Here is a 144179-nt window from a genome sequence, read left to right as displayed (position 1 = left end):
AGCTAATTTGAGGAATTTCTTTCCTTCTTAATGCGTTTGAGCCAAGCAGTTGTGTTGTGACAAGGTAGGGGTGGTATACAGAAGAAACCCCTATCTGGTAAAAGACCAAGTCCATATTATGTCAAGAAAAGCTCAAATATGCAGAGAGAAACCTCAGTCCATCATTACTTTAAGACATGAAGCTCAATCAATCCGGAATATTTCAAGAACTTTGAAAGTTTCTTCAAGTGCAGTCGTAAAAACCATCAAGCACTTTGATGAAACTCATGACGACCGCCACAGGAAAGGAAGACCCAGAGTTACCTCTGCTGCAGTGGATAAGTTCAGTAGAGTTACCAGCCTCAGAAATTGCAGCCCAAATAAATGCTTCACAGAGTTCAAGTAACAGACACATCTCAACATCAACTGTTCAGAGGAGACTGCGTGAATCAGGCCTTCATGGTCGAATTGCTGCAAAGAAACCACTACTAAAGGACACCAATAATAAGAAGAGACTTGCCTGGGCCAAGAAACATAAGCAATGGACATTAGACCGGTGGAAATCTGTCCTTTGGTCTGATGAGTCCAAATTTGAGATTTTTGTTTCCAACCGCCGTGTCTTTCTGACGCAGAGTAGGTGAACGGACAATCTCTGCATGTGTGGTTCCCACTGTGAAGCATGGAGGGGGTGGTGTAATGGTGTGGGGGTGCTTTGCTGGTGACACTGTCTGTGATTTATTTAGAATTCAAGACACACTTAACCAGCATGGCTACCACAGCATTCTGCAACGATATGCCCGCCATCCCATCTGGTGTGCGCTTAGTGAGACTATCATTTGTTTTTTCAACAGAACAATGACCCAACACACCTTCAGGCTGTTCAAGGGCTATTTGACCAAGATGGAGTGAATGGAGTGCTGCATCAGAGAACCTGGCCTCCACAATCTCCGACCTCATCCCAATTGATATGATTTGGGATGTGTTAGACCACAAAGTGAAGGAAAAGCAGCAAGTGCTTAGCATATGTGGGAACTCCTTCAAGACTGCTGGAAAAGCATTCCAGGTGAAGCTGGTTGAGAGAATGCCAAGAGTGTGCAAAGCTGTCATCAAGGCAAAGGGTGGCTACATTTTGATTTGTTTAACACTTATTTACTCTTAATGATCGGCTATGACAAGCCAAATGACATTTACTCCTGAGGTGCTGACTTGCTGCACCCTCAATAACTCCTGTAATTATTATTATTTGACCATGCTGGTCATTTATGAACATTTGAACATCTTGGCCATGTTCTGTTATAATCTCCACCCGGCACAGCCAGAAGAGGACTGGCCACCCCTCATAGCCTGGTTCCTCTCTAGGTTTCTTCCTAGGTTTTGGCCTTTCTAGGGAGTTTTTCCTAGCCACCGTGCTTCTACACCTGCATTGCTTGCTGTTTGGGGTTTTAGGCTGGGTTTCTGTACAGCACGTTGAGATATCAGCTGATGTACGAAGGGCTATATAAATACATTTGTTTTCTTTATTTTCTTTTTTTACACCCACAACAGTGGGAATGCAGATGACACGCATATTATGCACATAGAAACACATTGGGCTTATTCAGGACAGATTTTGGCGAGAGTGAGTCCTCTTGCTTCACCTTTTCCTCTCTGCTGAAACTAGCGGGCGAAACAGCGCCCCTCTGTTTTACTATATGTATCCCAATGTAGCTGATTCTGTCTGGCCAGAAAAGTATGACATGTCATACTCTTTTGATCAGATCAGAGTATGTGAGCGGAGCTGGAGCAGAGCGTGCTCAATTTGACTGGATCTTAGTGCGAGATTCCCAAAGGCTGGAGCGTCGAGCTTCTTGCCCGCTCCAATTTCGCTCCAGCAGTGCTCACTTCAGGAGCTCGGGGCATGACCGCCCCAGCCTGCATTTGTAGTCTACGTGTGTGCTGCTACAGCCTCTTGCTTTTGCTGCTGTCATGGAGTTGGCTAAATATTTTCATAAAGAAACTGATAAAAAACACAGGTGCTAAATCAAGGTGACTTACAAAGATGAGGTCCAAGAGCAAGAGAGGGAGTGCGGTGATGTAGTGTCCACTGGTATGTTTAAGGCTTGGATGCCACCTGCTGGTATGGTGCTAAACTGTTAAGTTACAGACCGAATGCCATAGTTCTATGTGCAGGATATGGAAGTTGTTACAGGCTGGCTACATGAAACCTCCACAACTAAAGGATCATTGTGGTATCTGAAAAGACACTTATCCCAAAAGTATGATGGTGTACTTACTACGTGCACATGCTAAAAGAAAGGAACGAGGTAGGCCTGGCATATTCCCACGTTCAAAGAGCTTTCCGATTTGATTGGATTATTTTGCGTAAAAACCTTTAGGCCAAACTATAGAAAAGTTTTGAAAAATAACTCTGCATCTCTGCCCAGCCTGGCAAGAGTGGCCGAAAGGGTGTTTAGCACCCCCAGTGGCTCTGCAAGTGTGGAGAGAATATTCTCCGCTGCTGGCCGGCTCTTACAGGCACCATCGCATGAGTCTGCATCAGTCTGGAGGCAGAGGCTCCCTTCCTGCTTTGACGTCCAAAACTACAAGCCACTTGTTGACGTTGTCAATTGCGAGGCATCGTCTGGGAGGTACTTTGTTCAGTTGATAAAGATGTCATTGAAACAATACAACTGGACATTAGTAAATGTATTGGTAATGCTACCGATGGAGCTGCAAACATACAAGACCAGTACAATGGTTTCTCTGCCTTGCTATCCTCACACTCTCCCAACCAAGTACATGTGGTGTTACACACACGTCCTGACTCTTGTGAAGACAGACACAATAGGAGTAATTATGGCTGTTCTCTCTACTAAATAACCTGGCAGTGTTCATTCCAGAGTCCTACCAAAGAATCAATGTGTGGGGAAAAAAGAGCCTGGACACTCCCACAGACGTCTCTCTCCTATAGGAGAAACACGCTGGTGGGCCAAGGATGTATTCTTTGGCGACCTACAAAATGCTCTGTTTGTGGATGTAATTCTCACCTCGATGGCTATTGAAGAGATGGCAGGTCAAAGGCCAACTGTACGTGTCAAGGTCAGAGCATTAACAGATTCCCTGCTCAAGGTACAACACAATCTTCACTGCCCAAACAGTTCTGTCTATATTTGAGAAAACGTCCCCTCTCTCCAAGTACCTACAAACCAGTGGCATGGACATCCTGACAGTAGGATGGTATTGGGAACACAAGAGGCTCTGCAAAATAATGTGAGGGACTTGCTGTGAAGAGGGCTGCAAACAGCTTTGTGCAGTGGTCCACTGACAAGCTGCAAGAACAGGATGAACACACCGAACTGGAAGTGCAAGCTGAGATGCCTCAGAAGAGAACAAAGAAAAGGAAGACCATGCCATGATACCATGATAGGGATGCAGAGAGGCCATGATACCATGATAGGGATGCAGAGAGGGTCAACAAGACTAAGGTGCACTATGTCATCATGGATACAGTCACTGAGAGCATCTGTCAGCTCTTGCTGACACCAGGCACGTTGTACACAGACTTTACTCATCTGGACCCCAGCAGGTTCTCAGAGATACAATATAATGGATTGCCCCAGACATCACTTGCAAATCTCTTGCTTGAGTTTGACAGCCGAGCAGATGTCAGCACTTTGCAGTGTGAGTTGACTAGTTTTGCCGGTCAATGGGAGAGACTGAAAACATCAGCAGTGGAGAAGTACACAACCAGGACTGTGAGTGAGATACCTGCAGATGGACATGATGAAGAACAAGTGGAGATGATGAATACAAGTTGTTCAACATGTAAGAACTGTGCTGTATGTTGTTATCAACGTCTACGGTGGTACATCTTGTTGACAGAGGCTTACCATGTTGTAGGCCTGGGGTACACGTTCCTATTCACCCTGTCTGTCATCCGGGTAGCCGGTGAGAGGAGCTTCTCAACTCTCAAATTCATACAACATAGACTCAGGAGCACCCTATCCTATGATCACTTGGAGGCATTTATTCTGATGGCAACTAAAAAGGAAATCCTTATGGTCTTGGATACAGATGATGTCATTGACAGGATGACAGAGAAGAACTGCTGTGACACGTGCTGACAAAAGGGTAGGGAGGGCAGAGGGACAGCAGAGGAGAACAAGAAGAAACAGACAGACGGACGGACCGGACAGACCGGACGGACGGACAACTGAGGAGAATCACAGACAGACAGGCTGACAGATTGACAACAAAGGTACAGACAGAGTTACAGACAGAGTGACAACAAATTTACAGACAGAGTTACAGACAGAATGACAGATCAGAACATGGAGAATCACAGACAGACGGACAGTGACAGCAGAGATGCAGAGACAGACAGCACAACAGGGAGAAAACAGACTCAGAGGCCCAGTTATAGTGATGAGTTGTATCTCCAGACTCCAGTGGTGTTTTAACATGTATTTGTTTTAAACATGTTCTGGTTAAAAAGAGCTGGTTAAAAAGGAGGGAGACCATGTTTCTTCACTCACTGGTACAGTAAAGGTTGGAAATCTCTGTACTATAGTGTACTACTGATGTTATACACTGCAGGTTAGGAGGGTTAGGTTAAGGTTAGGAAAGAGGTTAGTGTTAGCGGAAATGCTCTCCTAACCTGCTACAAAAATCACTTCCGGTCGTAGCTGTATCAAGTGTCAAAGATGGCAACATTCTCTAATAACTACACGCCTAATTCTGTGTCATACTTCTCAAAGTTGATAACTAGCTTATTCATTTTTTCTTCAGTGATTCAATTCAGTAAGATATCATCATTTACTAATTGAAAGGATTAGATTTATATGTACTAAAATACATGAATTCAACAGGTCAGTTCATCTCGATACTTCAAAACTCCTAAGAACTTCACAAATCCAGTGTGTGGGTCTTCCAGTGAGTTGGAGAGGATTGAGGAACCATGGCACAGTTTGGAACCTTGATATGGACTGTAAGTGAAACATTTCTGATTTGCTTGGCATGTTTAAAAAACAATTATCAATTTAAATATTTCCCCTATGAAGTATAAATCAGAGTTATTATTAGCCTACTAGTTCTCTCCATTTTAATGAAACCTTTTAGAAAACACGTGGTGGAGAGATGTACATTTTCACTAGGTCAACGTTTCCCAAACTCGGTCCTGGGGCCCCGAAGGGGTGCACATTTCGTTTTTTGCCCTAGCACTACACAGCTGATTCAAATAATGAACTCATCATCAAGCTTTGATTATTTGAGTCAGCTGTGTAGTGCTAGGGCGACAACCAAAACGTGCACCCCTTGGGGTCCCCAGGACCAAGTTTTGGAAACGCTGACCTAGGTTTAGGGTCTGGTGTCACACCTTTAAAGACAAATAAAATCACACCAGGGGGCGCCACCACACTCACAAAATACTGTTTAAAATGGTCCCATATAATTACTTTAATTTTATTTGAAATGTGAATATTTGGGTTAGAATTATGTTAACTACTTATGTAAGTTTTATGAAAACACACCATCAGTTTAGATTTTTGTGATTTGTTTTCTGACATTTTCTCTACTTCCAGATAACTATTATATTGGTGCATGTAAGCATTGGATCCTGTATTGCATGTGGTAGAGCAGAGTACAGAATATGGGATGAATGCTGCCCCATGTGTTCACCAGGTAAGGAACCTCTTTACATGATATGAATCACCAGACGTTAATACATCAACACTAACAGAAAAACATGACATTGTGATTCTCTCTTCCCCAGGAAATTGTGTACATAGGCATTGTACTGAATTCACCAGCACCAGCTGCATGCCCTGTGTTGATTCTACATTCCTTGATGAGCCCAATGGTCTCATAAAATGCAAAGTGTGTACCAACTGTGATCCAGGTAAGAGTGGTCCTGTGTGTCTGTACTGAAACCAAGACACAAACACTGATATGTTAGTCTATGCTGTTATTCTATGAGGATATGTCAGTTGTATCTACATCAGATAATACATGCCATGTTTTCTCTATAGGTTTGGGTTTGATGGTAAAGCAGCCATGTACACCTTCATCAGACACTGTCTGTGGGACACTGGAGGGGTTCTACTGTCTAGACCCAACTAAGGATGGTTGTAGAGCAGCCCAGAGACACAGCAGCTGTAAACCTGGTCAATACATCAGCCACACAGGTTGGTCTTCTGTCTCACTCATAATACTAATTGTGTTGTCATAATTCAATTGAGTCAAGTTGGTAAATTCAGTGTGAATAATCATTAACAGTAAATATAATATAATTAGTAGGGGGAAAATGAAATGCAATGATGTATTTGTGCAGGAACAACATCTACAGATACGATGTGTTCTGACTGTACTGGTGACACCTATTCAGATGGATCATTTACATCCTGCCAGCCACACACAGAGTAAGTTCACATACATTTACATAAATCAAAAGTCTAAGATAAATAATACAATATACTACAGTACAAATCTACAATTGAACGGGAAGTTGAATGATCAAATTGCTGTCGCAGACTGTTACATTATGTGTTACAGGTGTAAATCCTTAGGTCTTCAAGAACTTAGACCAGGAACTCATTTGTCCAATTCTGAATGTGGACCACAATCCTCACAAATAGAACCTGGACTCATCATTGGTGTTGTTCTGGCATCAGTCCTAATAGCTCCTGCAATAATAATAATAATAAGAAGAAGAATTGTAATTCTAAGGAGGAGAAAAAGTCCAACACCAGTGACTTTTTCTCCAGTGACAGTAAATGCTGTAGAGGTATGTTGATATAATCTACATGTTGAACAGTCACTGTGCTAAGGTTAGCTGAGCAGATGTTGTTATTGCTCTACTTACTCTGGGGCTGAACTAGAAATGTTTTATTGAGTAATATGTTTCCTTCTATTAGGCATCATCAGATTTAGAGGAAACACCAAGCAATGTAGTACAATGAAACAGAAGAAAGTACAACATCTTGCAGGTGTTAGTTTTGTAGATGGTGAGTTGTCAAGAACTTCAGCCATATGACTAAAGGTGTATGTTCTATTACTTCACGTTATCAATGCAATGATGACAACTAAAATATGGTCAAAGTGCTATGAAACTATAGCTTCACCTTCACACGGTCCTTGTTCATTACTGGTTTATTCTCTCCCACAGATTCAAGCTCTGACCGCACTCATCATTACAAATGCTACCTGAGGTACGTACAGATTCTGTACACTGTGGTAAATGTGATCTAGATTCAAATGTTTCTTAACATTGGTTTCTGGCATATTACAGTTGCTATGTAGGATTTTATGAGGGTTGCCAGATTGGAGTAAAACACTGTATTTGTCAGTGTTTTTTGTGCACTAGTATCCCAAAGTATTAAGTTAAAAACAAACATAGAAAACAGTATTGGCAGCAAAGATTTTTTTTTTTTAAAGATAGGGCTACTATTATATTCTAATTATTTCGGTGACAACCTGGTTAATTAATAATATTGGGTTGACAATTGATTAGCTGTTCAGGAGGCTTATGGCTTGGGTATAGAAGCTGTTAATAAGCCTTTTGGACCTAGACTTGGCGCTCCGGTACCGCTTGCCATGCGTAAGCAGAGCGAACTGTCTATGACTAGGGTGGCTGGAGCCTTTGACAATTTTTAGGGCCTTCCTCTGACACCGGTTAGCCTATGAAAATAAATAGGAAAACATTCCAAGCTTATTAATAGGACAACATTTAGCGTAATTGTAACGGCAGTCTAGCTCTTCCTCCTCGGACGAGGAGAGGCGAGAAGGATCGGAGGACCAATGTGCAGCGTGGTAAGTTTCCATGATTTAATATACACGAAAACAAGACACTATACAAAATAACAAACGAACTAACCGTCACAGTCCCGTGTGGCGCAAACACTGACACAGGAAACAACCACCCACAAATCCCCAACACACAACAAGCCACCTATATATGATTCTCAAATCAGGGACAACGATTGACAGCTGCCTCTGATTGAGAACCATATTAGGCCGAACACAGAAACAGACAAACTAGACACACAACATAGAATGCCCACCCAACGTGACAGTACCCCCCTCCTGAGGTGCGGACTCCGAACGCACCCCTAAAACTCAAGGGGAGGGTCTGGGTGGGCATCTGTCCGCGGTGGCCGCTCCGGCGCAGGACGAGGACACCACTCCACCATTGTCTTTGTCCCCCTCCTTAGCGTCCTTTGAGTGGCGACCCTGGCCCCCGACCCTGGTCTAGGAACCTTCACAAAGGTCCCCCCTAGATAGAGGAGACAGCTCAGTACAGAGGAGCAGCTCAGGACAGAGGGGCGGCTCCGGACAGAGGGGCGGCTCCGGACTGAAGGGCGGCTCCGGACTGAAGGGCGGCTCCGGACTGAAGGGCGGCTCCGGACTGAGGGGCGGCTCCGGACTGAGGGGCGGCTCCGGACTGAGGGGCGGCTCCGGACTGAGGGGCGGCTCCGGACTGAGGGGCGGCTCCGGACTGGAGGGCGGCTCATGACTGGAGGGCGGCTCATGACTGGAGGGCGGCTCATGACTTGAGGGCGGCTCATGACTGGAGGGCGGCTCATGACTGGAAGGCGGCTCATGACTGACTGGCGGCTCTGGCGGCTCCTGACTGACGGACGGCTCTGGCGGCGCTGGGCAGGCAGGCAGCTCAGACGGCGCTGGGCAGGCAGGCAGCTCAGACGGCGCTGGGCAGGCAGGCAGCTCAGACGGCGCTGGGCAGGCAGGCAGCTCAGACGGCGCTGGGCAGGCAGGCAGCTCAGACGGCGCTGGGCAGGCAGGCAGCTCTGACCTGCTGAGGCACACAGTAGGCCTGGTACGTGGTACCGGCACTGGAGGTACTGGGTTGGAGACACGCACCATAGGGAGAGTGCGTGGAGGAGGAACAGAGTTCTGGAGACGCACAGGAAGCCTGGTGCGTGGTGTAGGCACTGGTGGTACTGGGCTGGGGCGGGAAGGTGGCGCCGGATATACCGGACCGTGCAGGCGTACTGGCTCCCTTGAGCACCGAGCCTGCCCAACCTTACCTGGTTGAATGCTCCCCGTAGCCCGACCAGTGCGGGGAGGTGGAATAACCCGCACTGGGCTGGTTTGGCGAACCGGGGACACCATGCGTAAGGCTGGTGCCATGTATGCCGGCCCGAGGAGACGCACTGGAGACCAGACGCGTTGAGCCGGCTTCATGGCACCTGGCTCAATGCTCAATCTAGCCTGGCCAGTGCGGGGAGGTGGAATAACCCGCACCGGGCTAAGCACACGTACAGGAGACACCGTGCCCTTTACCGCATAACACGGTGTCTGCCCGTACTTTCGCTCTCCACGGTAAGCCCGGGAAGTTGGCGCAGGTCTCCTACCTGACTTCGCCACACTCCCCTTTAGCCACCCCCCCCAATAAATTTTGGGGTGAGCCTCTCGGGCTTCCAGCCGCTCTGCCTTGCTAGCGCCTCATAATGCCGCCTCTCCGCTTTTGCTGCCTCCAGCTCCGCTTTGGGGCAGCAACACTTCTCTGGCTCTGCCCAGGGTCCTTTACCGTCCAGAATTTCCTCCCATGTCCATTCCTCCTGGTACCGCTGCTGCTGTCGCTGCTGCCCGTTGCCACACTGCTTGGTCCGAGTTTGGTGGGTGGTTCTGTAACGGCAGTCTAGCTCTTCCTCCCCCTCGGACGAGGAGAGGCGAGAAGGATCGGAGGACCAATGTGCAGCGTGGTAAGTTTCCATGATTTAATATACACGAAAACAAGACACTATACAAAATAACAAACGAACTAACCGTCACAGTCCCGTGTAGCACAAACACTGACACAGGAAACAACCACCCACAAATCCCCAACACAAAACAAGCCACCTATATATGATTCTCAATCAGGGACAACAATTGACAGCTGCCTCTGATTGAGAACCATATTAGGCCGAACACACAAACAGACAAACTAGACACGCAACATAGAATGCCCACCCAGCTCACGTCCTGACCAACACTAAAACAAGCAAAACACATAAGAACTATGGTCAGGACGTGACAGTAATTGGGAACACATATGGCGCAGGGAGAAGTCAAAGGATCCTAGTCAGGCTATTTTTTGTGAAATCCAGATTAAATATAGGGCTTCATGTGTATCAAATCTGTAGGCGATAGTGGGCTAAATCAATGAAAAATATAGCTGAAATGTGCAGGCTTTGTCATGATCTGTGATCAAAATAGACAGGGGTGTTTCCGGTTCTGTTTAGGCTATAGGTTACGAATAAGAACTCAAATGCACTGAAATGAATAGCCTGATTCAGTGCGATTCTCCTGAATAAAAATCTGTTAAACTGTTTGGTCTATGATTACCGCTTCTGTACCGATTCTATCTTTTTGGTATTTTTCTATAGGCATAGCCTACCACTAATAATCTAAATTGCGGAGACTTAGGCCTACCAAGAACCCATGTTGAGGGTGAGCAAGAGCTTCGATAGTCTAGTGGACTATGCAGAAGTAATTGTGGAATTCATCATTGTTAAAGCCTATATCGCTTTATATAATCTGGACTGTTGTTTTTACTAAGGCTTAGCAAACAAGGGGCAGCATACGCTTTTTGCCCATTTCTATAACAAGAGTTAGGCCTATATCCTCACATACCCCCTCAATTCAAGCCCTGCTTTTAACCATAAGACATCTCAATGATTGTGTCTGTTAAACAGGTGAACTTGTGGTAAACTGGGAACTCTGGGGAAAGGACAAGGACAACACTAAAAGGGCACTGAACCCACACGTGGCGCCTCCACAATACACTGAACCCACACGTGGCGCCTCCACAATACACTGAACCCACACATGGCGCCTGCACAATACACTGAACCCACACATGGCGCCTGCATGATACAACATTAGAATACAAGTTGTACTAATCATTAAGGTGGTTGTCAGCATGACTTTCAACTGCACAATATGCATGAATTCAAAACGTTCTGCTGAGTTGACCCTAGAAATGTAGCCTAGATAGTATCACTTCTTTATTTCCCTTGTGAAACAGGTTCTACTACCAACAAGTAAATACACTTCTATCCACAGTTCTGTGGGAAACACATTCACCCAAAAGCACCTTTTTACTGAATTACTGTTGACACATAATTTACAGTTGACAGTCTTTTAACATCCCCCACAAAACACATAGTTATAGTATACGACTAGATACAAATCATCGAACTGAACAAATAAAAGAGCAATAGACTTTTAAAACGTCCTCCTCCCTAACATTCCCTGTTATACAACTGTACGTGTTGGTTTCACTCTAAGCTGTAGGTCAAGGTTTCCTTCCTCATAAAACCCCTCTCTTCCTGTTTTCTATCTCTGCAATCAATGGACAAATGTATCTACAATTAAAATAATCTAACAACAATACAACTGTTTGCAGTTTAGCAGTATTATTATGATGAATTTGTCAGACTACTCAGACAGATAGGTAACAGAATGTAAATCTAAGCCTGCAAGCATTGGGTACTTTCAATTCTCTGCCTGTTTCATTAAAAAAACTGCAGGGACTTTCCTAGTCATACTGGATGGGTGAAAACAAATACCATAATGCTTTCCCCTGTCTCCTGTTCAGATGAGTGACAATGAAAGAAAGGAGATAGAGGAAGCCCCTGTAGACTATTGAGGTGCACCCCTACAGTAGGCTGTGGCTGCCTTGTTATCAGTCCTGTATTTCTCTCCCTCAGAATGAGGAGACCAAGGAGCTGCTCTCACTTATGACTCCACTGATGAAGAAACAAAGCCGCTTGATGACATTGGATCCTCCTCAAGAGGTCAAAGGGCAGACTGTAACCTCTCAGGCAGTAACATCCCAGTCTGCTTCAGTGGCCCAGAAATCAGGAGCAAACCCAGACTCAGAGCTGGATAGGTAAGAGATAGCAGCATCATAATCAAACCCAGACTCAGAGCTGGAAAGGTAAGAGATAGCAGCATCATAATCAAACCCAGACTCAGAGATGGATAGGTAAGAGATAGCATTATCATTATCCAACCCAGACTCAGAGCTGGAAAGGTAAGAGATAGCAGCATCATAATCAAACCCAGACTCAGAGATGGATAGGTAAGAGATAGCATTATCATTATCCAACCCAGACTCAGAGCTGGAACACCTCTGGTTATACATTGCACTTATGAACATAAGGTTGTCTGTGAGACAGAAGTTTTATATTTAATTCAAACCATCACATCTTAATTAATCTTCCCACGGGCAGTTAAGACGGCATGTTATAGAGCTCACCAGATTGTAGTCCTAAAAAACTGAGTTAAGTTACCTCTGGTTTGTTCAGACATTCCTATGGGGAAGGAATAGGGTTTTAGGATAAATGCCTAAAATAAGTCTGAGGTTAAAACAGGCTTAGGAAATATTATACGTTTTGTTCTATGAGATAATATCAGTCAGTTAACATGACCTTGATGAATTATGAAGCATTTATGTGCTTTTTATGATTACATAAATGCTTAGAAATTCACAAAATTGACGTTAGCTAATGATTATCTCATAGAACAAAACTCCTCAGCCTGTGTTTACCACAGACCTTATTTTCTACATTCATACAAAAACCCTACCAAAACGACATTCATTTCCCCATAGGCTTTGTCCAACGAACCATGGTGGAATTAGTGCCTACAAAAAGACGCCATTGCTATTTCTCTATACAGTAGTGTTGTATTAACTAGGCTCTATGTCCCTGACCTGTGTATGAACCAGTGATGATTCGCTCACCCCCTGCGATATCAGCTGAACAGGAATGAGGCAAGCCGCCTCGTTACCCCGAGACTGTCTGGAGGGGAAGATACAGAATATAGATCTCTCCATGGGTGGGAGATGGATATTTAAGCTAATCAACACTCCCTTTATTTTACTGACTTGTTGAATGATTGATCCATTCATCCTTCCATCCCTTCCCAGCCTTCCTCTCCTCTGAGGACCCAGCGAGGGTGGAGCACAGTGAGACACTTCTACAGCCAGAGAGGTGAGAGGTCACATGGTTTAGATGGTAAATATTTATATCACGTAAGCAAAAGGAAATATGTTCCATCATCTATGTTGATTTACATTAGTGAAAAATTGTCTACCGATTTTAAATGTAGTTTCTCTCCCTTTTTGGCTGTATGACAGTTTATTTCCCCTCAGGCACCCCTCTTTGTTATTCTGAAAGTAATTTGTGTAGAGTGTACTTTTCCCCACTCATTCACCCCATCTCTTTACATTTATTGTACATATTTGGTGGCCTGATTGCATCCAGACTATGTCAAATTCTGAACACAATGCCCATCCTGGCAGATCTGAACCTAATGCAAGCACAATGGCCCCTCACACTAAGTCACCTTTAAGTGCCGGGTGTAACTGAGTCCATAGATGGTCCATATCCATTACTTTGAGTGTTTTATATACATATCATGACTAAATATGTTTATTTCTGTGTTGCACTGGCAGTCAAGAAATGGAACAGCAAGGCCACAGAACATGACATACGCAGAGCTGTGGGAGACCAAATGAAGCATAGGTAGAGACAGGGGAATTCCCCTTTACCACGCCACCACCAAACGCCTTCAACAGCCTTGAAAAGTTTGATTCATCTGTTTGATCCATTTGTTTGTTTCAGTCATCGGTAGTTGAATCCTTTGACGTATTGTTGATAAAAAAATAAAAAAATCAACAAAAATGCAATGGATTGGTTTAAAGGTGATACTAAACTTATATACCATGCACAATTTTGACATAGTGGAAGATATACTGAATTTGTACCGTTTTTCATTCTAAGATGGACCAAGATGTACGTAGCTTTTGCAGATATTTGTTCATTAGTTTTGCAAGAGTGTTGATTGGTCGATCATTGGGTTCAATACTTTTGCAATATATTGATGCCATTGATTAAAAGAGTAAGAATTTGATGCAATATCCAACCCAAAATATAAGCTTGTTTTACTCCATTGTTTGCACACAATATAATTGTAAAAAACAAAAGTCAGTTGGTTGCATAAATAATGACGATTACTAAATGTTACATGAAATGTAAACATGAAATATCAGAACCGAATTGAAACGCCTTTGTTAACTTCTCTGGGATATTCTCTGGGATATACGCTAGCGTCACCTCAACAACAGCCAGTGAAATTGCAGGGCGCCAAATTCAAAACAACAGAAATATCATAATTAAAATTCCTCAAACATACAAGTATTATACACCATTTTAAAGATAAACTTCTTGTTAATCCAGCCACAGTGTCTGATTTCAAAAAGGCTTTACGGCGAAAGCACACCTTTCGTTTATGTTAGGTCAGCGCCTAGCCACAGAAAAACATACAGCCATTTTCCAAAGAAGGAGAGGTATCACAAAAGACAGAAATAGCGTTAAAATGAATCACTAACCTTTGATGATCTTCACCGGATGGCACTCCCAGGACTCCATGTTAGACAATAAATGTGTGTTTTGTTCGATAAAGTTAATCTTTATGTCCAAAAACCTCATTTGAAATTGGTGCGTTATGTTCAGAAATGCATTGTCTCAAACAAACATCCGGTGAAAGTGCAGAGAGCCACATCAAATTACAGAAATACTCATCATAAACATTGATGAAAGATACAAGTGTTAAACACACAATTAAAGATAAACTTCTCCTTAATGCAACCGCTGTGTCAGATTTCAAAAAAGCTTTACGGTAAAAGCACACCATGCAATTATGTTAGGTCAGCGCCTAGACACAGAAAAACATACAGCCATTTTCCAACCGAGGAGAGGTGTCACAAAACTCAGAAATAGTGTTATAAATATTCACTTACCTTTGAGCTTCATCGGAATGCACTCCCAGGAATCCCAGTTTCACAATAAATGTTCGATAAAGTCCATAATTTATGTCCAAATACCTCCTTTTTGTTCACGCGTTTAGTTCAGTAATCCAAATGCACAACGCGCGAGCACTAAGTCCAGACGAAAAGTCAAAAAAGTTACATTACAGTTCGTAGAAACATGTCAAACTATTGATTATATACATCTTTAGGATGTTTTTATCATAAATCTTCAATAATATTCCAACCAGACAATTCCTTCGTCTTTAGAAATGAAAGGGAACGCAGCTCACTCTCACGGCTGCGCGCGAGACTTCGCTCATGGCATTCTGCCAGACACCTGGTTCAAACAGCTCTTATTCGCTCCCCCTTCATAGTAGACGCCTGAAACAAGGTTCTAAAGACTGTTGACATCTAGTGGAAGCCTTAGGAAGTGCAATCTGACCCCATTTACACTGTATATTGGATAGGCAAAGACTTGAAAACCTACAAAGCTCAGATTTCCCACTTCCTGGTTGGATTTTTACTCAGGTTTTTGCCTGTCATATGAGTTATGTTAAACTCACAGACATCATTCAAACAGTTTTAGAAACTTCAGAGTGTCTTCTATCCAAATCTACTAATTATATGCACATTCTAGCTTCTGGGCCTGAGTAGCAGGCAGTTTACTCTGGACACCTTATTCATCCAAGCTACTCAATACTGTCCCCCAGTCCCAAAGAAGTTAAAATGTAATGGCAATAATTCACTTAATGGTAAGGCATGGAATAATGGATGTTTGAAATATGAGCAGGTGATGATTCGAGTCATGGTTCTTCAGTAGTGTAATAAAGACCATTAGAACTAGTCTTGAACAGAAGTACTGTGTGTAAATGCTGGAATGATGATTGTTAATAACATTGTCCATATGTCAATTTTTTTTTATATTGCGTTCATGTGTATAGGCTGCAAGTACGTTGAAATTAAGTTGTTTTCAAGTCGTTGAAACTTTCAACCAAAACCAAACAGAGATTGGACATCGGGCATAGTCGTCTTTTCAACTACATTTTGCTAGGTGGGTATAGCCTACTACATCAGGGTGTGACATTGACATCAAATACACAGCCCACTTTGCTTCAATACGACTTTAAATGCATGGAAATGGTCATCAAAACAAAGAGTTTCAAGGGGTGAGCCAACCAATAGAAGTTGCTCATCTTTCACAACAATGTACCTGATTTTGTAAAACAATGGCACGTCGATGATTACTTCAACACGTACGATCAAGCCAAGGCGATAATCAGCACTTTGGTGCTTTAAAACCATTTCACTGAAAGACCATTTGTGTGCACTGAGACATTCAATCTAGTAGCAATCTCAGGACCTTCTTTCATGTCATTGAGCTGTACCATCTTCCCTGGACCTAAGGCTAGGCTGTCCTGGCTGAAGGATTACCATTTAAAGTGTGTTCAGATACTATACAGACACCTTGACTTCCACATTTGTTACTTCACAGCCTGATTCTAAAATTGATTGTTTTTTTTCCCCTCACCAATCTACACAGTTCTTTAGACATTTTTGCAAATGTATAAAAAAAAAAAAATTGAAATACCACATTTACAAAAGTATTCAGACTCAGTACTATGTTGAAGCACCTTTGGAAGCGATTACAGCCTCGACTCTTCTTGGGTATGACACTACGAGCTTGGCCCACCTGTATTTGGGGAGTTTCTCACACTTTTCTCTAAAATCCTCTCAAGCTCTGTCAGATTGGATGGATAGCCTCGCTGCACAGCTATTTTCAGGTCTCTTCAGAGATGTTAGATCGGGTTCAAGTCCGGAATACTCAGATACTTGTACCGAAGCCACTCCTGCGTTGTCTTGGCTGTATGCTTAGGGTCGTTGTCCTGATGGAAGGTGAACCTTTGCCCCAGTCTGAGGTCCTGAGCACTCTGGAGCAGGTTTTCATCAAGGATCTCTCTGTACTTTGCTCTGTTCGTCTTTCCCTCAACCCTGACTAGTCTCCCAGTCCCTGCCGCTAAAAAACATCCTCACAGCATGATGCTGCCACCACCATGCTTCACCGTAGGGATGGTGCCAGGTTTCCTCCAGACGTGACGCTTGGCATTCTGGCCGAAGAGTTCAATCTTGGTTTCATCCAGACCAGAGAATCTTGTTTCTCATGGTCTGAGAATCCTTTAGGTGCCTTTTGGCAAACTCCAAATGGGCTGTCATGTGCCTTTTACTGAGGAGTGGCTTCTGTCTGGCCACGCTACCATAAACGCCTGATTGGTGCAGAGATGGTTGTCCTTCTGGAAGGTTCTCCCATCTCCACAGAGGAACTCTGGAGCTCTGCCAGAGTGACCATCGGGTTCTTGGTCACCTCCCTGACCAAGGACCTTCTCCCCCGATTGCTGAGTTTGTCCGGTCAGCCAGCTCTAGGAAGAGTCTTGGTGGTTCCAAACTTCTTCCACTTAAGAATGATGGATGCCACTGTGTTATTGGGGATTTTCAATGCTGCAGAATTGTTTTGGTACACTTCCCCAGATCTGTGCCTTGACACAACCCTGTCTCGGAGCTTTAAGGACAATTCCTTCGACCTCATGGCTTGGTTTTTGCTCTGACATGCACTATCAACTGTGGGACCTTATATAGACAGGTGTGTACCTTTCCAAATCCTGTCTAATCAATTGAATTTACTACAGGTGGATTCCAATGAAGTTGTAGAAACATCTCAAGGATGATCAATGGAAACAGGATTCACCTGAGCTAAAGTCTCATAGCAAAGAGTCTGCATACTTATGTAAATCAGGTATTTCTCTTTTTCATGTTTAATACATTTGTAAACATTTCTACAAACCTGTTTTCGCTTTGTCATTATGGCGTATTGTGTGTAGATTGATAAGGATTTTTATTTATTTTATCCATTTTAGAATAAGGCTGTAACGTAACAATGTGGAAAAAAGGGAAGGGGTCTGAATACTTTCCCAAATGCACTGCATACATTATTGGTTTCCACTAGTTAACACAGCCACAAAGCTATATCATAGAAATTCATGAAAACAAACATGAACTTTTTGGTCTTAATTTAACGTTAGGTTTAGGAATTGCTTTAGCAGTGCTGTTAAGGTTAGGTTTAAAATCACATTTAAAACACATACATGTTTTAAATAAGTGGGGTTTATGACATTGTGGCTGTGGTAACTAGTGATGACCGTTGTTCACTTCCTCATACAATTATTTTAAATTATCTGAAGCTGCAAAAGAAAAAGGAAATCAGCTGATTTAATAAAAAAAATTGTTGACGTAGGCTACATGCGCTTGTGATTAAATAACCTCCCTTAACAAGTAAATAGGAGACTGCTGCGTGTCATGGGATTAGATAATCTCCCTAAATAAATGAAAGTGGAAGCATAGGCGACTTCGACACACAAGGCTCAACCGTACATTGAAATTGGAGGAAAAACATCAGACTGGGAGGTGTGATCATTGTCAGGAGGAGATGGAGACAGTGGAACACGTTCTATTTCAGTGCCAGAAATATGGGAGGTAAATGGAGTGATTGCTATTAGATTTGAGGAGTAATGGGGTTGAAGAGCCAGAATTACGTGAACTGCTCCTCTTCATGGAGGTAGTATTTAATTATGTATTTAGCTTCTTTGGTGAGATGAGAATATTGGGTAGGAATCATGGTTTCTGGGATACTTCTAAGAGAGCAATGGAGCATGCGGTTTAGTCCACTATTGGCTGAGTCACGTGAGTGAGGGAAGACAAAGGTGTGTGACAACTTTTTACCAGTTGTAGGTAGGCTATTTAACTTCTTATGCCTGAGTGGAAATTTGAAATGGAAGTTATGGAACCCCCTCGCGTGCTTCTGTTATGGGTAAAAGGCCTCTGAAACTGACATTACATGTGGGAAATGATAGGATACATTTGCATCTGTTGGCCATCAAGTAGCCTATTCATTTCTATGTCATTGCAGGCCACTGTAGGCTACCATTTGATATAATAAATATGTTGAAACAACTATATCACTGGAGTCATTGCAAATCAATGTGCCACTTGTGTAGTCTACCTGGAGCTGGCAAACAGATTGAATAAATATCCTATAACTTCAGTCTATTGTTGTCGTAGCTATCAAAGCTTTATCGAATTGCCGATCAGTTTTTAGAACACAATAGGTTGAAGGTAACAGTCAGATTAGGCAACAGGTAAAACAAACAACAAATTAACACTGTCTGTTGTTGACAAGCATATTCAGTTCATATACATTCATATTCATATTTAATTCAGTGATTGAAATGATGACCCCATCCTCAGTAACCAATTCCAGGAGGCTATTGGGAAACACAATTACTTCTTACTTCGAAATTGCCAAACTATTCATGTTGAATAAATTAGTCTGTTATTTTGAACTAAGCAAGCTGCTAAATTGTTCAGTTTACATCTCGCCTACATTTTGCCCAGGCTACTGTAGCCTATCTGAAGATGTAGTCCTATCAAGGGCTATATGCTACCTGCATCTATCTAAGCAAACCATGGAAAAGTTGAATTACAATCATAAACCTAAACCTTTCGAAATGACAAGTCAATCTCGCAAATGGGCCATTTATAGCTGTTTGTAGTTGTAGTATCGGTGATCTATATCTGTCTATATTAGTTACTATGCTGTTACTAAGCAGTAATTTATCACAGCAGTGTTATGTTACGACACCTAATATAAAGTGCACATGCTGCTATTGGCCCGGGGGCTGAAGGTCACAAGATGTTTTTACTTGTCACGCCCTGACCTTAGAGATCCTTATTTATTCTCTATGTTTGGTTTGGTCAGGGTGTGACTCGGGTGGGAAAATCGATGTTTTCTATTTCTTTGTTGTTTTGCCGTGTGTGGTTCCCAATCAGAGGCAGCTGTCTATCGTTGTCTCTGATTGGGGATCATATATACGTTTTCATTTTCCGTTTGGGTTTTGTGGGGTGTTGTTTTCTGTTTAGGTTGTTTTCCTGACAGAACTGTTCGCTTTCTCCTTTTGTCATTTTGTTTGAGTGTTTTTGTGAACATTAAATCATGAACACTTTCCACGCTGCGCTTAGGTCTCATTCCGACGACGAACGTTACATTACTAAACGACACTAAACTGTATTCCCGTTTCCTGCCTGGTGATATTCTCCAAAACACAAATATTACAGTAGTCTTAACATCTGGCTCATAATAATGGCACAATTGCCAGAAAATAGCTTAAGATTTAAAAAAATATCTATATATATTTGTCCAAGTGTTTCTTGCTCAGAGATTGAGATCCTCTGTCCAACTTTCATCATTCAAAAATCTGTCGGATTTATCTATAGTTATGCACAAAAGGGATTTATTTACAATTATAAACCGGGTTCAAGCCCTGAATGCTGACTGACTGAAATCAGTGGTATATCAGACTATATACCATGGGTATGACAAAAAAAATATTTACGGTTGGTAAACAGTTTATAATATCAATAAGGCACCCAGGCACTGGGTCATCATGCTAAAGAACAGCCCTTAGCCATGGTATATTGGATATATACCATACCCCCTCATGCCGTATTGATTCATTATAGCTGTCAAATAAGTTTAATCAACATCCATTGATGGAAAATGATCTGGCGAATTTAATAAGTGCAAATTATCTTTTCTCTTGCGACATATTCAAATCAGTTTATTACGTCTTGTCATAGTTCACAAGAGTTATTCTTTTGATGAAAACCTAATTTTGCTTCTAACTTGTGCATGTGTCAGCATATGGTCTCACAAGGGGTCTGAGGATCTCATCTCGGTACCTAATGGCAGTCAGGCTACCTCTGGCGAGCACATGGAGGGCTGTGCGGCCCCACAAAGAAATGCCACCCCACACCATGACTGACCCACCGCCAAACCGGTCATGCTGGAGGATGTTGCAGGCAGCAGAACGTTCTCCACGGCGTCTCCAGACTCTGTCACGTCTGTCACATGTGCTCATGTGCTCAGTGTGAACCTGCTTTCATCTGTGAAGAGCACAGGGCGCCAGTGGCGAATATGCCAATCTTGGTGTTCTCTGGCAAATGCCAAACTTCCTGCACGGTGTTGGGCTGTAAGCACAACCCCCACCTGTGGACGTCAGGCCCTCATACCACCCTCATGGAGTCTGTTTCTGACCGTTTGAGCAGACACATGCACATTTGTGGCCTGCTGGAGGTCATTTTGCAGGGCTCTGGCAGTGCTCCTCCTTGCACAAAGGCGGAGGTAGCGGTCCTGCTGCTGGGTTGTTGCCCTCCTACGGTCTCCTCCACGTCTCCTGATGTACTGGCCTGTCTCCTGGTAGCGCCTCCATGCTCTGGACACTACGCTGACAGACACAGCAAACCTTCTTGCCACAGCTCGCATTGATGTGCCATCCTGGATGAGCTGCACTACCTGAGCCACTTGTGTGGGTTGTAGACTCCGTCTCATGCTACCACTAGAGTGAAAGCACCGCCAGCATTCAAAAGTGACCAAAACATCAGCCAGGAAGCATAGGAAGTGAGAAGTGGTCTGTGGTCACCACCTGCAGAACCACTCCTTTATTGGGGGTGTCTTACTAATTGCCTATAATTTCCACCTTTTGTCTATTCCATTTGCACAACAGCATGTGAAATTTATTGTCAATCAGTGTTGCTTCCTAAGTGGACAGTTTGATTTCACAGAAGTGTGATTGACTTGGAGTTATATTGTGTTGTTTAAGTGTTCCTTTTATTTTTTTGAGCAGTGTATATATTTATTTATTTTTCTCCCCAATTTCGGGGTATCCAATTGGTAGTAACAGTCCTGTCCCATCGTAGCAACTCCCGTACGGACTCGGGAGAGGCGAAGGTCGAGAGCCGCTCGTCCTCCGAAACACAACCCAGCCAAGCCGCACTGTTTCTTGACACAATGCCCGCTTAACCCAGAAGCCAGCCACACCAATGTGTTGGAGGAAGCACCTAGCAACCGTGTCAGTGTGCATTGAGCCCGGCCCGCCACAGGAGTCAGTAGTGAGCGATAGGACAGGAAATCCCTGCCGGCCAAACCCTTCCCTAACCTGTACGACGCTGGGCCAATTGTGTACCGCCCCATGGGTCTCCCGGTTGCGGCTGGCTGCGACACAGCCTGGACTCAAATCAGGATCTCTAGTGGCACAGCTAGCATTGCAATGCAGTGCCTTAGCCACTCGGGAGGCCCAAAAAACTCATTCTAATTGGCTTCCTGTTCTTTGACTCCGGCTGGACTGAAGACAATGCAAAGTTTGAAAGATGTCAAAGTATGTGAAGTCCATCTCGCAACGGCACCTTTGAACGCAAGGGGGCTTTGCTATTCCACTCCATTGTGGACGTCCCCATTGAAATGCATTACATCTGGCTTAATGTAAGGAGTGCTTATGGGTAGTTAAATAAAGGATAAATAAAAAAATATATAGTATATATAATTTGCAGTGAACCTGGTTTATCACAAGAAGGCAGGCAGCATTTGATTGTATCCGATATTTGACGAAAACATTCTAGAACGGGTGGACAGCTTCGATGGGGGTGGGGGGCCACAAAATATCTGATAATGAGGGGCCACAGTTGCTCGCAGCTCTGCGTACCCACATCCATACCACCCCAATATATGTTACGTTTTATAATTAATTTCGTGCAATTCTAATTTAGATATGGGGTGTACAGAACATGCTGCAGTTTTAAAGCAAGTTTGCTGCAATTCTACACATTTTGCCATGGGGCAGAGAGCAAAATTAGCTGTTTCACATCTAATTTCCTGCAATTCTACACATTTTGCCATAGGGTGGAGAGAAATGTTTTGCAGTTTTGTATATGATATCTGAGTGAGACTGACCAACCAAATCATTGGGAGTCCCCCTAACAAGGTTAGAATGCAACAAAAATTGGACATGGGCTAATTCAGGGTCTCCCAAAGTCGGTCTTGGGGGCCCCCCCTGTGTGCACGTATTTTTTGTGGATGGTGGGGTTAATCCGCGGGCCTTCAAAAGGGGCGCCCACCAGTTGCCCTTCACTGTCATAGGTTACCTATGGAGTGATTTCAGTGCCAACAGAAATTGTATTTGAATTCCATAATTGTGAATTTGTATTAGAACATTGAATTTAATATTTATTATATAGTAATGCACAAATAGAATATTTGAATTCATAAATTACACTTGTATTTCATTATTCTGTTATACAATTCAAAATCTATATATTCAGTTTCAATATTGTAGATATTGCATTCATTGTCTGTGTATCAAGTTTACAAACTGTAATTTGAAGTGTATCAATGTTACAAATATTCTACTTCTCCAGACCAAGGTGCAGTGTGGTTAGCGTACATTTATTTTTATTTTGAATGTCGCCAACAAAAACAAGAATCAAAAACGACCGTGAAGCTTACTAGGGCTATACAGGCCCCTAACAAAGTCAACTACCCACAACTAAGGTGGAAAAACAGGCTGCCTAAGTATGATTCCCAATCAGAGACAACGATAGACAGCTGTCCCTGATTGAGGACCATACCCGGTCAAAACATAGAAACAGAAAACATAGAAATAAAGAAACTAGAATGCCCACCCTAGTCACACCCTGCCCTAACCCAAAATAGAGAATAAAAGCCTCTCCAAGGCCAGGGCTTAATAAACGATTAAGTTTATTAATTTAGTTCTCAAAATCTCCTGGCGGTTTTACATTTGAACATTTGATTCATCCAGAGCAACCACAGTAGCGGTTGCATTTTAAAAATATTTTTATTTATTTCTGTTTTTGCTTAGCTATTATAACCCCATTCCTGAAAGCTAAGACTCTCTAGAACATGTATGTGCCTTCTGATCCCATCTATGATTATCACAGGCCACGAATTACACATTAGAATGGAGTGTCACAACAACAACAAAAATCCCCCATAAGAATATTGTTGAATAGCTCTGTCATAGCCCTTCTAAGGATAGCCTTTCCACTCCCTATTTAATCTTCTACTTGTGAGTGACTGGGATCGAACCAGGTCTCCTACATGTCACAAGACCGTGTTAGCCCACTTAGCTAAAGCCCATAGGGATGATTTGAGGAAGCTAATGCAAGTCTTTAGTAAGATTTGTTATTTCTTTTATATTTCACCTTTATTTAACCAGGTGGGCCAGCTGAGAACAAGTTCTCATTTACAACTGCGACCTGGCCAAGATAAAGCAAAGCAGTGTGACAAAAACAACACAGAGTTACACATTGGATAAACAAACGTACTATCTGTATACAGTGTGTCGAAATGAAGTAAGGAGGTAAGGCATTAAATAGGCCAATAGTGGCAAAGTAATTACAGATTAGAAATTTACACTGGAGTGATAGATATGCAGATGAGGATGTGCAAGTAGAAATACTGGTGTGCAGAAGAGCAGAAAAACAAATACACACACACACAGACAGACAAAAATCAGTACCATGGACAGCATATGATATTCAGGAACATTGACTGGACTAAATTGTGTTTGGTATCTTTAAGTTTGTTTTCACTATATTATAGAGTAGTTGATTTGATGGTGTTGAAATCTATGCCTTTTCAAATAGGCTAGCCTACTTATACGTGTCTTTCCATACCCTTCTTTGAAGAAATGACTAAGTTGATAGGACTGGAGAAAGCAGGACTTCCCTTCATGTAAACCCACTCATACTATACATGGATATTCACATGCTATGTGCCACTACCATAGAGAAGAGAGAACTGGCAGGCAGTACTGTGTTCAAGGGTTAGAATAGAGGACAGTGACACCTGCTTTGTTCAGTCTCAAATTCAACTTCATATCAATGAAAAATACACTCTATAATCAAAGTATGTGGACACGCCTTCAAATTAGTGGATTCAGCTATTTCAGCCACACCCACTGCTGACAAGTGTATAAAATCAAGCACACAGCCATGCAATCTCCAGAGATAAAACATTGGCAGTAGAATGGCCTTACTGAAGAACTCAGTGACTTTCTAGGTGAGACTGTCACAGGATGCCACCTTTCCAACAAGTCAGTTCGTCACATTTCTGCCTTGCTAGAACTAACCAGGTCAACTAGAAGTGCTGTTATTGTGAAGTGGAAACATCTAGGAGCAACAACGGCTCAGCCGCGAGGTGGTAGGCCACACAAGTTAACAGAACGGGACCTCCGAGTGCTGAAGCGCGTACAAATCATCTGTCCTTGGTTGCAACACTGACTACCGAGTTCCAAACTGTCTCTGGAAGCAACGTCAACACAATAACTGTTCGTTGGGAGCTTCATGAAATAAGTTTCCATGACAGCAGCCGTACACAAGCCTAAGATCACCATGCGCAATGCCAAGCATCGGCTGGAGTGGCATAAAGCTCACCGCCATTGGACTCTGGAGCAGTGGAAACGCGTTCTCTGGAGTGATGAATCACGCTAAACCCCTTCGTTCCAATGAAGAGAAATCTTAACGCTATAGCACACAATGACTTTCTAGATGATTCTGTGCTTCCAACTTTGTGGCAACAGTTTGGGGAAGGCCCTTTCCTGTTTCAGCATGACAATGCCCCCCTGCACAAAGCGAGGTCCATACAGAAATGGTTTGTCGAGATCAGTGTTGAAGAACTTGACTGGCCTGCACAGAGCCCTGACATCAACCCCATGAAACACCCTTGGGATGAATTGGAACATTGACTGCAAACCAGGGCTAATCGCCCAACATCAGTGCCTGACCTCACTAATGCTCTTGTGACTTAATGGAAGCTAGTCCCCACAGCAATATTCCAACATCTAGTGGAAAGCCTTCCCAAAAGAGTAGAGGCTGTTATAGCAGCAAAGGTGGACCAACTCCATATTAATGATCATGATTTTGAAATGAGATGATCGAGGAGTAGGTGTCCATTGGTCATGTAGTGTACTTTGTTTGGTTTTGTCCATCATGAAACACTCCAGCACACTGGCAATCTTGATGCCTCCAACATTCATTTAATTGTTGGAAGCATCAAGATTGCCAGTGTGCTGGAGTAATTATTTATTCCAAACTTGGAGTTTTTTTATTGTTGATTTTTTCCATGAACCTGGTAACACATGGTGAGTTTAGTTGTCCATCAGTCCAGGTAATAATTCAATGAAGGTATTTTATAAACCTGCCAGACACCAGTTTTAACTTGCAAACAGAGTTTTTGATCAGAGGCACAAACTATTATTCTTGTTAACCAGTTGTGTATCCACCCACATGTCTATTTTACTACAACCTTTGACTATTTCTGTTAAGCGCTCATAGATCCACTCATATTCCAATCATTTATGTAATTAATCTCTCTGATTCCTAAGGTTTCAATGAAGTCTCCAGGTCAGTTCATTATACTTCATAACTCCTAAGAAATTTACAAATCCAGTGTGTGGGTCTTCCAGTGAGTTGGTGATGATTGAGGAACCATGGAACAGTTTGAAAGCTTCATATGGACTGTAAGTGAAATGTTTCTGATTTGCACATGTTGTGGTTTTGCATGTTTTTACAGAAATATTCCTGACAATACAGTACTTTCAATTCATTCACACCAATGGGGCACCACCACTCACAAAATACTGTTTAAAATGGTCCTACATAATTACAATAACTATATTTGAAATGTTAATATTTTGATTAGAAATAATTAGCTCAGTTTAATTTTTTTTGCTATTTTTTTTCACTCTGAAAGAGCTCCTCTGTGGTGGGAGAACCTTCCAGAAGGACAACCATCTCTGCAGCACTCCAGGCCTTTATGGTAGAGTGGCCAGACAGAAGCCACTCCTCAGTAAAAAGCACGACAGCCCGCTTGTAGTTTGCCAAAAAGCACCTAAAGACTCTCAGAACATGAGAAACATGATTCTATGGTTTGATGAAACCAAGATTGAACTATTTGGCCAGAATGCCAAGCATCACATCTGGAGGAAACCTGGCACAATCCCTACGTTGAAGCATGGTGGTGGCAGCATCATGCTGTGGGGATGTTATTCAGCGGCAGGGTCTGGGAGACTAGTCAGGATCGAGGCAAAGATTAACGGAGCAAAGTACAGAGAGATCCTTGATGAAAACCTGCTCCAGAGTGCTCAGGACCACAGACTGTGGAAGTTTCACCTTCCAACAGGACAACGACCCTAAGCACACAGCCAAGACAATGTAGGAGTGGCTTCGGGACAAGTCTCTGAATGTCCTTGAGTGGCTCAGTGTTACGAATCCCTTTGGCCCGGTAGTCTAGGGGGATGGTAACGAGACCCGTAACATAACTCATGTTAGTAGTGAAAAAGTGTGAACGAAATAACCACAGACAACTAAATTACCGTCAAACACTCAGGGTTTATTTGTAAACACACAGTAAAGGGGGGGGGGGGCTAACTAACCAAAAATACAGAGGGTGGTCCGCCCAGTTCTAACTAGTGTATTTAACAAAGTATTCCAACGGGTAGTGTATGCCCATGGGCGACTTGTCTTGGTACCCCCTTTTCCCACCATCAAACAAACACTCAAACACCATAACCAAAACAATACTCACAGGTGGGACAAAGTGACATGTAGTTGCAAACCACAAGCGATCTAGAGAGAGATTGCATGACAGAGAGATTGAGCTCCAGAGAAAACAACTGACAGGGTTTTTAAACCAAGGGAAAGGGAATGTGATTGGGTAAGAGAAAAGGAGCAGGTGTCTTCTGATTAGCGACTGATTGGGGAATGATGATTGTCACCTGTGAGGGGAGAAGGAGAGAAAAGAAATACACACACAGGATACACACACACAGGATACCTGTATCCGTAACACCCAGCCAGAGACTTGAACCTGATCGAACATCTCTGGAGACCTGGAAATAACTGTACAGGAATGCTCCCCATCCAACCTGACCGAGCATGAGGATCTGCAGAGAAGAATGGGAGATACTCCCCAAGTACAGGTGTGCCAAGCTTGTAGCGTCATGAAAGAAGACTTGAGGCTGTAATCGCTGCCAAAGGTGCTTAAACAAAATACTGAGTAAAGGGTCTGAAGACTTATGTAAATGTGATATTTCAGTTTTACATTTTTATATAATGTAAAATTTCTAAAAACCTGTTTTTGCTTTGTCATTATGTGGTATTGTGTGTAGATTAATTAATTTTAGAATAAGGTTGTAACATAACAAAATGTGAAAAAAGTAAATGGGTCTGAATACTTGTCGAATTCACTGTAAATTAGGTTACTTACATTGTGTCTTCCAACACCCCTGGGATAATGTACATTTGCTGATGCATTTTTGTCACACAACATAATGCCACAGATGTCTCAAGTGTTGAGGGAATGAGCAATTGGCATGCTGGCTGCAGGAATGTCCACCAGAGCTGTTCCCAGAGAATGTAATGTTAATTTCTCTACCATAAGCCGTCACAAGTCGTTTTAGAGAATTTGGCTGTACATCTAACTGGCCTCACAACCGCAGAACACGTGTAACCACACCAGCGCAGGACCTCCACATCTGGCTTCTTCACCTGCGGGATCGTCTGAGACCAGCCACCCCGACAACTGATGAAACTGAGGAGGATTTCCGCCTGTAATGAAGCCCCTTTGTGGGGAAAAGCTAATTATGATTGGCTGGGCCTGGCTCCCCAGTGTGTGGGTTATGTCATGTTATGTCTAGTCATGTGAAATCCATAGATTAGGGCCTAATCCATAGATTAGGGCCATTCATTTCAATTGACGGAACGTATTCTGACCCCTTGACTTTTTACACATTTTGTTATTCTAAAATTGATTAAATTGTTATTTTTCCTCATCAATCTACACACAATACAATACATTTTAATTTAATCATTTTTAGAATAACAAAATGTGGAAAAAGTCAAGGGGTCTAAATACTTTCCAAAGGCACTGTACAATAAGAAAGGTGTGTGATAGAGATGGATAGAAAGCAGTTGCTTCGCAAGGAATCTCTACCTGAAAATACATGATCTAAGTGATTGATAGTTGGTATTCAGCAGTCATAAAATAATGCCTTATTTACTTTGAAGAACTACTACAATAATGATTTTGTCAGACAGCATAGGCAGCATCTCTATAGAGGTGAGATGATAACTTGGAATAAAGTCATAAAAAAAAAATATATATATTAAAGGAAGGTAACATGAATATTTTGTGCATACACAACATTTATAAATGAGACACCTTAAATCAACGGAATACCAGATAGGGTATGCACTTTTGAAGAGCTAATGTCACACAGGAGGGGCTGGTGACACAGGCAAACAGGAATGGGAAGAAGGGATATTTTTGAAACAGCCTCATTTGATACATTTCAAATGAGAAACAAAGTATTTCCCCTAGCCTCATAGAGAAACAGAAAGTATTTCCCCTTAACCTCATAAAGAAACAAAAAGTCTTTCCACAATTCCTGGAAAAAGGATGCTCCAATTTCCCCAAACCCTCATACAGAAACAGAAATTATTTCCAAAAACCTCATATAGAAACCTAAACTCTGTGTGTGGGGTAGTACACTCTTAGAGAAAAAAATGTGCTTTCTAGAACCTAAAAGGGTTCGTTGGATGTCCCCATAGGGGAACCCTGCGAATAACCCTTTTTGGTTCCTGGTAGAAACCTTTTGGTTAACAGCTTCTATCCCCAAGCCATAAGACTGCCGGACAATGAATCAAATGGCCAACCAGACTACTTACATTGACACCCCCCCTTTGTTTTTACACTGCTGCTGCTCAATGTTTATTATGCATTTTCACTTTACCCCTACAGTTGAAGTCGGAAGTTTACACACACTTAGGTTGGAGTCATTAAAACTCGTATTTCAACCAATCCACAAATTTCTTGTAAACAAACTATAGTTTTGGCAAGTCAGTTAGGACTTCTACTTTGTGGATGACACAAATAATTTTTCCAACAATTGTTTACAGACAGATTATTTCACTTATCACAATTCCAGTGGGTCAGAAGTTTACATACACTAAGCTGACTGTGCCTTTAAACAGCTTGGAAAATTCCAGAAAATGATGCCAAAGTCCAGTGGTCTTCACTTACAGATTCAAACGGCCTCTTGAAACATAGGGGGGGAAACCCTCTGTGTTAACATGTTGTTCAATATTGTTTCACAATCTCCCACTGCAATATTTCCAGTGCTGGAAAAAGTACCCAATTGTCATACTTGAGTAAAAGTAAAGATAATTTAAAAGAAAATCACCCAGTAGAATACTACTTGAGTTAAAGTTTTTATAAAGTATCCGGTTTTAAATGTACTTAAAGGGATAGTTAACCAAAATTACATATTGGTTTTCTTACCTTGTAAGCAGTCTACAAACACGGTATGACGGAAATCGATGCTTTGGTTTAGTTTTACTGGCACTGTTTCCAAATGCTGACCTTTTAGCTCAAGTCTTGGTATGAATATTATAATTTTTAATGCATCATGTTGTAATCATGTAGGACTTTGTTGAGTTTCCCGATCAATTTGAGATACTTTCGGATGATTTGGACATGATGCCCGAAAAATGCTAATATCTTGAGTCTCATCTTTCTATCAAATCAAATCAAACTTTATTTGTCACATGCGCCAAATACAACAAGTGTAGACCTTACCGTGAAATGCTTACTTACAAGCCCTTAACCAACAGTGCAGTTCAAGAAGAGTTAAGAAAATATTTACCAAATAAACTAATGTAAAAAATAATTATAAAAAGTAACACAATAAGAATAACGAGGTTATATACAGGGGGTACCGGTACCGAGTCAGTGTGAGGGGGTACAGGTTAGATGAGGTAATTTGTACGTGTAGGTAGGGGTGAAATGACTATGCATAGATAATAAACAGTGAGTAGCAGCAGTGTATAGAAGTGAGGGGGGGGGGGGTCAATGTCAATAGTCCGGAGGCAATTTTCTTAATTGTTCAGCAGTCTTATGCCTTGGGGGTAGAAGCTGTTGAGGAGCCTTTTGGTACTAAACTTGGCGCTCCGGTACCACTTGCCATGCGGTAGAAGAGAGAACAGTCTATAACTTGAGTGACTGGAGTCTCTGACAATTTTATGGGCTTTCTTCTGACACCGCCTGTTATATAGGTCCTGGATGGCAGGAAGCTTGGCCCCAGTGATGTACTGGGCCATACGCACTACCCTCTGTAACGCCTATTCCAGGCGGTGATGCAACCGGTCAGGATGCTCTCAATGGTGCAGCTGTAGAACCTTTTGAGGATCTGGGGACCCATGCCAAATCTTTTCAGTCTCCTGAGGGGGAAAGGGTTTGTCGTGCCCTCTTCACGACTGTCTTGGCATGTTTGGACCATGATAGTTCATTGGTGATGTGGACTCTAAGGAACTTGAAACTCTCGACCCGCTCCACTACAGCCACGTCGATGTTAAAAACTTCTTCGGGATCGGTGTCCCTTCCACGGAACGGTTGAGCTAACGTAGGCTAATGCGATTAGCATGAGTTTGTAAGAAAATTTCCCAGGACATAGACATATCTGATATTGGCAAAAAGCTTAAATTCTTGTTAATCTAACTGCACTGTTCAATTTACAGTACTTATTACAGTGAAAGAATACCATGCTATTATTTGAGGAGTGCACAATTTTGAACATGAAAAGTTATTAATAAACAAATTAGGCACATTTGGGCAGTCTTGATACAAAACATTTTATTACGGCAGAGTGGGAGATAAAAAGCCACGTCCTTCAAACACGTCCCCTAGAGAGTAGTCACACCAGTGTAAACTTGGGGGAAGAGCTGAGGGAAGTAGTTGCAGTGTGGAAGTTGGAGAGGGATAATATAACGATTCCTGTGACCACTGACAACACTAGAAATATTGTAAATGCAGTTGCACTAGCTGGATTGGGGCCACAGATTTAACCATGGAAAGAGGTCTGGTGATATGGCTGAATATAAACAGTGTAGTTATTCCCTCCGCAAGGCAATCAAACAAGCGAAATTCCGGTACAGGGACAAGGTGGAGTCGTAATTCAACGGCTCAGACACAAGATGTATGTGGCAGGGTCTACCGGAAATCATGGTCCCCCCTCCTTCTTAGTGGCTGATGTGAGTAAAACATTTAAACATGTTAACCCTCACAAGGCTGCTGGCCCAGACGGCATCCCGAGCCGCGTCCTCAGAGCATGCGCAGACCAGCTGGCTGGTGTGTTTACAGACATATTTATTAGCTCCCTATCTCAGTCTGTTGTCCCCATATGCTTCAAGATGGTTACCATTGTTCCTGTACCCAAGAAGGCAAAGATAGCTGAACTAAATAACCACTGCCCCGTAGCACTCAATTCTGTCATCATGAAGTGCTTTGAGAGGCTAGTCAAGGATCATATCACCGCCACCTTACCGGCCACCCTAGAGCCACTTCAGTTTGCATACCGCCCCAACAGGTCCACAGATGACGCAATCGCCATCGCACTGCACACTACCCTATCCCATCTGGACACAAATAATACATATGCAAGAATGCTGATCATTGACTACAGTTCAGCATTCAACACCATAGTACCCTCCAAGCTCATCATCAACCTGGAGGCCCTGGTCAACCCCTCCTTGTGCAACTGGGTCCTGGACTTTCCCAAGGTGCCTCCCAGGTGGTGAAGGTAGGAAACAACATCTCCACTTCGCTGACCCTCAACACTGGGGCCCCACAAGGGTGTGTGCTCAGCCCTCTCCTGTACTCCCTGTTCACCCATGACTGCGTGGCCATGCAAACCTCCAACTCAATCATCAAGTTTGCAGACGACACAACAGTAGTGGGCTTGATCACCAACAATGACGAGACAGCCTAAAGGGAGGAGGTGAGGGCACCCGGAGTGTGGTGTCAGGAACAAAAAAAGGAGATGATCGTGGACTTCAGGAAACAGCAGAGGGAGCACCCCCCCTATCCACATCGAAGGGTCAGCAGTGGAGAAGGTGGAAAGTTTTAAGTTCCTGGGCGTACACATCACAGACAAACTGAAATGGTTCACCCACACAGACAATGTGGTGAAGAAGGCGCAACAGCACCTCTTCAACCTCTGGAGGCTGAAGAAATTTGGCTTGTCACCCAAAACCCTGAGAAACTTTTACAGATGCACAATCGAGAGCATCCTGTCAGGCCGTATCACAGCCTGGTACGGCAACTGTACCACCCTCAACCGCAAGGCTCTCCAGAGGGTGGTGCGGTCTGCACAATGCATCACCGGGGGCAAACTACCTGCCCTCCATGACACCTACAGCACCCGATGTCACAGGAAGGCCAAAAAGATCATCAAGGACAACAACCACCCAAGCCACTGCCTGTTCACATCACTACCATCCAGAAGGCGAGGTCAGTACAGGTGCATCAGGAGAGACTGAATAACAGCTTCTATCTCAAGGCCATCAGACTGGTAAACAGCAATCACTAACTCAGAGAGGCTGCTCCCTACATTGAGACCCAATCACTGGCCACTTTAATAAATGGATCACTAATCACTTTAAACAATGCCACTTTAAATAATGGTACTTTAATAATGTTTACATTTCTTACATTACTCATATCATATGTATATACTGTATTTTATACCATTTATTGCACCTTGTCTATGCCGCTCGGACTTCGCTCAACCATATATTTATATGTACACATTCTCATTCACCCCTTTAGATTTGTGTGTATTAGATAGTTGTTGGGGAATTGTTATATTACTTAGATATACTGCACTGTCGGAACTAGAAACAAGCATTTCGCTACACTCTCATTAACCTCTGCTAACCATGTGTATGTGATCAATACAATTAGATTTTTTTTAAGGGAGTATAAGGTATAAGGGGTATAAGGGAGTTGTACTCCAGTCTAGTACGTGGCGGTAATGCAACATTTATTGGATGCCAACCGCCCTTAAACCTCATCGAAGAAGAAGGAAGTGACGTAATCGTGCCGCTGGTACTTTTCACACCGGCTTGCTTTTTTCTGTTACTCTGCACCGTTTTTGACAGTCATCAAAGCGTGGAATCATCATGGTGCTCGATTTAGACCAATTTCGAACCGATAAAGGCGGTGATCCTGAAGTAATCAGAGAAACTCAAAGAAAAAGGTTCAAAGATGTGTCACTTGTGGATAAACTAGTACACGCAGACACAGAATGGAGAAAATGTAAGTTCCGACTGCAAGCTAGCGTTAGCATTCATTGAATCGGATGGTGGTGTCCACTCACATGGCTAGCTTCATGCATTTATTATAGGTAGTTAAAAGCTGGTCTTGTAGTCACCCAGATATAAATTAAGAAATTCAAGCATAATACGTCAGTTCACGTTTTTAGATAATTTATAGTGAATTATATGCCTGGATATTCTCAGCTAAACTCTGGTTAGTTGGTAGCCTGCGTTAGCTAGCTAACGTTAGTTAGTCACCAGCCGTTAGCAAATGACTATGTATAACGTTAGCCAGTTAGCTATCCAGCTACGTTAGTTCACTAACCACAACCATAAACTTTTCCTTCCCATGTATTACTACAAATAAGTAAAGTACAAAACACACACACCTGATATGTCGTTCATTGTTGTCTAATATTAATTTAGCTAACTGAAACAATGTATGCTTCAGTAACTAAACTACCAAGGAAAACCCAAACGATGGTTCGCTACGTCATCCTATCCACACTGACTGTAGCTACAATCTGATGCAATCCCCATCCAACATACCCATAGCAAATGCATCAAAACCTTTCTCCTCTCAGCGTCCCACAGCTGTTATTGGGTCTTGGCTAGAAGGAATCCAGCTTTTGCCAGAATTTACTTTTCGTAGTAGGTTTAGGATAATTTACGTAGCAGGTTAGGATAAGTAGGTGAAGGTTAGGAAAAGGGTTAGCTAAAATGGAAAAAAATGATCAACTTTTGGTGTAAATTTGAAAAGCAGGATCCCATCTATACATGACCCTGTTATTGGGACTTGATGGAAAATAGCATAGATGCAGATTTGACTGAGATTGTATGTTGGACTACTCAAGTCTACATGGTTATGGGGGTCGCCTGTGAGCGTCACTAACGTTATAGCTACTTGTCGTGACACCTAGGGAGAGGCACAAACACCATTTTATTGATTCATGGCGTGCATATGACGCTGACCCTTGCCCTTTCCATGCTCACCAGGTCGTTTCACTGCCGACAACCTCAACAAGGCAAAGAATTTATGCAGCAAGACAGTTGGAGAGAAAATGAAGGTACAACCTGTGAAGCTGCTGGTGAACTATATAGGCTTTATGTAACCTACATGGCTACATGTCCCCCCCCATCAGTCTGAAAGCATTATGTTCTATTCTATATGCAGATACTTTATTTCTACCAGTTCACCCTGTTCTGTGCCTTTTCTATATACAGAAGAGGGAGCCAGTTGGGGATGACGAGGATTCTGTCCCAGACGACGCCCAGAACTTAGAGGCCCTGACGGCAGACACACTATCGGTAGGTCAACTCGCTAGCCAGCAGTTCATCTATATGCTGATTGACTTGTGCGTCCCATACTCATGGGTATGTTTCATGTCTATTTTCCCCTTTTTCTAGCCCCTCACGGTCACCCAGATCAAGAAGGTCCGTCTGCTTGTAGATGAGGCAGTGCAGAAATCTGACAGTGAGAGGGTAAAGCTGGAGGAGGAGCGCTTTCAATACCTGCGAGAGATCGGGAACCTCCTGCATCCATCTGTGCCCATCAGTAATGATGAGGTGGGTGTCATGGAATTTGAATTCCCATCAGCAATAGGGAGATGGATGAAAGTTCACATTGCCTCAGGGAGAAAATATTAATTCTCATGCCTTGTCTGCTGCCTCTGTCTAATGAATTAATTTTGTTTTGCCTCTTGTTTACTTGTCTACTCTGTAATTTACCTTGTCTCTCTCCTTGCCAGGATGCTGATAACAAAGTGGAGCGCACCTGGGGAGACTGTACTGTGCAGAAGAAGTATTCCCACGTAGACCTGGTTGTCATGATCGACGGCTACGACGGAGAGAAAGGAGCTATAGTGGCTGGGAGCCGTGGCTACTTCCTCAAAGCAAGTTCTTAGTCACACACATATGTAGCCAATACACTCACAGGCCGATTCATACCAGGTGTAATTCTGTTAAACTCAGTGTGTATCCTTGATAGTTATCCTTACTGACTGTTTCCCTTTTTGTGTTTGTAGGGGCCGCTAGTTTTCCTGGAGCAGGCATTGATCACTTATGCTCTGCGGATGCTCCACAGCAAGAACTACGAAATGCTCTACACCCCCTTCTTCATGAGGAAAGAGGTCATGCAGGAGGTGGCCCAGCTCAGCCAGTTTGATGATGAACTTTACAAGGTATGATGGATTTGAAACTAATCTTCCTTTCATTCCTATTGCGGGATAGGGCCCAATATGTTTTTTTTTTCTTCATGACTCTTAGTTTTGTTGCATGTTAAGACAAATATGTATTTTTGATGTTCATTTTGATGTGGGTGTTTTTGTGTAATGTATTCACTCTGCATTCCCTGCTTGTCTCTCAGGTGATTGGGAAGAGCAGCGAGAAATCTGAGGACACGGCCATAGATGAGAAGTACCTGATTGCCACCTCAGAGCAGCCCATCGCAGCCTTCCTAAGAGACGAGTGGCTGAAGCCAGAGGACCTGCCAATGCGCTACGCCGGCCTCTCCACCTGCTTCAGACAGGAAGTGGGTTCCCACGGGCGTGACACCCGAGGCATCTTCAGGGTGCACCAGTTTGAGAAGGTAAGTGGGCATTTTCTCAAAGTAGACGTGGTGGGTGTGTCAAGGTCAGTGTAGAAAAGGCAACAGCTTTGTTGTAGTGCTTTGCATTTTATAGGCCTAATTGGAGAAGCATAAAGTCTGGTTATTATTGACAATTTACAGATCATGTCAAGTGATACACATTTTCCAGAACAGGTCATTTTTTTGGGGGGTGGGCCTGTGGTAATGATTGTGAAATACTAATGAACACACTCTCTGCCCCCAGATAGAGCAGTTTGTTTTTGCCTCTCCTCATGACAACAAGTCCTGGGAGATGATGGATGAGATGATTGGGACGGCTGAAGAGTTCTACCAGACACTAGGGATCCCCTACCGCATCATCAACATAGTATCAGGTAGGTCCTGCAGATAGTCCTCCCCAACACGTCTGTTCCTCTCTGGGACAGAGACTAATGATCACATGGCAATTCCATACGCGGTTGGCCCAAAGATATTTATGTTTTGGATCTTTATTGGATGATTATTGAGAAATAATGGATTAAAGTTGGGAATTGTGACATTTTGGGCTTACCAAGGGTTTCTGTAAGACAACACAACAATGAGGCTGTAGTTGCTACAAATCCTGTCTTGATGTCATTTGAAGCCTTGTGTGCTTTGAAATACAAGTTTTAGATTAAATGGATAGTGCTAGATTCTAAATGTAGTTTAAAGGGAGTTGAGGTTAGTTTTGTGCACCAATGCTAACTAGCGTTAGCGCAATGACTGGAAGTCCAGTGTTTCTCCTCTGAAATGTTTTCAGCAGTGGTGGCAAAGGTGGGGGGGGGGGGGGTTCATTGTTGCTACTAGTGTTAGTGCAGTGACATGTTAGCTTTTGCTTGTCATTGTGCTAATGCTACTTAGCATTGGCTCGCGACACCGCCTGCAACTTATTTCAAACTGCAGGCAGGGCCATACCTAGGGTCCAAACCATACATTGGTATCCATAAGACCGTTTGACTCTGGGTAAGTAAAATAGGGCATTAAAGTCCAATGCAGCTGTTTTTTTCTCTTTTCAATATCAAATCATTTCTGGGTAACCAATTAAAGTACCTAACTGTGATTGTTTTCAATTAAAATGGTCAAAAAGAAACAAAAGTAGCTTCTTAGCAAAGAGCAATTTCTAAAGCAAGAATTTTGCTTGGACTGTCTGGGAGTAGTCTGAGTGGGGATGGAAAAACTTTAAACTAGCTGTTTTTGGCAGAGGTTTAGAACTCTTTCTTATTGGTCTAAAGTAATTTACCGCCAAAGCTCCATCACACCACAACAGGCTGAAATTTCAGGTGGTATTTTCAAACAGTTCTTACACTAAGGCATCATCATTTTCACAATATTATTCCAAACTCAGAGTGTGTAAAATATAGATAAACACAGGTAAATCACATTTTTGACTGCACTGGGCCTTTAAAGGGATACTTTGGGCTTTTGGCAATTAAGCCCCTTCTACTTCACCGGAGTCAGATGAACTTGTGGAGAAAAAATGTCTGCGTCCTGTATGAAGGAAGTTGGAGGTAGTTTCACGAGCCAATGCTAACTAGCTTTTGCACAATAACCGGAAGCCTATGGTATCCATGAGTTCATATGAATCTGGGGAAGAAGATAAAATCCTGAGGTATCCCTTATTGCCAGAATCTTGCATTATTCCGTTAAGTATACATCATGACAATCCCGCTCAGCCCAGTCAAAACTGTTCGCTGCCCTGGCACCCCAATGGTGGAACAAACTCCCTCACGACGCCAGGTCAGCGGAGTCAATCACCACCTTCCGGAGACACCTGAAACCCCACCTCTTTAAGGAATACCTAGGATAGGATATGTAATCCTTCTAACCCCCCCCTCCCCCTTAAAAGAGTTAGATGCACTATTGTAAAGTGGTTGTTCCACTGGATATCATAAGGTGAATGCACCAATTTGTAAGTCGCTCTGGATAAGAGCGTCTGCTAAATGACTTAAATGTAAATGTAAATGACAATAACAGTCACTCATAAATGTTAACATGCCATTTTTAATAAGACCCTTCTCATTGTAAGGTATTACAATGACCTTTTATCCTGTGTGATTTATGTGACACATAACGGACATTTCCCTTGCGAGCTGTTTTGAGGGTGTCTTACTACCTACATGTCTTTTTTTTTTTTTCACCTTTTATTTAACCAGGTAGGCTAGTTGAGAACAAGTTCTCGTTTACAACTGCGACCTGGCCAAGATAAAGCAAAGCAGTGCGACACAAACAACACCGAGTTACACATGGGATGTCTGAGCCTCTGTGTCTGTCTGCTCCCACCCAGGTGCTCTGAACCATGCAGCCAGTAAGAAGCTGGACTTGGAGGCCTGGTTCCCAGGCTCCGCAGCCTTCAGAGAGCTGGTCTCCTGCTCCAACTGTTTAGACTACCAGGCCCGTCGGCTGCGTATCCGCTACGGACAGACTAAAAAGATGATGGACAAGGTGAGCAGTCTTTACATAGAATCTGGATTTGCTTCCATAATCAAAGTCATAGTAAGATGGAATATTTGAACCAGTTTTAAAACAACACTTCCTGTGTTCTTCAGGCTGACTATGTGCACATGCTCAACGCAACCATGTGTGCCACCACACGTGTAATGTGTGCTATCCTGGAGACGTACCAGACCGAAGAGGGTGTCGTCATTCCAGAGGTACTCCGGAACTTCATGCCTCCAGGTGAGAGACAGTATTTTTTTTTAACCCGGTTTTGTGAAGGAGCCTGCAATACTTTTGCCCTATGCATGGAAGATGGTGGTCATGAAAGTTTGTCTTTCTCACAGAGTACTTATGCATATTTGATGACTAGTATTGCCATGAATACTGTGTGTGTGGACATAATTTTAATTCCTCTGCTATTCATTTTCTTAGGTATGACAGAGATGCTGAAGTTTGTGAAGCCTGCGCCTATTGACGTGGAGACGTCCAAGAAGCAGAAGAAGCAGCAGGATGGAGGGAAGAAGAAGAAACAGGGAGGTGGAGACCAGCTCCAGAACCAAGTGGAGAACATGTCTGTCAACGATTCTTAAGACACCATCATCATTCCTATCCTTAAGTTCCCGTCACTTATTATCACAGAGCCCTGTTCTACTGTAGAACCAGAGTACTTTGGAAAAGGGAAAGGCCATTGGCGTTGTTAGGGAAACAGCTTGGGGGTAATGGTAATGTTAGGTCTGCTGCATGCAATTGTCGTCACTAAGATCCAAACAAAGTCTATCAAGTCTGAACTCTGGAATTCTGTGAAATTTCGTTTGAAGCAACTTTGCGACATCTTGTGTATATAAGGTGCTTTAAGAAATAAGGTTGCTTTGATGTTCTGAACTCAATTTTTATTATCTTATTGCATATCACCATAAATCACACACGTAATCTGGACCCATTGTTTTCCTACATTGTTGCTTGCCTTTAGGTCATTTGCTTCTAATTACGTCTGTATGTACTATTGTAAGACGAGGCATTGATAAAGTGGTGCGCTGTAACAATACAAAATCTGAATGACACTTTCCTAATGTTTTTTTCCCCCTCCGATCTGAGAGATGTCAGTGCCTGCAATACCTGCAAACAGTCAGATAGCGTCTGAACTGAAGGATATTAGATGAATGGCATTAAGTGAGAAGTTCATTTTGGTTAGTCATTTACCTCCTGAGACTTCACACACAAAGCAAGCTCGCCACCTGACGTCAACAGTGCTAAAATAGTGTGGAGTTGGTTAAGATCCCAAATTTAACAGAGTTGTATTATTTCGTAAAGGGGCCTTACACGTCATTTACACCCAGGGATCATGAACCAGTTGATTTAGTGGCGTAATATCCTGAAACACTATACTTTCATCTGTTGTTCCAGGAGCACAGCCCTGCCAAAGATGAGTGATATCTGACAATAATGAAAGCAGAGTGCACACTATTAGAGGTTTCATACATGACAACTGACTTCAAAACAGCGTGCATAATATTTTTCCTAATGTAATACATATCTATTAGTAACCCTGTATTGTTATTGAGGATGGGAGGAAAACAATCTTGATTGATTTTGTGAATGTTCTTGGCCTCTTGACTGGCTTTTTTGGTCTAAGTTTCTGGGGCGTGTTAAGGTGGTCCATCCTGAGGGCATGCAAATATGAATGAAGCTGTTCAGACGTCAGATTATTAGTGTGTCATTGAAGTACTGTTAGTATGATTGTTTGGTTTTGTAGATAATAGATTAACATTTTTCAAGGCTCATGAAAGAAGCAATTTTATCAGTGTCTAACATGGTTTCAATGAACAGTTTTTCAAAAGATCAGATTGATTTAAAGCTCCATATTCAGTGGCCCTGTCCTTTGCCCTCCATTAGATGTCTGACACAGACAGAAAAGCTGCAGAAGAAAAGCAAGTGTTAGTTTTTGTCCTTGAGCGGGATTGACATTTTGGAGCAGAAAGCCAAGGTGAGAGCCTACTCCGTAAGCAAAATGACATACAAAATACACATTTCAGTAATCTTGTCCTGACATTAACATCGTGTGCATTTTAGTTGCTGAATGAAAGGTAAAAATACATATTTTCTGGATGTAAAAAAAAATACGTATTTTCCGGAGGTTGAAAACATGTCATTTGCAGACATAGTAAATAAATATTTTTCAGTCATTGATTCTATGGCCAAATTTAAGCTGCTAAAAATTCTCAATTCTCAACATTTGCATTACAACACAATTATACTTTTTTCACATTTTAATAGAAAAGAGGAGCCAAATTAAGATTGCAACAAAATATGTATTATTACTCATCTATCACGCAATTATGCTTGCTTTTCCAAAATCTGGCAGCAATGATGTTCAAAGTAGTAAAACATACATAATAAACCAACAGACCAGTTCAACTACAATACCATTCTGAATAATGGTTAGAGATTTATTTAATTTTCTTGCTATTATTGTGATATGTTGTCGTTTATATCCTTAGTTGAATGCACTGACTGTAAGTCACTGGATAAGAGCGGCTGCTGTATGACCAAAATGTAAACGGAAAAACAAACACTTGCAAAGCATGCTGGCTATTAATGAGCTCTGCCCCCAAACAAGTACAATTTGGTTGGTGCGGACCAGATCCAAATCTGAACAAATCATAGACGTTAAAGGCTATGTTTCACAAGTTTGAACATCACAGTACAGTTTTGTACAGTAGAACACAGAAGAGTACACTACGGTACAGGACAGTTCAGTTTTATTCAGTAGAGGACAGTACAGAATAGTTAACTAAGTAGAGTAGAGTACAGTTTTGCTTCAGTAGTACATTACAGTAGAGTAGAGTACCGTTTACTTCAGTAGAGTACATTACAGTAGAGTACAATTTACTACAGTAGAGTATATTACAGTAGAATACATTACAGTAGAGTACAGTTTACTACAGTAGAGTATATTACAGTAGAATACATTACAGTAGAGTACAGTTTACTTCATTAGAGTACATTACAGTAGAGTACAGTTTACTTCAGTAGAGTACATTACAGTAGAGTATATTACAGTAGAGTACAGTAGAGTAAAGTAAGATACATTATAGTACACTTTTCTTTACTGTAGTCTAGTGTAGTCTCCACTGCATTGTACTGTACTGGACTCTACTGTACTATACTCTAATTTTCTGTACTGTACTGTGTATTGTAATGTTCTATACTCGGGCTGTGCTCTACTGTACTGTGCTGTCCAAACTTGTGAAACATAGAAATCTGAACCAATTCTAGACGTCTATATTTGGGCTAAATCAAGGCCGGTCCGGACTGGACTAAATCTGAACGTCTATATTTGGGCCAAATATAGGCTGGATTGGACTCTGTGATTGGTTCAGATTTGTTTCGGACCGGTAAGTCCGTGGACGTTGAAATCAAGGACTGCATCAAAAAAAAGACGCTGCCTAACGTTAAATGCTTAGTTGCGTAGGGTCCAACTCCAAAGGAATAGCCTAGGGTCTAACTCAAAAGGAAGAACTTAGGCTCCAACTCCAAGGTCAGAGCCTAGGGTTCAACTCCAAGGGAAGAGGCTCCAACTCCAAGGTCAGAGCCTAGGGTTCAACTCCAAGGGAAGAGGCTCCAACTCCAAGGTCAGAGCCTAGGGTTCAACTCCAAGGGAAGAGGCTCCAACTACAAGGTCAGAGCCTAGGGTTCAACTCCAAGGGAAGAGGCTCCAACTACAAGGTCAGAGCCTAGGGTTCATCTCCAAGGGAAAATGAAACTGCTTCATTATGATGAAGTCTAAAAAGGACAAATGTACACTTGGTTTACAGAAATAATTGGGCCCCTTACATTTTTCTGTGTTTCTATGGTGTTGTGTAATACAACTGCCCCATCCTCCCTCTTCCAATAATCTTCATTTCGCTTTTTATTTAATAATGTCCAGAAGGGAACAAATGGAATGTATTTGATACCATTCCACTTATTCCACTCCAGCCATTACCACGAGCCTGTTCTCCCAATTAAGGTGCCACCAACCTCATGTGATATACAGTACAAGTCAAAAGTTTGGACACACCTACTCATTCAAGAGTTTTTCTTTAGTTTGACTATTTTCTACATTATAGAATAATAGTGAAGACATGAAATAACACATATGGAATAATGTAGTAACCAAACAAGTTTTAAACAGATGAAAATATATTATATATTTGAAATTCTTCAAATAGCCACCCTTTGCCTTGATGACAGCTTTGCACGCTCTTAATAAAGTAAAGAAAAACCCTTGAATGAGTAGGTGTTCTAAAACCTTTGACCGGTTGTGGACATTACTTTATTTCAATATTATTTTATTTTTATGTAGGGATGTGCAAAACGGAAACTTCGCAAACTTCTTCCAAAATAAAAACTGTAGGCGTAAATCCTGGTTTGCACTGTATCTTTAAGAATATTTTCAAGCGCCCACTAGAATGAAGCAGATTGCAAGCCCATCAACAACCGGGCTGTAAACATTAGTCCAAACAGTTTCAAAAAGTTCAGTTTTATAACTAAAACCATTGGACAAATTCAGGTAGCTCCCGCCCGTTTAGTTCAGTTTGCTTCCGTTTAAGAAACGTTTTGCAACATAATCTGGGGAATGAATACACCCCTGCACAAGAACGAACTGCAAAGTGAGTGTCACGAGTTCCTGGCAAAACAACACGATCAATGACTTGATAGCCTTGCCTGAATGTTCTTCGAAATATCGTCAACCAAATATATATAGGTAAGACAACTATTATGTCTGAAGACGCAAGCCTAGTGCAGGTTGTGCACCTTGGTAAACGTTGACAGCTAGCTAGTTAACTTTGCTTGCTAGCTAACAGCTCGATAGCTAAATTAGCTAGCTACTTACCTTACGTAACTTTACCGCTAGCAAGATAGCTCAAACATTCTCGACCGCAGTGGCACTAAGCTTGCTGTTGTAATTGTGCTTTGATTCGACTAAGTAACTGATAGTTGTGTTGTTGTTGGACATAATACCTTACTAGCCAATGTGTAGCTAGCTAGCTATTGTATTGTGATAGTGTTCATAGCTATGTTTTTAATTTTTTATGCCTATCCAGATACTTCCACGTTTGACATTAAGAGGCCACGCCCTACGCCATTTATTCCGATTGCCGTATCTGTGCTATAGGGTATAGTAGTAGTGCCTGGGACATTATGTGCTTTGAGGCCTGGCATACTGGCCAACGTCTGTCTAGTCTGGAAATCCCAGACCTACTGTAGGGCAATACAACTGGAACATTGTTTACATTGTGGGAGGCAACCCATCTGCAGTAGGCTAATCATTTTAAAAACAATTGCCAAACGTTGATTATTAGCCTAAATACGTCCTGCCCTTTACTCAACAACTTTTGTTTTTGCTGTGCCCTAGGGTCTGTCCTTTGAAAAAAGGCTGGCTTGATTATCTGCCAGCCAGCTCATGGGCACTCAATGGTCCCGAAGCGAAAGCGACAGCAGTCTTCTGCTCGTCCCGGAGGTTGGGACAGGGTGGCAGACGGGGGATGATGATGATGACTCGCTGGATGGACTGGACAGACAGGAGGACATTGCTCGGTTCCCTTATGTAGAGTTTACTGGCAGGGACAGTATTACCTGTCCAACATGCCAAGGCACTGGCCACATCCCCTCAGGTGAGACATTTCCTGTCTCGATTCCTGTCCTACTGGGCATTGATTGCTGTACTGATGTGGTAGGAATCATTATGATGATGTTCTCCCATTTGACTTGACCCTCTTCTGTGGTCATTGTCCTTCAGAGCAGGTCAATGAGCTTGTGGCTCTGGTTCCCTACAACGACCAGAGACTCCGGCCCCAGAGAACGTACGTTTTACAGCTAACCCTTTTTTCTCACCAGCTTATATCTGGATCAGTCACATACAGTTGAAGTCGGAAGTTTTCATACACTTAGGTTGGAGTCATTGAAACTCATTTTTCAACCACTCCACCATCCCAACCGTGAAGCACGGGGGTGGCAGCATCATGTTGTGGAGGTGGCTTTGCTGCAGGAGTGACTGGTGCACTTCACAAAATAAATGGCACTATCAGGCAGGAAAATTACAAACTTGACTCGGTTACACCAGCTCTGTCAGGAGGAATGGGCCAAAATTCACCCAACTTATTGTGGGAAGCTTGTGGAAGGCTACTCAAAACGTTTGACCCAAGTTAAACAATTTGAAGGAAATGCTACCAAATACTAATTGAGTGTATGTAAACTTCTGACCCACTGGGAATGTGATGAAAGAAATTAAAGCTGAAATAAATCATTCTCTACTATTATTCTGACATTTCACATTCTTAAAATAAAGTGGTGATCCTAACTGACCTTAAGACAGGGAATTTTTACTAGGATTAAATGTCAGAAATTGTGAAACTGAGTTTAAATGTATTTGGCTAAGGTGTATGTAAACTTCTGACTTCAACTGTACATAACCATCACATTCTGTCATTTTTGGTTGGTTCACAGTTTGTTTTTTGGTAAACATTGATTGTCAAAGTAAACAGGAAGTGCTATGTTTGACAGGAAGCTGTATGTGGTCCTCTCGGCGGTGCTATGTCTCCTGGCTTCCTCGCTGGTGGTCTTCTTCCTCTTTCCTCGCTCTGTCATGGTGGAGGATGATGGGATACGCTCTGTCACCGTGCAGTTTGATCACACCAACACTAAAGTCCTCATGAATATGACAGTAAGTCAGTAAATCGCGTGAAGATGTACTCTGTTAGTTGGAGATAAGATGGTCATTTGACTGTGCCTGATGTTTATGGTGTGTTCTGCTGACTGTTCATTTTCCCTGCTCCTATTTGTCAGAGCTCCTTGAACTTCACCAACTCAAACTTCTTCTCAGTGATGGTTGATAGTCTAAGCTGCCAGGTTCTCTATATGAAAACAGTCATAGGCACCATGCAGCTAGATAACGACATCACCATCCAGCCCCTGAGCCAGAGACAGGTAGGGCCTGCTGCAGTCTTAGACGCAGTGAACCATCACTTGGGACACATTCACTCCATGTTACATGTAGTTTAAGGATTGACTTGTATAAGTTACTTGCATCAAATATATGTCTTGTTTGCATTTCCTGCCAAAATTTCAGTTGACTTCTGGTCTTGACTATTTTAAAACATTTTTCTTTTTACTACAGGTGAACTTCACAGTCAGCGTTCAGATCAGTGGAAGCACCGCCTATGTTTAGTAAGTTAAAGGGACCTGTAAAGACCTGTATTTAGTTGTTTTTGTTTCAAGTCCTGTAATTGTTAATATATCAAATGTTATTTGTCACATGCGCCGAATACAACAGGTGTAGATCTTACTTACAAGCCCTTAAAACCTCTTAAGGATCCACCCCTTTTTTATGAATTTTTTGCCTAAAATGACATACCCAAATCTACCTGCCTGTAGCTCAGGATATGCATATTCTTGGTACCATTTGAAAGGAAATACTTTGAAGTTTGTGGAAATGTGAAAGGAATGTAGGAGAATATAACACAATAGATCTGGTAAAAGAAAAAAACAACCGTTCTTTTGTATTTTTGTTAACATCTTTGAAATGCAAGAGAAAGACCATAATGTATTATTCCAGCCCAGGTGCAATTTAGATTTTGTCCACTAGATGGCAGCAGTGTGTGCAAAGTTTTAGACTGATCCAATGAACCATTGCATTTCGGTTCAAAATGTTGTATCAAAACTGCCCAAATGTGCATAATTTGTTTATTAATAACTTCATGTTCATAATTGTGCACTCCTCAAATAATAGCATGGTATTCTTTCACTAATAGCTACTGTAAATTGGACAGTGCAGTTAGATTAACAAGAATTGAAGCTTTCTGCCAATATCAGATATGTCTATGTCCTGGGAAATGTTCTTGTTACTTACAACCTCATGCTAATCGCATTAGCCTACGTTAGCTCATCCATCTCGTGGACGGGACACCGATCCCGAAGAAGTTTTTAATTAATCAACAATGCAGTTTTAAGAAAATATTTACTAAATAAACTAAAGTAAAAAAAGTATCACAATAACGAGGCTATATACAGGGGGTACCGGTACTGAATCAATGTGGAGGCTATATACAGGGGGTACCGGTACTGAGTCAATGTGCAGGGGTACATGTTAGTTGGGGTAATTTGCACATGTAGGTTGGGGTAAAGTTATCTTTGTGAAGAGGTTCTAACCACTCTTTCCACCCTCCAGTGCCTTCTGCACCATGGCAAGCATCAAGGTTCACAATATCTTGGTTATCATGCAGTAAGTATATCCTACCTCCTCATTGTGAAAGCGTATCACTTCCATTTCTACCTCTTGCCATTTTGTCTTTATGATATTTCAAAGTGTTTAATCATAACTGTGTTCTACGTTCCCAGGACATCTGTGAAAACCTCCTACATGATGCGCACGGCCCAGAATACCCTGGAAGCCTATCGCTACATTGACTGTGGTTCAAACTCCACGGTTCACCAGCCCCCACGCCGACTGTGGCAGTAACCCTCCCTCCCTCACCACTAAAATCACCACCAGCCAGTGGTGAGGCCAAGAGTCCAGCAGCCAGGGACAGGGACCAAGATGCTGGGAGCCAGGCCACAAGAACCAGGGAATATTCCCAATCATTTCAGTCCAAGCATTTGTTTTGACTTCAGGATCATTAAGTTTGATCACTTGCCTTCATAAATGCAACAAACACCAGCTCTTCAGTAAATTATATTTAGCTGTTGTGCATTTGGCTGAAATTCAAGGCATGACTAATTTACATCCTGTTGAAGCCGCAACAATCTTGACTTTAGGAGGGAATTAGTTATCCTTTTCTTGAGCACAGTTACCGGTGTTACTACTGAATTATGACTGCGTATCCTGCTGTGCTAGTCCTTGCATTTGTGACATTGAGATCGTCCGTTCACATTTTTAAGTGTCCTTTGGTGTGGGTCCTATGATTTCAGGGACTTGGCATAGTAGGAATGTATAAAGTGACAGATATTTTATTGCGCAAGAAGGGAGATTTGCTCCCTGCTATTTATATCTGGGACTTGACAGGACTAGTCGAGGGATGTGCCTAAGACAATTTTGTTTGCACCTCAAAAATGGTACATAGGGCTATTGTTTGATATGTATCTCTGATTTATTTTCTGCTTTTTAATAAGGGAGAGTTACTGTCAGAAGGTACTAATATAAGTTACAACACTCTATTTGGGTGTTTCCCACTGATTTACTAAGCATTTATACAAGTACAAGATTAAACATAAGAGTAGTAATATATGATTGTAAAGTCCATAAAAAGGCAGGTTACATTTTTTTTCTTCTATGGGATCGAACATTTTACTGCCCTTAATTATGGGTGGGGGGGGGGGGGGAACCGCAAATGTTTTGCTAGAGCATGATTAGCTGGTAAATCCAACTCTCATGTCGAAGTACAACGTTGTTGACGTGATTGTTAACAATGTAATACTAAAAGCATAGTTTTGCCAAGTACACAGCACACTAGCACAGTGTATGGACCTCTGTCCGGAGGCCCAACTTGGACTTAATAACTCTGTAATGGCTTGCTAAAGGGATCTTTAAAGACAGCCACAGCAGTATTAACCAGGTCGGCATGACTAAAACGTCATTAACTCACTCACTGTCCTATTGTGTTGGGTATCTTCGTAATGTCGTTTACATTCCAAAGCACAGCCTCTTGTTGTCATAGACTTTATAATTAGCTGATGAAATGACTTGAAATTTAGTTTTGGAGTTTGGTATTTCGGGAGCGTTAAAAAGCGATAAGCTTGTGTGGTATTTCCAAGTTAGTGGATTGTGTTGTTTAATTTAGCTCTGCTGGTTAGATCTTTTGAATTGTGTTTGAACAGGGTTATTGCACTAAAGGGCAATGGAGACCGCCTGAGTGCCAATCTGTTTGTGCTATCATGCTAACTTCCTGTCACTCATTGTCATGCAAAACATGTTTGGCTTGACAATGACAGCAATGACTTGGCAAGAGCACAACCAGATCTGAGACCAGGCTACAATGGAGAAAGGTGAAAACAGATGGTGAGGTGTAACAAAACCAAAAAAAAACATGTGTTTTGTATGCTGAAGGAATATGACTGAATCATGCCTTTTAGGGGATGTGATTGAGGAAATGTATATATTTTTCAAATTCTAAAATGGGGAGAGAAAAAAGAATAAGGGAATGGTCAACTAATAAAGATGGTTACTTTTTTAATGAGAACATGTCTGTGTGTCGCTTGTGTGTGACGTTTCTGTTTTCAACCCTTATTCTTGCTCTTGAAAAATGCTTGTTTCTAAGCAAAACACACAAGGCTTTAAATTCTTGAGTACAGTTTAGAAACCTAGAGATAGTAAATCCAATGAGCAGAAATCAGATTTGGTACCACAACTTTTGTATTATTATATTCATTTGTGCATACAAAGCTTTCTTAAAAAAATAGCATATAACAGATTATTTTCCTTACAAATGTTTCCTTTTGACTTTCACTTTCCTAGCTGCATGTGAGAAAATATATTACTACATATAAAGATCAATAAGAAAACAGACCACAATATATTACCACTGTTATACAAAGTAGTCTTCATGTCCAACATAAACAATGCAAAACTCTAACAATACAAACACATGAAGCTTAAAAATATGAATGATTCAATCTTAATACAGGAGTGCTTTGTCTTTGGTTAAGTACATAGGACCTTAGACACCTCTCTGATTTGTGTTTGTACATAAAGTCATACAGGTAAAAAGATATGTGAGCGTTACGTTGACGTTGTGGCAAAGACAGGACCTCATCCTTGTCTTGTTTTTAATGTTTGAATATATTTCTCAATAATATACAATATAATAAGGAATATTATTTGCACCATAGGTTAGATAATTGACCCATAATATATGTGTATAATAGAACTACATGACTATTTGAAGTGATATTATTATTGTGTATAGCGCTTGACACAAGAATCCATGGTTATACAATACACTGGGGAGGGCAGTGGTGTGGCACACCCTTGTTCCTTGGTTGTTCTTGGTTACTGCAAGCGTTTCTTTCTAGGGCACAACTCATAAGAACGTACATGTGAACTCAATATAACAATACCCCATAATCTCTGGGACTTACTATATCTGTGCCCTAACCCCTAGTCTCCACCAACATTACTATATCTGTGCCCTAACCCCTAGCCTCCACCAACATTACCATATCTGTGCCCTAACCCCTAGCCTCCACCAACATTACCATATCTGTGCCCTAACCCCTAGCCTCCACCAACATTACCATATCTGTGCCCTAACCCCTAGCCTCCACCAACATTACCATATCTGTGCCCTAACCCCTAGCCTCCACCAACATTACCATATCTGTGCCCTAACCCCTAGCCTCCACCAACATTACCATATCTGTGCCCTAACCCCTAGCCTCCACATACATTACCATATCTGTACCCTAACCTCTAGCCTCCACATACATTACCATATCTGTACCCTAACCCCTAGCCTCCACCACATTACCATATCTGTGCACTAACCCCTAGCCTCCACCACATTACCATAGCTGTGCCCTAACCCCTAGCCTCCACCAACATTACCATATCTGTGCCCTAACCCCTAGCCTCCACACATTACCATATCTGTGCCCTAACCCCTAACCTCCACATACATTACCATATCTGTACCCTAACCTCTAGCCTCCACATACATTACCATATCTGTACCCTAACCCCTAGCCTCCACCACATTACCATATCTGTGCACTAACCCCTAGCCTCCACCACATTACCATAGCTGTGCCCTAACCCCTAGCCTCCACATACATTACCATATCTGTACCCTAACCTCTAGCCTCCACATACATTACCATATCTGTGCCCTAACCCCTAGCCTCCACATACATTACCATATCTGTGCCCTAGCCCCTAGCCTCCACCACATTACCATATCTGTGCCCTAGCCCCTAGCCTCCACCACATTACCATATCTGTGCCCTAGCCCCTAGCCTCCACATACATTACCATATCTGTACCCTAACCTCTAGCCTCCGCATACATTACCATATCTGTACCCTAACCTCTAGCCTCCACATACATTACCATATCTGTGCCCTAGCCTCCACCACATTACCATATATGTGCCCTAGCCCCTAGCCTCCACCACATTACCATATCTGTACCCTAACCTCTAGCCTCCACATACATTACCATATCTGTACCCTAACCTCTAGCCTCCACATACATCACCATATCTGTGCCCTAGCCCCTAGCCTCCACCACATCACCATATCTGTGCCCTAGCCCCTAGCCTCCACCACATTACCATATCTGTGCCCTAGCCCCTAGCCTCCACCACATTACCATATCTGTACCCTAGCCCCTAGCCTCCCCACACATTGATACCCTAACCACATACACTCTGTCGCTTGCACATTACAAATAGACGTTTCTCACTTTTACTTTCTACTGTAGCATAACATATCCTGCTGTAGCCAAATGTAGTCTACTGTAGCCTAATGTAGTCAGTCTACTGCAGCCTACTGTCGTCTGCTGTAATCTACTGCAGCCTACTGTAGTCTACTGTAATCTACTGTAGCCTAATGTAGTCAGTCTAATGCAGCCTACTGTCATCTGCTGTAATCTACTGCAGTCTACTGTAGTCTACTGTAATCTACTGTAGCCTAACATACCCTGCTGTAGCCTAATGTAGTCAGTCTACTGCAGCCTACTGTAGTCTACTGTAACCTAATGTAGTCTACTGTAGCCTAATGTAGCCTAATCTAATATACTGTAGCCTAATGTAATACACTGTAGCCTAATGTAGTCAATCTACTGTAGCCTATTGTAGTCTACTGTAATCTACTGTAGCCTAATGTAGCCTAATGTAGTCTACTATAGTCTACTGTAGCCTAAAATACCCTGCTGTAGCCTAATGTAGTCTACTGTAATCTACTGTTGCCTAATGTAGTCTAATGTAGCCTAATGTAGTCTACTGTAGCCTAATGTAGTCAGTCCAGAGTAGCCTACTGTAGCCTTATTTATCCTACTGTAATCTACTGTAGCCTAATGTAGCCTTCTGTAGCCTAATGTAGTCAGTCTACTGTAGCCTACTGTAGTCTACTGTAGCCTACTGTAATCTACTGTAGCCTAATGTAGTCAGTCTACTGTAGCCTACTGTATCCTACTGTAGGACTAAATCATCTTCTACATTTTGGTTGACTTACACTTATGATTGTCAAAGGGAGAGTGACAGGGTTGAGGCAAGATCTTTGGTAGGCTAGGCTACTTATTGATACCTTAGATTACTGACTAACAAGTGACAACAAAGCTTTTGTAACTTGAAGGCAACTATCAAGGTCGGCATTATAGACATTAGAATATAAACAATGATTACATTTTGATTATAATTCAAAATGGCAGTCATGTTTAAAATGTTGAAACCTTTGGGGTCAAAACTCAGTCTTTGAAAAGATGCCACCACCACTGGTGCTTTGTGGGTCTGTAAAGCATTTCTGTAGGCTCCTGACTCTCTTTAGGAGTTGTGACAGTGTTGTTACGGTGACAGGTCCTTGGCTTGGTCCTTTTCTGTCTCTCTACCTGCGCTGCGGCCCTAACATCACCTTGTTGATGAAGTTGACGATGGCTGAGGCAGGCTGCTCCGGGTCGAGCTCTGCAAACAGATGACACACGTTCTCTGCCATGCTGCCTGGCTTCTTGGCTACAAACCCAAACACCCTATTGAACAGGAGGAGGAGGAGGAGAAAGAGAGGGGAAAGGAAAGAGATAGAGGGGGGAGAAATACACACTTACTCAGACATAGTGATGCCCATTCTTACTGGCTTGATATGACGACTGAGACCTCTGATCAACTCTTGAGAAGGAAACAGGGTGAGACTAAAGTATGGGCCAGGAAATTACAGTTACTGTAGTAGAAGGTACAACCTGGAAGGATAATATTTGCCGTGTTCAACCATCCTGATCTCATAAGCTTCCATACTGTTTCGCCCTCTCAGATTCAGTGAAGTGAAACGAAACGCGAGACCAGCGTTCAGGATGGTGGATCAGGTTAGCATAATATCTCCTAAGCTAAAATACAATATTTTTTTTCAATCATCAAACCCCACAAATTTTTGTAAATTGTCATGAAACAGGAACTGTGAGCATAGATATTTGTGAACATGAATTTGAGACTGTGTTCATGATCAACAGATATTTACCGGGATGACGGCCAAGGCACAGAAGCAATAAGATGCCATGCAGGTAATCAAACATTGTCAACACACATTAAGTGCAGAACTTACTTAGAAGTTGTGCTGTCTGAGTTAGTCCACCTGAAGCAAAGAGACAGACAGAGCTCTCAAACAAGCACAGAGGCATAGGTACAGCTGCAGTCACAGCCAAGGCCTGCAATACCCAGTCATACACACACTCTCTCCATCTCTCTCTCTCTCACACACACACACACACACACACACACACACACACACACACACACACACACACACACACACACACACACACACACACACACACACACACACACACACACACACACACACACACACACACACACACACACACACACACACACTTCAAGCTCATACAGATCCATGCACAAGATTAATGAAATATGGTGATGATTGAAATTCCTGTATTCTCTTATTTAAATGGATGGTTTAGATACACTGTGTGGTCAGAATGTTTCCATTACATTGAGGATATAGTACTAATGTAATACTGCGTGGTCAGAATGTTTCCATTACATTGAGGATATAGTACTGATGTAATACTGTGTGGTCAGAATGTTTCCATTATATTGAGGATATAGTACTGATGTAATACTGCGTGGTCAGAATGTTTCCATTATATTGAGGATATAGTACTGATGTAATACTGCGTGGTCAGAATGTTTCCATTACATTGAGGATATAGTACTAATGTAATACTGCGTGGTCAGAATGTTTCCATTACATTGAGGATATAGTACTAATGTAATACTGCGTGGTCAGAATGTTTCCATTACATTGAGGATATAGTACTAATGTAATACTGCATGGTCAGAATGTTTCCATTAGATTGAGGATATAGTACTGATGTAATACTGCGTGGTCAGAATGTTTCCATTATATTGAGGATATAGTACTAATGTAATACTGCGTAGTCAGAATGTTTCCATTACATTGAGGATATAGTACTGATGTAATACTGCGTGGTCAGAATGTTTCCATTACATTGAGGATATAGTACTAATGTAATACTGTGTGGTCAGAATGTTTCCATTATATTGAGGATGTGATACTGCCTGGCACTGGTTTCAATAACATCTCAGTCTTCAGTGGGATCTACAGCCTATCTGTCATATCTGTGGTTGTGATTAGGTTGTGTTCTGTGCTGGCTGGCTCCAGTGCCCACCTCCTGTCCTGGGGGTCGATGCTGCTGAAGGTCACACTGTTGACTGGGTAGTGTCTCCTGAAGAACACCCTATAGATAGATAGATAGATAGATAGATAGATAGATAGATAGATAGATAGATAGATAGATAGATAGATAGATAGATAGATAGATAGATAGATAGATAGATAGATAGATAGACAGACAGACAGACAGACAGACAGACAGACAGACAGACAGACAGACAGACAGACAGACAGACAGACAGACAGACAGACAGACAGACAGACAGACAGACAGACAGACAGACAGACAGACAGACAGACAGACAGACCATTGATATCCCAACTAATCTACCACAATACATCCATGCAAACCTTTCTTACAATTTTCTTTACTTATCGCTAATGATATACTGAACATGGGTGATGGGCCTCAGAAATTTAGGCAATATGAACTGGTCAGTGGTCATGTTACCTGCGCTGGCTGTCGGTCAGTGTGATGCCCTGTGAGGACACTTTGAAGTGGACCACTGTGGCCGCTGGCCGGGGGTTCTGTGCCAGGGTGGCTCCGGTTGCTCTGGAGATGGCCTGGGGTCCGGTCAGTGACTCAGTCTCCACAGAGTTCAGGTAAAGCACATTACAGGCTGGAGAAGAGAGGGGGTGGGGCGGGACAGTTACCACTCAGACAAACAGGGATGTAACTATGGGGATCACTTTAGAGCACTGTGGTGATCATAGATGTCACACACAACAGTGTCTCTCACCAACAACAGTAGGAATGCAGCCATTAGTGATTGAACATTATGATAACTGATTCATGGAACTCACCTGCACCCTGTTTGAGCAGGTCTGAAGCTGTGCTCATGTTACTGGCAGTCGACGGCAGCTCCTGCATTTCTCCAATGGAATCTACAACACGGAGATGTAAACAAGAGATAAAGGCATCATATACTCTGTCTCCATCTGGAGGGCATGGCTGGAAATGTTCCCACCAGGCCAGAAGTCAGTAATTATTTGCATTTTCAGCACAAATTGTCTCGTGATTTGATTGTGAGAGGGTACTTAGCATCACTGGTTAAAAAACTGCTTATTTTACTGAGGTGTGGACTGGTTCTTCAGTAGGCTAACTCGTTACAGTCCATAATGGGTTGTTGTGATGTTGAGTTTCAGTAGGCTAACTCGTTACAGTCCATAATGGGTTGTTGTGATGTTGAGTTTCAGTAGGCTAACTCGTTACAGTCCATAATGGGTTGTTGGGATGTTGAGTTTCAGTAGGCTAACTCATTACAGTCCATAATGGGTCGTTGTGGATGTTGAGTTTCAGTAGGCTAACTCGTTACAGTCCATAATGGGTTGTTGGGATGTTGAGTTTCAGTAGGCTAACTCATTACAGTCCATAATGGGTTGTTGGGATGTTGAGTTTCAGTAGGCTAACTCGTTACAGTCCATAATGGGTTGTTGGGATGTTGAGTTTCAGTAGGCTAACTCGTTACAGTCCATAATGGGTTGTTGGGATGTTGAGTTTCAGTAGGCTAACTCATTACAGTCCATAATGGGTTGTTGTGGATGTTGAGTTTCAGTAGGCTAACTCGTTACAGTCCATAATGGGTTGTTGTGATGTTGAGTTTCAGTAGGCTAACTCATTACAGTCCATAATGGGTTGTTGTGATGTTGAGTTTCAGTAGGCTAACTCATTACAGTCCATAATGGGTTGTTGTGAGGTTGAGTTTCAGTAGGCTAACTCATTACAGTCCATAATGGGTTGTTGTGATGTTGAGTTTCAGTAGGCTAACTCGTTACAGTCCTTAATGGGTTGTTGTGGATGTTGAGTCTCAGTAGGCTAACTCATTACAGTACATAATGGGTTGTTGTGATGTTGAGTTTCAGTAGGCTAACTCGTTACAGTCCATAATGGGTTGTTGTGATGTTGAGTTTCAGTAGGCTAACTCGTTACAGTCCATAATGGGTTGTTGTGATGTTGAGTTTCAGTAGGTTAACTCATTACAGTCCATAATGGGTTGTTGGGATGTTGAGTTTCAGTAGGTTAACTCATTACAGTCCATAATGGGTTGTTGTGATGTTGAGTTTCAGTAGGTTAACTCGTTACAGTCCATAATGGGTTGTTGTGATGTTGAGTTTCAGTAGGTTAACTCATTACAGTCCATAATGGGTCGTTGGGATGTTGAGTTTCAGTAGGTTAACTCATTACAGTCCATAATGGGTCGTTGGGATGTTGAGTTTCAGTAGGCTAACTCGTTACAGCCCATAATGGGTCGTTGGGATGTTGAGTTTCAGTAGGTTAACTCGTTACAGTCCATAATGGGTTGTTGTGATGTTGAGTTTCAGTAGGTTAACTCATTACAGTCCATAATGGGTTGTTGTGAGGTTGAGTTTCAGTAGGCTAACTCATTACAGTCCATAATGGGTCGTTGGGATGTTGAGTTTCAGTAGGTTAACTCATTACAGTCCATAATGGGTTGTTGTGAGGTTGAGTTTCAGTAGGCTAACTCATTACAGTCCATAATGGGTTATTGTGATGTTGAGTTTCAGTAGGCTAACTCATTACAGTCCATAATGGGTTGTTGGGATGTTGAGTCTCAGTAGGCTAACTCATTACAGTCCATAATGGGTTGTTGTGATGTTGAGTTTCAGTAGGTTAACTCGTTACAGTCCATAATGGGTTGTTGTGATGTTGAGTTTCAGTAGGTTAACTCGTTACAGTCCATAATGGGTTGTTGGGATGTTGAGTTTCAGTAGGCTAACTCATTACAGTCCATAATGGGTTGTTGTGAGGTTGAGTTTCAGTAGGCTAACTCATTACAGTCCATAATGGGTTGTTGTGATGTTGAGTTTCAGTAGGCTAACTCGTTACAGTCCTTACTGGGTTGTTGTGGATGTTGAGTCTCAGTAGGCTAACTCATTACAGTACATAATGGGTTGTTGTGATGTTGAGTTTCAGTAGGCTAACTCATTACAGTACATAATGGGTTGTTGTGATGTTGAGTTTCAGTAGGCTAACTCGTTACAGTCCATAATGGGTTGTTGTGATGTTGAGTTTCAGTAGGCTAACTCGTTACAGTCCATAATGGGTTGTTGTGATGTTGAGTTTCAGTAGGTTAACTCATTACAGTCCACAATGGGTCGTTGGGATGTTGAGTTTCAGTAGGTTAACTCATTACAGTCCATAATGGGTTGTTGTGAGGTTGAGTTTCAGTAGGCTAACTCATTACAGTCCATAATGGGTTGTTGTGATGTTGAGTTTCAGTAGGCTAACTCGTTACAGTCCATAATGGGTTGTTGTGGATGTTGAGTCTCAGTAGGCTAACTCATTACAGTCCATAATGGGTTGTTGTGAGGTTGAGATCCAGTAGGCTAACTCGTTACAGTCCATAATGGGTTGTTGTGGATGTTGAGTTTCAGTAGGCTAACTCGTTACAGCCCATACTGGGTTGTTGTGATGTTGAGTTTCAGTAGGCTAACTCGTTACAGTCCATAATGGGTTGTTGTGATGTTGAGTTTCAGTAGGCTAACTCGTTACAGCCCATAATGGGCCGTTGGGATGTTGAGTTTCAGTAGGTTAACTCGTTACAGTCCATAATGGGTCGTTGTGATGTTGAGTTTCAGTAGGTTAACTCATTACAGTCCATAATGGGTCGTTGGAATGTTGAGTTTCAGTAGGTTAACTCATTACAGTCCATAATGGGTCGTTGGGATGTTGAGTTTCAGTAGGCTAACTCGTTACAGCCCATAATGGGTCGTTGGGATGTTGAGTTTCAGTAGGTTAACTCGTTACAGTCCATAATGGGTTGTTGTGATGTTGAGTTTCAGTAGGTTAACTCATTACAGTCCATAATGGGTTGTTGTGAGGTTGAGTTTCAGTAGGCTAACTCATTACAGTCCATAATGGGTCGTTGGGATGTTGAGTTTCAGTAGGTTAACTCATTACAGTCCATAATGGGTTGTTGTGAGGTTGAGTTTCAGTAGGCTAACTCATTACAGTCCATAATGGGTTATTGTGATGTTGAGTTTCAGTAGGCTAACTCATTACAGTCCATAATGGGTTGTTGGGATGTTGAGTCTCAGTAGGCTAACTCATTACAGTCCATAATGGGTTGTTGTGATGTTGAGTTTCAGTAGGCTAACTCGTTACAGTCCATAATGGGTTGTTGTGATGTTGAGTTTCAGTAGGCTAACTCATTACAGTCCATAATGGGTTGTTGTGATGTTGAGTTTCAGTAGGCTAACTCATTACAGTCCATAATGGGTTGTTGTGAGGTTGAGTTTCAGTAGGCTAACTCATTACAGTACATAATGGGTTGTTGTGATGTTGAGTTTCAGTAGGTTAACTCGTTACAGTCCATAATGGGTTGTTGTGATGTTGAGTTTCAGTAGGCTAACTCGTTACAGTCCATAATGGGTTGTTGTGATGTTGAGTTTCAGTAGGCTAACTCATTACAGTCCATAATGGGTTGTTGTGAGGTTGAGTTTCAGTAGGCTAACTCATTACAGTACATAATGGGTTGTTGTGATGTTGAGTTTCAGTAGGCTAACTCGTTACAGTCCATAATGGGTTGTTGTGATGTTGAGTTTCAGTAGGCTAACTCGTTACAGTCCATAATGGGTTGTTGTGATGTTGAGTTTCAGTAGGTTAACTCATTACAGTCCATAATGGGTCGTTGGGATGTTGAGTTTCAGTAGGTTAACTCATTACAGTCCATAATGGGTTGTTGTGAGGTTGAGTTTCAGTAGGCTAACTCATTACAGTCTATAATGGGTTGTTGTGATGTTGAGTTTCAGTAGGCTAACTCATTACAGTCCATAATGGGTTGTTGGGATGTTGAGTTTCAGTAGGCTAACTCATTACAGTCCATAATGGGTTGTTGTGATGTTGAGTTTCAGTAGGCTAACTCGTTACAGTTCTTAATGGGTTGTTGTGGATGTTGAGTCTCAGTAGGCTAACTAATTAGAGTAAATAATGGGTTGTTGTGATGTTGAGTTTCAGTAGGCTAACTCGTTACAGTCCATAATGGGTTGTTGTGATGTTGAGTTTCAGTAGGCTAACTCGTTACAGCCCATAATGGGTCGTTGGGATGTTGAGTTTCAGTAGGTTAACTCGTTACAGTCCATAATGGGTTGTTGTGATGTTGAGTTTCAGTAGGTTAACTCATTACAGTCCATAATGGGTCGTTGGGATGTTGAGTTTCAGTAGGTTAACTCATTACAGTCCATAATGGGTTGTTGTGAGGTTGAGTTTCAGTAGGCTAACTCATTACAGTCCATAATGGGTCGTTGGGATGTTGAGTCTCAGTAGGTTAACTCATTACAGTCCATAATGGGTTGTTGTGATGTTGAGTTTCAGTAGGCTAACTCGTTACAGTCCTTAATGGGTTGTTGTGGATGTTGAGTCTCAGTAGGCTAACTCATTACAGTACATAATGGGTTGTTGTGATGTTGAGTTTCAGTAGGCTAACTCATTACAGTCCATAATGGGTTGTTGTGATGTTGAGTTTCAGTAGGCTAACTCGTTACAGTCCATAATGGGTTGTTGTGATGTTGAGTTTCAGTAGGCTAACTCGTTACAGTCCATAATGGGTTGTTGTGGATGTTGAGTTTCAGTAGGCTAACTCATTACAGTCCATAATGGGTTGTTGTGATGTTGAGTTTCAGTAGGCTAACTCGTTACAGTCCATAATGGGTTGTTGTGATGTTGAGTTTCAGTAGGCTAACTCGTTACAGTCCATAATGGGTTGTTGTGGATGTTGAGTTTCAGTAGGCTAACTCATTACAGTCCATAATGGGTTGTTGTGATGTTGAGTTTCAGTAGGCTAACTCATTACAGTCCATAATGGGTTGTTGTGATGTTGAGTTTCAGTAGGCTAACTCATTACAGTCCATAATGGGTTGTTGTGAGGTTGAGTTTCAGTAGGCTAACTCGTTACAGTCCATAATGGGTTGTTGTGATGTTGAGTTTCAGTAGGTTAACTCATTACAGTCCATAATGGGTCGTTGGGATGTTGAGTTTCAGTAGGTTAACTCATTACAGTCCATAATGGGTCGTTGGGATGTTGAGTTTCAGTAGGCTAACTCATTACAGTCCATAATGGGTTGTTGTGAGGTTGAGTTTCAGTAGGCTAACTCATTACAGTCCATAATGGGTTGTTGTGATGTTGAGTTTCAGTAGGCTAACTCGTTACAGTCCATAATGGGTTGTTGTGATGTTGAGTTTCAGTAGGCTAACTCGTTACAGTCCATAATGGGTTGTTGTGGATGTTGAGTTTCAGTAGGCTAACTCATTACAGTCCATAATGGGTTGTTGTGATGTTGAGTTTCAGTAGGCTAACTCATTACAGTCCATAATGGGTTGTTGTGATGTTGAGTTTCAGTAGGCTAACTCGTTACAGTCCATAATGGGTTGTTGTGATGTTGAGTTTCAGTAGGCTAACTCGTTACAGCCCATAATGGGTTGTTGTGATGTTGAGTTTCAGTAGGCTAACTCGTTACAGTCCATAATGTGTCGTTGGGATGTTGCTGCTGACCTTTCTCTGGGATCCGTAGGGAACAGGGCAGAGAGATGGGAGTGATGGAGTGTTGGTATACTAACGCAGACAAACTCCCTGTGGAACACGCACACGCGCATGCACGCACGCACGCACACACACACACACACACACACACACACACACACACACACACACACACACACACACACACACACACACACACACACACACACACACACACACACACACACACACACACACACACACACACACACAAAATTAGACTAAATTCTCCATTGGGCAGAGCAACTATTGAACATATCACTTGAAATGACTGAAAACTAACAATGTAGCCCAAAACTGAGAGCATACTATTCTTTATGAACAGCTCACCAAAATGGGGCTCATTCTGACACCCTTTGATATTCACTCCACGGGGGCCCGTCTCAATCAGGAAGTGTCGCACCAGCTGCTCCAATGGATCGACCACTGTGTGTGTGTGTGTTACAGGGAGAACATTACTAGCTAGCAGAAAATGAAGTGCTTTGTGTCGAAGAAATCTAGGTGGTTGAGATGAAGACAAGGGGCAGTCGTTGAGTCATACCTCTGCTGCTGTGGTTGTTGAGGTTAGCGGGCGGGGTGGCCACTTTCAGCGCCAGGCCATAGGCTCCCTGGAAGGAGTTGCTGTCCCGGATAAGAAAGGCCCCTGGTTCTCTCTCCTTCAGCGCAGCGATGGCTACAGGAATAGAGAAAATAGACATAATTTTTTTTTCATGCATATTGCATAACAGTCTGCTTTATTTATGAAGAGTAAAACAGTAACTGAAGTTACCTTGGTCCCTGGAGATGCCAGGCTTGTACCAGAAGCGTGAGTTGTCCTGGACAAACGTAACACTGACTCTGCCTGCCATCTCACTCTCCAGAGATAGCACTCCCTCTCCTTGGCCTGCAGGGGGCGCCATCTCCCCCACCGTTGGAGAGAAGGTGACATGGTGCTGTGAGGGGGTTGGCCTCAGGGTCCTCACCCCGAAATTAGGCGACCCTGGCTGGGCAGACTGACCCCGCTTCTCTGGGAGTGGGCACTGGGGGATGGTGACAGGAGTGTAGCTCGAGTATGGCACATGTGGGACAGATTGGGGATAGCAGCCGGTGGCAGAGGTGGGGAATGTGGGGGTGGTGTGTACCTCAGGGGCTGGAGAGTGCCCGCTGGTGCTGCCCTCCATGCCAGGGTAGTGCTGCAGGGGTCCTGGGGGCTCAGTGACCAGCATCAACCTCCGGCCCAGGGTGGCGAAGCCGGGCACAGGAGGTTCTGAGGAGGGGGACCCTTCCAGACTGCTGATAGGAGGCTTGGGGGAGGAAGTGGCCGAGGTGGAGGTGGAGCTGGATTTAGGGACCTCTGTGGTCAGTTTCCTGAGTGGACATGCTCCAGGTACAGGGTTGGGGGACTGGAACTGGGGCTGGCCAACAGGAGGCAGTATAGCAGTCTCTGTAGGAAGGGTGGTCTTTGGACCAGTTAGGCTAGCTTTCTCAGTGGGTGTCTGAGTGGGTGTAGCAGGGTGGCAGTGGTTGCTGGGCTGGCTGGTTGTAGTTGAGGGTGAAGATGTAGCACTGTGGTTCTGGGGCTGGTGGGGTGAAGGTGTAGCACTGTGGTTCTGGGGCTGGTGGGGTGAAGGTGTAGCACTGTGGTTCTGGGGCTGGTGGGGTGAAGGTGTAGCACTGTGGTTCTGGGGCTGGTAGGGTGAAGGTGTAGCACGGTGGTTCTGGGGCTGGTGGGGTGAAGGTATAGCACTGTGGTTCTGGGGCTGGTAGGGTGAAGATGTAGCACTGTGGTTCTGGGGCTGGTGGGGTGAAGATGTAGTACTGTGGTTCTGGGGCTGGTAGGGTGAAGATGTAGCACTGTGGTTCTGGGGCTGGTGGGGTGAAGGTGTAGCACTGTGGTTCTGGGGCTGGTAGGGTGAAGATGTAGCACTGTGGTTCTGGGGCTGGTGGGGTGAAGATGTAGCACTGTGGTTCTGGGGCTGGTAGGGTGAAGATGTAGCACTGTGGTTCTGGGGCTGGTGGGGTGAAGGTGTAGCACTGTGGTTCTGGGGCTGGTGGGGTGAAGGTGTAGCACTGTGGTTCTGGGGCTGGTGGGGTGAAGATGTAGCACTGTGGTTCTGGGGCTGGTGGGGTGAAGGTGTAGCACTGTGGTTCTGGGGCTGGTGGGGTGAAGGTGTAGCACTGTGGTTCTGGGGCTGGTGGGGTGAAGATGTAGTACTTTGGTTCTGGGGCTGGTGGGGTGAAGGTGTAGCACTGTGGTTCTGGGGCTGGTGGGGTGAAGATGTAGTACTGTGGTTCTGGGGCTGGTGGGGTGAAGATGTAGTACTTTGGTTCTGGGGCTGGTGGGGTGAAGGTGTAGCACTGTGGTTCTGGGGCTGGTGGGGTGAGGGTGAGGGTGGTTGTGTTGCTGTCAGTGTGGTCCAGTGGCTGTTGGGTTGGGTGGGGGAAGGTGTGGGTGTCACGGATGTAGACTGTAAAGGGTCAGGGATGTGTTGCTGGTTGACCTGCGACCCCTGAGCAGCAGCACTGCCGGGCCTATCCTGAGACTGGACAGACTCACAGTCACTGTTGACTATGTCAGTCGATCCAACTTCACACTCTTGCACACCTAGACTGAGGCTGAAACAAACAGAAAGTCATATTAAAGATGTTTGCAATATATTCTTACATTTAATGTTGGAATGTTTTATTTCTGATATGTGACTTTTGCAGATGTTAAAAACAACAGAATAGGCACCTTTCTTGTGTGCACAGAGGGCTGCTGGTGAGAACAGGGGTGGGCGGCCTAGAGAGGTCAGAGGGCGTGGAACATGGGACATCTCTTGAAGGATGCATCCTCTTGAAGGAACCCTGGGAGATGTGGTCCCGCCAACTCACATTCTCACTCATCCCCCTTCCATCTTATGGAAAACAGCGAACAGAGAGAATGACTTTATGTGACAGAACTGACAGTTGAATAATGATTTCCTACATTTGTTTAAATGTATTTCATGAAATCATCTTATATGTTGTCGCTAATAAATAAACCAGTGGGGGTTGTCTCACCTGTCTGGCTCTCGGATGGGTACTGCTGAGGGTGGGCTTCGGGGTGGTGGTCTGCTGGCCCTCTGGTGTGGCTGCAGGGGCCTGACAGGGTGGAGGGAGGGGGCAGAGGGGAGGTGGACTCAGACTGGTAGCCTGAGGCATAACCCCTGCTCTCAGAGGGTGAGGGCTGGTAGGGGGAGCAGAGGCAGACCTGGTGCGGGGTCTGGTAGCCACTGCTGCTGCTGTTGCTGTACTTCAGGTCCAGGTGGGCGTGGCCATGGGAGCGAGACGCCTCCGGGTATGCAGGGTGGCCGGATGGTAGGGGGTCAAAGGTGAAGGCAGGTAGCTCGTGGTCCTGAAGCCTGTAGGCCCTCCGGTGCCAATAGTCGGCCTTTCTCTCCCTCTCCCATTGGAGCTCTGCCTCCCTGTCTCTCTCCCAGTGCAGTGACATCTCCCTGCCTCTTCTCAGTCCTGCTGCCTCCCTCTCCCAGTGCATCTCTGCCCCTCTAGGCAGCTCAGATTCCCTTACTCTCCTTAGCCCTGCTTCCCGATGCTGCAGTTCTGCCTCTCTGTCCCAGTGGAAGCTCTCTCCTCGCTCCAGCCTCAGGCCGTGGAAGGCTGTATCCTCCCTCCTGATGAGGCAGTCCCGGCAGGGGCAGCTAGGGGGCGGCAGGCCATCCAGCAGCAGCATATCTTGGTAGGACCCGGAGGACTTGGGGTGGTGAGGGTGATGGTGGGTGTGTGAGGGAGGGTGGTGGTACGGACCATAGTCATCACTTCTACAGAGCAGACGCCCGGGATGAAGGGTGTGGGGGTGAGAGGTCAGGTCCTGGGATGGATAGGGGCACAGAGAAGGGTGACGAGAGGGTCCCTCACGGTGCAGGTAGTGTGGAGGGTCCTGCTGGCGATTCCATACCAGGTCAGGGGGAGGCAGGGCCTGATGGGGGTGAGGGTGTGGGCTGTAGTGCTGACACAGGTCCATGTGTGAGGGGACGGTGGCAGGGTTAGTCAAGGGCGGTGACCCAGGGTGGCCGTTGGTGCCCGGCGCTCTGTCCCGGCAGTAGCCGCTGGACATGAGGTGGAGTCGGTCACAGCCGGGCTCGGCACAGCGCTGGGAGTGGTAGCCCACCCGGCAAGAACAGGAGCGGTCCAGCCTCAGGGTGCCTGTCTGCTCAGACGGCGAGGACGAGTCCCCATCGTCCAGGATGGCAGTCTCCCTCTCTCTGTCCAGGCCATCCCTCTCCCCCTCGATGCCCCCCAGCAGTCGGTCCAGGTCCTCTCTCTCCTGCCGGGTGGGTGGCGGGAGCCCTCGGGACTCCTCTGGCCGCTCTGGGAGGGCAGACGAGTGGCCGGAGTGAGTGAGAGAGTCAGAGCTGGGAGAGAGCAGATGGCTCTGACTGGGCCTCTCCTCGCTGGTGCCTGCTGGACTGCCATTGGTGGAGGTCAGGGAGCCAGAGCCTGGGGCTGAGAGACGCTTCTTTATCTGGGCGTACAGACTTCCGTCCACTGGACCCCTGGTGTGGGCTATGTCTGAGAGGGGGAGAGAGAGCAGAGATTTAACATAGCTTCAGAGTACAGTATCAACAGCACAGTATTAACTGCGGGCTGAATGTGTTATTGAGAGTGTCTCCCTGGTCCTCTGTACTGCTCTGTACTGTACCATCGAGGCTGTCCTGGTAGCGCTGGTTGAAGTTCTCATAGGAGTCCCAGCGCACCACTGGATCAGCTGTGTTGTAGTCCACTGTGACAGCAGGGTCATTTCTCTGGTACTCACGCCCTGAGGAGAGAGCCCATGTTATTAGACACGTGATCAAACACATCAATACAAACGTGTTATTGTGTTCCCTGGCACTGTTACACTGTAAATGCATAGTTCAAACAAACCTTTCATTTTCTCTGGTCCAGAGGAGAAGACAAACTCCACAGTGGCATCCGAGGGAAATCGTTCATCTGAGAAAATACATTTTACTGTTTTCCTTTAAGTTCTGTCAGTAATTATCCGATTGGGATCATTACTGCCACATAATCCCCTGGTGCTTTTTCAGTACATGGCACAACTTTTCAGCTGGGAGTAATTTAACATTTCACAGAACGTAATCACATTAGCAGAATTAGGAAATGATCGTGTTCAATATACAATATACAATGAAGCAATGAACCACCACACATACTGTGTTGTTGAGGGATTGATTCATTTTGACACATCTGCTGCATACAGGCATTTCTACTGAGCACTTCCCTTAACCACCATGTTGAATAAACAAGCTTCATTGTTCCACACCGACCTAACAAAACAGATACCTCAGGCCCTGAACAGAGAGACCCTTTCCTCTCCCTGCCCCCTCCCCAGAACCCCACTAGTTCCTACCAGTACAGGCCTCATCCAGCTCCCCCTTGCCGAACCATAGCTGGGCCCCGTGGATGGTGCAGGTGTGGAACTGCAGTCTGAACACTGTGTCCCTCTCTGCACCCTGGGCCCGTCTGTGGTAACACTTCACCTGCAGGGAGAGACAGAGAGGTAGAGAGGGAACAGAACAACAGATCAGTGAGAAGAAGGAGAGGATAAGCATACTTGGACTGCCAGTGGCAAGGCGGTGACTTCACTTGAGAAAAAAAGTGGACTAGTCTAATGGCCAGACAGATGGTCTCACTCACCATGATGTCTCCCTTCAGCAGCAGTGCTGGCTCAATGGTCACACACAGTCTTCTGCCCACAGAACCCTGCAAGTCACTGTGGACAGACAACACACAACATATCAATACAAATAGACACACACAAGGACAAGTAGGCCTAAAGGCACATCCTGTCCAAGTTATAAAGATTTTTCTTTTCTGTCAGTGGTGTTGGTTGATAATACTGTAGGACATGAAGTGATGCAGACTCACTATATCCCTGAGGTGTAGACCAGCTGCATGGACTGGTAAAGCTTCAGGAAGGGGAAGTAACCTGGGCAATGATAAAGAGAGGCGGTGTTCAGTGTTACACAGTGGAATGTGCTGACTGTCTCTGTCCCTATCCGTCAAACAATTCAAGATAAACAGCCCCGTGTGTAGGTGGAGGGTGAATTTGACCATCTGAAAACACTGCTATCTTTCACAGGGCCATATCTCAGAGCCTTCTGCACAGACAGGCCTTCACAGACACACACACACACACACACCTGGTACATGCACGCACTAGCACGCACACACACACCACGGTCTCTACTGTAAAGACAGACTGAGACAGACTCAACACCCAAGTGTAGTGGTCTAATCTGAGGATGGGAGGAGCCAACTGTCAGTCAGGGGAAACAAGTGTGTGGTCCCCTCGCACGGCCTCACCTCCTTTGCCCTGGAAGTTAGGAAGCGTGGGGATGAGGACCTGGTGGAGGAATAGCGGACTGCTGTTCATCTTGATCGCCCCAGAGAGGAGCCCCCCAAAGTAGTAGATATACCTGAGAGAGATAGAGAGATAGAGAGGGAGGGAGGGCAGTGTGAGAGAGAGAGAGAGCGAGAGAGAGAGAGAGAGAGAGAGAGAGAGAGAGAGAGAGAGAGAGAGAGAGAGAGAGGGAAGAGGGAGAGCGAGGGAAGAGGGAGAGATAAAGAGGGAGGGATAGAGGGAGGGAGGGCAGCGTGAGAGAGAGAGCGAGAGAGAGAGAGAGCGAGGGAAGAGGGAGAGAGAGAGGGGGAGGGAGGGGTGGGTGATTAGTAAGCATACATCACAAAAGACAACATCAAATCAAATAAATCAACACTGAATGTAGGTGAAAAGGATGCATGAAGTAATATATACACTGAGTATACCAAACAGGAACACCTCCCCTTTTGCCCTCTGAACAGCCTCAATTCGTTGGGAATGGACTCTACAAGGTGTCAAAAGCGTTCCACAGGGATGTTGGCCCATGTTGACTCCCAATGCTGCAACAGTTGTGTCAAGTTGGCTGGAAGTCCTTTGGGTGGTGGACCATTCTTGATACCCACAGGAAACTGTTGAGCATGAAAAATCCAGCAGCGTTGCAGTTGTTGACATAAACCGGTATGCCTGGCACCTACTACCATACCCCGTTCAAAGGCACTTAAATCTTCTGTCTTGCCCATTCACCCTCGGAATGGCACAAATACACAATCCATGTCTCAATTGTCTCAAGGTTTAGAAATCCTTCTTTAACATGTCTCCTCCCCTTCATTTACACTGATTGAAGTGGATTTAACAAGTGACATCAATAAGGGATCATAGCTTTCAGCTGGATTCACCTGGTCAGTCTATGTCATGGAAAGAGCACGTGTTCTTAATGTTTTGTACACTCAGTGTCTACCTGAGAGAGAGGGATGGGAAGGAAGAGGGAAAGAGCGAGAGAAACATACAGACATTTACAGCACTTGTTGGTTAGTGATATAGACAACATGTAGATGGTGCTTACCTGTTTTGGGACGGTTGGAGGGAGGAAGATACCTTATCCTCGCAGAACTTCCTCATGGCCAGGGTGCTGAGGGCCTGGTCTGCCCTGCTCAAACACAAAAAAACACAGAATTAAAGCAACACACTGCACAACAAGAATACACACTTCATGTAGAGAATTATACAACATTTACATAACTTTCCCATTATAGACAAGACCAGGCTCTCTGAGAGCCAGAAGTACATGAATGCAGCTGGCTTGAGCCAAAGAACAAGCCAGTTTCCACTACTACAGCCCTAAACCATGCTCAGTGTGGAAACTGTGGCTTTGGATGCAGGACAGAACACTCACCCTGCAGAGATCTTGCTGTAGTGCATGTAGGCTGCAATAATCACTCCTGTTTTGCCCTTGTTGCCCTGAAGGAGAAAGATCAGTGCCAAAAGAACATGAAGCCCCAACGGTTTTTAGCCCCGGGCTTGAAGAATAAACTGATTATTATTGTTTTAAAGACACGAATGCCACTACCCCTACAAGATCTCATAGCAATTTCAACATTTCACAGTGAAAAGATACAAATATTACATATTGCACTGATCAAAGAGCCTCTGTGAGTGAAATACGTGAGTCATCTATGTGAAGCCAGCAGTCCCTAAAAGCCCCTAAAACAACAAAACTACCCTTTAAAACCTAGTCAGAAGCAGGCCTGAACCCTGACCTTGCAGTGCAGGACCACCACATGCTGGGGGTCGGAGGTCAGCCACGTCTCCATGGCCTTACACATGGCACAGATCTTGTCCAGGGGAGGGGCATGGAAGTCAGGCCAGCCGAAGTCAAGGACCTGGACCACATGGGAAAATAGTGAGGAAAAGTACATTAATATATTTAGCCTTAGAAACTGATACAGTATTGATACAGAAAATAAAAAATGATACCTTTGGATTCATGCGGGTGATGTCACGGTGTCGTTCAGAGAGGTTGAAGAGCTGAAAGGAAAATGAATATTCAAATGAACGATGTGTGTACAACCAGCCCAGCAAGCAGAGGCGTCATGCCCATAGGGGGCACCCCCTCAGATTTGTCTTTTTTACATTTTTATATATAAAATAATCATATTTTGTTGTTGTTGTTTCTCTGTAATACTACCAGCCACCTAGCCATTTTATTAAGTTGTCTTTAGCTAACCCAGCTAGGTTCCGAATCTCCCAACCTCATCTCCCAATTAGCTACCAAGAATCCATTTCAGGCTATCAATCAAGTTAGAGTAGCTAGCTTGTCTAACTATCTTAGCTGGCATGTCTGCTGGCAAGGTTGGTATACTTTAGAAAAGCAAGCAATTACTAAATGTACTGAATAAGACTAACATTCCTTTCAATCTTTTATCCAGATTTTAGCAGGGATGCAGAGAAGCATATTTAGTTTCTTTAAGAAAATAGCCAAGAGGATACAGACAGCTCAAGAGAGATGTTTAGCTAGATGTTTCTTTGGCATACAATTGAACATTATGATTATGATGCTTTAGATTGCAGGAAAAGGTTGTTTCAATTGTTTGAAAAATTCTCAAACTTTCGAAAAGGGGGTCCTAGCCCCCCGCCGGACCACCCCCCAGCCATCCTCACGTACTTTGTGACCCCTCAGATTTTTGTGTGGTGCATGACGCCCCTGCCAGTAAGTAACACATATAAAACCCCATATGAAAGCATCACTGAGTGTATGGCTACTTTCCAATATCCATACCAGCATACCACTTAGAATGCATGCCCAATGCATTCCTTCATATTAAGTGCTTTGCTGGTAGTGTGGATATTGGAAGCTAGTTCATGTCTACATCAGCGGCAGGAAGTACTGTACTCACCAGGAACTTATCCTGGTGCTTGGACCTGAGCATGGCGGTCACCTCCTTGAGGTTGAGACGGTAGCGCTGCTCGTCCAGCAGAGGGGGGAAGAACACGGAGATGATCCCCTCGGTGATGTAGGTCAGGTCAAAGTCATAATGACGCTCCATGACTCTCTCCATCACACGGTCCACACTGATACTCCTAATCAGGGAGATTGCTGGGATTTATGCTGTGGTCTATAGATTTCTGTTCTGTTACTGCTTTGAGCTCTAAAACAACCCTGAAAACGTACATTTTCAGTCTCCCTTCTATAAATTAACCCAGCGTTCACCAAACTAGGGGTCGCGACGGATTTGAAGAATGGGGTCAAGAGAGAAACTCTGAAAAAGATGTAATGCACCACAGAAAGACCAGGAGGTAGTGCAGTTCGAGAATGAGATGAGGTGGAAAATGAGATGAGGTGGAGAATGAGATGAGGCGGAGAATGAGATGAGGTGGAGAATGAGATGAGGCGGAGAATGAGATGAGGTGGAGAATGAGATGAGGCGGAGAATGAGATGAGGTGGAGAATGAGATGAGGTGGAGCATGAGATGAGGTGGAGCATGGCAGGAGGTGGAGAATGAGATGAGGTAGAAAATGAGATGTGGTGGAAAATGTGATGAGTTGGAGAATGGCAGGAGGTGGAGAATGAGATGAGGTAGAGAATGAGATGAGGTGGAGAATGAGATGAGGTAGAGAATGAGATGAAGTGGAGAATGGCAGGAGGTGGAGAATGAGATGAGGTAGAGAATGAGATGAGGTGGAGAATGAGATGAGGTAGAGAATGAGATGAAGTGGAGAATGGCAGGAGGTGGAGAATGAGATGAGGTAGAAAATGAGATGTGGTGGAGAATGAGATGAGGTGGAGAATGGCAGGAGGTGGAGAATGAGATGAGGTAGAGAATGAGATGAGGTGGAGAATGAGATGAGGTAGAGAATGAGATGAAGTGGAGAATGGCAGGAGGTGGAGAATGAGATGAGGTAGAAAATGAGATGTGGTGGAGAATGAGATGAGGTGGAGAATGACAGGAGGTGGAGAATGGCAGGAGGTGGAGAATGATATGTGGAGAATGAGATGAGGTGGAGAATGGCATGAGGTGGAGAATGAGATGAGGTAGAGAATGAGATGAGGTGGAGAATGAGATGAGGTGGAGAATGGCAGGAGGTAGAGAATGAGATGTGGAGAATGAGATGATGTGGAGAATGGCAGGAGGTGGAGAATGAGAGGGATAAAATGAGGAGTGAGAACATAGAAACAGAGAGAGCGAGAGAGCGAGAGCGGGGAGAAGAGAAGAAAAATGAAGAGAATAAAGAGGAGTAGGAGTACATCCTCCTCCTCATCATAATGCTACAGTACATCATCATCTCTCTCCTCCTCCTCTCCTTCCTCCTCCTCCCTCCCCCTCCTCCTCCTCTTCCTCCTCCTCCTCATAATGCTCCAGTACATCCTCCTCCTCATCATAATGCTAGAGTACATCATCATCTCTCTCCTCCTCCTCTCCTTCCTCCTCCTCATCCTCCTCCTCATCATAATGCTAGATTACATCATCATCTCTCACCTCCTCCTCTCCTTCCTCCTCCTCTTCCCCCTCCTCATCATAATGGTCCAGTACATCCCCCTCCTCATCATCCTCCCCCTCCTCCTCCCTCCCCCTCCTCTTCCCCCTCCTCATCATAATGGTCCAGTACATCCTCCTCCTCATCATCCTCCCCCTACTCCTCCCTCCTCCTCCTCCTCCTCCTCTTCCCCCTCCTTATCATAATGCTCCATTAAATCCTCCTCCTCATCCTCCCCCTCCTCCTCATCCTCCTCTTCGAGGTAATTATGAATTGAAATAGGGTATGATAGAGCTGAGTTACCTGGAGAGGGTGTTCCTCTGTTTGTTGTAAGTCAAAGACCTTGTGGAGCCCTGAAGACAGAGAGAAATGAAATGACCACCATTTCTGACACCGATAAGAGAAACAGCATCAGCATTCATTTGTGGAGAGGAAGAAAGAACACTCTTACCAGGTGTTGGATGTGTTGGGATGGAGCAGGTCCTTTGCGCTGCTGTATACAACAAGAACCGACATACGGTAATGCAACAAGAACCGACATACGGTAATGCAACAAGGAGAGACATACGGTAATGCAAGGAGAGACATACGGTAATGCAACAAGAACCGACATACGGTAATGCAACAAGAACCGACATACGGTAATGCAACAAGAACCGACATACGGTAATGCAACAAGAACTGACATACGGTAATGCAACAAGAACAGACATACGGTAATGCAACAAGAACCGACATACGGTAATGCAACAAGAACCGACATACGGTAATACAACAAGAACCGACATACGGTAATACAACAAGAACCGACATACGGTAATGCAACAAGAACCGACATACGGTAATACAACAAGAACCGACATACGGTAATGCAACAAGAACCGACATACGGTAATACAACAAGAACCGACATACGGTAATGCAACAAGGAGAGACATACGGTAATGCAACAAGGAGAGACATACGGTAATGCAACAAGAACCGACATACGGTAATGCAACAAGGAGAGACATACGGTAATGCAACAAGAACCGACATACGGTAATGCAACAAGGAGAGACATACGGTAATGCAACAAGAACCGACATACGGTAATGCAACAAGGAGAGACATACGGTAATGCAACAAGAACCGACATACGGTAATGCAACAAGGAGAGACATACGGTAATGCAACAAGGAGACACATACGGTAATGCAACAAGGAGAGACATACGGTAATGCAACAAGGCGAGACATACGGTAATGCAACAAGGAGAGACATACGGTAATGCAACAAGAACCGACATACGGTAATGCAACAAGGAGAGACATACGGTAATGCAACAAGGAGAGACATACGGTAATGCAACAAGAACCGACATACGGTAATGCAACAAGGAGAGACATACGGTAATGCAACAATGAGAGACATACGGTAATGCAACAATGAGAGACATACGGTAATGCAACAAGGAGAGACATACGGTAATGCAACAAGGAGAGACATACGGTAATGCAACAAGAACCGACATACGGTAATGCAACAAGGAGAGACATACGGTAATGCAACAAGGCGAGACATACGGTAATGCAACAAGGAGAGACATACGGTAATGCAACAAGGAGAGACATACGGTAATGCAACAAGAACCGACATACGGTAATGCAACAAGGAGAGACATACGGTAATGCAACAAGGCGAGACATACAGTAATGCAACAAGGAGAGACATACGGTAATGCAACAATGAGAGACATACGGTAATGCAACAAGAACCGACATACGGTAATGCAACAAGGAGAGACATACGGTAATGCAACAAGGAGAGACATACGGTAATGCAACAAGAACCGACATACGGTAATGCAACAAGGAGAGACATACGGTAATGCAACAAGGAGAGACATACGGTAATGCAACAAGGAGAGACATACGGTAATGCAACAAGGAGAGACATACGGTAATGCAACAAGGAGAGACATACGGTAATGCAACAAGAACCGACATACGGTAATGCAACAAGGAGAGACATACGGTAATGCAACAAGGAGAGACATACGATAATGCAACAAGAACCGACATACGGTAATGCAACAAGGAGAGACATACGGTAATGCAACAATGAGAGACATACGGTAATGCAACAGTGAGAGACATACGGTAATGCAACAAGGAGAGACATACGGTAATGCAACAAGGAGAGACATACGGTAATGCAACAAGGAGAGACATACGGTAATGCAACAAGAACCAACATACGGTAATGCAACAAGGAGAGACATACGGTAATGCAACAAGGCGAGACATATGGTAATGCAACAAGGAGAGACATACGGTAATGCAACAAGGCGAGACATACGGTAATGCAACAAGGAGAGACATACGGTAATGCAACAATGAGAGACATATGGTAATGCAACAAGGAGAGACATACGGTAATGCAACAAACAGGCTTCTTTCCTGATGGCCCAACCTATACTACTTCCTGTTACAATCTACTTCTAGAAAACCCTCTCCTCATACGAGAACAAACCAAGCCCACTCTACAAGCCAAGGAAAAGAGAAGCTTCTGCCATTTTCCAACAGCACTGCAGATTTAGGGACGGTCACAGCTGGTTTATTTCAAACATAAATTGAAGGAATGAAGTGGACTATAAAAGAGAGAGAGAGAGAGAGAGAGAGAGAGAGAGAGAGAGAGAGAGAGAGAGAGAGAGAGAGAGAGAGAGAGAGAGAGAGAGAACGAGTGGTCAACTTACCAGATCAGACGGGAGAGCTGGGATGCAAGCTGTGGTCACCTGAAACATAACAACAGACCATTTTTCCAACGAGAAACAATATTAAACCAAACACACAGTCAAACATACACATAGCATTCTGAAGCTAACCGCTAAGTCTTGCTTTCCGCCGTCTGTTTTTTGTTGTTGTATTTTCCTCCAGGAAAGAGGGAAGGGAGTGGTGGGGCTGGCGAGGCCACCGGGGAAGATGGGCCGGAGGAAATGCTCCCTCGCTCAGACGGACAGAGAGATAAAGAGAGAGAGAAAACACATCTAAAGCCAGATAAGAGAGTTCTGTCGTCCAACGAAGATATGATCCACCTGAACGTAGATTACAGTAGAAATGCCATGACCAGGGAAGTATGGTATGCAATTTACAACACTCTCAGAGGCGTTTGGTGGGACCGTCTGAGGCTGCTGCATTTATCTTGCTAATATATACTTCTCCTTGGTGTCACTCACACAATGGCACAGTTGTAGCCTGGGAGCATGTGCACATGATCATAAGTGCACCAACGAGGTCATATGCACACTGATTCACATAAACAGACAAAGGGCTACAAAGTACAACTAATAGCCTGGTTAAAACCATGCATTAGAAACTTTTGCTTTGACATCACTACAGCCTTTGCTGTCTGGCACGCACGCACGCACGCACGCACGCACGCACGCACGCACGCACGCACGCACGCACGCACGCACGCACGCACGCACGCACGCAAACACACACTCACATACATATGCGCACGCACGCACGCACACACACACACACACACACACACACACACACACACACACACACACACACACACACACACACACACACACACACACACACACACACACACACACACACACACACACACCATTTCCCATGTGCAGTGGGCTCCAGATCTTGACCTCTGACCCAGAGGAAGTGGAAGCGCTGCAGCAGTGGTGGTGGGGCTGAGGCAGGGTCGAAGACCACAGTCATGCTTTCGTAATGGCTGAGCTCACTGCCGGCCAGTGTTTCCCAGCGTTTCCACTCCCCAACCCTGTTGCGCCTGTTTGTATGGCCACAGGAAAGGGCAAGGGCTTGTACATCTCATTGTGTACAGAGGGAAGTGACAGAAGCCTTGGGTAGGGGTGTGTCTGAGTGTGTGGGCCAAATATAACTAGTGTTCATCTCTAAGAAAGTGTGTGAGCCTCAAACGTCTTCTTGTCATACAGATGCTAGAATAGGTCAGGGGTCAACAGACAATGTGCTGAAACGAGACACATGACTACATCAGAGAGCTTGTTTCAGTCAATTTCATGTAAACACCACTGCTATATTCTGTAAAAAAATATATATATTCAAGAATTATAGCAGATCTTACCCAGTGAGCAGAATTGGTTGAAAAACATATTTTCAACATATTTTCAACCCCAAAATACCTATTTTCAACATCTTGTGCAATAGGGTATCCTGTGTCCTGGCTACAAGTTGGGCTTGGAAAACTGAGAACACGTAACTTGCGGGAACAAGATCCATGTCTAAAAGGATGTACGGTTCTGCTGCTAACATGAAACCAATTTGAAAGAACAACATAGAAAGGCAACCTGACAGCACTCTAGTAAAACGTTCCACTCTCTCTCTCTCTCTCTCTCTCTCTCTCTCTCTCTCTCTCTCTCTCTCTCTCTCTCTCTCTCTCTCTCTCTCTCTCTCTCTCGCTCTCACTCTCTCTCTCTCTCTCTCTCCAACTGTCCCTCTCCTCTACCTCAACCTTTTCTTTCCCGCCACATTCGCAATCTCTCTCTCTCTCTCTCTGTCTCTCTCTCTCTCTCTCTCTCTCTCTCACTCTCTCTCTCTCTCTCTCTCTCACTCTCTCTCTCTGTCTCTCTGTCTCTCTGTCTCTCTCTCTCTCTCTCTCTCTCTCTCTCTCTCTCTCTCTCTCTCTCTCTCTCTCTCTCTCTCTCTCTCTCTCTCTCTCTCACTCTCTCTCTCTCTCCAACGGTCCCTCTAATCTACCTCAACCTTTTCTCTCCCGCCATATTCTCTCTCTCTCTCTCTCTCTCTCTCTCCAAATGTCCCTCTCCTCTACCTCAACCTTTTCTCTCCCGTCACATCCTCTCTTTCTCTCGTTCTCTTCCAAACTGGCTCTCTCTCCATCCCTCAAAAATGATCTTTCCCGCCTTTCTCTAATAATCTTTCTATCCCGCGTTCTCTCCCCCCCTCTCTTTCCCCTCTCTCTCCCTGTCAATCTTTCCCTCTCTCTCGCAGCATTCCCCGCCCTCTCTCTGTCCCAGCCTGCTGCCCTCCCCTAGAGCTCTCCCTCTACCCTCTACCCTCTACCCTCTCCCCTCTCCCTTACTCTCGCTCTCCTTCTGTGTACCTCTCCCTCCTCTCCCACTCTATCTTTTTCTTAACAGGCCCAGCTGGTAAGGCTCACAGTGCTAACCCCTCTCTCCCTCTCATAGATGGGCCACTGGTCCAACCAATGTTTTTGATCCATCAAAGCCAGGACCCATGGCTAATGCACTCACTGTGAATGCATGTGCAGTTCTATGAGAGACTAGCTGGGGATGAGGTAACATTACTGGTATGTTATTAGAGTGAGAACAGAAGAGAGAGCCTTGAGAACAGGGGAGAGAGCATTGAGAACAGGGGATAGAGCCTGGAGAACAGGGGAGAGAGCATTGAGAACAGGGGATAGAGCCTTGAGAACAGGGGAGAGAGCCTTGAGAACAGGGGAGAGAGCCTTGAGAACAGGGGAGAGAGCCTGGAGAACAGGGGATAGAGCCTTGAGAACAGGGGATAGAGCCTGGAGAACAGGGGAGAGAGCCTTGAGAACAGGGGATAGAGCCTGGAGAACAGGGGAGAGAGCCTTGAGAACAGGGGATAGACCCTTGAGAACAGGGGAGAGAGCCTTGAGAACAGGGGAGAGAGCCTTGAGAACAGGGGAGAGAGCCTTGAGAACAGGGGAGAGAGCCTGGAGAACAGGGGATAGAGCCTTGAGAACAGGGGAGAGAGCCTGGAGAACAGGGGAGAGAGCCTTGAGAACAGGGGAGAGAGCCTTGAAAACAGGGGAGAGAGCCTTGAGAACAGGGGAGAGAGCCTTGAGAACAGGGGAGAGAGCATTGAGAACAGGGGAGAGAGCCTTGAGAACAGAAGAGAGAGCCTTGAGAACAGGGGAGAGAGCCTTGAGAACAGGGGAGAGAGCCTTGAGAACAGGGGAGAGAGCCTTGAGAACAGGGGAGAGAGCCTTGAGAACAGGGGAGAGAGCATTGAGAACAGGGGAGAGAGCCTTGAGAACAGAAGAGAGAGCCTTGAGAACAGGGGAGAGAGCCTTGAGAACAGGGGAGAGAGCCTTGAGAACAGGGGAGAGAGCATTGAGAACAGGGGATAGAGCCTTGAGAACAGGGGAGAGAGCCTGGAGAACAGGGGAGAGAGCCTTGAGAACAGGGGAGAGAGCCTTGAAAACAGGGGAGAGAGCCTTGAGAACAGGGGAGAGAGCCTTGAGAACAGGGGAGAGAGCATTGAGAACAGGGGAGAGAGCCTTGAGAACAGAAGAGAGAGCCTTGAGAACAGGGGAGAGAGCCTTGAGAACATGGGAGAGAGCCTTGAGAACAGGGGAGAGAGCCTTGAGAACAGGGGAGAGAGCCTTGAGAACAGGGGAGAGAGCATTGAGAACAGGGGAGAGAGCCTTGAGAACAGAAGAGAGAGCCTTGAGAACAGGGGAGAGAGCCTTGAGAACAGGGGAGAGAGCCTTGAGAACAGGGGAGAGAGCATTGAGAACAGGGGAGAGAGCCTTGAGAACAGAAGAGAGAGCCTTGAGAACAGGGGAGAGAGCCTTGGGAACAGGGGAGGAGGCAGATAGAAGTAATGGGGATGTGAACATAATGTAAACAGTATCATTAGTGAGCAGAACTGGGGCCAATTCCACTTCATGAACTCTGATTCCACCCAACCCATTCATTCATGTTTTTTTTCAAGTGTTGAGCCAAATCCTGGTCACTTTTACTCCATCAAGCCTATCACCAAAGTCCTAAAACAGTTTCTAGAGCAAAATAAAGCTGTATGTGTAACCATAGAAACGTCACTGAATTTGTACACTCTGTATACGCCAGAACTCTGTGGTGACCATAGTGGTAACCAATGATGTATATAAACCCTGGTTTGCTGCTGTTATGTATTGGCCAATGAGAGGGTTTGAAGCCACCGGTCAGCCATATTGGACCACCCCAGAAGAAGCAGTCCTCCATAGGAATGAATGGGATTCTACAGTATTGTTTCAAGGACAAAATTACATGTATTGAAGTATTTTTGTTGTTGTAGTGGGGGCAGTAACATTAGAACTTTCAAAAAAATTACACTTTACGGAAAATGTTGTAATATATTTTTTCATTTTTATGTTTAGCTCACATAATATGATTTTAAAGTATGTATTAAGGTGTTTTTAATATAATAAATGTGGCAAAAACAAATGTAGACATTAATAAATGCCTCTCTACACCTTCCACCCAAAATGTTTACAACGGTGGGGAAGTGCCAAGATGGAGGCATGGTGGCTTCAAAACAGTGCCCCCTGTCAGTCATTTAGTCTATATATAAATCATTGGTGGTAACACTGTTCTACATTGAGTCATAGAAGCTCATGACATATCAAAACAGACAGCGGTCTAATGGAGTGGTCCTTGAGAACCACAAGGCAGGAATTTCACAACTAGATTCTGGTCGTCTCATCACCAGCCCAAACCATCTGGTTCTTCTCAGCTTCCAATTAGCATAGGAGAAAATCACACAAAGAAATGGCACTAGTAAATTCCTATGATTTCATCGATGTGTTATGGACATATGTAAATATGATTATATTAGTACTGGAACCAATTGTTGTCTTCACATAGCATTTATCCACAACAATTATAATTTATGCTAAATTAGCCAACTGTAGGGCCTTTTAAAATCAGTTTTTTGCCTAATTCCGTATTTTCCCTCAAAATTCTGTTTCTACGTTTTGTTTTTCCAGGTTTTCGCTCTAAAAATCACACTTTTTTATATTAAAACAACAAGCCCACAACAATGCTTAAACCTTTGAGGTCTGGGAAAAATATAGACGTTTACATTTTTTTATTTTTTTATTTTTTATTACAATTTTTAAATGTAACCTTTATTTAACCTTTATTTGGATGTGGATACCCTTTAATTCAAGTGTGCACCAGCAAGACACTTGTTTGGTTGCAGGTGTTTCTGTAGCGCACATGTGATTGCAGAGATTGATAAACAAAATGGCTGCCGGATTAATGCAAATAATAATAATGATATCATTCTGCCAGGTAGGCTTGGGCTACTTTGTATTTGACATTTAAATGAGAAGGTTTTTTGTAAAGCTTTTCCATCTACTAGAAGATGATTCATTAGCATCATCGCTAACGACTAAACAAAGAGGTAGACAAATGATGGGCACACAGACATGGGCATTCCCACTTTGTCTCTTCAGAAAGTTGAATGAAAATACGAGTCACTGACGCATTTTGTTCATGTATTATTATAATCTTGGGCAAATTAAAAAATGTTCTACTAAGTTCAATACATTTTTGAATATTGTTGAATTCCGTTTTAATGTTTGGATTCAGTGAGTCCGTCTGCGTTCTCCACAACGCGGATTTTATAGGGTCCCACAACTGTTTTCCCCATGAGACAGCCAATCAGAGGGCAGTGATGAAAGGGAAGCCAATCGGTATTGAGAGCTGATGCCAGATGTGCTTTCATCACAGAGGGTCTCATCAGAGCATTGGGGATGTTATAGTGCCCAACAGGCATGGGAATGGTTAGTGTCCCTTAGGCAGCTGTCCATTCTCATAGACTCTCCTGAGAGGGAAGATAGTGGGGTGTGACTAAGGTCTAAGGTTCATGTCATATTGGAGGTACCTGACTGTATATCTCCAAGCTAGGTTTTTCTCTTCAAACACACCATCGCCAACCCCCAGTCAATAATTTTTAATAAGCTGGTATGAGCGTTCTGAAGCAGACCTAATGAGCGTTCTGAAGCAGACCTAATGAGCGTTCTGAAGCAGACCTAATGAGCGTTCTGAAGCAGACCTAATGAGCGTTCTGAAGCAGACCTAATGAGCGTTCTGAAGCAGACCTAATGAATGTTCTAAAACAGACCTAATGAATGTTCTAAAACAGACCTAATGAGAGTTCTAAAACAGACCTATTGAATGTTCTAAAACAGACCTAATGAGTGTTCTAAAACAGACCTAATGAATGTTCTAAAACAGACCTAATGAATGTTCTAAAACACACCTAATGAATGTTCTAAAGCAGGCCTAATGAATGTTCTAAAGCAGACCTAATGAATGTTCTAAAACAGACCTAATGAGAGTTCTAAAGCAGACCTAATGAGAGTTCTAAAACAGACCTAATGAATGTTCTCAAACAGACCTAATGAATGTTCTAAAACAGACCGAATGAGATTTCTAAAGCAGACCTAATGAACACTCTAAAACAGACCTAATGAATGTTCTAAAGCAGACCTAATGAATGTTCTAAAACAGACCTAATGAATGTTCTAAAACAGACCTAATGAATGTTCTAAAGCAGACCTAATGAACACTCTAAAGCAGACCTAATGAGAGTTCTAAAACAGACCTAATGAATGTTCTAAAGCAGACCTAATGAGAGTACTAAAACAGACCTAATGAAAACTCTAAAACAGACCTAATGAGCATTCTAAAGCAGACCAAATGAGCGTTCTAAAACAGACCTAATGAATGTTCTAAAGCAGACCTAATGAAAACTCTAAAACAGACCTAATGAGCGTTCTAAAGCAGACCTAATGAGCGTTCTAAAACAGACCTAATGAATGTTCTAAAGCAGACCTAATGAAAACTCTAAAACAGACCTAATGAGCGTTCTAAAGCAGACCTAATGAAAACTCTAAAACAGACCTAATGAGCATTCTAAAGCAGCCCTAATGAGCGTTCTAAAACAGACCTAATGAATGTTCTAAAGCAGACCTAATGAATGTTCTAAAACAGACCTAATGAAAACTCTAAAACAGACCTAATGAAAACTCTAAAACAGACCTAATGAGCACTCTAAAGCAGACTTAATGAGAGTTCTAAAACAGACATAATGAATGTTCTAAAACAGACCTAATGAATGTTCTAAAAGAGACCTAATGAGCGTTCTAAAGCAGACCTAATGAAAACTCTAAAGCAGACCTAATGAGCGTTCTAAAGCAGACCTAATGAAAACTCTAAAACAGACCTAATGAGCGGTCTAAAGCAGACATAATGAAAACTCTAAAACAGACCTAATGAGAGTTCTAAAACAGACCTAATGAACACTCTAAAACAGACCTAATGAACACTCTAAAACAGACCTAATGAACACTCTAAAGCAGACCTAACGAGAGTTCTAAAACAGACCTAATGAATGTTCTAAAACAGACCTAATGAGAATTCTAAAACAGACCTAATGAAAACTCTAAAACAGACCTAATGAGCATTCTAAAGCAGACCTAATGAGCGTTCTAAAACAGACCTAATGAATGTTCTAAAGCAGACCTAATGAAAACTCTAAAACAGACCTAATGAGCGTTCTAAAGCAGACCTAATGAAAACTCTAAAACAGACCTAATGAACACTCTAATACAGACCTAATGAACACTCTAAAGCAGACCTAATGAACACTCTAAAACAGACCTAATGAATGTTCTAAAGCAGACCTAATGAACACTCTAAAACAGACCTAATGAACACTCTAAAGCAGACCTAATGAACGTTCTAAAAAAGACCTAATGAAAACTCTAAAACAGACCTAATGAGCATTCTAAAGCAGACAGAATGAGCGTTCTAAAACAGACCTAATGAATGTTCTAAAGCAGACCTAATGAGAGTTCTAAAACAGACCTAATGAACACTCTAAAACAGACCTAATGAACACTCTAAAGCAGACCTAATGAACGTTCTAAAACAGACCTAATGAAAACTATAAAACAGACCTAATGAATGTTCTAAAACAGACCTAATGAGCGTTCTAAAACAGACTTAATGAATGCTCTAAAGCAGACCTAATGAGAGTTCTAAAACAGACCTAATGAATGTTCTAAAACAGACCTAATGAATGTTCTAAAAGAGACCTAATGAATGTTCTAAAAGAGACCTAATGAGCGTTCTAAAACAGACCTAATGAAAACTCTAAAACAGACCTAATGAGCATTCTAAAGCAGACCTAATGAACGTTCTAAAACAGACCTAATGAATGTTCTAAAACAGACCTAATGAATGTTCTAAAAGAGACCTAATGAGCGTTCTAAAGCAGACCTAATGAAAACTCTAAAACAGACCTAATGAGCGTTCTAAAGCAGACCTAATGAAAACTCTAAAACAGACCTAATGAGCGGTCTAAAGCAGACATAATGAAACTCTAAAACAGACCTAATGAGAGTTCTAAAACAGACATAATGAGCATTCTAAAGCAGACCTAATGAATGTTCTAAAGCAGACCTAATGAATGTTCTAAAGCAGACCTAATGAATGTTCTAAAGCAGACCTAAAGAACACTCTAAAGCAGACCTAATGAACACTCTAAAGCAGACCTAATGAACACTCTAAAGCAGACCTAATGAACACTCTAAAACAGACCTAATGAATGTTCTAAAGCAGACCTAATGAATGTCCTAAAGCAGACCTAATGAACGCTCTAAAGCAGACCTAATGAACGTTCTAAAACAGACCTAATGAGCGTTCTAAAGCAGACCTAATGAATGTTCTAAAACAGACCTAATGAACACTCTAAAGCAGACCTAATGAGCGTTCTAAAGCAGACCTAATGAACACTCTAAAGCAGACCTAATGAATGTTCTAAAGCAGACCTAATGAATGTTCTAAAGCAGATCTAATGAATGTTCTAAAGCAGACCTAATGAATGTTCTAAAGCAGACCTAATGAACACTCTAAAGCAGACCTAATGAACGTTCTAAAACAGACCTAATGAACACTCTAAAACAGACCTAATGAGCGTTCCAAAGCAGACCTAATGAACACTCTGAAACAGACCTAATGAGCGTTCCAAAGCAGACCTAATGAGTGTTCTAAAGCAGACCTAATGAACGTTCTAAAGCAAACCTAATGAATGCTGTGAAACAGACATAATGAACACTCTGAAACAGACCTAATGAACACTCTGAAACAGACCTAATGAACACTCTAAAACAGACCTAATGAACACTCTAAAACAGACCTAATGAACGTTCTAAAGCAGACCTAATGAATGTTCTAAAGCAGACCTAATGAAAACTCTAAAACAGACCTAATGAGCGGTCTAAAACAGACCTAATGAGCGTTCCAAAGCAGACCTAATGAGTGTTCTAAAACAGACCTAATGAATGTTCTAAAACAGACCTAATGAATGTTCTAAAGCAGACCTAATGAGCGTTCCAAAGCAGACCTAATGAGTGTTCTAAAGCAGACCTAATGAACGTTCTAAAGCAGACCTAATGAATGCTCTGAAACAGACCTAATGAACACTCTTAAACAGACCTAATGAACACTCTGAAACAGACCTAATGAACACTCTAAAGCAGACCTAATGAATGTTCTAAAACAGACCTAATGAATGTTCTAAAACAGACCTAATGAATGTTCTAAAGCAGACCTAATGAATGTTCTAAAGCAGACCTAATGAATGTTCTAAAACAGATCTAATGAATGTTCTAAAGCAGACCTAATGAATGTTCTAAAGCAGACCTAATGAATGTTCTAAAACAGACCTAATGAACACTCTAAAACAGACCTAATGAACGTTCAGAAGCAGACCTAATAAGCGTTCAGAAGCAGACCTAATGAGCGTTCAGAAACAGACCTAATAAGCGTTCAGAAGCTGACCTAATAAGCGTTCAGAAACAGACCTAATAAGCGTTCAGAAACAGACCTAATAAGCGTTCAGAAGCAGACCTAATAAGCGTTCAGAAACAGACCTAATGAACGTTCAGAAACAGACCTAATGAGCGTTCAGAAACAGACCTAATGAACGTTCAGAAACAGACCTAATGAGCGTTCAGAAGCAGACCTAATAAGCGTTCAGAAACAGACCTAATAAGCGTTCAGAAGCTGACCTAATAAGCGTTCAGAAACAGACCTAATGAACGTTCAGAAACAGACCTAATGAGCGTTCAGAAGCAGACCTAATAAGCGTTCAGAAGCAGACCTAATAAGCGTTCAGAAGCTGACCTAATAAGCGTTCAGAAACAGACCTAATGAACGTTCAGAAGCAGACCTAATAAGCGTTCAGAAGCAGACCTAATAAGCGTTCTGAAACAGACCTAATGAACGTTCAGAAGCAGACCTAATGAGCGTTCAGAAGCAGACCTAATGAGCGTTCTGAAACAGACCTAGTATTGTCCCTTCATTGGTTGGGGCCCTCAAAAGCCCAGGACTGCTGTAAGGTATTATCTCTTTATCCATCTGGCTTACACTCTGTCCATAATATATATATATATATATATATATATATATATATATATATATATATATATATACACTGCTCAAAAAAATAAAGGGAACACTTAAACAACACAATGTAACTCCAAGTCAATCACACTTCTGTGAAATCAAACTGTCCACTTAGGAAGCAACACTGATTGACAATAAATTTCACATGCTGTTGTGCAAATGGAATAGACAAAAGGTGGAAATTATAGGCAATTAGCAAGACACCCCCAAAAAAGGAGTGATTCTGCAGGTGGTGACCACAGACCACTTCTCAGTTCCTATGCTTCCTGGCTGATGTTTTGGTCACTTTTGAATGCTGGCGGTGCTCTCACTCTAGTGGTAGCATGAGACGGAGTCTACAACCCACACAAGTGGTTCAGGTAGTGCAGTTCATCCAGGATGGCACATCAATGCGAGCTGTGGCAAAAAGGTTTGCTGTGTCTGTCAGCGTAGTGTCCAGAGCATGGAGGCGCTACCAGGAGACAGGCCAGTACATCAGGAGACGTGGAGGAGGCCGTAGGAGGGCAACAACCCAGCAGCAGGACCGCTACCTCCGCCTTTGTGCAAGGAGGTGCACTGCCAGAGCCCTGCAAAATGACCTCCAGCAGGCCACAAATGTGCATGTGTCAGCATATGGTCTCACAAGGGGTCTGAGGATCTCATCTCGGTACCTAATGGCAGTCAGGCTACCTCTGGCGAGCACATGGAGGGCTGTGCGGCCCCACAAAGAAATGCCACCCCACACCATGACTGACCCATCGCCAAACCGGTCATGCTGGAGGATGTTGCAGGCAGCAGAACGTTCTCCACGGCGTCTCCAGACTCTGTCACGTCTGTCACATGTGCTCATGTGCTCAGTGTGAACCTGCTTTCATCTGTGAAGAGCACAGGGCGCCAGTGGCGAATTTGCCAATCTTGGTGTTCTCTGGCAAATGCCAAACGTCCTGCACGGTGTTGGGCTGTAAGCACAACCCCCACCTGTGGACGTCGGGCCCTCATACCACCCTCATGGAGTCTGTTTCTGACCGTTTGAGCAGACACATGCACATTTGTGGCCTGCTGGAGGTCATTTTGCAGGGCGCTGGCAGTGCACCACCTTGCACAAAGGCGGAGGTAGCGGTCCTGCTGCTGGGTTGTTGCCCTCCTACGGCCTCCTCCACGTCTCCTGATGTACTGGCCTGTCTCCTGGTAGCGCCTCCATGCTCTGGACACTACGCTGACAGACACAGCAAACCTTTTTGCCACAGCTCGCATTGATGTGCCATCCTGGATGAACTGCACTACCTGAGCCACTTGTGTGGGTTGTAGACTCCGTCTCATGCTACCACTAGAGTGAGAGCACCGCCAGCATTCAAAAGTGACCAAAACATCAGCCAGGAAGCATAGGAACTGAGAAGTTGTCTGTGATCACCACCTGCAGAATCACTCCTTTTTTGGGGGTGTCTTGCTAATTGCCTATAATTTCCACCTTTTGTCTATTCCATTTGCACAACAGCATGTGAAATTTATTGTCAATCAGTGTTGCTTCCTAAGTGGACAGTTTGATTTCACAGAAGTGTGATTGACTTGGAGTTACATTGTGTTGTTTAAGTGTTCCCTTTATTTTTTTGAGCAGTGTATATATATATATATATATATATATATATATATATATATATCTCTCTCTCTCTCCAGCTCTCCTCCTGTCTCTCTCTGCCCATCCCTCCTTCCCTCCCATCTTCCATTCACTCGCTCTCTCTTTCTCGCTCTCTCACTCCCTCCCTCTCTGTCCAAACAGCTGAGGGTGGGTACAGGACAGAACAGAACATATACGACAGAGGTCACATGTGTCCCTCTGGTATCGGTAATTACTGTGTGGGACTCCCAGTCATGGAGCCAGTGTCAACAACCCTCTTCCTCCCCTCTCCTCCTCCCCTCCTCCCAGTCATGGAGCCAGTGTTAACAGTGACTACAACAACCCCCTCCTCTCCTCCACCCCTCCTCCAAGTGAAACAAGTATTCAAAGAGCAATGCTGGACAAAAATAAACAGTGGTAAATAAACAGAACTGAAAAAATCTGCAAGGCGAGATTGCCAGAGATCAACATTGGAAAAATCCCATAGTAGTCAGTTCATTGTCTTTATGAACCTATAAATGGCAATATCCTGGACGTGACTCTACGGCACCAAACACATCTCCATGGTCTGCCTCTGACTTTGGCGGAGAGAGGTAGAAGACATTCTTGGGATGATAGGGAGACTTTTCAGCACTCAGAACAGAAAATAACAGGACAGTGGCCAATTACCCTGGCTTATTTCCCGTCCACCAAGGGTCATCTGGCAGAACCCCAGACCTGCTAAGTCAGCTGTCATGCTTATGGTTTTAACGCTGATCAGCATCACACTGACTCACTCATTAGTATGACCACATTAAAAACAAGCCACTCTATCTACCCCGGCAATTATCATGACTCTGTGACAGGGTGGTGACTCTGACTCCCTAACGATGATGAGACAGCCATTCTATTTCTATTCTACACTTCCTGTTGTTGATTTTAACATAAACAAATTTAGACTAGTCCTCCTAAAATAGGAGAAATGTCTTTCCTCCTGACATATTTGGGCAGCTCATCATGGGCAACGTTACCCAACCCTTAACCCTTCAATCCCTGTGGACAACTCCAGCTCACAGATAAGTTGTTCTCTACACAGAGAACACGCTGAAATAAAACACTGTTTTGGCGTATTTGTGTAATTTTGAAGTGGGATTGTTCATGAAAGAGATGAGTCAGCTGTAGGTTGTTGACTTCGTGCTTGGATGACTGACAGCAACTCCACAAGACAAGTACAAGAGAGGAAGCCACAGAGAGAAACAAGAGGGGAAGCCATAGAGAGAAGTACACAGACTTCTTTATTCTGGTCACTTTATTTTCCAGGAAATGCTTTATTCTGGGAAGAGAAGATGAAGTGCTTTTCCTGAGGGAGCACTGACAGGACAGTGAAGTAACTGTTCTGGACGACTGTGTGATCTCGCTCTCCGTAGACGATTTGAGTAAGACCTTTAAACAGGTTAACATTCACAAGGCCTTGGGGCCAGATGGATTGCCAGGACGTGTACTCAGAGCATGCGCTGATCAGCTGGCAAGTGTCTTCAATTACATGTTCAACCTCTCCCTGACCCAGTCTGCAATACCTACATGTTTCAAGCAGACCACCATAGTCCCTGTGCCCAAGAACACTAAGGTAACCTGTCTAAATGACTACCGCCCCGTAGCACTCACATCTGTAGCCATGAAATGTTTGAAGGGCTGGTCATGACTCACATCAACACCATCATCCCAGACACCCTGGACCCAATCCAATTTGCATATCGCCCCAACAGATCCACAGATGACGTAATCTTGATTGCACCCCACACTGCCCTATCCCACCTGGATAAGAGGAACACCTATGTGAGAATGTTGTTCATTGACTATAGCTCAGCGTTCAACACCATAGTGCCCTCCAAGCTCATCACTAAGCTCAGTACCCTGGGACTGAACCCCTCCCTCTGCAACTGGATCCTTGTTGCCTACCCCCAGGTTGTGAGGGTAGGCAACAACACATCCGCCACACTGACACTCAACATGGAGGCCCCTCAGGGGTGCGTGCTTAGTCCCTCCTGTACTCCCTGTTCACCCATGACTGTGTGGTCGCACACGACTCCAACACCATCATTAAGTTTGCTGACTACACGATGGTGGTAGGCCTGATCACCGATGACGATGAGACGGCCTATAGGGAGGAGGTCAAAGACCTGACAACAACCTTTCCCTCAACATCAGCAAGACAAAGGAGCTGATCGTGGACTACAGGAAACGCAGTGCCAAGCACAACCCCATCCACAGGGTTGTAGTGGAGCGGGTCGAGAGCTTCAAGTTCCTCGGTCTCCACATCACTAAGGAATAATCATGATCCACACACACCAACACAGTTGTGAAGAAGGTACGACAACACCTCTTCCCCCTAAGGAGGCAGAAAATATTTGGCATGAGCCCTCAGATCCTCAAAAAGTTCTACAGCTGCACCATTGAGAGCATCTTGACTGGCTGCATCACCGCTTGGTATGGCAACTGCTTGGCATCCGACCGTAAGGAGCTACAGAGGGTAGTGCGTATGGCCCAGTACATCACCTGGGCCGAGCTCCCTGCCATCCAAGACCTCTATACCAGGTGGTGTCAAAAGAAGGCCCTAAAAATTGTCAAAGACTCAAGCCACTCAACTCATAGAGTGTTCTCTTTGCTATCGTACGGCAAGCGGTAACGATGTACCAAGTCTGGAACCAACAAGACCCTGAACAGCTTCTACCCCCAAGCCATAAGACTGATAAATAGTTAACTAAATAGCTACCCAGACTATCTGAATTTTATCCCCTGTTGCACCAACTCTTTTGACTCATCACATACGCTGCTGCTACTGCTTATTATCTATCCTGTTGCCTAGTCACTTTGTCCCTACCCATACAGTATCTACATATCTACCTCAAGTACCACGTACCCCTCCACATCGACTCTGTACTGGTGCCCTGTATATATAGCCAAGTTATCGTTACTCATTGTGTATTTATTCCTTGTGCTATTTTTTTCTCTCTGCATTGTTGGGAAGGGCCCGTAAGTAAGCATTTCACTGTTAGTCTACACCTGTTGTTTACGAAGCATGTGACATATTCAATTTGATTTGTTTCGATTTTTTACTTTGTCACAAGGCTTATAGCAACACTTGTCTGTAAAAGGTTGTCAATTTAGTCATAATGACAGTACAGGGGTTCACAGATGCCTAGTGAATGAGGATTCCTCCAGATTCATGGAGAAAGAACGTGACAGGAAACTGAGGTATTACATACCCAACTAAGACGCTCAGGATCAAAGTGAAAAGCAGCCAAATATGATCAAGGTCTTGAAGAGAACAGCCTAACAGTGTTCAAGGTCTTGTAGAGAACAGCCTAACAGTGTTCAAGGTCTTGTAGAGAACAGCCTAACAGTGTTCAAGGTCTTGTAGAGAGCAGCCTAACAGTGTTCAAGGTCTTGTAGAGAACAGCCTAACAGTGTTCAATGTCTTATAGAGAACAGCCTAACAGTGTTCAAGGTCTTGTAGAGAACAGCCTAACAGTGTTCAAGGTCTTATAGAGAACAGCCTAACAGTGTTCAAGGTCTTGTAGAGAACAGCCTAACAGTGTTCAAGGTCTTGTAGAGAACAGCCTAACAGTGTTTAAGGTCTTGTAGAGAACAGCCTAACAGTGTTTAAGGTCTTGAAGAGAACAGCCTAACAGTGTTCAAGGTCTTGTAGAGAACAGCCTAACAGTGTTCAAGGTCTTGAAGAGAACAGCCTAACAGTGTTCAAGGTCTTGTAGAGAACAGCCTAACAGTGTTCAAGGTCTTATAGAGAACAGCCTAACAGTGTTCAAGGTCTTGTAGAGAACAGCCTAACAGTGTTCAAGGTCTTATAGAGAACAGCCTAACAGTGTTCAAGGTCTTGTAGAGAACAGCCTAACAGTGTTCAAGGTCTTGAAGAGAACAGCCTAACAGTGTTCAAGGTCTTGAAGAGAACAGCCTAACAGTGTTCAAGGTCTTGTAGAGAACAGCCTAACAGTGTTCAAGGTCTTGTAGAGAACAGCCTAACAGTGTTCAAGGTCTTGTAGAGAACAGCCTAAGAGTGTTCAAGGTCTTGTAGAGAACAGCCTAAGAGTGTTCAAGGTCTTGTAGAGAACAGCCTAACAGTGTTCAAGGTCTTGAAGAGAGCAGCCTAACAGTGTTCAAGGTCTTGTAGAGAGCAGCCTAACAGTGTTCAAGGTCTTGTAGAGAACAGCCTAACAGTGTTCAAGGTCTTGAAGAGAGCAGCCTAACAGTGTTCAAGGTCTTGTAGAGAACAGCCTAACAGTGTTCAAGGTCTTGTAGAGAACAGCCTAACAGTGTTCAAGGTCTTGTTCTAATTACAGAAAACAAGGTGAACACAACAAGATCTGGCCAGAAACTGACCTGCAAGCTCAGGTCAAGCTCTCAGAACACGATGTTTCTCTCTCCCTCTGTTCATATGTCTCCCTCTCTCTCTTTCATTCTCAATGACTGTGGTAAAGCTAAGGTTATTAAAATAGCCTCTATTGACTAGCATAACATAGGGGCTTTTTATTGAAATCAGACAGATTTTCATGGACAATAATTTATAAAACCCTCAAGGCCAGACGGATGTTGTAGCATGTGTATTTTCAGATTGTGTTTGCACTTCTGCCTGTGGTTTCAATGAGCCCCAGGCAGCTCCCTTGGATCAGAGCTTCCTAAATCCCAACCTTTCATGGTTGAGCCCCCTCAGCACTGGCTCTTAAGGCCAGTTGAGAGGCCAGAGTCCCACACCCCCAGAGGCTGGCCTGGCCGCTCCCTTCCTGGGCAGGACCGATGGCTATCACTGCCGGGACATTGCATCGGCCACCACCAGTCAACAGCCCACCCTCAGCTATGCAGCTATCATTTCCAGATCCCAACACATCCAGGCCAGGCCACAAACAACCGAGCCTATACAAAACACAACCAGGTCACAAACAACCGAGCCTATACAAAACACAACCTGGCCACAAACAACCGAGCCTATACAAAACACAACCTGGCCACAAACAACCGAGCCTATACAAAACACAACCAGGCCACAAACAACCGAGCCTATACAAAACACAACCTGGCCACAAACAACCAAGCCCAAACAGAACACAACCAGGTCACAAACAACCGAGCCTATACAAAACACAACCTGGCCACAAACAACCGAGCCTATACAAAACACAACCTGGCCACAAACAACCGAGCCTATACAAAACACAACCTGGCCACAAACAACCGAGCCTATACAAAACACAACCAGGCCACAAACAACCGAGCCTATACAAAACACAACCAGGTCACAAACAACAGAGCCCAAACAGAACACAACAGTGTGGAAATAGTATCTTCCTGACCAACAGCATTGTTTCGAGGAAACAGAGCCAGAGCTTTACAATCCACAGAACAAGAGTGACCTACATACTATGCCAGGTCTACTGCAGACCATTTCGTGCCCATTCCTTGATAGAAATCTTCAAAGATTAAACTAATATTAAAAAACCAACTGGCTATGGATTTGTATTGGTTTGCTACTTTTCAAACCCATCCCCTTATCCTCTAGGGCTATTTCCTCAAATGGAAATAGATGGTACGAAGACTGGAAAGCAATCTCTGCCACATGCCTTCTTCCATAACGCATGGCGCCAGCCGCTGCAGTCTGCCAAGTCTCTGCCTGCCCCTGGCCAAAGCTGGGCATCAATGACCCTTTCAAATGGGGCTTGGGTGCAGTCGGTCACATCAATGGCTACTAGCTCATAGCAGGGACAGGGAGGGTACACTCTTAGAAAAAAGGATTCCAAAACGGTTCTTTGGCTGTCCCTATAGAAGTAACCTTTTTGGTTCCAGGTAGAACTCTTTCTGGTTCCATGTAGAACAGTGGAAAGGGTTCTACCTGGAACCAAAAAGGGTTCTTCAAAGGGGACAGCTCTTGGTAGCACCTTTTTTCTAAGAGTGTAGAATAAGTTGAGTAAGTTACGCAGGAGTGAATCGGTTTGGAGTCTTACCTTTGCCTCGCATTTCTTGTGAGTGGCTGTTTTACACACTGGAGAGAGAAGGATGGCAACAGAGAGGGTGGGGAGACAGAAGGGAAGCATTAGTCAGGTTCATTTGGTGTATTCTATGTAGCATGTTAGCTGGTCTGAGGGTCCTTGACAACGAGCAGCTTACAGTGAGTCAGCAGCATGAGGGCTCTGACAGAGACAGAGAGCTAGATCTGACAGCTAAACAGGATCCTCTATGGAGGAAGAGGGTGGAAAGAGAGAGAGAGAGAGAGAGAGAGAGAGAGAGAGAGAGAGAGAGAGAGAGAGAGAGAGAGAGAGAGAGAGGGAGAGAGAGAGAGAGAGAGAGGAGAGAGAGGAGAAAGAGAGAGAGAGAGAGAGAGAGAGAGAGAGAGGAGAAAGAGAGAGAGAGAGGAGAAAGAGAGAGAGAGAGAGAGAAAGAGAGAGAGAGAGAGAGAGAGAGAGAGAGAGAGAGAGAGAGAGAGAGAGAGAGAGAGAGGAGAAAGAGAGAGAGAGAGAGAGAGAGAGAGAGAGAGAGAGAGAGAGAGAGAGAGGAGAAAGAGAGAGGAGAAAGAGAGAGAGCGAGCGAGAGAGAGAGAGAAAGAGAGGGAGAGAGAGAGAGAGAGAGAGGAGAAAGAGAGAGAGAGAGAGAGAGAGAGAGAGAGAGAGGAGAAAGAGAGAGAGAAAGAGAGAGAGAGAGAGAGAGAGAGAGAGAGAGAGAGAGAGAGAGAGAGAGAGAGAGAGAGAGAGAGAGAGAGAGAGAGAGAAAGAGACTCACCTCGGCAAAAGGACCCCGTGTTGTCCACACTCTGACGACACACCCCACACTGACGGTTCTTCTTAAAGGTCTTCTCCTTGAAGACATGGGGCTCCCCCTTCCCTGTCTACCAACACACAGGTACACACACAGTCAGAAACCCAGTACGTAGGGAGTAGCAAGCACACACTAGAGGATTCTTGGTGTGTTTGAGTGACAGGAGCTTTGCTGTCAGGTGTTTTTTCTGCTCCAGAATCTCTAGATGGTTGGTTGTGTAACGGAGGTAATCCTTCTAGTAACACGCCCATGATCCTACTGTGTTTCACAACATGAACTTGGCTATAAACATGAGGTGCATGTCTCATGGCATGGTAACTAAGAACATGTCAACACGGGAACACATGGTTGCTCTGCTCTTACACACACAGACACACACACCCCTCTCTCTGAGTCATGAACTAAGGTAAGAAACAGAAGTAAAAAAGACACCCACTCAGGTATACTGAGGAAAAATCCACCAGCTAATGTAAATCCTCAGAAGTGGCCACGCATGTCCGTGTGTCCCTGTCCGTGTGTCCATGTCTGTGTGTCCCTGTCCGTGTGTCCCTGTCCGTGTGTCCATGTCTGTGTGTCCCTGTCCGTGTGTCCATGTCCGTGTGTCCTTGTCCGTGTGTCCATGTCTGTGTGTCCCTGTCCGTGTGTCCATGTCCGTGTGTCCCTGTCCGTGTGTCCCTGTCCGTGTGTCCGTGTCCGTGTGTCCGTGTGTCCCTGTCCGTGTGTCCATGTCCGTGTGTCCATGTCCGTGTGTCCCTGTCCCTGTCCGTGTGTCCATGTCCGTGTGTCCCTGTCCGTGTGTCCCTGTCCGTGTGTCCGTGTGTCCATGTCTGTGTGTCCCTGTCCGTGTGTCCCTGTCCGTGTGTCCGTGTGTCCCTGTCCGTGTGTCCCTGTCTGTGTGTCCATGTCCGTGTGTCCCTGTCCGTGTGTCCCTGTCCGTGTGTCCCTGTCCGTGTGTCCCTGTCCGTGTGTCCGTGTGTCCATGTCCGTGTGTCCCTGTCCGTGTGTCCCTGTCCGTGTGTCCCTGTCCGTGTGTCCCTGTCTGTGTGTCCATGTCCGTGTGTCCCTGTCTGTGTGTCCCTGTCCGTGTGTCCCTGTCCGTGTGTCCGTGTGTCCCTGTCTGTGTGTCCCTGTCTGTGTGTCCCTGTCCATGTCAGTACACTCTATTTACCGCCTCAAAGCCAGTCTGTTTTCATTAGTCTGCAAATCAGACTGATAAACATAAAGAACCTTTGTTACTGCGGAGCGTGTTTCCCCTCTTCAATAAAAGGGCTGTTTGCACACTTTCCCTTCCGCTACGACTGGGAACTATTTGGACAGCTGACATGAGACTGTGCTTATCATGTTCACTACGCCACTGTGTGGACACCAGGACAGGCACCATCCGCCTGCCTCACCATCCCCATCCACGGCCTCCCTCACCACTGACCCCAAGCATGCCAGGCATGAGACTAAACCCCTGGCTCTCTGACAACTAATTGTCTGTTTGTCTGTCTGCCACCATGAAGTGGACGGGGAACACAGTTTAAATAGAGACAGTGATTAACTGCAAGCCGATCATTGCGTGTGAGTAAAATACTGTGGTCAGTTTCACAGACTGGGCGTGGTTTCGCAACATTTCTGCGTAGGACACGATCACCACCTGGCAGACAGACAGACAGACTGCAGCTCCTGCATACTCTGGCACAGGAGGTTGATGTCACCTTAATTGGGGAGGACAGGCTCGTGGTAATGGCTGGAGCAGAATGGTTGGAATGGTATCAAATACATAAAACCCATGGTTTCCATGATTTCCATGTATTTGATGCCATTCCATTCGCTCCGTTCCAGCCATTATTATGAGCCGTTTCCCGCTCAGCAGCCTCCTGTGTACCACGGGTTGCGTTCAGAAAGGTGCAATGTACTGACTGTCGCAGAGATAAAAAGCTGACACGATTCCTTACTTTACTTTTCAGAGAGAGATCTCTGTAATTGGGAACATTTCACAGCATTGTGCCATATTGAATGCGGCCCTGGATACTGACATAAGCACCAAGTCTAGGTCCAAAAGGCTTCTTAACAGCTTCTACCCCCAAGCCATAAGACTCCTGAACAGCTAATTAAATGGCTACCCAGACTATTTGCATTGTCCCCCCCACCCCCATTTTTACGCTGCTGCTTCTCTCTGTTTATTATCTATGTATAGTCACTTTACCCCAACCTACATGTACATATTACCTCAATTACCTTGACTAACCACACATTGACTCTGTACCGGTACCCCCTCTATATAGCCTTGCTACTGTTATTTTATTGTTGCTCCTTAATTATTTGTTATTTTTCTATTTACATTTTTTATTGTATTTGTTTTTTACTTCAGTTTATTTTAGTAAATACTTTCTTGACACTTTTTTTCTTAAAACGGCATTGTTGGATAAGGGCTTGTAAGTAAGCATTTCACTGAGATGTGAGGAGAGGAGGGAGGAAAAGAAAGATGTGAGGAGAGGGGGAGGAAAAGAGAGATGTGAGGAGAGGGGGAGGAAAAGAGAGATGTGAGGAGAGGAGTGGGGAAAAGAGAGATGTGAGGAGAGGGGGAGGAAAAGAGAGATGTGAGGAGAGGGGGAGGAAAAGAGAGATGTGAGGAGAGGAGGGGGGAAAAGAGAGATGTGAGGAGAGGGGGAGGAAAAGAGAGATGTGAGGAGAGGAGGGAGGAAAAGAGAGATGTGAGGAGAGGAGGGAGGAAAAGAGAGATGTGAGGAGAGGAGGGAGGAAAAGAGAGATGTGAGGAGAGGAGGGAGGAAAAGAGAGATGTGAGGAGAGGAGGGGGGAAAAGAGAGATGTGAGGAGAGGGGGAGGAAAAGAGAGATGTGAGGAGAGGAGGGAGGAAAAGAGAGATGTGAGGAGAGGAGGGAGGAAAAGAGAGATGTGAGGAGAGGAGGGAGGAAAAGAGAGATGTGAGGAGAGGAGGGAGGAAAAGAGAGATGTGAGGAGAGGAGGGAGGAAAAGAGAGATGTGAGGAGAGGGGGAGGAAAAGAGAGATGTGAGGAGAGGAGGGGGGAAAAGAGAGATGTGAGGAGAGGGGGAGGAAAAGAGAGATGTGAGGAGAGGAGGGAGGAAAAGAGAGATGTGAGGAGAGGAGGGAGGAAAAGAGAGATGTGAGGAGAGGGGGGAGGAAAAGAGAGATGTAGTCATTTTTATTGAACCTTCATTTTGACAGGGAAGACATATTGAGACCTAGGTCTCTTTTACAAATGTGCCCTGTATAATACAATATAAATATACACATTATATGCTACGCACAAATAAAACATCACAAATCACCCCCAAAAAACGTTACATTCCTCCACAAATAAATCCCCAATCAATACTTTAAATTGCCCGAACGGAACCAGAACATCATGATTACACGTATTTTTTATGTGTTCCAGCAATAAGGTGCATTAAAACTAAAAACAGATTTACAAAACTCGGTGGAGACCCTCGGAACCTCAGTAGTTAACCAATCCTGTGAAGTATAGACAAGTAAGGTGTCTATACTTCAACAGCAAAGTTAGATAAGACAGAAGTTTATGAAGATGGCCTTGTAATCAAAAAGGGAGTAATGTAGAGATCTACGGGTCTTTAGCGAAGTCCAGCCAAAAATGTTGATACGGGATACAGTGCTGAGTATCAAAACTGTCACCTGTAACAAAACGAAGGGCACTACGGTACATCCAAAGCTTAAAGAGTAGTAGCAGCTGCACTTTGATAAATAACATCACCATAATCAAGAACAGATAAAAAAAGGTTTACTGAATAATCTGCTTCCTACTGCTTAGAGAAAGACACAATCTGTTTCTGTAGAAAAAGCTAACTTTAAATCTTAGCTCATCCATATGTTTTTTAAACATCAAATCCATATCAATCCAAATCCAAACCCTGATTGGTTTACATTCAATATACACTGCTCAAAAAAATAAAGGGAACACTAAAATAACACATCCTAGATCTGAATGAATGAACTATTCTTATTAAATACTTTTTTCTTTACATAGTTGAATGTGCTGACAACAAAATCACACAAAAATTATCAATGGAAATCAAATTTATCAACCCATGGAGGTCTGGATTTGGAGTCACACTCAAAATTAAAGTGGAAAACCACACTACAGGCTGATCCAACTTTGATGTAATGTCCTTAAAACAAGTCAAAATGAGGCTCAGTAGTGTGTGTGGCCTCCACGTGCCTGTATGACCTCCCTACAACGCCTGGGCATGCTCCTGATGAGGTGGCGGATGGTCTCCTGAGGGATCTCCTCCCGGACCTGGACTAAAGCATCCGCCAACTCCTGGACAGTCTGTGGTGCAACGTGGCGTTGGTGGATGGAGCGAGACATGATGTCCCAGATGTGCTCAATTGGATTCAGGTCTGGGGAACGGGCGGGCCAGTCCATAGCATCAATGCCTTCCTCTTGCAGAAACTGCTGACACACTCCAGCCACATGAGGTCTAGCATTGTCTTGCATTAGGAGGAACCCAGGGCCAACCGCACCAGCATATGGTCTCACAAGGGGTCTGAGGATCTCATCTCGGTAACTAATGGCAGTCAGGCTACCTCTGGCAAGCCCATGGAGGGCTGTGCGGCCCCCCAAAGAAATGCCACCCCACACCATGACTGACCCACCGCCAAACCGGTCATGCTGGAGGATGTTGCAGGCAGCAGAACATTCTCTACGGCGTCTCCAGACTGTCACGTCTGTCACATGTGCTCAGTGTGAAGCTGCTTTAATCTGTGAAGAGCACAGGGCGCCAGTGGCGAATTTGCCAATCTTGGTGTTCTCTGGCAAATGCCAAACGTCCTGCACGGTGTTGGGCTGTAAGCACAACCCCCACCTGTGGACGTCGGGCCCTCATACCACCCTCATGGAGTCTGTTTCTGACCGTTTGAGCAGACACATGCACATTTGTGGCCTGCTGGAGGTAATTTTGCAGGGCTCTGGCAGTGCTCCTTCTGCTCCTTCTTGCACAAAGGCGGAGGTAGTGGTCCTGCTGCTGGGTTGTTGCCCTCCTACGGCCTCCTCCACGTCTCCTGATGTACTGGCCTGTCTCCTGGTAGCGCCTCCATGCTCTGGACACTACGCTGACAGACACAGCAAACCTTCTTGCCACAGCTCGCATTGATGTGCCATCCTGGATGAGCTGCACTACCTGAGCCACTTGTGTGGGTTGTAGACTCCGTCTCATGCTACCACTAGAGTGAAAGCACCGCCAGCATTCAAAAGTGACCAAAACATCAGCCAGGAAGCATAGGAACTGAGAAGTGGTCTGTGGTCACCACCTGCAGAACCACTCCTTTATTGGGGGTGTCTTGCTAATTGCCTATAATTTCCACCTGTTGTCTATTCCATTTACACAACAGCATGTGAAATTTATTGTCAATCAGTGTTGCTTCCTAAGTGGACAGTTTGATTTCACAGAAGTGTGATTGACTTGGAGTTACATTGTGTTGTTTAAGTGTTCCCTTTATTTTTGTGAGCAGTGTACATTTCTCAGATAAAAACAAGCAAAGTTGTACATTTACCAAGGATTCGAAAATCTTAACTAGACAAGGAAGCCTTGAAATGGGGCGATAATGATTAAGATCACTATTATACCCGTCCTTATGGAGTGGCAGAACAAGAGCTGATTTCCATACTTTTGGAATATTTCCTGAGAACAATGTTGAATAAAAAATGTGTGTTATTGAGCCGACAACGATGGGCGCTGCACACTTAAACAGACAAGGATCCAATTGGTCGGCTCCTGTGGATATCATGTTGTCCATTGCTAGCAAAGCATCCAGGTCTTCAAAAAGAAAATCTTTGACTACGATTTCTCTGATCATTCAGCAAATTTCCCCAATCAGCATCCAGCCCAATAGCATTGTGAATAGGTTTAGAAGTTCTTTCAAAGAGATAGCCAGCTAAAATAAAATGGTGATTAAATGCATCAATGATGGCATTTTTTCCGTAATGAGGCCAGTGTCTGAATAAATTTGTTGTGGCAGAGAGTAGGAAGTAGAACCCTTCATGGATTAGACAGTTTTCCAGAATTTTGCTGGGTTCCCAATACAATCTGAAAGAGAGGTTACATAATAATCAGATTTAGACTTTCTGATTTGTTTTACACAATGATTCCTCAGTTCCTTACAAACTTGACAGTCTGTGTTCCTGGCCTTGACCCAAGCATTATCTCTTTTGTGAATTAGTTTTGATAATTCCAGATTGTAGCAGGATTTCAATCTACCTTTAACCCTTCATTTTTGGAAGGGAGCATGATTATCCAAAATAGTATTGAAGAATTACAACATGATGATGGCGCCGACGGAGATGGCAGCATCGCGACTAGCTCTTAGGAAACTTCGCAGTATTTTGTTTTTTTATGTACTATTTTTTTACATTATTAGCTCAGGAAATGTTTTGTGTCATTACATACAGCCGGGAAGAAGTATTGGATATTAGAGGGGCGGTAACTCACCAGAGCTACCATCGTTACGACCAGGAATACGACTTCCCTGGAGCAGATCCTTTGTTCACTCTCCCCAGAGAAATTTAACTTATTCCAGAGGCCGACCCAAAACATCGCCGATGGAGGAGAGGCACTCGAGGCGACCTGCTGGTTCGACTTAGTAGGTGCGCACACCACCCACCGCTTCCGAGTATATTACTTGCTAATGTTCAGTCTTTGGATAACAAAGTTGATAAGTTTAGAGCAAGGATTTTTTTCCAGAGAGACATCGGCGCCTGTAACATACTTTGTTTCACGGAAACATGGCTCACTCAGGATACTCTGTCGGAGTCAGTAAAGCCAGCAGGATTCTCAGTACATCACGCAGACAAGAATAAATATCTCTCCGGGAAGCAGAAGGGCAGAGGGGTGCGTTTCATGATTAACGACTCATGGTGTAATTCTAGGAACATACAGGAACTCCAGTCTTTTTGTTCACCCGACCTTGAATACCTCACAATTAAATGCCGACCATATTATCTACCAAGAGAATTCTCCTCTGTCATTGCCACAGCCGTTTACATCCCCCCTCATGCCGATACCACGATGGCCCTCAAAGAACTTCACTGGACTTTATGCAAACTGGAAAGCACATATCCCGAGGCTGCATTTATTGTAGTTAGGGATTTTAACAAAGCAAATTTGAGGACTAGGCTGCCAAAGTCCTATCAACATATCGATGGTACTACTCGCGCTGCTAAGACTCTCGACCATTGCTATTCAAACTTCCGGAATGCTTACAAAACCCTCCCCCGCCCTCCTTTTGGCAAATCTGACCATGACTCCATCTTCCTCCTCCCTTCCTATAGGCAGAAACTCAAACAGGAAGTACTCATGCTAAGAACTATTCAACACTGGTCAGACCAATCAGAATCCACATTGTTTTGATCACGCGGACTGGGATATGTTCCAGGTAGATTGCAAAAATAATCTGGACTCATACACAGATACGTTGACTGAGTATATAAGGAAGTGTATAGGATATGTAGTACCCACTCTGACTATTAAAACCTACCCTAAACAGAAACTGTGGACAGATGGTAGCATTCGCGAAACTATAGCGCGAACAACTGCATTTAACCATGGCAAGGTGACGGGGAATATAGCATAATATAAACAGTGTAGTTATTCACTCCGCAAGGCAATCAAACAAGCTAAACGTCAGTATAGAGATAAAGTGGAGTCGCAATTCAATGGCTCAGACACGAGATGTATGTTCCAGGGTCTACAGACATTCACAGACTACAAAAGGAAAACCAGCCACGTCTCCGAGACCGACGTCTTGCTTCCGGACAGGCTAAACACATTCTTTGCTCGGTTTGAGGATAACACAGTGCCACCGACACGGCCCGCTACCAAGGACTGTGGGCTCTCCTTCTCCATGGCTGATAAGAGTAAAAAATGTATATGTGTTAACCCTCGCAAGGCTGCAGGCCCAGACGACATCCCTAGCCGAGTCCTCAGAGCATGCACAGACCAGCTGGCTTGTGTGTTTACGGGCATATTCAATCTCTCCCTATCCCAGTCCGCAGTCCCCACATGCTTCAAGATGGCCACCATTGTTCCTGTACCCAAGAAGGCAAAGCTAACTGAACTTAATGACTATCGCCCCGTAGCACTCACCTCTGTCATCATAAAGTGCTTTGAGAGACTAGTCAAGGATCATATCACGTCTACCTTACCTGCCACCCTAGACCCACTTCAATTTGCTTACCACACCAATAGATCCACAGACAATGCAATCGCCATCACTCTGCACACTGTCCTATCCCATCTGGACAAGAGGAATACATATGTAAGAATGCTGATTATTGACTATAGCTCAGCATTCAACACCATAGTACCCTCCAAGCTCATCAGTAAGCTCGAGTTCCTGGTTCTGAACCCCGCCGTGTGCAACTGGGTCCTGGACTTCCTGTCAGGCCGCCCCCAGGTGGTGAAGGTAGGAAACATCACCTCCACTCCGCTGATCCTCAACACTGGGGCCCCACAAGGGTGCATGCTCAGCCCCCTCCTCCACTCCCTGTTCACCCATGACTGCGTGGCCAAGCACACCTCCAACTCAATCATCAAGTTGCAGATGACACAACAGCAGTAAGCTTGATTACCAACGATGACGAGACAGCCTACAGGGAGGAGTGTGGTGCCTGGAAAACAACCTCTCACTCAACGTCAACAAAACAAAGGAGATGATCGTGACTTCAGGAAACAGCAAAGGGTGCACCCCCCTATCCACATCGACGGGAAACGCAGTGGAGAAGGTGGAAAGCTTCAAGTTCCTTGGCGTACACATCACTGACAAACTGAAATGGACCACCCACACAAACAGTGTGGCGAAGAAGGCGCAACAGAGCCTCTTCAACCTCAGGAGGCTAGATAAATTTGGCTTGTCACCTAAAACCCTCACAAACTTTTACAGATGCACAATTGAAAGCATCCTGTCAGGCTATATCACCGCCTGGTACGGCAACTGCACTGCTCGCAACCACAAGGCTCTCCAGAAGGTGGTTACCGGGGGCAAACTACCTGCTCTCCAGGACACCTACAGCACCCGATGTCAAAGGAAGGCCAAAAAAATCATCAAGGACATCAACCACCCGAGCCACAGCCTGTTCACCTCGCTATCATCCACAAGGCGAGGTCAGTACAGATGCATCAAAGCTGGACCCGAGAGACTGAAAAACCGCTTCTATCTCAAGGCCATCAGACTGTTAAACAGCCAACACTAGCACATTAGAGGCTGCCACTTTAAGGAATGGAACACTAGTCACTTGAATAATGTTTATATATCTGGCATTACTCATCTCATATGTATATACTGTATTCTATACTATTCTACGGTATCTTAGCCACTTAATAATGTTTATATATCTGGCATTACTCAGCTCATATGTATATAGTGTATTTTATACTATTCTACTGTATCTTAGTCCGTTCCGCTCTGACATCACTCGTCCATATACGTACAGTTGAAGCCGGAAGTTAACATGCACTTAGGTTGGAGTCATTAAAACTCGTTTTTCAACCACTCCACAAATTTCTTGTTAACAAACTATAGTTTTGGCGGGACAACTACTTTGTGCATGACACAAGTCATTTTTCCAACAATTATTTACAGACAGATTATTAAACTTCCAGTGGATCACAATTCCAGTGGGTCAGTAGTTTACGTACACTAAGTTGACTGTCCCTTTAAACACCTTAGAAAATTCCAGAAAATGATGTCATGGCTTCAGAAGCTTCTGTTAGGCTAATTGACATCATTTGAGTCAATTGGAGGTGTAACTGTGGATGTATTTCAAGGCCTACCTTCAAACTCAGTGCCTCTTTGCTTGACATCATGGGAAAATCAAAAGAAATCAGCCAAGACCTCAGAAAACAAATTGTAGACCTCCACAAGTCTGGTTCATCCTTGGGAGCAATTTCCAAACACCTGAAGGTACCACGTTCATCTGTACAAACAATAGTACGCAAGTATAAACACCATGGGACCATGCAGCCGTCATACCGCTCAGGAAGGAGACGCCTTCTGTCTCCTAGAGATGAACGTACTTTGGTGCGAAAAGTGCAAATCAATCCCAGAACAACAGCAAAGGACCTTGTGAAGATGCTGGAGGAAACGGGTACAAAAGTATCTATATCCACAGTAAAACGAGTCCTATATCGACATAACCTGAAAGGCCGCTCAGAAAGGAAGAAGCCACTGCTCCAAAACCTCCATAATAAAGCCAGACTACGGTTTGCAACTGCACATGGGGACAAAGATCGTACTTTTTGGAGAAATGTCCTCTGGTCTGATGAAACAAAAATAGAACTGTTTGGCCATAATGACCATCATTATGTTTGGAGGAAAAAGGGGGATGCTTGCAAGCCGAAGAACACCATCCCAACCGTGAAGCACGGGGGTGGCAACATCATGTTGTGCTTTGCTGCAGTAGGGACTGGTGCACTTCACAAAATAGATCACGTCATGAGGAAGGGAAATTATGTGGATATATTGAAGCAACATCTCAAGACATCAGTCAGGAAGTTAAAGCTTGGTCGCAAATGGGTCTTCCAAATGGACAATGACCCCAAGCATACTTTCACAGTTGTGGCAAAATGGCTTAAGGACAACAAAGACAAGGTATTGGAGAGGCCATCACAAAGCCCTGACCTCAATTCTATAGAAAATGTGTGGGCAGAACTGAAAAAGCATGTGCGAGCAAGGAGGCCTACAGACCTGACTCAGTTACACCAGCTCTGTCAGGAGGAATGGTCCAAAATTCATCCAACTTATTGTGGGAAGCTTGTGGAAGGCTACCCGAAACGTTTAACCCAAGTTAAACAATTTGAAGGCAATGCTACCAAATACTAATTGAGTGTATGTAAACTTCTGACCCACTGGGAATGTGATGAAAGAATTAAAAGCTGAAATAAATCATTCTCTCTACTATTATTCTTACATTTCACATTCTTAAAATAAAGTGGTGATCCTAACTAACCTAAGACAGGGGATTTGTACTCAGATTAAATGTCAGGAATTATTACAAACTGAGTTTAAATGTATTTGGCTAAGGTGTATGTAAACTTCTGACTTCAATTGTATATAGTTTTAATTCATTCCTACTTAGATTTGTGTGTATTGGGTATATGTTGTGTAATTTGTTAGATATGACTTATTGGATATTACTGCACTGTTGGAGCTAGAAGCACAAGCATTTCGCTACACCCACAGTAACATCTGATAATCACGTGTATATGACCAATACAATTTTATTTTATTTTATTTGACATCTGCAAAGAAGCTGAAAAGCTAAATCAGGTTAGGTAATATTCAAATTCAAATTCAAGCTGCTTTATTGGCATGAAAAACATTGTGTCAATATTGCCAAAGCAACAATGTATACAATATACATTGTAATAAAATTATAAACAATGACAAATAATAATATAGAATGGCAGTAAATAATAAACAAAATTAAATATAAAAATAGTAACAATAAAATGGTAATGTCACGTTCCTGACCTGTTTTCTGTTGTTTTGTATGTGTTTGACGGTCAGGGCGTGAGTTTGGGTGGGTAGTCTATGTTATGTGTTTCTGTGTTGGTTTAAGGGTGACCTGATATGGCTCTCAATTAGAGGCAGGTGGTTTTCATTTCCTCTGATTGAGAGCCATATTAAGGTAGGTGTTTTCACTTTGATTGTTGTGGGTGGTTGTTTCCTGTGTCAGTGTTTGTTGCACCATACGGGACTGTATCGTGAGTTCGTTTTGTTTGTAGTCAGTACTTGTTCGTTCGTTCTTCGTTACGTGTAAGTTCGTAGTCCAGGTCTGTCTACTTCGTTTGTTGTTTTGTAATTTGTTCAAGAGTTTTCCGTCTTCGTCTGGTTCTTGTAAATAAATATTATGTCTAACTCCAACGCTGCATTTTGGTCCTCAAATCCCTACTCCTCCTCTTCGGATGAGGAGAAGGAGGAAGCCCGTTACAGGTAACAGTCAATAATCGAATGTAATGTAATAAAAAAATGAAACTATAACTAACTTATAACTAAATAACGGTCATCTTCACCATTACATCGGTACTACAACTACTATCATCATTACCACTACTACCACCACCACCATCATTAAACTATTATTAATAGCTGAAATACAATCAAGGTCACTAAAATAAAGATAATGTAAAAAAAAAAAGCCTGTTCACTGAAGTTTTTAAAGTTCCTCTTTGTGATGTCACAAGGCTTTGATTTGGGTATTCTAACATCTCTAACTGTCACGCCCTGACCTTAGAGATCCTTTTTATGTCTCTATTTTGGTTGGTCAGGGCGTGAGTTGGGGTGGGCATTCTATATTTTGTTCTGTGTGTTGTATTTCTATGTGTTTGGCCTGGTATGGTTCCCAATCAGAGGCAGCTGTCAATCGTTGTCTCTGATTGAGAACCATACTTAGGTAGCCTGTTCCCACCTGTGTTTGTGGGTAGTTGTTTTCTGTTTTGTGTATTGCACCTTGCAGAACTGTTCGTTTGTCGTTTTGTTGTTTTTTGTTCAAGTATTCGTATTTATTAAAAGTATTATGAATAATTACCACGCTGCACCTTGGTCTTCTCCTTCTCCCGACGACGTTCGTTACACAAACAACGTCTTGGGTGGGGACACCAGTAGAAACATATTTCTCTGGTGTATTCGTTAAAATAAGATCAATCACAGTTTTTTTGCGGGATCTCTAGGGTTGGGCCGTATAGTTACCAGCTGGGCTAGGTTTAGATCATTACACATGTTTATTAGATTGTCTGAACCCTGCATTTCCCAATCATAATTTAGGTCACCCAGGATAATAACTTTTTATTTTGTAAAAGAAGACAACAAACTTGTTAACTCCTTGAGTGCATAAAGGTTAGCCGAGGGAAGATGGTAGACCCCTATAACAGTTATGGATACATTTCCCCCAGACAAACGATTAAAGATAGCAGGAAGAAAAAAAAAATTGGCAAGGGATATGGATTTCAGTAAATATATATATATTTTAAATAAAAATGGCCACTCTACCACCCTGTCTGTCAGCTCTGAACACATGATAACCTCAATATTAATATCAGAGTACAGAATGTCCCCAGAGATCCTAGTTTCAGTCAATACTATAATGTCCAGATTCGTCTGAATAGCCCAGATCTTAATGTAATCCAGTTCAGGAACTACACTCCTAATGTTCAGATGTATCAACACAAGTCCTTTACCATTTTTAAAGGCACATGGAAACTCCAACTCAAACAAGCTACGTTCAACAGGCAGTTGCAGGCCCTGTCTGATGATTGATAATGGTGTAGTTGATATGACTGTAAGATTGGTAGCTATCGTGCGACAGCCCAAACTCTCTACGTTATTTGAAAACCGAGGGGGTATTCAAGTTTATGGAATTGACATGTGAACTAAAAGCACTGAGTGAGCAGACCATAGTTGGCTTCTCTTTTGAGCAGATCTAAGAGTGGAGTTCAAACTAATGGGTAGAAGATTACAACAGGCAACACCCCTGGCAGTATAGACAACAGTAGGAAGATAATGCATAGAGGATGGGAGGTATGACCTGAGCTGGGCTTGCTCTGGAGAGGAGGAAAGAAAAGAGAGGAGGGAAGAACATATAGACTAGCGTTTCTAGTGAAACTGCTCCAACAACTTAAACTTGGATGTTTCAAATCAACATCCATATCTTGGTTTTCCCTCTGTCGTTACAATGTTTGTCTAACTCTCTGGGATTTTTATGATTGTTTAATTTACATATTTGTTGAAAAACATGCTTACATTCCTGCAATGCTCCTCGTACATTACTTCCTCTATACTAACTATTTGTTTTACAAGTTTGCGATTTTCACCAGCAGGCTATATCCCATTAACCTTCATGGTAAAGGAAGCCTAAAATGGGAAAATGGGTCTTACCTCGTCAGCCGCACAAATAGAACTTTAAACTGGGTTTTAAAAAATGCAGTCACCTGTGACAACCCCTCCTCTCTTAAAAATACCTTACAAGTACACGCCAATGAGTTTCTACCTAAAAAACAGACTATGTGTATTCAGTCAGTGTAATGGGACAAACCTTATCGTCAACTCCCTGAGTATCCCGTCTGCTCTGGAACAGCCCCCTATCCCCTCACCCCTCAGGCATCAACAGCAGTACAGCACACAAGAGGGTCCTGTTCTCTTATTTTTTGTCCTCCGGCTCAGAGAACCAGAAGTTCTTCAGTCAAAGAACCACTTTTTGAAAAGAAAGCCCTCCCCTTCCTTCTCCCTGTTTCCCAGAAGCCCCCATAACAGAAGCTGGATTGAAGGGAGGAGCTGACATACACACTGATGCTACACAAATCTATCCCTACATGCTTTTCTGCTCTCTTCCCCTCCAAAAATAGCTTGATATTTAGTTAACACGATGTGTATTTTGTGGCAAACTCAACCAGACTGAACACACTGACCCCAGGGCCCAGGCTAAGGCCAGACCAGGGGCCCAGGGCCCAGGCTAAGGTCAGACCAGGGGCCCAGGGCCCAGGCTAAAGCCAGACCAGGGGCACAGGGCCCAGGCTAAGGCCAGACCAGGGGCACATGGCCCAGGCTAAAGCCAGACCAGGGGCCCAGGGCCCAGGCTAAGGCCAGACCAGGGGCACAGGGCCCAGGCTAAAGCCAGACCAGGGGCCCAGGGCCCAGGCTAAGGCCAGACCAGGGGCCCAGGGCCCAGGCTAAGGCCAGACCAGGGGCCCAGGGCCCAGGCTAAGGCCAGACCAGGGGCACAGGGCCCAGGCTAAGGCCAGACCAGGGGCCCAGGGCCCAGGCTAAGGCCAGACCAAGGGCCCAGGCTAAGGCCAGACCAGGGGCCCAGGGCCCAGGCTAAGGCCAGACCAGGGGCCCAGGGCCCAGGCTAAAGCCAGACCAGGGGCACAGGGCCCAGGGCCCAGGCTAAGGCCAGACCAGGGGCACAGGGCCCAGGCTAAAGCCAGACTAGGGGCACAGGGCCAGGCTAAAGCCAGACCAGGGGCACAGGGCCCAGGCTAAGGCCAGACCAGGGGCCCATGGCCCAGGCTAAGGCCAGACCAGGGGCCCATGCTAAGGTCAGACCAGGGGCACAGGGCCCAGGCTAAGGCCAGACCAGGGGCACAGGGCCCAGGCTAAAGCCAGACCAGGGGCCCAGGGCCCAGGCTAAAGCCAGACCAGGGGCCCAGGCTAAGGCCAGACCAGGGGCCTATGTAAGAATGCTGTTCATCGACTACAGCTCAACATTTAACACCATAATTCCCTCCAAACTCGTCATTAAGCTCGAGACCCTGGGTCTCGACACCGCCCTGTGCAACTGGATCCTGGACTTCCTGATGGGCCGCCTCCAGTTGGTGAGGGTAGGTAACAACATCTCCACCCCGCAGATCCTCAACACTGGGGCCCCACAAGGGTGCGTTCTCAGCCCTCTTCTGTACTCCCTGTTCACCCATGACTGCGTGCCCATGCACACCTCCAACTCAATCATCAAGTTTACAGACGACACTACAGTGGTAGGCTTGATTACCAACAACGACGAGACGGCCTACAGGGAGTAGGTGAGGGCCCTCGGAGTGTGGTGTCAGAAAAATAACCTCAATGTCAACAAAACAAAGGAGATGATCGTGGATTTCAGGAAACAGCAGAGGGAGCAGCCCCCTATCCACATCGACAGGACATCGACAGGACAGTAGTGGAGAGGGTGGAACGTTTTAAGTTCCTCGGCGTACACATCACGGACAAACTGAATTGGTCCACCCACACAGACAGCGTGGTGAAGAAGGCGCAGCAGCGCCTCTTCAACCTCAGGAGGCTGAAGCTATTCAGCTTGTCACCAAAAACACTCACAAACTTTTACAGATGCACAATCGAGAGCATCCTGTCGGGCTGTATCACCGCCTGGTACGGCAACTGCTCCGCCCACACCCGTAAGGCTCTCCAGAGGATAGTGAGGTCTGCACAATGCGTCACCGGGGGCAAGCTACCTGCCCTCCAGGACACCTACACCACCCGATGTCACAGGAAGGCCAAAAAGATCATCAAGGACAACAACCACCCGAGACACTGCCTGTTCACCCCGCTATCATCCAGAAGGCGAGGTCAGTACAGGTGCATCAAAGCGGGGACCGAGAGACTGAAAAACCGCTTCTATCTCAAGGCCATCGGACTGTTAAACAGCCACCACTAACATTGAGTGGCTGCTGCCAACATACTGACTCATCTCTAGCCACTTTAATAATGGAATTGATGTAATAAATGTATCACTAGCCACTTTAAACAATGCCACTTTATATAATGTTTACCACGAAAATTGGGGAGAAAAGGGGGTAAAATTAAAGAAAAAAAAAAAGAATATGTACATAAAAATATATGAATGAGTGATGGCCGAACGGCATAGGCAAGATGCAGTAGATGGTATAGCGTACAGTATATACGTATGAGATGAGTAATATATAAAGTGGCATTGTACAGTACATTACCCTACATTACTCATCTCATACGTATATACTGTACGCTATACCATCTACTGCATCTTGCCTATGCCGTTCGGCCATCACTCATTCATATATTTTTATGTACATATTCTTTATTTTTTTCTTTAATTTTACCCCCTTTTCTCCCCAATTTTCGTGGTATCCAATCGCTAGTAATTACTATCTTGTCTCATCGCTACAACTCCCGTACGGGCTCGGTTAGTGCGCACTGCGTCCAGCCCGCCACAGGAGTCGCTGGAGCGCGATGAGACAAGGATATCCCTACCGGCCAAACCCTCCCTAACCCGGACGACGCTAGGCCAATTGTGCGTCGCCCCACGGACCTCCCGGTCGCGGCCGGCTGCGACAGAGCCTGGGCGCGAACCCAGAGACTCTGGTGGCGCAGCTAGCGCTGCGATGCAGTGCCATAGACCACTGCGCCACCCGGGAGGCCCTATACTGTGACCAGGCATCATACTGTGCGTACATATTCTTATTCATTCCTTTACACTTGTGTATATAAGGTAGTTGTTGTGAAATTGTTAGGTTAGATTACTTGTTAGATATTACTGCATGGTCGGAACTAGAAGCACAAGCATTTCACTACACTCGCATTAACATCTGCTAACCATGTGTATGTGACAAATAAAATTTGATTTGATTGGATTTGATTTAATAATGAATGTATGCATTGTCTGGATGTGGGGCCTAAACAGCAGTGTTGACTGGTCACTGTAGGTCCAGAGAGAGTGCATCATACTGTGCGTGACATCTGGGCCAGGCATCCACAAAGTGTCTCAGAGTAGGAGTGCAGATCTAGGGTCTGCCCATACAATCTTATTAAGTATGACCTAAAAGTCTAAACTGATGCTAGATCAGCACTTCTAGGCTGAGACGCTTCGTGGATACAGGCCTGGTCTCTGACTCTGAACATTACAACTGACTGTTGTCTTCATGGATACAGGCTCTGGTCTCTGACTCTGAACATTAAAACTGACTGTTGTCTTTGTGGATACAGGCCTGGTCTCTGACTCTGAACATTACAACTGACTGTTGTCTTCATGGATACAGGCTCTGGTCTCTGACTCTGAACATTACAACTGACTGTTGTCTTTGTGGATACAGGCTCTGGTCTCTGACTCTGAACATTACAACTGACTGTTGTCTTTGTGGATACAGGCTCTGGTCTCTGACTCTGAACATTACAACTGACCGTTGTCTTCGTGGATACAGGCTCTGGTCTCTGACTCTGAACATTAAAACTGATTGTTGTCTTTGTGGATACAGGCCTGGTCTCTGACTCTGAACATTACAACTGACTGTTGTCTTTGTGGATACAGGCTCTGGTCTCTGACTCTGAACATTACAACTGACTGTTGTCTTTGTGGATACAGGCTCTGGTCTCTGACTCTGAACATTACAACTGACTGTTGTCTTTGTGGATACAGGCTCTGGTCTCTGACTCTGAACATTACAACTGACTGTTGTCTTCGTGGATACAGGCTCTGGTCTCTGACTCTGAACATTACAACTGATTGTTGTCTTTGTGGATACAGGCCTGGTCTCTGACTCTGAATATTACAACTGACTGTTGTATTCGTGGATACAGGCTCTGGTCTCCGACTCTGAACATTACAACTGACTGTTGTCTTCGTGGATACAGGCTCTGGTCTCTGACTCTGAACATTACAACTGACTGTTGTCTTTGTGGATACAGGCTCTGGTCTCTGACTCTGAATATTACAACTGACTGTTGTATTCGTGGATACATGCTTTGGTCTCTGACTCTGAACATTACAACTGACTGTTGTCTTTGTGGATACAGGCTCTGGTCTCTGGCTCTGAACATTACAACTGACTGTTGTCTTTGTGGATACAGGCTCTGGTCTCTGACTCTGAACATTAAAACTGACTGTTGTCTTTGTGGACACAGGCTCTGGTCTCTGACTCTGACATCATGTAGTAAAATGATTCCAGTAGCATAATACCATTTGTAATACGCCATCCCCCATCCACTATGCATCTGTGTGACACATATTGTTAGTGTGTGTGTGTGTGTGTGTGTGTGTGTGTGTGTGTGTGTGTGTGTGTGTGTGTGTGTGTCTGTGTGTCTGAAATACAGTCCTTCTCCCTCAATTGAAAGCCAGTGTGTCACAGATGGAGATCAAGTGTGTGTGTATGCATGCGTATTTGTGTGTGTGTTCTCTCCGAAGTCCCTTTCCCTATCAGTAATAGAAAGTCTACAGATGTGTGTGTGTGTGTGTGTGTGTGTGGGTGTGGGTGTGGTGTGGTGTGTGTCCTCTGTCTGTGCATCCACCCTCCACAGAAGGACAGTGAGTCTCAGAAGGACAGTGAGTCTCAGAAGAACAGTGAGTCTCAGAAAGAAGGAGAGTGAGTCTCAGAAGGACAGTGTGTCTCAGAAGGACAGTGTGTCTCAGAAGGACAGTGAGTCTCAGAAGGACAGTGAGTCTCAGAAGGACAGTGAGTCTCAGAAGGACAGTGAGTCTCAGAAGGACAATGAGTCTCAGAAGGACAGTGAGTCTCAGAAGAACAGTGAGTCTCAGAAAGAAGGACAGTGAGTCTCGGAAGGACAGTGTGTCTCAGAAGGACAGTGATTCTCAGAAGGACAGTGAGTCTCAGAATGACAGTGAGTCTCAGAATGACAGTGAGTCTCGGAAGGACAGTGTGTCTCAGAAGGACAGTGATTCTCAGAAGGGTGGGACAGGCAGCAGAGGGAACGGAGAGCTTGTTCCTGTGGTGAGGTCAGTGTTGCGCCACAACACACTTCCTGTGTAGCTCTGCTCCCTGTTTTCACCATGTGATTTGTTGGGAGAGTTGTCCGTCTGAAGAGGACCCTCCTCCCCAGAAAAGGTTTTTCTCCACCTTTTGAAATGTCAGAGAGAAGACAACATCCTCCCCAGACCTAGCTTATAATGATCTGGGATATCCAAGACTACTTACCATCCCCATCCTGATCCTACTGCTCAGGGGCCATATCCATATATCTCAGGGTAGGAATGCTGATCTAGGATCAGCTCAACCCCGTCCACTGTAATCTTAATCATTATGATCTCAAAGGCAAAACTGATCCTAGACCTACACTGAGATGCTTTATAAATACGGGCCTTGGGATGGTCCTACTGTGTCTCTGCTCCTTTCTCCCTCTGAAAGTCTGAACCACAACACTGCTGCTGGAACTGGGCCCTACCAGCTACTGGTAAATGACGTGTGCAGGTCACTGCAGTAGACAGTCTTTTAGCAGTAGGCCTAACACTGTTATAACTGCCAAAGCAAAGATTGGACAATGTTATCGTGTTACTTTTCCACTGTGGTTTCCCTCATGTTAATAATACACATGTTGAGACCGCGAGGAAGGAACTTTTGACATGGGAACATGATATCGGAGGAGATTGATTGGATGATACGTAAAGCACACATCCACATCTCCCCTCGTCACACACACACACACACACACACACACACACACACACACACACACACACACACACACACACACACACACACACACACACACACACACACACACACACACACACACACACTATATTGGTCAAGCCATTGTTTGCAGCATCCTCTTACTCATCTGATAATCCCAATGCCCCCTCCACAACATAGGACAAACACACACTCACACAGAGCACGTGCACAAAAGCATGCACACACACTACCTGGCTTACCATCGCTGCCTGTTTATTTCAAATTGAATTTGTCTTTAAGTTAACACACATGCACACACACGTCTTTAAGGCGATCAGCATACACTTTCAGAAAATGTATGCTAATGGTAAAGGATGGGAAATTGTTATGACGCAGTAATAAACACAGAACACCTTGGAGTTGGAGAGACAGGGAGGGGAGGGGTGCGCGTGGAGCCATATGATCATTTTACCACTTAGTTGTAGTTGTATCTATCAGCTCTGCAAGAATACCGCGCAATTATATCGGAATATACGGTCATTGGGCAAATATACTAGACTACACTGAGACTATGACGAACTCAATCTCATAGCAAAACCACATTATTAGTCATTTGCTCTAGGAGGAATTTCACTTTAGTATAGTTTGCCAGATGATAATTATCCTGTGGAAGAGTCTCGAACATATCATTCTGTCGGACAAATGACCTTATGTCCGATGTGCTGGTGATACAATGTAACGTTCGCTTTCGACTAGTGGGATATTGTCAAATAACAAGCTAGAGCCGCGTAAAGAGTTTGAGTTTGGAAAGATGACAAATCGACTTATCTAACCGCGCAAAACATGTAAAGTGTATAAAAATCAAACAACACAAGAACATTAGACAAAAAACTATAAGCTATTTGTTATATCAGCATGATAACATTTTGACGGCGATGGGACGCGCAGAGTGCGCAACTGGATGGGGTGAATATACTGTCAAATACAGGATGCTTGCGCACTCCCCCCCACACACCCCAATGTAACGCTTTGATTCCATCACGAACCTATGCATAGTAGGCATACAACAAACAAGTACATTTCAATAATAATAATGACTTTCCAATTATTTTCTTACCTTGTTCATTTCTTTTTCTTTTAAGTCTTCGACTTTAGTTCAAAACTTCTTTTACATTCCCAAAAAGTCCTCAAAACATATTTTGTGACTGAAATTTATCTTCTTTCATTTGGTCTCGTTCTGCTCTGTGGTTATGGGTGGAGACATTAAAGGAAAGGCAATTGTGGAATTGTATTACCAGAATTCCACTCTGTGATTGGTCAGATCTGGGAGGGGAGAGTTAAAATATTTCCCCAGGATTGGCTAGGATTGGGAATTACATATGTAATTTCTGGGGGCAAGTCAAAATGTTCTGCAACATTACATATTAACCAGCATGAGTTTTCTGTTGCTGGTGGTGGTAGCTTTGGTAGAATAATTATAGATCCAAATGTGTAAATACTCTCCAGACACAATCTCCCCAAAAGGCCTCTCTCTCTCCTTCTCAGACACTGACAGACACAGACACGCATGAACACACACACACACAAACACACTCACACACAGTCTTGTACAGCTAACTTTGTGGGGACACACAATTCAATCCCATTCAAAATCCAATTTTCCCTAACCCCCTAACCCGTAGTCTTGCCCTAACCCTAACCTTAACCCCAAAACCTATCCTTAACCTTAACCCTAACCCTATCTCCTAACCCTAAACCTAATTCTAACCCTAACACCAATTCTAACCTTAACCTTAAACCCACTAGAAATAGCATTTGACCTTGTGGGGACTAACAAATTGTCCCCAGCTGGTCAAATTTTGTTTGTTTGTTTACTATTTACTATTAAACACTTCCACACACACATACACACACACACACACAGTCTTGTACAGCTAACCTTGTGGGGACATACAATTCAGTCCCATTCAAAATCCTATTTTCCCTAACCCTAAACCTAACCCTAATCCTAACCCGTACTCTTACCCTAACCCTAACCCTAACCTTAACCCTAACCCTAACCCTAACCCAAAAACCTAAACTTTATCCTAACCCTAAACCTAACCCTAGGTCCTAACCCTAACCCTACAAGTAACCCTAGCTCCTAATCTTAATATTTAACTTAATTCTAACCCTAACACTAATTCTAACCTTAACCCTAAACCCCCTAGAAATAGCATTTGACCTTGTGGGGACTAAAAAAATGTCCCCAGCTGGTCAATTTTTACTTTGTTTACTATTCTTGTAGGGACTTCTGGTACCCACAAGAATAGTTAAACACGTCCACACACACACACACACACACACACACACACACACACACACACACACACACACACACACACACACACACACACACACACACACACACACTTTAAATGTATTTACACAAGTTGTAAGATTAGACATGGGTGTAATGCCTAAAGACCCCCCCACCCCCCCCCCCCCCCCATTTTTTGTAATAAACTCACTTGGGTGGACAATTTACTTCAGGTGTCAAACTATTTCCATGTTACCATTAGCACAAGAGCTACACCATGTGGGGGAAACACAGAAGTGCAACAAGTTAGCAAGTGCGTCAGTGTTGTGGCGTAACACATTTTCACACAATCCAGAGGTGGTATCGTGAGTTCCAAAATGACTCCTAACCCCTATTCCCCAGCCATGTCTGTCGATCTGAGAGGATTGGGTAGGTGGAAGCAATATGTCAATATTTCTACCCAGCCAATCAGAAGCCAAGATTAAACTATTTATTGCCATAATGCTCAAGAGAATAGTGATAAATACCAATAATCTGTGCTACTTGCCAACCCATGTATCTGTACCATTTCCATAATCATGCCATACATGCAAAACTATTCCTAAGAACATTATTTCTGACTATGTGTCAATAGGAGAGTAAACACATTCTCACAGAAACATGACTCTAGTGACTGCATGCACAATTTAAGTGTAACTCGTAGGAATCCCAGAACAACACATCCAGTCCAGTCTTTAAAAAATGCCTAAGCGCCATGGAATTTCCTCTTGTATTAAAACGGAGGGACCGGGGACGTTTATTTGTCTGTAACTTTTTTTCTGTTGGACCGTGGAGGGGAGAGGGGGAGAAGGGAAGACAGGGTGAGAGAGTGGAGGAGCAGGCAGGCCACAAGAGATTTTAACAAAATATAGGGGTACCTCCTCCAGCTGACAGGATGCTGGGAATCTGGGACTTAAGCTTGAAGAGTGGGGGGTAGGGTTGGGGGGTTGTGGGATGGAGGAGGGAGGAGGGAGGAGGGATTTGATTACAGCTGTTGAATTGGCCGTAGCACACATATACTTGTCACATCCTCCAATACACATAGACATGAGGATGGACATGTATATTTATTTACAAAGAAAGATAGAAGGACAGAGGCAAATACGAGAGGGGGGGGCAACAGCTTTGAACCTCAAATAGGAGGTCAGCTAAGCCTGTATAATAGCAGATCAGGCAGTACTGCCTCCCACCATTACATCTTTAACTGTGCAGAGATACTGAGAAATGGAGTCCCAGTGAGCCAGACTGATCCTCACCAACATGGAACAGATAAAATGATACCTCTAAAATAAGATTAACATCAACTTTTTGTTGGCTTAAGTTCACAGAGCATAGCACTTGGGGGAACAGGGGAAAGGCATGGAGCAACATAGAGGTAAATGAGAAAGGTTTAGTGAGTGGGAACATTGGCAAAGAGGAAATGAGGTGGGGGAGAGGGGAGCTGTAATGCTTGAGGAATGATTGTGTTAGACAGCACTAAGCCAAAGGTTGATAAGTTACAGCTGTACAGACAGAGAGAGAGAGAGAGAGGCAGAGAAAGAGAGAAAGACAGACAGAATGAGAGGGGGAAGAGAGTGAGAGAAGGAGAAAGAGACGATAATTACAAAAGCACGTGAGAAAATAGAGCTTGTCTGAGAGGTCCTCTGTAGGGTTGTATATATTTTGGGAATATTTACATTTATCCTACATGAGAGATTAATAAAATGCTGAATCATATCCTACTTACTTTACGTGCCCTGACTACCTTTCCTGCCAAGTTCCAGCTCATTCCCAGAACATGTCCCACTCTTTCAAAACACTCTTTTGGATAGACGTCAAGAAATTATTTGAGAAGAAAATAAAATATTATTTTGGGGAGATTCTGTTATTTTTTTTATTGGTGGATCAGGGATTTGTTGGGGTGGCAGGATTTAGAGAAAGGAAAGGTCTCTACTTTCATCTCATATTCTGCACCATACACACATTCCTCAAATACTGGTCAAAGTTTTGGACAGATTATAGTTCCAAACCAATCCAGTCTAGTCAAAGCTTCCTGGAGTTTGACCACAGATCACAGGATGGTGTGGGTTGTCAGTGTTTGTCTCCATGTGATTGAGTTTGTGGTTGTGTGTGTTAGTGGATCGTTGTGTTTACGTGTATTTGTGTCTGTGTAAGAGTATCTGGTCATACAGGCTATTTTTACCCTTGACCAGCCAATGCTCTTTCCTGTGTTGGGTATTTAGAAAATGCCTGTGGAATATGGTTGCCATGACGCAGTACTGGTTAAAGCATCGTTGGTCTTCAAGGAATTCTTAACAATTTTCTTGTGACCATTGAATGGATGAGTAATCTGAGCCTGAAGAACCGCTGTGTGTAACATCTGTAAACCAAAAGTAACAGGTACAACCAGAGGGAGAGTTGCCCATCTATGCTATAGGACTGCAGTGTTGTTCTACTCTAATCTTCACAACTCTAGAGAGGGAGAGTTGCTCATCTATGCTATAGGACTGCAGTGTTGTTCTACTCTAATCTTCACAACTCTAGAGAGGGAGAGTTGCCCATCTATGCTATAGGACTGCAGTGTTGTTCTACTCTAATCTTCACAACTCTAGAGAGGGAGAGTTGCCCATCTATGCTATAGGACTGCAGTGTTGTTCTACTCTAATCTTCACAACTCTAGAGAGGGAGAGTTGCCCATCTATGCTATAGGACTGCAGTGTTGTTCTACTCTAATCCTCACAACTCTAGAGAGGGAGAGTTGCCCATCTATGCTATAGGACTGCAGTGTTGTTCTACTCTAATCTTCACAACTCTAGAGAGGGAGAGTTGCCCATCTATGCTATAGGACTGCAGTGTTGTTCTACTCTAATCTTCACAACTCTAGAGAGGGAGAGTTGCCCATCTATGCTATAGGACTGCAGTGTTGTTCTACTCTAATCTTCACAACTCTAGAGAGGGAGAGTTGCCCATCTATGCTATAGGACTGCAGTGTTATTCTACTCTAATCTTCACAACTCTAGAGAGGGAGAGTTGCCCATCTATGCTATAGGACTGCAGTGTTGTTCTACTCTAATCTTCACAACTCTAGAGAGGGAGAGTTGCACATCTATGCTATAGGACTGCAGTGTTGTTCTACTCTAATCTTCACAACTCTAGAGAGGGAGAGTTGCCCATCTATGCTATAGGACTGCAGTGTTGTTCTACTCTAATCTTCACAACTCTAGAGAGGGAGAGCTGCCCAGCTCTGGTTTAGGATGAAGGGGTCATAAGCAAATATCACAATGTTCTCCGGAGATCAAGATAGGCTTTGAAAGAGAGTGAGTATCATATCAAGATAGATTCAATTGCCAAGCAGAAATGACCCCTCTGGCTATGATCCCTGTTGTACATTCGGCTACAGCAAATTGTGTTTTCTTTTGCCTGCCAAGTCATTTAATTCTATTAGCCATTAAATGGAGCTTCTCTATGATAACAACACAGCCAGCCCACTCACCGGATGTACTGTAGATAACAGCCAGCATAACAGAGTAGTGACGCTTCATGACTCGTACCACATGACCTGTGAGGCTGAAACACAACGACCAGTAGAACAAGTACCTTGGTCGCAGTCCCCTGCTCAGAAGCTGCATTCATCAACCAATGGTTGCGTGTCACGTCATCGACTGTGTCATCAACTGAAAGATCCAGGGGGCTAAGCATTCCCACGCTGGATAGTATGTGTTGTAACCATGGGGATTTACAATAACACCAATGTAACCAATCAGCGTTCCAATTATACATGGACTCTTGGGGGTGCCCAACGTCCATATCTTTGACCATTTCTATTCTGATAAGGGGGCCCTGATTTGTTATAGGGGAGCCCCCCCAACCCCCACTGTAATTCAAACCTGTACCCAAACATGGGCACAGACACCAGACACAACTCAAAGTAACAAGCACACTCATATACACAGTCCAAACACATACACATTCCTTTATGAAAATATGCAAATATAAAGCAGGATGTGAAAGGGTCCTAAAACCCAGCTCTATTGTATTGGACCAGCTGTGGCCCCATAGATAAGCCCACCCAGAGACTCACCTTAGTCAGCCTCATCCTGCCGTTGTTGGACCTCTCTGGACCACGGCGCGTCAGTGACCCTCTCACCAAGGGCACAGGCTCTGCTTCCTCCCCACAGCAAGGCTCCGCAGTCAGGACGCAACCCATATAGAGATGTGAACCCTGGCGCTCTCTCTCTCTCCTGTCCTCTCTCCCTGTCCCCCTCTCCCTATACTCTACCAGACACTGTTTTCCTGCGTACTCTCAGGCAGCTGTTTTTGTTGGCTGACGCGAGGCCCTTCCCCTTTTCCTGGCTCCCATTCAGCCTCACACTCACTCTCCAAGGGCCAGAGGATATACCTTCTCTCACTCCTCTCTCTGTCTCACACAGACACATGCATCCCCCGTCTCTCAAATACTCACATATGGACATACTTTACATATATGGTCTCTCTCCCTCTGTCTTCTCTCATAGCAATATCAATACCTCTCTGTTTCTCCCTCCCTCTCTCACTCTAAAACCCTCACTGTTCCTCCCTCCCTCTCTCACTCTGAAACACTCTCTGTTTCTCCTTCTCTCACTCTGAAACACTCTCTGTTACTCAATCAAATTTCAGTCAATCAATCAAATGTATTTATAAAGCTGATCAGCTTTAGCTGATCAGCTGATGTCACAAAGTCCTGTATAGAAACCCAGCCTAAAACACCAAACCTCAAGCAATGCAGGTGTAGAAGCACGGTGGCTAGGAAAAACTCCATACTCCCTCTCTCTCTCACTCTAAAACCCTCTCTGTTACTCCCTCTCTCTCTCACTCTAAAACCCTCTCTGTTACTCCCTCCCTCTCTCACTCTAAAACCCTCACTGTTCCTCCCTCTCTCTCTCTCACTCTGAAACCTTCTCGGTTCCTCCCTCTCTCTCTCAATCTGAAACACTCTGTTTCCTGCTCACACATACACAGTAATCTTGCTAGACATTGTCTGTATTGTCTGAAATGGGTTCATCAAAACCAACACAACCACAACTGTTGCAGTTTGGATGTTCTAAAACTACAGACATCTTAGCATGGAACCACAGACCTCTTAGCATGGAACCACAGACCTCTTAGCATGGAACCACAGACCTCTTACCATGGAACCACAGACCTCTTAGCATGGAACCACAGACCTCTTAGCATGGAACCACAGACCTCTTAGCATGGAACCACAGACCTCTTAGCATGGAACCACAGACCTCTTACCATGGAACCACAGACCTCTTACCATGGAACCACAGACCTCTTACCATGGAACCACAGACCTCTTAGCATGGAACCATAGACCTCTTAGCATGGAACCACAGACCTCTTAGCATGGAACCACAGACCTCTTACCATGGAACCACAGACCTCTTACCATGGAACCACAGACCTCTTAGCATGGAACCACAGACCTCTTAGCATGGAACCACAGACCTCTTAGCATGGAACCACAGACCTCTTAGCATGGAACCACAGACCTCTTAGCATGGAACCACAGACCTCTTAGCATGGAACCATAGACATCTTAGCATGGAGCCACAGACCTCTTAGCATGGAACCACAGACCTCTTAGCATGGAACCATAGACCTCTTAGCATGGAACCACATACCTCTTAGCATGGAACCACAGACCTCTTAGCATGGAACCACATACCTCTTAGCATGGAACCACAGACCTCTTAGCATGGAACCATAGACCTCTTAGCATGGAACCACAGACCTCTTAGCATGGAACCACAGACCTCTTAGCATGGAAGCAGTCTCCTCTCCCTAGACTAGTTACAAACTTGCAACATAAGTTCCAAATACTGCCGGGAGAGTTGAAGTGGTCAGAAGTGCTGTTTAGCTTATAGTCATCTATTAGCTAAACATCTAACATTTTGTCTACACCTCAGGGACTAGACAAAGTTAACTTACTAAAACCTGCTTTGACACTTTGCTACTGCCCCCAGAAGAGGCTTGTCAGTCGTCCAGATCCTAGTCAGAGAGCAACATTAGTCTTATTCTTTCTTTGTTTCTCCTGTCTTTTTGTTGTTGTTTGTTTCTCCTGTCGTTTTGTTGTATTTTGTTTCTCCTGTCTTTTTGATGTTGTTTGTTTCTCCTGTCATTTTGTTGTTTGTTTCTCCTGTCTTTTTGTTGTTTTTTGTTTCTCCTGTCATTTTGTTGTTGTTTCTCCTGTCTTTTTGTTGTTGTTTGTTTCTCCTGTCTTTTTGTTGTTGTTTGTTTCTCCTGTCTTTTTGTTGTTGTTTGTTTCTCCTGTCTTTTTTTGTTTGTTTCTCCTGTCATTTTGTTGTTGTTTCTCCTGTCATTTTGTTGTTGTTTCTCCTGTCTTTTTGCTGTTGTTCGTTTCTCCTGTCTTTTTGTTGTTGTTTGTTTCTCCTGTCTTGTTGTTGTTTGTTTCTCCTGTCATTTTGTTGTTTGTTTCTCCTGTCTTTTTGCTGTTTGATTCTCCTGTCTTTTTGTTGTTTGTTTCTCCTGTCTTTTTGTTGTTGTTTGTTTCTCCTGTCTTTTTGTTGTTGTTTGTTTCTCCTGTCTTTTTTTGTTTGTTTCTCCTGTCTTTTTTTGTTTGTTTCTCCTGTCATTTTGTTGTTGTTTCTCCTGTCTTGTTGTTGTTTGTTTCTTCTGTCTTTTTGTTGTTGTTTGATTCTCCTGTCTTGTTGTTGTTTGTTTCTCCTGTCTTTTTGTTGTTGTTTGTTTCTCCTGTCTTGTTGTTGTTGTTTGTTTCTCCTGTCTTTTTTTGTTTGTTTCTCCTGTCATTTTGTTGTTGTTTCTCCTGTCTTTTTGCTGTTGTTCGTTTCTCCTGTCTTGTTGTTGTTGTATGTTTCTCCAGTCTTGTTGTTGTTGTTTGTTTCTCCTGTTCAGAGTGTGTTGGCACTTCATTTAATTTAGCAAGCAGGCTTTTAAAATGCAATATTCTACTTAAAATATCAAAGGTACACAAGATGCGCTCTTTTAGTGGAACGACTCATATGTGTCACTGTAACTGATCTGATTATGAAATGAATGCAGTATTCTGGCTCCAACGACCTCTGTTAACTTTGGTATACTTTGATAACCAGTACTACGTGTCTGGAAGCCCAGCTCTAGATCCTCATGCTTTATCCAAACATTCTCCCTGTGATCAGTCTGCTCCACACAGGATCTAAGGACTAAGTTGATTAACAGGAGTTCATTTTACTGTGGTTAAAGCAGGGAGGTTCAGCTGTAAACACACAAATGGGGTGGGACAACTGGAGGGGTGGGAGGAGGGGGTTAGTGCAAGAGAGTTGGGGGTAGGTGGGGGTTAGGGAAAGAAAGTTGGGGTGGGGGGATTAGGGAAAGAGAGTTGGGGTAGGGGAGGGGGTAAGAGGAGGGGAGAGAGAGAGGAAAGGGGAGTGGAGTGAGAGGGGGTTTTGGAGGCACATCAAGAGTTTGCCTTTTAAAGGGATACATTGGGATTTTGGCAATGAGGCCCATTATCTACTTCCCAGGAGTCAGATGAACTCGTGTATACCCTTTTTATGGTACCCACAAGTTCATCTGAGTAATGCAAGATATGTAAACATTATTAAAGTGACTAGTGTTCCAGTTGTTAAAGTGGCCAGTTAAGTCTACAGTTGCAAGAAAGTTTGTGAACCCTTTGGAATTACCTGGATTTCTGCATTGATTACACATAAAATGTGGTCTGATCTTCATCTAAGTCACAATAATAGACAAACACAATCTGGCTAAACTAATAACACACAAACAGATGTACTTTTCACATTTTTATTGAAGACATTGAGTAATCATTCACAGTGCAGGCTGGAAAAAGTAAGTGAACCTCTGTGTTAACGACTTCTACAAAAGCTATTTGGAGTCATGTGTTTCAATTAAGGAGATGAGATTGGAGGTGTGGATTGCACAGGTGCCCTGCCCTTTAAATAAAGGCACACAAAGCCTGGTTACTGACACATCTGTTCTTCTCCAGAAAGATTGGTTAGTGTGAACCAGGCCTCAATCCCAACAACTTTCACAGGATCTTAGAAGACGCATTATAGAGATGCACAAAGCTGGAAAAGGTTACAAAAGCATTGCTAAAGACCTTGGTGTTCATCAATCCACGGTGAGACAAATTGTCTACAAATGGAGAAGATTCAGGACTGTTGCTACTCTCCTTAGGAGTGGGCGTCCTGCAAAGATCACTCCAAGAGCACAATGCGTAATCCTGAAAGAGGTGAGGAAGAACCCAAGGGTAACAGCAAAAGACCTCCAGAACACTCTACAAACAACGAAAGTCTGTGTTCAGGTGTCCACTATCAGAAAAACACTGAACAACTATGGTGTTCATGGATGGACACCATGAAGGAAACCACTGCTGTCTAAAAAAACAACATTGCGGAATGTCTCAAGTTTGCCAAAGACCACCTGGATGTTCCACAAAGCTTCTGGGAAAATGTTGCTGTGGACAGATGAGACAAAAGTTGAACTTTTTGGGAAAAATGCACAATGCTTTATGGAGGAAAAAGGTCATTGCACACCAACACCAAAACCTCATCCCAACTGTGAAGCATGGAGGAGGGAGCATCATGGTTTGCGGCTGCTTTGCTGCCTCAGGGCCTGGACACCTTGCAATCATTGAGGGAACAATAAATTCAAAAGTGTATCAAGACATTTTACAGGAGAATGTCAGGGCATGACCTCAAGCTTAAGGGTGATGCAACAAGACAATGACCCAAAGCACACAAGTAAATCAACTAAAGAATGGCTGAAAAGGAATAAGATTTGTGTTTTGGAATGGCCAAGTCAGAGTCCTGACCTTAACCCAATTGAGATGCTGTGGCATGACCTGAAGAGGGCTGTGCAATCAAGACAACCCAGAAATACTAATGAACTGATACAGATTGGTAGGGAGGAATGGTTAAAAATTCCTCCTCAACGTTGTGCAAGTCTTCTAAGCAGCTACAGGAAACATTTGGTGGAGGTTGGTTGCTGCTAAAGGAGGATCTACAAGTTACTAAATTCAAGGGTTCACTTACTTTTTCCAGCCTGCACTGTGAATGATTACTCAATGTCTTCAATAAAAATTTGAAAAGTACAACTGTTTGTGTGTCTTTAGTTTAGTCAGATTGTGTTTGTCTATTATTGTGACTTAGATGAAGATCAGACCACATTTTACGAGTAATCAATGCAGAAATCCAGGTAATTCCAAAGGGTTCACAAACTTTTTCTTGCAACTGTATGTCTATAGGCAGCAGCCTCTCTGTGCTAGTGATGGCTATTTAACAGTCTGATGGCCTTGAGATAGAAGCTGTTTTTCAGTTCCAGCTTTGATGCACCCATATTGATCTCGCCTTCTGGATGATCGCGAGGTGAACAGGCAATGGCTCGAGTGGTTGCTGTGCTTGATTATCTTTTTGGCCTTCCTGTGACATCGGGTGCAACACATTAGGATCATAGCTTTCACCTGTATTCACCTGGTCAGTCTATGTCATGGAAAAAGCAGGTTTCTTAATGTTTTTGTACACTCATTGTAGACACATGGAACATTCTATAAATCAGATTTTTTTATATGAATAAAGGCTTGCTAAAGTGGCAAAATGCAGCATTTTGACATTTCACCCAGTCAACCCTGTGTCACTTCCAGTAAGATTTTAACCCACTTAATTCCTAAATGTCTCCAAGTTTCACCTTCATTGTAAAGCCCTCGTTATTTTGTTGCTTTGACAAAGTCATTTTGGAAGATTATTTATTTATTGTGATTAGTGATTCATTTACGTCTGTCCCTCATTTTAAGGTCAACCCTGTTACATGCACCGAACTATCGTATTAATATGAAACTAAATAAATATTTTTTCAAAAGAAACACTGAACATCTAATAGTGAAATCATAGTGTATAAGCAGGTGAACTGGTTGTACTTTTTTTGGCCATTTTCTGGTGTTTTGTGGTGGAAAACGGAGCGGGTCGAGCATAACACATCAAAAAACGGAGCGGGTCGAGCATAACACATCAATCCTGTTACCCATAGATAGACATGCTAGAAATTTCATTTTTGGGGGGTGAATCTTGCATTCAATTGCCACTCTCTGTTGCACACATCAAGCTCCCATTCCCTCTGTTACAAGGGGATTTATGGCTGATTTAAGAAGAAAACGTCTACCCTGTTATTTTATTTGGCACTTAATATATATAGTCCTTTTTTAGCTGGGAAAATGTGTTTTAATTAAGCTGAACATGTGCTTTTTGTGATAGAAATATACCATACTTTTATTGTGATGATGTCAGAGGTCACAGAACTCTGGGATAAAGATTTATTTTCACTACAATGTATATGATTTATTAATATTAACTGTGTTTTACTTCCTTTGTCTTTATGCATTGATGTAAATAAATGAGCCACATTCTCAAAGCTAGAAAAGTGATTATTTTGTTAAGAGTCCCCTCCCATTACCTACCACTTGTTGGTGGCTTTCTATTTCCAAACATACATTTAAGCATCAATTCAAATATAACTCTATTTTCTGTATATGGTAAACCCATAGACTTAGATAAACATCACATCATTGTATCTGCCCCATTATGGCGTCTGTGAGGGCAGAATCAATTGAGGCCATCTCCATTTTGATGTAGACAATTTTCTTCTTCTACTACTTCTATGAGTTGGTAAACAAACTGAAAGAGTGCATATTACCACCTAGAGTGTGTTGTTTGAACAGGTATAAAGGTTGGAGACTGCAACCTGCAGTTATGAAACATTTTCTCATGAGTATAATTTATTGGCAGATCCCTCCTTCTGATCTGGATAGAATTATGTGATTCTTCCTTAACCCATAGGAAGTCCCACTAAGCTGACGACTTCAAAATGGTAAAAATCCTCAATGGTGCTGCCCATGCTAAAACAGGCTTTTGGGCACTAGAGCCATCTATCTATCTCTATGGGCAAGGACAGATTTGCACCAAGTGTGGGCATGATCCCTAAACAGGAAGAACAAAAACATGGTCCATATCACAGACCACAAGACCAAAGTAATAAGCTAATCACAAACAAAATGTGCTGTATATTCAAGTACAATATTTGGGCCTTACAAACATCTTCACTTTAGGAAGGTTGCTCCTAGTAAAAGGCTATGTGAAAGCTGGTTATATTTAAAGGAATAGTTTATGCATGTCATGTCCAAATCATCCTAAAGTCTCTAAAAATGGACCGTGTAACTCAAAGAAGTTCATTATGGATGATTTAGACATTAAGCGTGAAAATGCTAATATAGGTACCATCGACTGGCATTGGATGTGGGCCACAAATGCTAAAAAGTTAGCATTTGAAACAGTCGGCCATGTAAACACAACCAAAGCATGGATTGCTGTGATACCTTGTCCATAAACTGCTTACAAAGTAAGGAAAACAATATTTCAATGTGTCATTTGGGTGAACTATCCATTTAATGACTAAGAATCAGTTAATCAGCTACGTTCAAACATCTGGTGGAAAGCCTTCCCAGAAGAATGGAGGCTGTTATAGCAGTAAAGGGGAATCCAACTCCATATTAATGCCCATCATTTTGGAATGAGATGTTCGATGAGCAGGTGTGCAAATACCGGTACTTTTGGCCACGTAATGTATCAATCAATCCTCAAATGTAGGATTGTCGTCAGTTGGTTACTTTGGACAATTCTATGCCCCCAGACACAAAGGCCGGACATAAAACATAGCGTCAAAAGGTTGTAGTCATGGAAAACACAAGAGGAAATAGGAAAGAACAGGCGATGGAATGTGTTAAATAGGAAACTTCAAAGACAAAACATCCCTATTAAGAGTTTAACTTTTTGTTTGTGTGTGTGAATCCCAAATCATTGGCTGTTATAGAGGTGGGAGATTGGATAGTGTCACATTCAAAAATGATAATTAAAGTTGATTTTGTGGGAATAAAGTTAAACTGTGACTCCTCACAGCTGTGGTGAGCTTATTACCTTATAAAATTCCTTCAATTGACCCTTGAATTCAGATCTGAGGCCATTACTGACCACCCTTAACCTTGACTGAACACAGCCCGGGAATCCCCCCTGGACAGGAAATGTAGATTTCCCCTGGGGGCAGAGGGGCCTGCCTGCCTCCATGTACAGGAATAGACCATATGGGAGACAAGCAGGAAGAGATGCTGGTAAAATGTCAAGTTAAACAGTTACTCAGAGCACATGCAGCTGTTCCAGCCTCAGACTGTCACCCCCCTCCGCAGACTACAGTATACTCCTCAGAATCCCCCCCAGGCTACTATATACTCCTCAGGACACCACCTCCTCCAACTACAGTATACTCCTAAGGAACCCCCTCCCCTCCATCAGACTACAGTACACTCCTAAGGAACCACCCCCCCCCCCCTCCGATAACAGTAAACTCCTCAGGACCTCCGACTACAATATACTCCCCAGGAGCCCCCCCTCCCCTCAAACTACAGTATACTCCTCAGGAACCCCCCCCCCTCAGACTACAGTATACTCCTCAAGATCCTCCCTCAGACTACAGTATACTCAGGACCCCCCCTCAGACTACAGTATACTCCTCAGGAACCCCCCTCAGACTACAGTATACTCCCCAGAACCCCCCCAGACTACAGTATACTCTTCAGGACCACCCCAAGGCTACAATATACTCCTCAGGACCCACCTCCCCACCCTCAGACTACAGTATATGCCTCAGGACCCACGCCATCCTCAGACTATAGTATATGCCTCAGGACCCCCCTCCCCACCCTCAGACTACAGTATATGCCTCAGGACCCACGCCATCCTCAGACTACAGTATATGCCTCAGGACTCCCCTCCCCACCCTCAGACTACAGTATATGCCTCAGGACCCACGCCATCCTCAGACTACAGTATATGCCTCAGGACCCACGCCATCCTCAGACTACAGTATATGCCTCAGGACCCCCCTCCCCACCCTCAGACTACAGTATATGCCTCAGGACCCCCCTCCCCACCCTCAGACTACAGTATATGCCTCAGGACCCACGCCACCCTCAGACTACAGTATATGCCTCAGGACCCACGCCATCCTCAGACTACAGTATATGCCTCAGGACCCACGCCATCCTCAGACTACAGTATACTCCTCAGGACCCTCCCCATCCTCAGACTACAGTATATGCCTCAGGACCCACGCCATCCTCAGACTACAGTATACTCCTCAGGACCCTCCCCATCCTCAGACTACAGTATATGCCTCAGGACCCACGCCATCCTCAGACTACAGTATATGCCTCAGGACCCACGCCATCCTCAGACTACAGTATATGCCTCAGGACCCTCCCCATCCTCAGACTACAGTATATGCCTCAGGACCCACGCCATCCTCAGACTACAGTATATGCCTCAGGACCCACGCCATCCTCAGACTACAGTATATGCCTCAGGACCCCCCTCCCCACCCTCAGACTACAGTATATGCCTCAGGACCCACGCCATCCTCAGACTACAGTATATGCCTCAGGACCCCCCTCCCCATCCTCAGACTACAGTATATGCCTCAGGACCCACGCCATCCTCAGACTACAGTATATGCCTCAGGACCCCCCTCCCCACCCTCAGACTACAGTATATGCCTCAGGACCCCCCTCCCCACCCTCAGACTACAGTATATGCCTCAGGACCCACGCCACCCTCAGACTACAGTATATGCCTCAGGACCCACGCCATCCTCAGACTACAGTATATGCCTCAGGACCCACGCCATCCTCAGACTACAGTATACTCCTCAGGACCCTCCCCATCCTCAGACTACAGTATATGCCTCAGGACCCACGCCATCCTCAGACTACAGTATACTCCTCAGGACCCTCCCCATCCTCAGACTACAGTATATGCCTCAGGACCCACGCCATCCTCAGACTACAGTATATGCCTCAGGACCCACGCCATCCTCAGACTACAGTATATGCCTCAGGACCCTCCCCATCCTCAGACTACAGTATATGCCTCAGGACCCACGCCATCCTCAGACTACAGTATATGCCTCAGGACCCACGCCATCCTCAGACTACAGTATATGCCTCAGGACCCCCCTCCCCACCCTCAGACTACAGTATATGCCTCAGGACCCCCCTCCCCATCCTCAGACTACAGTATATGCCTCAGGACCCACGCCATCCTCAGACTACAGTATATGCCTCAGGACCCACGCCATCCTCAGACTACAGTATATGCCTCAGGACCCACGCCATCCTCAGACTACAGTATATGCCTCAGGACCCCCCTCCCCACCCTCAGACTACAGTATATGCCTCAGGACCCCCCTCCCCACCCTCAGACTACAGTATATGCCTCAGGACCCACGCCACCCTCAGACTACAGTATATGCCTCAGGACCCACGCCATCCTCAGACTACAGTATATGCCTCAGGACCCACGCCATCCTCAGACTACAGTATACTCCTCAGGACCCACGCCATCCTCAGACTACAGTATATGCCTCAGGACCCACGCCATCCTCAGACTACAGTATACTCCTCAGGACCCTCCCTATCCTCAGACTACAGTATATGCCTCAGGACCCACGCCATCCTCAGACTACAGTATATGCCTCAGGACCCACGCCATCCTCAGACTACAGTATATGCCTCAGGACCCTCCCCATCCTCAGACTACAGTATATGCCTCAGGACCCACGCCATCCTCAGACTACAGTATATGCCTCAGGACCCACGCCATCCTCAGACTACAGTATATGCCTCAGGACCCCCCTCCCCACCCTCAGACTACAGTATATGCCTCAGGACCCTCCCCATCCTCAGACTACAGTATATGCCTCAGGACCCCCCTCCCCACCCTCAGACTACAGTATATGCCTCAGGACCCTCAGACTACAGTATATGCCTCAGGACCCCCCTCCCCACCCTCAGACTACAGTATATGCCTCAGGACCCCCCTCCCCACCCTCAGACTACAGTATATGCCTCAGGACCCACGCCATCCTCAGACTACAGCTTACTCCCATCGCTCCCTCTCTCCTCAGTTACACAGCAATGCCTGTTTCCCATCAGCGTTCTGAAGTGGAAAACTGAATGGCCCAGGTTACAACCTGGGCCAAAACCCAGCTTAAGGTCACAGGGGTCAGGGGTGTGGTGGAAGGGGTGGTTAGGATATACAGGATATTACAAGATCAATAGTCAAATATTGTATTTTCATCTATTTGAAGTGAACAAGAGAACCTAAAATGTGACAGAGAAACTTATAGCCCAGTTCGACAGTAGAAACTGAAAAATGGGTGATTCATGCTTTAAGCTGTGATGTGAGGGGTTAAGATTCAGAAAATCAAAACTGCATAATTTAGCAGTGGCATACCATAAAATACATTCCTTACATCCAATTTGGTAAATCTCTCCCACTCTGTGACCTACCCATATGGAGTTGATTAAATGCATCTCGACATTCCCATGGCTTAAAGAACCACATGAGTCTGGTTCCACAGCCATGCATGTTACATAGAGAAACAAACATCCAGAAACATTTATTGAGCTGTGCTTCTTCACTTGTGATTGTGGGGTTACATACAGTACATACAATGTTAAAACACCCTCTGCATTAAAATCCAGTCAACACGTGGCCCATGGATAAGAGTGAGTGAAGATCATGCCTCCAATACGTTTAGGACACAGTTCACACTATTTTTTCATGACATGGTTGCCAGACGATGACTTTCAGGCAGCTTCGGATGAGGCGGAAGGAAGGAAGCGGTTCCTTTCTGGAGAGGAAGCAGGAAGCCATTGGTGGTGTATTGGGACAGTGGCTAAAAAGATCCAGTTAATGACTGCTACAGATGATGATCAGAGAAACACAAACATCGCATTCCTCATAGTAAAAAAATGGTTAACTTATGTCAGCAAAAGCCCCCTAAAACAGGGGACTTTTCCTGTCTTTTCTTTTATTTAAAACTCCTGTCTGTCCCTCTGAGATAGGCGCTCCAGCATTAGTATAACCAGGTTTAGGGCTCAGAGAGCCTCCATAGTCCAGCATCTAGACTGGCTCCAGCATTAGTATAACCAGGTTTAGGGCTCAGAGAGCCTCCATAGTCCAGCATCTAGACTGGCTCCAGCATTAGTATAGCCAGGTTTAGGGCTCAGAGAGCCTCCATAGTCCAGCATCTAGACTGGCTCCAGCATTAGTATAACCAGGTTTAGGGCTCAGAGAGCCTCCATAGTCCAGCATCTAGACTGGCTCCAGCATTAGTATAACCAGGTTTAGAGCTCAGAGAGCCTCCATAGTCCAGCATCTAGACTGGCTCCAGCATTAGTATAACCAGGTTTAGGGCTCAGAGAGCCTCCATAGTCCAGCATCTAGACTGGCGGGTGGTCAACACGCACGTAGCTATACATTTCTCAACCCCACCTTTTACATTTTTTTATTTTTATAATGACTTAAATTCAACCTTATTAAAAACCCATCCAGCATTTCTCTAGCCTGGTTGCTGTCTCTGTTTAGATATATTACATACCACTCCTTGCCAAAGATTTGGCAAATTGTCAGGAGTGGCAAGAAGTGGAACGTTAGCTAAAAAGACTGGTACACAGATGAGTATTTCTCTATGTTTAGGTCCAGTCTTGAAGGTGCAGCCAGCCGGCAGTGGGGTGGGTTTCTCCTTGAGCAGGTTAGCAGGAAGGGAGCTGTAGAGCTGCTCCAGCCAGGTTGCTAGGCAGACCTCATTCTTTGCATCTTCCATCTTCTTCACTTCTTTCATTCACCCTCCCTATGTATTGTCCTCCATATTGTCATGTGGGTCTGCGTCCATTATATCAAGGCTGCATACTGTATCTATTCCCTGCGATCGACCTCTGAAGAGAATTGGGGAAAAAGTAGATCCGTTTTTCAATCGAAATGTTTGAAAATCCCTAAAACCTGAATATAGCAGTTACATTCAGTTTGTCAGCAATCAATGCTTACCTTCTTTATCTGCCTGAGGCACTTCATCATCAGCTAAGCTAGAGGAGCGAGAAAAAACAAAAAAGGACAGATGTCAATAAAACTACCTTCAGTTAGGTGCAATAAAACTACCTTCAGTTAGGTGGATTGCTAGAATAACAAACAAATAGGGTTGGGCAACCTTGTTCTAGGTGTTAGGGGCCTGTGGATTGTAGGGTGAGGTGTACTATAGAGTTAATCTACGGGATGACCTCTAACCTGGTGAGCTGTGGGGTGTGTCATTGCTGGGGGAGACGGTAGCCGGGCCTCGCCCTCACTGGAGCCCCCAACGGGCGTGGTCCTCTTGGCCCAGGCGTTCTCCTTGGGAGGTGGAGCGAGCACCACCTTTAGGGGCGGACTGTCTTGTCTGGGAGGGGAGGGCTTGGTCACAGGGGAGGAGGGCTCCTCTTCACGCCCACTGTCCACCGAGCGCTCGCTCTCCCTGCGCTTGGAGGCTGGGAATTTGAGAGGAAGAATATGTCAACAAATGTCCAACAGGAAATGAGTGTCCTGCTTTTATACCAACCCTGGGAAAGGACCCTGCTTAAACCCCAATATTACCCTCTGAAGGTGTCTAAGTAACTACAGTACTGATATCGTCGCTGACTCAATTACCCATCATAACCAGTGAATTGCTCACCTCTGCCAGATTGGTCACGGCTGCCTGGTTGGGAAGACTCACTGCCAGTCCGAGAGCGTCCTGCAGGTTGGTCCTCACTGCGCCAGCTGGGGTGCCTGAGGGATGGTCAGGATCAATGAGTCAAAGATAACATAACACAGTATATATGAAGTTTATTCTACAGACATACTCCATTTCCTCATGTTAGCCTATGCTCTTCTTCCCTTTCGTAACATACCTCTCTCTGGGCTTGCGGTCTGTGATTCTGTCTTCTAGCTGTCGCTGCAGTTTTTCCTGTTCCCTCTTCAGCCTCTCCTCCATCTCTCTCTCCTTGGCAGCCGTGTCCACTGGCTTGGCCTCACCGAAGATGGAGGCAGCCCTGTCCGAGGGGGCAGACGGGTCGCTGCTCTGCTCCACCTCTTTAGGTAGGCTACGGGGTTTCAGGATCAACTTGGGCCTCTCCACAGCACCTGGGTCTGACCATAGAGGAGATAAAAAGCAGAGAGGTTTTAATGTACACCCTGGTACTGTGTGACTGGGCCAGTGCACATTAAGAATGACAATTTTATTTAAAACTTTCTCACCTCGGTCACAACGGCTTTCCTCCCGTCTCTCGTATCGGTCACCACCACGGTCACCATAGCGATCCCTACTACCCCGGTAGTCATCCTGTCGGTAGCCATCTTGCCGGTAGCCATCCTGTCCTCCCTCATCACGCCTGTAACCAGTGCCAAATGCCCTGCGACCACCACCACCACGACAGTCAAAACTACCTGAGGGAAGCGGCAAAAATACAATATTAGTCATACAACAAGACTTCACAAACAACATAACAAAAACACAACACCCACTATACAAAACAGTCTAATGAGATCAACATATATTTTCCAAAGTTTGTCAAATATTTTCAGTTTTTGTTTAACTTTATAATATACCAAATCTAAAGGGATGTTACTAGATAGTCAACCCTCCAGTTTGGTATTGGTGGTGAGCATGAGGCTTTCCATTGGATAGGTAAACATTGTTTGGCATCAATTAGACCTAGATTTCAAAACTTTCTCTGATATTGATCACCAATATTTACATTTCCCAACAGACATAAATCGTGGAGATGGATGGATGTAAATTCCTAGACACAATGAAATGATAGCACATACATTATGCCTAAAAGATGTTAGTCACAGGACCAGCACATGTAATAGGGTTCCGTTGTGCTTTTTGCATCTCCAACAGAGATGTGACATTTCTGTCAGGAATGTAGCAAGTGTAAAACAGTCAATTTGACTCTAGAGGTCTTTCCATTCCAAATAAAGTTGGAGAGTGGGCCATTCATTTTATTTAAAAAGTTGGATGGAAGTGAAATTGGCAGGGCATGGAATAAATACACCAATCTTAGTAACACAGTCGAAAGTTTACATACGAGTTTTAATGACTCCAACCTAAGTGTATTTCAACCACTCCACAAATTTCTTGTTAACAAACTATAGTTTTGGCAAGTCGGTTAGGACATCTACTAGGTGCAAGACAAGTAATTTATCCAACAATTGTTTACAGACAGATTATTTCACTCTATCACAATTCCAGTGGGTCAGAAGTTTACATACACTAAGTTGACTGTGCCTTTAAACAGCTTGGAAAATTCCAGAAAATTATGTCATGGCTTTAGAAGCTTCTGATAGGCTAATTGACATTATTTGAGTCAATTGAAGGTGTACCTGTGGATGTATTTCAAGGTCTACCTTCAAACTCAGTGCCTCTTTGCTTGACATCATGGGAAAATCAAAAGAAATCAGCCAAGACCTCAGAAAACAAATTGTAGACCTCCACAAGTCTGGTTCATCCTTGGGAGCAATTTCCAAACGCCTGAAGGTACCACGTTCATCTGTACAAACAATAGTACGCAAGTATAAACACCATGGGACCACGCAGCCGTCATACCGCTCAGAAAGGAGACGCGTTCTGTCTCCTGGAGATGAACGTACTTTGGTGCGAAAAGTGCAAATCAATCCCAGAACAACAGCAAAGGACCTTGTGAAGACGCTAGAGGAAACAGGTACAAAAGTATCTATATCCACAGTAAAACGAGTCCTATATCGACATAGCCTGAAAGGCCGCTCAGCAAGGAAGAAGCCACTGCTCCAAAACCGCCATAAAAAAGCCAGACTACGGTTTGAAACTGCACATGTGGACAAAGATCGTACTTTTTGGAGAAATGTCCTCTGGTCTGATGAAACAAAAATAGAACTGTTTAGCCATAATGACCATCGTTATGTTTGGAGGGAAAAGGGGGAGGCTTGCAAGCCGAAGAACACCATCCCAACCGTGAAGCATGGGGGTGGCAGCATCCTGTTGTGGGGGTGCTTTGCTGCAGGAGGGACTGGTGGACTTCACAAAATAGATGGCATCATGAGAAGGAAAATGATGTGAATATATTGAAGAAACATCTCAAGACATCAGTCAGGAAGTTAAAGCTTGGTCGCAAATGGGTCTTCCAAATGGACAATGACCCCAAGCATACTTCCAAAGCTGTGGCAAAATGGCTTAAGGAAAACAAAGTCAAGGTATTGGAGTAGCACAAAGGCCTGACCTCAATCCTATAGAAAATTTGTTTGCAGAACTGAAAAAGCGTGTGCGAGCAAGGAGGCCTACAAACCTGACTCAGTTACACCAGCTCTGTCTGGAGAAATGGGCCAAAATTCACCCAACTTATTGTGGGAAGCTTGTGGAAGGCTACCCGAAATGTTTGACCCAAGTTAAACAATTTGAAGGCAATGCTACCAAATACTAATTGGGTGTATGTAAACTTCTGACCCACTGGGAATGTGATAAAATAAATAAAAGCTGAAATAAATTTTTTTCTCTACTATTATTCTGACAAATATTTTGTTGTGCGCCCTGGAATTTTAATTTAGGAGCTCCAGTGCGCCTGGAAAAATAAAAAATTCTAGCTTTATTACCTCGAACATGTATCATTTCGCTCCTAAATTTCTTTGTGTGCGGCTACATTTTTCAACTTAGGTGCACACAAAAAATGTCTTTGTAGAGCACTGTTATATTGAAAAATTGCAGAGATTGTCTGAAAACATCCTGTTTGGTATAAACCCTGTTTGATCTGAGGGAATCAACTTTTGTATAATGTTTCTATGCGAAAAGCCAATAACTTAGCAATGGATTCAAAAGTGTTACTGGGTGGAAATATCCGCATGACAATGGATCCTTATCTTTCTGACAATGGATCCTTATCTTTCTTTTTAAGTAGGATGATTGTAGCCAAACATAGTGACTGGGTAACTTCAATAAGACTTCTCACTAACATGCTGAATATGTACAGGTTTAGTAGCCCAGGACCAGGTACTCCAACTGACCTCCTCTGTCATCTCTGCGATCCCTGTCATCATATCGATCCCTGTACCTGTCCTGGCCCCCTCCGTACCGGTTATCTCCTCTGGGCCTGTCTGACTCGTACCGGTCATCTCCTCTGGGCCTGTCTGACTCGTAGCGGTCCCGTGACCCTGGAGCAAACAGCAGACAAAGGGGTTAGGGGGTCTCTCTTCCCCCCATAAAAGACCCATTTCAGACCCATACTGTACCAGTGGTGTTAAGTACTTAAGTAAAAATACTAGTTAAGTATTTTTGGGGGGTATCTGTACTTTACTATTTATATTTTGGCAACTTTTACTCCAATACATCCCTAAATAAAATAATGTACTTTTTACTCCATACATTTTCCCTGACACCCAAAAGTACTCGTTACATTTTGAATGCTTAGCAGGACAGGAAAATGGTCCAATTCACACACTTATCAAGAGAACATCCCTCATCATCCCTACTGCCTCTGATCTGGTGGACTCAAACACACAAATGCTTTTTTTTGTAAATGATGTCTGAGTGTTGGAGTGTGCTGCTGGCTATCCGTAAATAAAAAAGAAAAGAAAATGATGTCGTCTGGTTTGCTTAATATAAGGAATTTTGAATTATTTATACATTTACTGTTGATACTTAAGTACATTTCAAACCAAATACTTTAAAACTTTTACTCACGTAGTATTTTACTGGGTGACTTTCACTTTTACTTGAGTCATTTTCTATTACGGTATCTTTACTTTTACTCAAGTATGACAATGAGGTACTTTTTCCGCCACTGTACTGTACGCACGGTCTCTTCGAGGCGGCGCGTCGTCACTCTCTCCTCCACTGGGCTGTGGAGCCCTCCAGTCAGAGTCTGTCTTGTCTGGGCCAAAGTCTCCCCCCCGGTCCCTGTCCCGACCCCCCATGGAGTGATTATCCCTCCCTGAGAAAGACACATAGACGAGTCAGAAAGAACATGGAGAAACTCTTCAGATCAAGTTAATCTGAACTGCGTGAGTGTGTCTAGAATGACATTACAGTTAAGCTGCCAACATGTGTAAGGTGGTACTGTAGCTACACATTAAAAATCTGAAGGAAAACACGGCACACTGCTGTTCATGCTCCCAGGTGATTTTATTGTTATAACATTTCAACCCTTAGGTATTCATCAGGCATGTATATCCCAGATGGGGGTGGAAGGTCCTTAATATCTGGGGCGGCAGGTAGCCTAGTGGTTAGAGCGTTGGGCCAGTAACCGAAAGGGTGCTAGATTGAATCCACGAGCTGACAAGGTCAAAATCTGTTGTTCTGCCCCTGAACAAGGTAGTTCACACACTGTTCCTAGGCTGTCATTGTAAATAAGAATTTGTTCTTAACTGACTTGCCTAGTTAAAAAAAACAGTAAAACAAAGCCCTGACCTCAATCCCATAGAAAATTTGTGGGTAGAACTGGAAAAGCGTGTGCAAGCAAGGAGGTCTACAGACCTGACTCAGTTACACCAGCTCTATCAGGAGAAATGGGCCAAAATTCACCCAACTTATTGTGGGAAGCTTGTGGAAGGCTACCTGAAACATTTGACCCAAGTTAAACAATTTGAAGGCAATGCTACCAAATACTAATTGAGTGTATGTAAACTTCTGACCCACTGGGAATGTCATGAAAGAATTAAAAGCTGAAATAAATCAATAATTCTCTCTACTATTATTCTGACATCTCACATTCTTAAAATAAAAAGTGGTGAGCCTAACTGACCTAAGACAGGGAATTTTTACTAGGATTAAATGTCAGGAATTGTGAAAAACTGAAGTTTAAATGTATTTGGCTAAAGTGTATGTAAACCTCCGACTTCAACTGTAGGTCCTTCCACCCCCACCTAGGATATGCATGCCTGATGAAGACCTAAGGGTCGAAATGTTGCAACAAAATCACCTGGGAGCATGAACAGCATCGTGTGGCGTTTTCCTTTTTCATGAGTTCGCCTATAACTCCAGCACCAGCAAAAAAGTACCTAGATGTACATATGTATGTTCTTCAGCTTTTGTACTGTAGCTACACAAACATAAGATTCACACCTTTGTCATTAGACTGATCTGCAATGTCCACACGAATCCTTCTGTTTCCCAAGTTCTGCATGGAGGAAGAGCAAACATGAAAAAAGTAATGGATGACATATGCCATCTAGTGGCTAAACCTATTGACTGGTGTTTCACCATCTGGTGGCTAAACCTATTGACTGGCGTTTCACCATCTGGTGGCTAAACCTATTGACTGGTGTTTCACCATCTGGTGGCTAAACCTATTGACTGGTGTTTCACCATCTGGTGGTTAAACCTATTGACTGGCGTTTCACCATCTGGTGGCTAAACCTATTGACTGGCGTTTCACCATCTGGTGGCTAAACCTATTGACTGGTGTTTCACCATCTGGTGGCTAAACCTATTGACTGGCGTTTCACCATCTAGTGGCTAAACCTATTGACTGGCGTTTCACCATCTGGTGGCTAAACCTATTGACTGGCGTTTCACCATCTGGTGGCTAAACCTATTGACTGGCGTTTCACCATCTGGTAGCTAAACCTATTGACTGGTGTTTTCATTGACTATTTTCCTTGTAGCTCAATTTGTAAAATGGACTAACCTCTTCGTTTAGACTCAAGGCACTCAGGAGGGATTCCACATCAGCAAACTCAGCATAGCCAAAACCCTTCAGCCTGTCTGGATTACTGGGTTCTCTAGGAAGACGCACTGCACTGATCGACAGACAGACAGACAGACAGACAGACAGACAGACAGACAGACAGGGTCAAACAGAGATATAGTATGTCTGGGTTTGGATGAACAAATACTAGCAGCAAGTTGGCAAATACTTTATAACAGGGGTCTTCTTACCCTACGAGGTCCGGACTACTGCTGCTTTTCTGTTCTGCCTGATAATTAATTGCACCCACCTGGTGTCCCAGGTCTAAATCAGTCCCTAATTAGAGGGATAGAATGAAAAAAAAAGCAGTGGAACTGCCTTCAAGGTCCAGATTTCAGTTTGAGGGCTTTATAATATAATAATGTATGCCATTCAGCAGATGCTTTAATCCAAAGAGACTTACAGTCATGCGTGCATACATTTTACATACGGGTGGTCCTGGGAATCGCACCCACTATCCTGGCATTGCGAGTACAATGCTCTACCAACTGAGCTACAGAGGACCCACAGAGGAATTAACTGTGTAACACAACAGATTTAGGCTTAAATGTTGTTTTGGGTAGGGCTAAACATGTGCTAAATTTGAAATGCACTTACCCCCACGCCCCTGAAGAAGTCCTTGATGGAGTCCTCAGTCACGTCGTAGGGCAAGTTGCCCAGGAAGGCGGTGTAGGGGGGACCGCAAGGAATACGAGAGCGGTCAACGTTTGGCTCCCGGGCTGAACGGGGTGCTGTGGGCAGGATGGAGCGGTTGATGGCTGGGGCCTGGTACATATCCTCCTCTGTATGCCAGGAGGTGGATACTGGAGGGAGGAGAAGGGAGATAAATTAGAAGGATTGGATGTTAAAGGGCCAATCTACGATTGGAACATGATTTATTTTAACTTTCAAATTAATAATATACAGTGCCTTCAGAAAGTATTCACCCCCCTTGACTTTGTGTTGTGTTACAGCCTGAATTTAAAATGTATTATATTCAGATTTTGTGTCTCTAGCCTACACACAATACACCTTAATGGAAAGCGCTCAGGGATTTCACCATGAGGCCAATGGTGACTTTAAAACAGATACAGAGTTTAATGGCTGTGATATGAGAAAACTGAGGATGGGTCAACAACATTGCAGTTACCTAGAGTAAAAAGAACAAAGCCTGTACAAAATACAAATATTCCAAAACATGCATGTTTGCAATAAGGCACTAACGTAAAACTGCAAAAAAATGTGGTAAAGAAATGAACTTTATGTTCTGAATACAAAGTGTTATGTTTGGGGAAAATGCAACACAACACATAACTGAGTACCACTTTTCAAATATTCAAGTATGGTGGTGGCTGCATCATGTTATGGGTATGCTTGTCATTGGCAAAGACTAGGGAGTTTTTTGGGGGGGATAAAAAGAAACGGAATAGAGCTAAGCACAGGCAAAATCCTAGAAGAAAACCTGGTTCAGCCTACTTTCCAACAGACACTGGGAGACAAATTCACCTTTCAGCAGCACACTAACCTAAAACACAAGGCCAAATATACACTGGAGTTGCTTACCAAGTCAACATTGAATGTTCCTGAGTGGCCTAGTTACAGTTTTCACTTTTACTCCATTGTTTATAAACAATGTAATTGTAAACAAACACTGTATAACACTGTATAGCCTCATGGTTGAAAGTATAGTTTTGATCTCATGGATGATGAGTCATTGCATGCATAGCTCTGTCTATGAATTTGAGAGTGGTTACATTTCTCCAGCCCCAATCCTCAGATAGTTACCAAAAACAGTGCCGGGGTCGCAATTTTTGTCGTTGTTTGAACTGCAGATTTCCCTTTTAAGATCATGCTGCCTTGGTATGTACGGATCCTTACGATAAGATGGGTCAGATGCTGTTCTGACACGTTGACTATGAATACCAAAACACAGGTGTACTGACCAGAGATGAATGTCACAGAACAGGATTGGGCCTACATGAGTTACAGTAGCCAAATCTTAAAAACATGTATCCTGGTTGAGAACACTCAACGTATAGGAGAAAAATAACTATGGTGATGCATCCTTTTTGTGAAGAATCTCACCCTCTGTGTCTAGGTCATCTGTCTCGTCAGCCCAGCTGCTAGTGGGCTTGGTGGGGGGGTAACTTGGGGGTGCATTACCCCCTTTGTCCTCTGCCGGGAAGTTAGTCAGGGATAGGGTCTTAACCTTCTTATTCCCCTTCTTCTTAGCTGCTGTGAGGAGAGGATGACATTTTATCATGGTCAAACAGCTCTTTGGCAAGTCTCTGACAAGACTCACTGTGACAGGAAAATGATAGTGCTGCTGCTGCGCTGCTGCACTGCACCCCCCCCCCCCCCCCCCACCCTCCCTCCCGGTTCAACTGCCTCAAGCCAAAGCCTTTCCACATAGCTTTTAAACCCAGAGGACCAATATCACGAGACTTCCGGGAACGTTTGTGAAACAGACCAAACAGGGGTTTGAGAAGTGAAAATTAACCTCAAAGGAAGATTTTTCCTCGAAATCTAAAGGCACAACCTAGATTCGAGCCAATGTCTTAAATAGTTGAACATGTTATTACTCCTACCTCGTGAAAGTGACAAATTTATTTTGAAGGAGTGCCTTTTGAGTTGCAAATGCGCAGTTCGGCTCTAGACCCGATTACGTGATTCCACGCATTAGTTTAGCTAGCCAACATCGCCATTACGTTTTTCTTTTTACACATTACAAGTGTGATCGGGGATTATATTGGAGAAGGAAATGTAACATATATTCATACTGTCTTTGGCCTTATTGTGTTGGCTTGGATCATTTCTTTTTTACACTGTCCTTTACAATATGATTCCAGCAATAATGGTGGACGGGTAACCTGGCCATCCCAGTACTGTACAACTCAACGTGGCTTGCTTTTGGGCCAAAGGGGTTGAATCAGGCAAAAGTGTTTGGGTATGTTGCACTTAGCAGGGAGTCTGCGACGGAAAATAATAAGCCCGCAAAGAGACTAACAGAGAACAGATTTTTAAGGGTCATTCCAAGCCCGCCATATGGGTCACAGAACCGTGTGGAATGTGGATGTTCTCTTTACAGACTTGCAGAAGAGCGTGAAATGAGGCCATCACAATTCCCTCCTCCATCAGATGTTGACGCACCCCAAAAACATACACTACCCCCCACCCTGGTCTACTACGCATGCCCCAGACACTGTCAACGTAGGCTAGCCAGCTGTCTACTGTTTGTTTACATAGATGTCAGGTCAAGTGTCTATATAACTTTAGGTACATACCTCTAAAACCCGGCAGATATAACTCACTGTGTTAACATAGTGTAACGACCCAGGGTCGTTACAATAGTATGCAACTGTCGCAGTCCCAAACAAACTATCTATGATGGCGCATGATCATTCCTGTGCACAATGACCAGCTGGTCTTCGGGGAAAAATAACGTTACCCTGTAAAGTACGATGTTTACATGGTTCCATCCCACTCCCTCCCCGCAGCGTCCGCCACGATACAGCCCCTCCTGACACAACGCATGTGAGGTCGACACACCCGGAAAAAGTATGCATTTCAAACCGTGAATCCATCACTTTCTAAAAAAATTGTCGATGCCAAAGAATGCATATCTCCACGCAGGCTACACCTGGCCCATGCAGAATTTAGCTTACATAATTCTCACCTGTCGTCGCCATGTTGGAGAACGACTTCCTGGATCCTGGATGGAGACGCGGGCACACAAGTATCCGCGTGCATGCTTCGCATCGTGTTTTCGTGCATTGCAGTGGTGTAGATCACTCTATCACCACTAGAGAGCGGGTTAGGCCTAGTTGACGGAATGAGAGGTTTTTCAAAAGTTATTAATGAGGGTGTAACAAAATGCTTGCGTTTCTATCTCCAACAGTGCAGTAATATCTAACAAGTAATATCGAACAATACACACAATCTAAAGTAAAGGAATGGAATTAAGAATATATAACTATTTGGACGAGCAATGTAAGAGCATAGACTATGATACAGTAGAATAGGACAGAATAAAGTTAAAGGTTAAATAAAATAAATAAATATACATATGAGATGAGTATTGCAAAATATGTAAGCATTATTAAGCAACAGGTAAGTGGAAATATTACTTGGTTCACGCATATATTATAATAACTATGCACATGTGTTGGCTACAGTATGACTGTCTGCTCAAAACTTCCCCTTTTTTGGAGCTACTGTGGCAACAGCTTCCCCATGCCTTATAACTTTTGAAGAACAAAGCCAGTATTTTGGATGGGTTTATTGTGTGTGTGTGTGTGTGTGTGTGTGTGTGTGTGTGTGTGTGTGTGTGTGTGTGTGTGTGTGTGTGTGTGTGTGTGTGTGTGTGTGTGTGTGTGTGTGTGTGTGTGTGTGTGTGTGTGTGTGTGGCTGCATGCGGATGTAGCGTATCACACAAGTCAGAGGTTAGGGCCACAGGGAGATCTTAACTCCCTCACTCATTTCCTTGGTCACCGAAACCAAGATCTGAAATACTTAGTTACTCCAAAACACTTCAATCAGTGTTTTGACAACAGGAATCCACATGCATTCCACACAGTAGCCTGTAGACTTAGACTTGGAAGTACAATGTCACTGTGATACAACTTTGAAATTAAAAGATTGGTCTTCCACTTCTATCTTATTTGGTTTGACTTAACCTGCTAGTTGGACATTATTCAGTTGTGCTCGACAAATATTTCATAATGTCATTTCTATCTGTTGAGTGAAAAGATACTGCTGTTATACTGGAGGACATTTTGACCGCTCACTTGCGAAACCATTTTATTGTACATGTTTGTCCATGATTGTTATCTGTTTGTCCAATGGTAAAGTATCGGGAGGGACCAGGAATAGGCGTGACAATTCCATACAAATAAAAGTATTTTAATTATTATATGAAGAGTGCCTTGGTCCTCCTTTCTTTTTGATGATCAATTTACCCCTTTTACCAAAGAGCACCCTCTGTCTACCAAAACCTACTATTGTGTACCTATGCAGCACTTCCCTACCTCTTTTTTTCTACATATTGTAGTCCTTCATTTGATATACTGTACACATATTTTCCATTCGTTTT

The 144179-nt window shown here is 44.0% G+C and overlaps 5 protein-coding genes across 9 annotated transcripts in view; 3 read left to right on the top strand and 2 right to left on the bottom strand.

The window, feature by feature from the left end:
- The window catches only part of LOC120059065 (tumor necrosis factor receptor superfamily member 14-like), a 15778-nt gene extending 1924 nt beyond the window's left edge, over window positions 1–13854 (top strand). Inside the window, exons 2-11 of the mRNA XM_039007848.1 lie at window positions 4827–4945; window positions 5538–5637; window positions 5729–5854; window positions 5985–6140; window positions 6287–6374; window positions 6870–6959; window positions 7121–7163; window positions 10653–11851; window positions 12893–12956; window positions 13421–13854. Coding sequence (XP_038863776.1) covers window positions 4916–4945; window positions 5538–5637; window positions 5729–5854; window positions 5985–6140; window positions 6287–6374; window positions 6870–6885 — 516 coding nt within the window. The 5' untranslated portion in view covers window positions 4827–4915 and the 3' untranslated portion in view covers window positions 6886–6959; window positions 7121–7163; window positions 10653–11851; window positions 12893–12956; window positions 13421–13854. The remainder of the gene's footprint in view (window positions 1–4826; window positions 4946–5537; window positions 5638–5728; window positions 5855–5984; window positions 6141–6286; window positions 6375–6869; window positions 6960–7120; window positions 7164–10652; window positions 11852–12892; window positions 12957–13420) is intronic.
- A 19840-nt stretch (window positions 13855–33694) lies between these two features.
- Window positions 33695–39932, top strand: LOC120059062 (serine--tRNA ligase, cytoplasmic-like). The gene is made up of 11 exons (XM_039007845.1): window positions 33695–33830; window positions 34826–34896; window positions 35054–35137; window positions 35237–35395; window positions 35578–35721; window positions 35854–36009; window positions 36195–36416; window positions 36661–36790; window positions 38719–38876; window positions 38981–39110; window positions 39303–39932. The coding sequence occupies exons 1-11, from the start codon at window positions 33695–33697 to the stop codon at window positions 39458–39460; spliced, it is 1548 nt and encodes a 515-aa protein (XP_038863773.1). The 3' UTR covers window positions 39461–39932.
- Window positions 39933–43367: 3435 nt separating this feature from the next.
- tmem106c (transmembrane protein 106C) lies at window positions 43368–49087 on the top strand. Its single transcript, XM_039007846.1, has 8 exons — window positions 43368–43617; window positions 44269–44527; window positions 44653–44716; window positions 45417–45576; window positions 45699–45839; window positions 46030–46079; window positions 47080–47133; window positions 47250–49087. Exons 2-8 carry the CDS (start codon window positions 44317–44319, stop codon window positions 47368–47370), a joined length of 801 nt encoding a protein of 266 aa, XP_038863774.1. The 5' UTR covers window positions 43368–43617; window positions 44269–44316; the 3' UTR covers window positions 47371–49087.
- Window positions 49088–49237: 150 nt separating this feature from the next.
- Window positions 49238–119761, bottom strand: LOC120059061 (tensin-2-like). 5 transcript variants are annotated; one of them, XR_005478087.1, is made up of 29 exons: window positions 119558–119761; window positions 93219–93324; window positions 92447–92484; window positions 74360–74398; window positions 72074–72115; window positions 71926–71975; window positions 70043–70226; window positions 69123–69173; window positions 68906–69028; window positions 68542–68606; window positions 68212–68295; window positions 67133–67245; window positions 66695–66755; window positions 66464–66539; window positions 66177–66306; window positions 65693–65758; window positions 65469–65585; window positions 63830–65338; window positions 63522–63684; window positions 61578–63403; window positions 61350–61481; window positions 61139–61234; window positions 60782–60859; window positions 55074–55154; window positions 54721–54889; window positions 54265–54333; window positions 53154–53183; window positions 51039–52587; window positions 49238–50969 (listed from the first exon to the last, which is right to left on the bottom strand). XR_005478087.1 is itself a non-coding variant. In XM_039007842.1 (28 exons), exons 1-28 carry the CDS (start codon window positions 119681–119683, stop codon window positions 52446–52448), a joined length of 5766 nt encoding a protein of 1921 aa, XP_038863770.1. In that variant the 5' UTR covers window positions 119684–119761; the 3' UTR covers window positions 49238–52445. The 5 variants fall into 5 exon arrangements, 3 of the variants coding, with proteins under 3 accessions (XP_038863770.1, XP_038863772.1, XP_038863771.1); XR_005478088.1 differs by having other exon boundaries at window positions 51078–52587; XM_039007842.1 differs by having other exon boundaries at window positions 49238–52587.
- Window positions 119762–130717: 10956 nt separating this feature from the next.
- Window positions 130718–142776, bottom strand: LOC120059578 (eukaryotic translation initiation factor 4B-like). The gene is made up of 14 exons (XM_039008708.1): window positions 142764–142776; window positions 141173–141322; window positions 139706–139911; window positions 139594–139601; window positions 139049–139160; window positions 138484–138538; window positions 137219–137353; window positions 136428–136574; window positions 133647–133835; window positions 133301–133538; window positions 133084–133178; window positions 132663–132898; window positions 132426–132463; window positions 130718–132316 (listed from the first exon to the last, which is right to left on the bottom strand). Exons 1-13 carry the CDS (start codon window positions 142774–142776, stop codon window positions 132455–132457), a joined length of 1593 nt encoding a protein of 530 aa, XP_038864636.1. The 3' UTR covers window positions 130718–132316; window positions 132426–132454.
- Between the last annotated feature and the right edge of the window lie 1403 nt (window positions 142777–144179).

Source organism: Salvelinus namaycush, chromosome 14 (genome assembly GCF_016432855.1).
Source record: "Salvelinus namaycush isolate Seneca chromosome 14, SaNama_1.0, whole genome shotgun sequence".
Taxonomy (NCBI): Eukaryota; Metazoa; Chordata; class Actinopteri; order Salmoniformes; family Salmonidae; genus Salvelinus; species Salvelinus namaycush.
This window is presented reverse-complemented; position numbering and strand designations above follow the sequence as displayed.

Coding starts and splice junctions, on each gene's coding strand:
- tmem106c (XM_039007846.1), top strand. CDS start 44,317: ATGGGCACTCAATGGTCCCGAAGCGAAAGCGACAGCAGTCTTCTGCTC. Junction 45,577..45,698: donor AAGTCCTCATGAATATGACA/GTAAGTCAGTAA, acceptor CCTATTTGTCAG/AGCTCCTTGAACTTCACCAA. Junction 47,134..47,249: donor AATATCTTGGTTATCATGCA/GTAAGTATATCC, acceptor CTACGTTCCCAG/GACATCTGTGAAAACCTCCT.
- LOC120059578 (XM_039008708.1), bottom strand. Junction 136,575..137,218: donor CGCGCCGCCTCGAAGAGACC/GTGCGTACAGTA, acceptor TGTTTGCTCCAG/GGTCACGGGACCGCTACGAG. Junction 133,836..136,427: donor TCGCAGAGATGACAGAGGAG/GTCAGTTGGAGT, acceptor CGCTTCCCTCAG/GTAGTTTTGACTGTCGTGGT.
- LOC120059061 (XM_039007842.1), bottom strand. CDS start 119,683: ATGGGTTGCGTCCTGACTGCGGAGCCTTGCTGTGGGGAGGAAGCAGAG. Junction 71,976..72,073: donor CCCAACACATCCAACACCTG/GTAAGAGTGTTC, acceptor CTCTGTCTTCAG/GGCTCCACAAGGTCTTTGAC. Junction 53,184..54,264: donor ATCGACCCCCAGGACAGGAG/GTGGGCACTGGA, acceptor TCTTTGCTTCAG/GTGGACTAACTCAGACAGCA.
- LOC120059062 (XM_039007845.1), top strand. CDS start 33,695: ATGGTGCTCGATTTAGACCAATTTCGAACCGATAAAGGCGGTGATCCT. Junction 35,138..35,236: donor TGACGGCAGACACACTATCG/GTAGGTCAACTC, acceptor CCCTTTTTCTAG/CCCCTCACGGTCACCCAGAT. Junction 35,396..35,577: donor TGCCCATCAGTAATGATGAG/GTGGGTGTCATG, acceptor TCTCCTTGCCAG/GATGCTGATAACAAAGTGGA.